The sequence below is a fragment of the Solanum stenotomum genome, chromosome 8 (genome assembly GCF_019186545.1).
Source record: "Solanum stenotomum isolate F172 chromosome 8, ASM1918654v1, whole genome shotgun sequence".
Taxonomy (NCBI): domain Eukaryota; kingdom Viridiplantae; phylum Streptophyta; class Magnoliopsida; order Solanales; family Solanaceae; genus Solanum; species Solanum stenotomum.
In genome coordinates, this window is record NC_064289.1 from 17,951,283 (window position 1) to 18,075,279 (window position 123,997).

The 123,997-nt window shown below is 33.1% G+C and overlaps 12 protein-coding genes across 15 annotated transcripts; 9 read left to right on the forward strand and 3 right to left on the reverse strand.

Moving 5' to 3' along the window:
• The first annotated feature begins 15,651 nt into the window (after nt 1-15,651).
• LOC125873562 (3-hydroxyisobutyryl-CoA hydrolase-like protein 5) lies at nt 15,652-19,395 on the forward strand. Its single transcript, XM_049554469.1, has 13 exons — nt 15,652-15,687; nt 15,816-15,902; nt 16,263-16,335; nt 16,441-16,500; nt 16,826-16,899; nt 17,053-17,136; nt 17,526-17,610; nt 17,788-17,873; nt 18,072-18,193; nt 18,518-18,578; nt 18,680-18,778; nt 19,088-19,189; nt 19,327-19,395. Exons 1-13 carry the CDS (start codon nt 15,655-15,657, stop codon nt 19,393-19,395), a joined length of 1,035 nt encoding a protein of 344 aa, XP_049410426.1. The 5' UTR covers nt 15,652-15,654.
• Nucleotides 19,396-21,749: 2,354 nt separating this feature from the next.
• Nucleotides 21,750-25,070, forward strand: LOC125874471 (uncharacterized). Its single transcript, XM_049555365.1, has 9 exons — nt 21,750-21,999; nt 22,665-22,777; nt 23,020-23,192; nt 23,661-23,754; nt 23,985-24,093; nt 24,186-24,277; nt 24,393-24,478; nt 24,572-24,636; nt 24,723-25,070. The coding sequence occupies exons 1-9, from the start codon at nt 21,822-21,824 to the stop codon at nt 24,830-24,832; spliced, it is 1,020 nt and encodes a 339-aa protein (XP_049411322.1). The 5' UTR covers nt 21,750-21,821; the 3' UTR covers nt 24,833-25,070.
• A 654-nt stretch (nt 25,071-25,724) lies between these two features.
• Nucleotides 25,725-30,277, reverse strand: LOC125874440 (E3 ubiquitin-protein ligase MIEL1). Of its 2 annotated transcripts, XM_049555332.1 has the most exons (12): nt 30,024-30,277; nt 29,687-29,774; nt 29,515-29,571; nt 29,401-29,433; nt 29,233-29,310; nt 29,053-29,096; nt 28,926-28,966; nt 27,547-27,629; nt 27,370-27,461; nt 27,200-27,269; nt 26,525-26,566; nt 25,726-26,272 (listed from the first exon to the last, which is right to left on the reverse strand). In XM_049555332.1, the coding sequence occupies exons 1-12, from the start codon at nt 30,071-30,073 to the stop codon at nt 26,147-26,149; spliced, it is 804 nt and encodes a 267-aa protein (XP_049411289.1). In that variant the 5' UTR covers nt 30,074-30,277; the 3' UTR covers nt 25,726-26,146. The 2 variants fall into 2 exon arrangements, with proteins under 2 accessions (XP_049411290.1, XP_049411289.1); XM_049555333.1 differs by lacking the exon at nt 27,200-27,269 and having other exon boundaries at nt 25,725-26,272; nt 30,024-30,218.
• A 2,128-nt stretch (nt 30,278-32,405) lies between these two features.
• On the reverse strand, nt 32,406-39,963 carry LOC125874675 (lipase-like). Its single transcript, XM_049555671.1, has 10 exons — nt 39,741-39,963; nt 38,774-38,847; nt 38,337-38,402; nt 38,174-38,221; nt 38,024-38,091; nt 35,126-35,198; nt 34,871-35,032; nt 34,292-34,486; nt 33,801-33,889; nt 32,406-32,832 (listed from the first exon to the last, which is right to left on the reverse strand). The coding sequence occupies exons 1-10, from the start codon at nt 39,805-39,807 to the stop codon at nt 32,619-32,621; spliced, it is 1,056 nt and encodes a 351-aa protein (XP_049411628.1). The 5' UTR covers nt 39,808-39,963; the 3' UTR covers nt 32,406-32,618.
• Nucleotides 39,964-40,958: 995 nt separating this feature from the next.
• LOC125872557 (ISWI chromatin-remodeling complex ATPase CHR11-like) lies at nt 40,959-50,590 on the forward strand. Its single transcript, XM_049553298.1, has 25 exons — nt 40,959-41,290; nt 41,747-41,872; nt 41,963-42,069; nt 42,837-42,940; nt 43,559-43,656; nt 43,766-43,945; nt 44,035-44,256; nt 44,611-44,745; nt 44,986-45,268; nt 45,372-45,445; nt 45,554-45,774; nt 45,859-45,946; nt 46,045-46,138; nt 46,232-46,420; nt 46,505-46,536; nt 46,640-46,716; nt 46,804-46,893; nt 47,065-47,134; nt 47,225-47,276; nt 47,392-47,450; nt 47,528-47,693; nt 49,362-49,540; nt 49,623-49,838; nt 49,912-50,013; nt 50,091-50,590. The coding sequence occupies exons 1-25, from the start codon at nt 41,096-41,098 to the stop codon at nt 50,106-50,108; spliced, it is 3,177 nt and encodes a 1,058-aa protein (XP_049409255.1). The 5' UTR covers nt 40,959-41,095; the 3' UTR covers nt 50,109-50,590.
• A 7,270-nt stretch (nt 50,591-57,860) lies between these two features.
• Nucleotides 57,861-58,581, forward strand: LOC125874007 (monothiol glutaredoxin-S3-like). The gene has a single exon (XM_049554812.1). The coding sequence runs from the start codon at nt 57,938-57,940 to the stop codon at nt 58,247-58,249; it is 312 nt and encodes a 103-aa protein (XP_049410769.1). The 5' UTR covers nt 57,861-57,937; the 3' UTR covers nt 58,250-58,581.
• A 1,741-nt stretch (nt 58,582-60,322) lies between these two features.
• LOC125875025 (uncharacterized) lies at nt 60,323-63,645 on the forward strand. 2 transcript variants are annotated; one of them, XM_049556079.1, is made up of 5 exons: nt 60,323-60,659; nt 60,812-60,949; nt 61,099-61,156; nt 61,320-61,555; nt 62,698-63,645. In XM_049556079.1, exons 1-5 carry the CDS (start codon nt 60,343-60,345, stop codon nt 62,765-62,767), a joined length of 819 nt encoding a protein of 272 aa, XP_049412036.1. In that variant the 5' UTR covers nt 60,323-60,342; the 3' UTR covers nt 62,768-63,645. The 2 variants fall into 2 exon arrangements, with proteins under 2 accessions (XP_049412036.1, XP_049412037.1); XM_049556080.1 differs by having other exon boundaries at nt 60,821-60,949.
• A 524-nt stretch (nt 63,646-64,169) lies between these two features.
• LOC125873564 (uncharacterized) lies at nt 64,170-65,976 on the forward strand. Its single transcript, XM_049554470.1, is given in 3 exon segments — nt 64,170-64,237; nt 64,239-64,264; nt 65,548-65,976. Coding segments are annotated over 3 exon segments (438 nt in total). The 3' UTR covers nt 65,892-65,976.
• A 973-nt stretch (nt 65,977-66,949) lies between these two features.
• LOC125874242 (zinc finger CCCH domain-containing protein 6-like) lies at nt 66,950-88,659 on the reverse strand. 2 transcript variants are annotated; one of them, XM_049555085.1, is made up of 11 exons: nt 88,478-88,657; nt 88,212-88,357; nt 87,887-87,952; nt 85,855-85,974; nt 85,376-85,702; nt 85,231-85,282; nt 84,840-85,188; nt 68,264-68,380; nt 68,102-68,181; nt 67,642-67,872; nt 66,950-67,285 (listed from the first exon to the last, which is right to left on the reverse strand). In XM_049555085.1, exons 1-9 carry the CDS (start codon nt 88,560-88,562, stop codon nt 68,103-68,105), a joined length of 1,341 nt encoding a protein of 446 aa, XP_049411042.1. In that variant the 5' UTR covers nt 88,563-88,657; the 3' UTR covers nt 66,950-67,285; nt 67,642-67,872; nt 68,102. The 2 variants fall into 2 exon arrangements, with proteins under 2 accessions (XP_049411042.1, XP_049411043.1); XM_049555086.1 differs by lacking the exons at nt 66,950-67,285; nt 67,642-67,872; nt 68,102-68,181; nt 68,264-68,380 and adding exons at nt 77,560-77,601; nt 79,295-79,407 and having other exon boundaries at nt 84,840-85,282; nt 88,478-88,659.
• A 7,240-nt stretch (nt 88,660-95,899) lies between these two features.
• LOC125873565 (uncharacterized) lies at nt 95,900-97,151 on the forward strand. The gene is made up of 2 exons (XM_049554471.1): nt 95,900-95,913; nt 96,221-97,151. Exons 1-2 carry the CDS (start codon nt 95,900-95,902, stop codon nt 97,149-97,151), a joined length of 945 nt encoding a protein of 314 aa, XP_049410428.1.
• Nucleotides 97,152-98,327: 1,176 nt separating this feature from the next.
• LOC125873566 (uncharacterized) lies at nt 98,328-98,936 on the forward strand. Its single transcript, XM_049554472.1, has one exon. The coding sequence runs from the start codon at nt 98,328-98,330 to the stop codon at nt 98,934-98,936; it is 609 nt and encodes a 202-aa protein (XP_049410429.1).
• A 19,627-nt stretch (nt 98,937-118,563) lies between these two features.
• Nucleotides 118,564-119,698, forward strand: LOC125874246 (ethylene-responsive transcription factor ERF017-like). Its single transcript, XM_049555092.1, has one exon. The coding sequence runs from the start codon at nt 118,681-118,683 to the stop codon at nt 119,413-119,415; it is 735 nt and encodes a 244-aa protein (XP_049411049.1). The 5' UTR covers nt 118,564-118,680; the 3' UTR covers nt 119,416-119,698.
• Nucleotides 119,699-123,997: the final 4,299 nt, after the last annotated feature.

Below are 123,997 nucleotides of genomic sequence, written 5' to 3' on the forward strand. Positions count from 1 at the left end.
AGTTCTTGGAAAAGAACAGAATCCAAAAAAGAATGTTACTGATGCTGAAGCCGTAGAGTTTTGGAAGAAGATGTAGTCTAAAGACTATTCGGTTGAAGAACAGTTGAAAAAGACGCCAGCCTACATATCCATTTGGTCTTTGCTTATGAGTTTTGAAGCTCATAGGAATGCTTTAATGGAGGTGTTAAGCGGAGTGCTCATTCCAAAAGAGACCACAAGTGAGACCTTAGCTGCAACAATTGGAAGAATAGTGGAAGCTAACAAGATTTCTTTCCATAGTGATGAGTTGCCCGCAGAAGGGGCTGGGCACAACAAAGCGCTTCACATCGCAGTCAAATGTTGTGATAAGATTGTGACTTGAGTTTTAATTGATAGTGGCTCTGGATGCAACATCTGTCCTTTCACCACTCTGAGGGATTTAGGTGTTAATATGGGAGAGATAAGGGAAAGTCGTGTGAAAGTTAGAGCCTTTGATGGAGCGCAAAGAAGTGTCATCAAAGAAATCTATCTCACATTGCAGGTGGGGCCGGCTGAATTCCCCATCCTACTTCAAGTGATGGATGTATCATCCAACTACAACTGTTGTTAGGAAGACCATGGGTTCACATGGCAAGAGCGGTTCCTTCCAGTCTTTATCAATGTGTAAAGCTTGAGTGGGGTTGCACATAAGTTACCGTCCACGGAGAGCTCAGTCACCCCACTCATTCTGTTAATTCTATTCCAGTCACCGAGGAGTTAGACGGAGCCACTTTTCACAATTTGGAAATCATGCAAACTATAAGGGTCAATGAGGAAGCATAGGCAGGTGATACAGAGTTGTCAAGTGCAGCGAAAATGGTTGCGTCAGAGATGTTGAAGTATAGATATCAGCCTAAGAATTGACTTAGACCTAAGTTCAATGGTATAGTAGAGCCGATCTAGCTAAAGCATCAGAGAAACACCAACGGACTTGAATATGAGCCTGCCTCGGGAAGAGACCGTCACAGGTCAAGCGATACAATCTTTGTACCAGAACAAGCTTTGATTCCAGATCGAGCTGGTATTGATGACATCGTAGAAGGAATAGGCAATATGTTTGTGGCCATGGTTGGAGAAGAAAAAGGGATAAATCTCAACAAGTTGACCATTCGTGATGCCGAACCTGGAGAAATCTTGCAGAATTGGACCACCTGCCCGTCCCTATTTCAACCAGAGTCCTGGTAGTGTGGAAAAGTAGTCTTAATTTTAAAGTTCACATGATTAAATTGAGGCTTGAATCATGCCTAATCTATTGTTGGTTGCCTCTTTTAAAACACTAGAATGCTTTGAAATAAAAATTCTTTATTTTCTTTCAAAAAAAATTCTCATTATTTTAAATATATATTTATCTTTACTTACCTTTTGCACTTTTCAGCACTCATATTAATAAAAATCCTTATTCAACGGTTATGACATGTAACGAATCCATCGAGAAAGGTGAAAGCGATAAACAAGATCACGAAGAGTACAATGAAAGTATGATGCCGAAAAATCTGCCACATGAGACCGAGCAAGTTGAAAGTCAAAAAAAACCCAATATGGATGAAACAGAGGTTATCAACTTAGGAGATGAGGAAATCGTGAAGGAAAAACGAGTCAGCATACATTTGGAGGCTGAAAGAAAGCAAGAGTTAATAGAGTTACTTATGCAATATGTTGACGTATTTGCTTGGTCTTATGATGACATGCCAGAATTAAGAACTAATATTGTCTCGCACAATTACCGATTGATCCCACTTCTCTTCCCGTTAAGCAAAAAACAAGAAAATTCAAGCCAGAATTGAGTTTAAGGATCAAGGATGAGGTAACTAAGCAAATTGAGGCGAACGTTATGAGGGTTACAAATTACCCCACATAGTTAGCCAATATTGTGCCAATGCCAAAAATGGATGGAAAGATCAGAATATGTATAGACTATCGAGATCTCAACAGGGCCAGTCCTAAGGATGATTTCACTCTTCCAAATATTCATATACTAATCGATAATTATGCAAAATATGAGTACCAATCATTTGTCGATTGCTTTGCAGGATATCACCAAATCTTGATGGATGAAGATGATGTAGAGAAAACAGCGTTTATCACTCCGTGGGGAGTATATTGCTATAGAGTAATGTCATTTGGTCTCAAAAATGCGGTGTAACCTACATGAGGGCCATGACTATCCTTTTTCACGATATGATCCACAAGGAAATTGAAGTGTACGTGGATGATGTCGTTATCAAATCCAAAAGAAGTTCAAACCACCTGAATGACTTACGAAAGTTCTTTGAGAGGTTGCATAAGTATAATCTGAAGTTAAATCCAGGAAAGTGTGCATTTGGAGTACCCGTGGGAAAACTATTGGGATTCATCGTTAGCAGGAAAGGCTTAGAGTTAGATCCATCAAAGATAAAGGCAGTCCAAGAGCTATCTCCACCCAAGACCGGGAAGGACGTGATGAGCTTCTTGGGAAAACTGAATTACATCAGTCGGTTCATAGCTCAATCAACAATGATATGTGAACCCATATTCAAGCTACTGAAGAAGGATGCAACCACGAAATGGACCGAGGAATGCCAAAGGGCTTTTGATAGAATCAAAGAATACTTGTCCAACCCACCAGTATTGGTCCCACTAGAGCATAGAAAGCCTTTGTTATTGTATCTATCTGTTATAGATAATGCATTTGGATGTGTATTGGGGCAGCATGATGAGACAGGTAGAAGAGAGCAAGCCATTTACTATCTGAGCAAGAAGTTCACACTGTACAAGGCAAGATACACCTTATTGGAACGAACATGTTACGCTTTGACTTGGATTGCGCAAAAATTTAGCCATTACCTGTCTGCATACACCACGTACTTGATCTCAAGAATGGATCCACTCAAGTACATATTTCATAAACCAATGCCTACACATAAGTTGGCAAAATGGCAAATTTTATTAAGCGAATTTGATATCGTGTACGTGACACAAAAATCCATCAAAGGACAAGCCCTGGCGGATCACCTCGCAGAAAACCCGGTGGACCAGGATTACAAGCCGCTCACAACCTACTTCCCTGATGAAGAAATTTTGTTTGTAGGAGAAGATATATCATAGTCATATGATGGATGGCGAATGTTCTTTGATGGAGCATCAAACTCTATTGGAGTGGGAATAGGAGCAGTCTTAATTTCAAAAACAGGTCAGTATTACCCAATCTTAGCTAAGATTAGGTTCTACTGTACCAATAACATGGCGGAATATGAAGCTTGTATTCTCTGACTCAGGATGTCCATCGACATGAACATCAAAGAACTCTCGGTGATAGGAGATTCCGACTTATTGCTTCACCAGGTGCAAGGAGAATGGACCACTAAGAATGTCAAGATCCTGCCTTATCTACATTGCATTAAAGAGTTGAGTACGAGATTCGCAAGGATTGAGGTCAAGCATGTCCCTCGAGCTTAAAATGAGTTTGCCGATGCTTTGGCAACATTGTCTTCGATGATTCAACACCAGACAAAAATTACATCGACCCTATCGATATATTGATGCATGATCAACATGCATATTGTTTTCATGTAAATGAGGAACTGGATGGAAAACCCTGCTACTATGACATCAGAAGATTGATAAAAGCATAAGAATATCCTGAAAATCCCACAAGCAACCAGAAACGGACTTTGAGGAGGATGCCCAATCATTTCTTACTTAACAGAGAAATCTTGTATAGGAGAACTTCGGATTTAGGATTGCCGAGGTGCGTCAATGCCGCAAAAGCGACAAGGCTTTTGGAAGAATTACATGCAGGAACATGTGGACCTCACATGAATTGGTTCACTTTGGCAAAGAAGATTCTAAGAGCCGAATATTTTTGGATGACCATGGAGAGAGATAACATCCGGTATGTGCAAAAATGTCATCAGTGTCAAGTGCATGGAGATTTTATACGGGTTCCATCGAATGAGCTCAATGTGATGGGTTCCTCTTGGCCATTTGCTGCTTGGGGCATGGATGTTATTGGACATAGAGCCTCCTGCGTCAAATGGACATCGTTTCATCCTGGTGGCTATCGATTATTTCACAAAATGGCTCGAAGCGACATATACAAGGCAGTGACAAAGAAGGTGGTAGCGGACTTTGTTCGCAACAATATAGTTTGTCAGTTTGGAATTCCAGAATCAATCATAACAGACAATGCAGCCAACCTCAACAGTGATCTTATGAAAGAAACTTGTGAAAGGTTCAAGATTGTTCATCGAAATTCCACGGTTTACCGACCACAGATGAATAGAGCAGTTGAGGCTGCAAATAAGAATATCAAGAAGGTTTTAAAGAAAATAGTAGACAGTCATAAACAATGGCATGAGAAGCTACCATATGCTCTACTCAGTTATTGCACCACAATCAGAACATCAACTGGGGCAACTCCTTACATTTTGGTTTATGGTTCGGAGGCAGTAATACCTGCCGAGGTGGAAATACCATCTTCAAGGATTATCCAAGAGGTTGGTCTGGACGATGTTGAATGGATACGTAGCAGGCATGAACAATTGATGCTCATCGATGAAAAGAGGACGGACGTTGTTTGTCATGGCCAACTTTACCAGAACAGAATGACCAAAGCATTCAACAAGAAAGTGAAACCTCGACAGTTCTCACCGAGGAAGTTAGTATTGAAGAAGATCTTTCCTCACCAAGGAGAAGCCATAGGAAACTTTGCACCAAATTGGCAAGGACCCTACACGGTTCATAGAGTACTCTCTGGAGGAGCGGTAATCCTAGCAGAAATGGACGGCGGAGTAATCCCAGAGCCAATCAATTCAGACGTCATCAAGAAATACTACATCTGAAGACCTCAAGATTAGCGTTTATTTTGTGTACTTTTGCATTTTTCAATGTAACAGAACTACGTCTAGACCTGACTTTCCACAGCGGGGTACGTAGGCAACCCACATCGGATTTGGTCTCCCTTAGAAAATCCAAAATCATCATTTCGATGTACTCAGAACTATGCTCGACCTGAATTCCCTCGGTGGGATACGTAGGCAATCCTTATCAAATTCGGTCCCATGCATTTCATATTTTTCACTTTCCAATTGTAGTTGAACTACGTCCTGACCTGATTTCGCTTGGATACGTAGGCAGCTTGAGTCAGGCTCGGTTATTGCATTTCATATTTTTCACTTTCCTTTTGTATTTAAACTACGTACTGACCTGATTCCGCTTGGATACGTAGGCAACCTAAGTCAGGCCCGACCATTGCATGTCATATTTTTCACTTTCCTATTATAATCGAACTACGTTACGACCTGATTCCACTTGGATACATAGGCAGCTTGAGTCAGGCTCGGTCATTGCATTATATATTCTTACTCTTCCCTTGCATTTTTCACTTTCCTATTGTATTTGAACTACGTACTGACCTGATTCTGCTTGGATACGTAGGCAGCTTGAGTCAAGCTTAGTCATTGCATTACATACTTCTATTTCTCCCACTTGTATTCGAACTACGTTATGATCTGATTCCTATTTTGGAGATACGTAGGCAGCCTGAGTCAGGCTCGATCAATTCTCTGCATACCCTTAGGAAACATTCCTCATAGTTAGCGTAACCTCAGAATATTGAAGAATATCGATCGCCACAGTGTCTGCAGAAAGACTAGGAAAGCTTCATCAGAAGGGTAAAAGCTACAAGAGGACTATGTTAGATATAGTTAACAAAATGGAAAACTCGATGGACTTCAGAACATGTCATAATCTAAAAACGCTAAAGAATTACTATATATATATATATATATACGTAGTATACTCATTTTCTAGAAAAACAAACAAAACAATTTTTTTCAAAAAATTAGAGTGACAGCCATATTATGTTGTCAACTGGTTCGGCTAGTTCGAAATCGGGTACCACATTTACTGAACTCAAAACTTAAGTTTTAAAACAAAGTTAAAACATTTGCAAAAGAGTTTTGGGAAACTCTTAAGAACTTCTCTTGACTTCACTTTTACTTCTCTTGACTTGACTCTTAACTTTCCTTGAATTGGATTATGGATTCAAGGTTCATGATCTCATGTTTATGGATGATTTCATGATGTTTAGATGTACCTTAGAGTGTTGGAATCAACTAGAAAACATTGGTACATTGCTAAGGAACAAGTACGAAAAGGTGGGGAACGAATGAGGAGAACTCGCGTCCATGGCGCTCTGAGAGGCGCGGGGCGCCAGCCCTCAAAGTTCAGAGAACTCCCTGAGGCGCTCTGGCTGGTGTGACGTGCCAGAGGCCAAAGTTCAGAGGAACTTTTGTGGTGCCCTGGTAGGCGCGACGCCCCAAGCCCTTGCCCGAAAAATCCCCAATTTTCTCCTTCGTTTTTCATCTCTAAACCCTCTAAACTTCCATAGTTATTTCCCCAAATACTTAGGATCATTAGTAACCTCAATACCCAATAGATTTAACTCGTAAAACAACCCGAAAACACGAATCAAATCAACACTAGGCAATCAACAATCAACCAACAAGAATTCAACAATGTTCTTCAAGAACTTCACTTTCTTAACATTCAAACAACTCCAATTTTGCTAAATTGAAACAAGTTTGGCGTGTGGGTGAACTAACCCAACACTATGTGATCTCACATACCTTGTAGGGATCACCCCCGACGAATTCCACTCGCAAAGCTTGAACGTTCTTGGCGATTTCTTGATTTCTCTCCTCTTTTAGTTTTGATTTACCCCAATAAATTCCTAAAAACGAAATAGGCAAATTAGGTAAGGAAAAGACTAGTTTACCCTTCACAAATCCAGATTTGGACTTTCCTTAATCCAAAAGCCCAACTTCCAAAGGAAATAACTTACTTATACAAACTTGGAATCGCTCAAACTCGGTGGCATTGGAAAGATCATTCCAAGAACTTTCCAACCATAACTGGAACTACACCTAACTCATCCTGAGCTAGGAGTTATGGTCGTTTGAAGTTGACCAAAAACTCACTTTCACTCACTTGACATTTTCCAAATTTCCTTATACTTTCCAAAAATGACTATTTCCAGATTTTAAACTCCCATCTAGTTCTTTCTAGTTGCTAGATGCTACACAATACTACTCCTAATAATTATATACTCATATTCAATGTTTAAAAACAATCTCTTTCTCAATTTGAGGTAATTACTCAAAAGATCCTCTTAAAAGAGGCAATTCTCTGAAATATCTCTGAACTTATATACTCATTTAGAAATCAAAGTTTCTCTTTTCTCACTTTAAAAATGATATCTTTGGAAAATACTTAGTTCCCTTATATGCTCTCTCTCTCTCTCTCTATAAACATCTCTTCAGACTCTACTCAAAGCTCTTCTTCATTTTTCTCAAAAATCAATTTAAGACAATGATTGGTTAAAAGGATTTATCAATAAATAACTCAATAATAAGGTTCATACTAGAAAATAGACCTGAACAATCAATTCAATAATCTCAATACATAATATACAACAACTCAACAATTATGAATTCAGCAATACTACTTATCTCAAGAATACTTGAAATAAAGGACAAAACCCTAGACTACTCTTTTACTGAATTTAGACATATGTAGGGCATGAGGACAAAATAGTCCAACACTATGATAGCCTTACATATACCTGGAGAAACATAGTTCTTGGCGAAATCGACGAAAAGTTGAAGAATACTCAAAAATCCTAGTTCTTTCTCCTTCTGGAACCTTGCTCAAATTCTTTTAAGTGTTCATAAACGTAAAAAGGTATTTAACACTGAATAAACCCTTAACTAGGTGTAAAAGGTCGGGGTTAGTCTTAGAAGGGATGGGAAAAGTCCAAAATATCCTTCATTAAAACAATCGAAGTGGTCTACGATTCCAACCTAAGGTTCGTAGGAATTCCTTCGGCTCGTACTGGTCAGCCGATGAACCACTTACTGGGGCCTTAAAATTTTAACAATTCCTACGGTCACTACCTACGAGCCGTAGAAACTTCTACGGTCACTAGGACCCTCCTGTAGAAATCAACTGGGGCTCTAAAATTTCATCAAGTCTGGATCACTTCTACGGGACCCATTTATGGCCCGTCATTCACCTTATGATCCATCCTATCAATCCATAGAACAGTTACTAGAACCCAGAAATCCTTACCCTTTTCCACGAGACCATTCTACGGTCGTGGACCAGTCCGCAGACCCCAATCTTTCACCTCAGAATCTGATCAAGTCCAAACCAATCCTATGGACACTTCCTACGGCCTGTAGATACTTCTACGGTTTGTAGGTCTTTCCCGTAGAACCAGAACTCAACAACATTTTTCTGCAAATTTTTCCTTTCCAAGTTCCAGGATGTTACACCTTTCTCAAAATAAAAATCATAATAGTGTTTTCTATATATTATAAGTTATTTATTAAATTTTGTATGTAAAATAATTGAAAGTTTTACTTTTGCTTATTTTTCTTAGTAATAAAATTATAAAATTGAATATACATGACTCATAAGACTATGCTCATAGATCCATAAGACTTACACTCCATGACTCAAACTTACGTCTTACCCCGTACTACATAAAATGTCTCACTTCACGCCCCCTATCTTTTAAAACACTGCTCAAGATTAATAAGATATATTCCCACATCATTATCATTATTAAAACATCTTCTGTTTTTAAAATTTCTTATAATGTGTATCTTCAAGTTAATCCAACTAATGAACACGTTTTATTATTTTAACTGATCCATTTATCTCCACTTCGACCAGTGCATAGATAGATGCATACATCTTTTTGTAGGAAAGAATTTCCTCCATTATTATTTTGTTCATAATGAGTACTTTTCAAATTTCAATAGTATAGTGAATGTAGGCCACGTATATAAATACTATAAAATGACGAACTTTCGCATATAGCCACTTAAAAATAGACTAATTTTCCATAGCTATAGTTTCCTAATTACAATTCATAGCTACATGTTATAGGGAGGAGAGTGGCGAGTGAGATTAGGAGAGGGAGGAGAGAGGCGAGCGAGAGTGGGAGAGAGGTGATTTGTATATGTATATCGGTTAGATAATTGTATATTATACATATGTATTTGTATATTCTGGCGAGCGAGATTGGGGGAGGGATGAGAGAAGCTAAGGAGATTGGGAGAGGGAGGAGAGAGGCGAGTGAGATTGGGAGAGGGAGGAGAGAGGCGAGCGAGAGATGGCAATAATTTGTATAATTCACATCTCGTTTGTATAATTCGCAGGTACGTTTGTATAATTCGCGTGTTTTTGTATAATTGAGTAATATAAAGTCTGGATTTATACAACTATGATAAAATTCGAAATAACGAATTGATACAAACAAAACATATGAACTTTAAACAAGTATACAAATTACATTGTATAAATTATATTATACAAAATCTGAAAACTATATGTTTATACAAACTTTAAAAAGTTATACACAAAAAGATTGAATGTATATGATGACAAAACTGAAAAACCAATGGAAATCATCGTCATATACAAATACAAACCATTGTATACAAATACAAATCAAACGAAAAATTGTTAGTTGTGAATACAATGTGGTGAATTATACAAACGTGGCTAATTATACAAACTCGAAGTCAACCCACGTAATTAATGGTTAATGTTAGTCGTGAGTGGTAAGTAATTTTCCCTTATAAAAATTAAGGTTATTTTTGTTCATGTATTGTTTATAAAAAAATAAATTCTTATACTAAATAATATTAAACCCAATATATATATATATATATATATATATATATATATATATATATATTCCTTATTAGTATAAATGACTACAGCATAGGGAAGGAAGGAATAGAAATAAGCTATAAAAATGAAACTTGTTTCATACCAAAAATTTAAAAATGCCCAAAGAAACATCTTTTAGGGTATCAGAGTTCATAGAAATAACTCTCTATGATACTAAATTAACAACATGTTGTCATATTGACAATGGATCCGAAGCTAGTTTAGCAAAATCTTTTTTTATAAGAGATTGGGATATCAATAAAAATAACATATCAATGATCAATATTACAGGTAATAAAGAAAGACTATCACAGTCAAAGGAAAAGGTAGAAATAATTTTATCCGTCAAAAACACAATTTTTATTTAATTCTTTGTAATTTATGACCATTCTAGCTTTTCCTCTTTTTATTTCGGTGTGGTTTCTTACCATAAATGCCGGACTACTATGAGGACTTTTACTCGGTCTGATTAATTTTAGATTAATTAATTCTTTGATTTGAGTTTTGAACTCAATTTTATCTTCTTCATTATAGAGCATTAGTCTTACTCTGATGATGACGCTAGGGTCGTTAAGAGTTAAGTTAGCTCTTTCTTGATTATTTTCCCATTTTTCTAAGGGATTTTCACCATATGATTTTTGTAAATAGCATCTTATAGTTTTTCATTTGCTCGGCTTTTGCCTTCGTCCTTAGACTTAGGTTTTGGCATATTCGTGCTTACCGTCGAGATGTTTTTGGCACTAGCTGCTAGTGAGACATCTCCTGCCACTTTATTGGGAGTGATATTCCCTTTAGGATATGAATTCCGTTTTGGATGAGTATCCAAATGTTCACATAGGAGTAAAAATTCACTCATATTTTCTGCTTGTTCAGTACTGAGCTGGTTAATCTCGTACTGCATCATTCTTGCTTGTTCTGACAAGAAACAAACTCCCTTCTGAGCCTCAGTACAGGAGATTACATCGATGGCAGATTTTGTTGTCATTTTATTCTTTCAAAATTGAATATATTAAAGGAATTGACAATTTCCTTGCAGATTTCTTATCAAGAAACGTCCAAAATGGACAATCAGACACAAATCATGGCCAACATGATTTATGAAAGAATGCAGACTGTGGATAAGTCCATAGATGACAAAAGCAATAAATTAATTCTAAATATATGGGCTTAGAATATATTTCACCTCTTCCTACTAGGAAAAGGTATAAGTTATTCTGATGAAGAAAAATATATAATTATGATAAACACTTTCACGGGAAAAGTAAGCAACTGGTATACAGGATTGTCCGATGATGCAAAAAGAATCATCAAAACTAATTTTTTATCTGAAAGATCAAGGTCTTCTAAGGTGTAACATATCGCACCTAGAAATGACTATAAAGAGTTTTAAAATATGAAAATATTGATTTTTGGAAAGAATAAGGAAAATTTGGAAATTTTTGTCTAAGGTAAGAAAGTGAGTTTTGGCCATTTTCAAAATGCCATAACTCCTAGATCAGGATGATTTAGGAGCATCTCTTGATATGGTTGGAAATCCCTCGGAGATATCTTTCCAACGCCACCAAGTTTGCACGATTTCGACATCATATGAGTGAGATATGCCTTTCGGAAGTTGGGTTGTTGGATTGAGGAAAGTCCCAATCCGGATTTAAGGGAGGGCAAAGTAGTCTTTTCTCTAAATTATTTCTTAATTCATTTTTAGGGATTTATTGGGGTAAAAACTTATTTTGGTCATATTAGAAAATTAATTTCACGCTTAGGGCTTGGAGAAAAGAGAAAGGAAGAAAGAAAGGGAGAAAAGCCAAGATTTCGAACGTTCAAGCCTTGCGAGTGGAATTCGTCGGGGGTGATCCCTACAAGGTATGTGAGATCACATAGTGTTGGATTAGTTCATCCACACGCCAAACTTGTTTCAATTCAGCAAATTTGGAGTTGTTTGAATGTTAAGAAAGTGAAATTCTTGAAGAACATTGTTGAATTCTTGTTGGTTGATTGTTGAATGCCTAGTGTTGACTTGATTCGTGTTTCAGGGTTGTTTTTCGAGTTAAATCTATTGGGTATTGAGGGTATTAATGATCCTAAGTGGTTTGGGAAAGAACTATGGAAGTTTAGAGGATTTAGAGATGAAAAACGAAGGAGAAAAATTGGAGTTTTTTGGGAAGGGCTTGGGGGGCCGCGCCTGCTAGAGCACCACAAAAGTTCCTCTGAACTTTGGCCTCTGGCGCGTCGCGCCAGCCAAAGCACCACAGAAAGCTCTCTGAACTTTGAGGGTTGGCGCCCCGCACCCCTCAGAGCGCCAGGGACGCCAGTTCTCCCCATTCGTTCCCTACCTTTTTGTACGTGTTCCTTAGTGATGTACCTACGTTTTCTAGTTGATTCCACCACTCTAAGGTACATCTAGATATCATGAATCATCCATAAACATGAGATCATGAACCTTGAATCCATAATCCAATTCAAGGAAAGTTAAGATCAAAGTCAAGAGAAGTAAGAGTCAAGTCAAGATAAGTTCTTAGAGTTTTCCAAAAGTCTTTTCCAAATGTTTTAACTTTGTTTTAGGACTTAAAGTTCAAGTTGAGTAAAGAGTAAGGTTTGAAGTTCATTTCTCCAAAAGTATATGAGGACTAAGTATTCCCAAAGAGATTTAAAATGTTTTCGCATTTAAATAAGACGGAAATTGAGATTTCCAAAGAGCCTTTGGACTAGTTTTCAGAAAAAGTAATCGCTTTCTAAATGAAGCAAGAGGGGAAATTTTGATTTCCAAGATAGCCTTTGAGCTAAGTTTTTTAGCACTAATCTCAAATCACAGAAGAAGTATGTTTTTAAAACATAAGAGCCAGTATATTTTGGGAGTAGTATTGAGCACCGAATTAGGGACGAGCATGAGTTTAGAAAACTCATGTCACCATAGAACCATGTAGCCATCATGGGTAGAAAAGGGTCATACTTTTTAGATGAATCTTTTTCGCAATAGACTAGTGGATCCATTAGGCAATTCAGGTTCTATACCTTTGGCCGGGTATAGAATGCACTGGCAGCGTGAGGTAGATCGATGTATCATCACTATAGCTCTTATGTGATGGTTGTTGGTTAGAGAAACTCCCACATAAGTTATTTATTTTTATATACATCAGTTTATTGTATTTTACATACATTTCAGAGTTATGTTGTATCCTTGTACATACACAAAGTTGACATCATGTTTTTAAACACTTTTCTTTATATTGCACTTGTTTAAACTGTTTTATATTGAAATGAGTTCAGTTAAGTATTCATGAGGTGAGAAGAGCCAATGTAAGTGTTTCTTTTAGATTCTCTTTCCAGCCTATATTGTTTTAGCATTCCAACTCGCATACTCGTACATTCAATATACTGATGCCAGTTGGTCTGCATCTTATTATGATGCAGACACAGGTAACTAGGATCGGCATTCCAGCGCATCGTTGATCCAGTGAGCAGTTCAGAGTCAGTCGATGAGCCTATTTACATTCCAGAGGACTCTTTTTAATATTGCTTTCTAGTTAGTTCGTTAGAATGTTCTGGGGATTGTCCCAACATCCATCTCAGTTGTTTTAGAGGCTTCATAGACAGTCAAATGCTAGTCATTTGAGTCTTTTCATTATCAGATCTTATTGTTAAGACTTGGGTTGCCACTTTTGGCCAAGTTGAATGTTTAATCTTTAAAACATTCTCAGTTATTTTATTTCAGTTCAGTTAAGTTCATTTAACTTTATAGATATGAATGTTGTCTTCCACTAAGTTAAGTAAGCCAGGCCAAGGGTTCGCTTGAGGCCAGCAATGGTCTTCGAGTGTCAGTCCCACCCAGGGTATAGTCTTGGGGTGTGACATAAGGCATTAACTAGTTCATCTAGTTCTGTTTCTTCTTCTAGAATCTCTTTTCTAGGTTGTTCTATTTCTTCATTTTTTTGTTTTTTCAAAAAATCTTGAACGAGTTTTTCATCAAGGCTTCCTTTTTTATATGAACTTTTGTTTGTAAATTTCTTTGCTAAAAGTCCATTTATATATTTTTGACTAACTCTTTCGTCAATTTTTTCTACTTTTTCTATTATGCTTGTAATTTTTCTTGGGATATTTTCTTTTAGAGATATTATTTATATCTCTATTAGCTTTAGTCTTAAAGCTATTTGTTTATGACTTTCTATTAAATCATTTAACAAATCTATAGCTTCTTTTAAGCTCATTCAGAGAAATAATAATCAGATGTATCAAGATATACTATTTCTTCACAATCATACATTGAGAATTAAAATTCTTTCTCTATATTTTTCATCAACGATGAGTTGTAAGATTATTTCTTTTAGATCTCTATTTTCATCTATATTTTAATTAATATTTTAAAATTATTTTAAAAAGTAAATATAAACAAAAATCGTAGAATTTTTGAATTTTCGAGTTTCGTTGTTTACAACTTCACAAAAGAACACGAGAATTAAATCCATTTTTTATTTTTATGAAGGAAACAAAAAAGAAGAAGAAACATATACAATACCGAAACAAATTTTAAAAAATCTAGAAGAATTATTAACAAAATGATCCAGGCTTTTACAATTAGAAATAATTTATCATAGATCTTAAAAAACTAATATAAGAATAAATTAATAAACAAATAAATCTTTATAGAAGCACTAAAGAAAACGATCTAGTCTCTGATATTTATTTATATATATAAAATAAAAATACACATGCCCTACTCGTGGAATATTATTAAAAAGTATTAAATAAAAATAACAACGGAGAAAATCCTTTCCCATGTTTTGTCAATCTCAACGCCATTTTTATAATTCTGCAAGGCTGTCACCAAATGACGATAAATAAAAATACAAGCAACTCATGAAGTTATAAAATCAGCTAAAAAAAATTGTAAAGTTATTGGGAGTGTTGTGACTTGTATGTATGGAAAAGTAACGACTAAATGAAATTCAGAAATTAGGTGAAAACATGATACTACCAAACATAAAATGTTATTTTTCATTGTTATGTAACAATGAATTTAATAATTCAATATAAATAATATATTTTTAATAATAACTAAAACAAATATTATATGTATAGTAATAATACAATAAGTAACAACGATTCAAACAAGGTATATAACTAGTAAAATCTTTATAGAAGTATATGATATTAAGGTTCATTTGATATGCTGAATAAGCATAGATAATCCTCGGAATTGTCTTATTTTTGTTTGATTACTAATCCTAAAATAAGTTATATTATATCATAATTAATAATTAGTATCGAAAGAAATTATTTTTGTCAAAGAATGAAATAATAGTACCTAAATTAGTCATCTCGACATAAAATAATGAAAATGACAAAAACACCCTTGAAGTTCTTCAAACCTTATTTCCATTAAATAGATGAAAGATATTTTTATAGACAAACGTAACTTCTTCAATGTATATTATTTTTAATATAACAAACCAAATAATTAATAAAGAAGTAATACAATGACAAGTAATCTATCATAACTTTGTTTGCTTTTGTCTACCATCCATATTTTTTTAAGCAAGTTAATTAAAAAAAATGAGAATGAAATATTTGGGAAGATTCACTTAGATATCTCCCATGAACCTATTTGTCAGGCTGTCACAAAGTGCGTCAACTTCCACGCCTATTACTTTGTACTAACACTTGATTAAAAAAAATAAAATAGACATTGATAATGGAGATCCTCATTGTTATTTTAAACTATATATTATGTCTTTTTTGCCCACTGAGTTTCATATATCTTGTGTCAATTTCAGAATCCTTTTCGTATCGTAATTTCTATCTATTTTTTATTTAAAAAAATATTTTTGCAAGAATATATATCATATAGTTTTGGATTTCGTTGGCAAAATTAAATTGCGAGAACGTACGTACGCAAGTGTTTATCTAATATTTGCGCGGATGGCTCAAGAAATAGTAAAGCCCGATAGAGAGGTAATTATCTAATGTTTCAATAAGAAATTAAGAATTAATTTCAATTATTCTTTCACTTGTTGTATTATTAATCCTATTTAGGAACTCTTAAGTACTTTCTGCAAATTTAATTTATTGTTAATCTTCAGGATGTTGTTATTGCTGAAGAAATTGGTCGTGTCGGAGTGATTACGATAAATCGGCCAAATCAATTAAATGTCATTTCAGGCAAAGTGGTATATATATGTTATATCATTGTCTTCCTTTCATTTGACTAATCATATACCGTTTAAGAATGAAAGGAAGACTGAGGTAGTACTGTTTTGATTACGATTATCTACTTTTGATTTGGTATGGATTTTTAAAAATTAAAAAAAAAAAGACTTTTGAATCTTAAATGTATCAAAATTATCTTTAATCTTGTGGTCAGAAACATTTTATGTAAAAAATTGTTATATATTAGAACCTGTCAAGATTAGAATCTCTAACTCATATGCTTTAAATTCCGACTTTGATCGTCAAACATGCCATGCATCTCATCTTATATTATATACGTAATTGTTTAAATGAATACTATTTTTCTTGTGTGAATTTAGGCATTATTGCTGGGAGAGAAGCTCGAGAAATTAGAGAAAGATGATGGTACAAAGCTTGTCATCATCAAGGCATGTATATTACTAATAATGAAGCAAATGCTAGCTCAACATATATAATTATATATACATATTTGATCAAGATATGGAGTTAATTTTTGTGATGTAATTAAATAGGGAGCAGGAAGAGCTTTTTCTGCTGGCGGGGACTTGAAAATGTTCTATGATGGTCGAAAAACAAGTAAGCAGACCCTTTTTGAATTTTAAGGTTCAAATAAGTATGTATTTCTTGATCGTAACTTTTTCATATATATTTTTAAAATATTTTAAATTATCAATTGTTATGACTTATAGTACTTTTTATAAAGTTTTTAAGGAAACTTAAAAATTTTATGCCTGAATTCACTATCAAAATTGAACTGTTTGACTCTTGAAATTTGAACGATATCACATACATTAAGATAGAGAAAGTAATTATTTGTAACAAGGAAGCTATTAATTTAGTTATTCATTTTTTAAGACTATTGAATTATTACAAACATTGAATAATTATATATATTTCTCAGGGGATTCGTGCCTTGAAGCTACTTATCGGATGTATTGGCTTTGCTACCACATTCATACATATAAGAAACCTTTGGTACGTTCTATTTTCTCATGCTATTCTTTAAAATAATATCCGTTTTAATTTATGTGGCGATATTTGAACAATTTTTTTTATATTCACCCAATTTCGTTTTAAATTACAGTAATTTTTTCTATTTAATTAATCATAGCGATGACCGATTTGTAGGTTGCTCTTGTTCATGGAATGTCAATGGGCGGAGGTGCATCTTTGATGACTCCAATGAGATTTTCAGCTGTCACTGAAAATACTGTGAGTATAATTAGGGGCGTAGCTATGTTACAGTCAGCTTGTCTGATAGACACCTTTATCGAAAAATGATATTGTAATTCGTATGCATAAGTAAAATGATATATAAAGTGATTAAATAACATATTCTGGACACCCTTGATAGAATAAGGTGTTGTAGCCCAGTAATTTTAGACGCATTGAAAGAGTCAGTGCTTAGGGTGCTCACGTGTTTGAATCTCACTAGCAACAATTTTTATTTTTTTCACTTTTTGTGGACACCCTCTGTGAAATTTCTGGCTTCGATCCGCTATTGAGTATAATATATATACATCTCCAACATATGTGTAATTCTAATTAATATTTTGATTTTCGAATCTAACTTAATTTTGTGTAAAATATCATATTGGTAGGTATTTTCCACTCCAGAAACACTTATAGGGTTCCATCCAGATTGTGGTTTCTCATACATGCTTTCTCAACTTCCTGGTCGATTAGGTAATTAAATACTTTAACTTTAAAACGTACTATTTAATTTATCAATGACATTTTCTTACAATATATATACAAAACATATAAATGTCATGACATACTAAGACTTTTTTTCTCTGTTTTTAAATTTTTTGTCCAGTCAAACACTAAACAACCTATATAAATGTTGTTTTGTATATATAGGAGAATACTTAGGATTAACAGGAGCAAGGCTAAAGGGTAAAGAGGTGGTTGCTGCAGGACTTGCCACACATATTGTCCCTTCTCAGGTTACAACTACTCCAACACTCTATTTTTTTTTTTAACTTTTGACTCACAAGTAATATTCATAAATGACAAAACTATACTAATATGATTTTATATCCAAGCTCGTATATTAACGCAACATAAATAAATAAATAAATATATATATATATATATATATATATTCTCTAATAAATTATATTCACCTTTTTTTTTATTTACAGAAATTGGTTGAGCTAGAGAAGCGTTTATTAAGCTTAAACAGTGGTGATGAGAATGCTATTGAATCTGTTATCAAGGAATTCTCGACAGATTTTGAGATACAAGAAAATAGCATCTTGAATAAGTAATATATATATTCTATGTCTTAAATAATTAATGCAATTTGTAGTCTATAATTTATATAGATAGATATCTTAATTTAGACACTTCAACTTTGACGATGTAGATCTAGACACTTCAACTTATCTCTACTCATGTGTCAGTTGAACACTTCAACTTACAAAATGATCATCTAGGCAAAACATAAAAAGTGGGGATGAGTTGGGATGTCTAAATGTACATTCATAAAATTGAAGTATTAATTACTTGTCAATTACGATTAAGTTTAAGTGTCTATCTATGTATTATGCCTTTTCTTCGATGTTATCATTACTTCAATGCAATGCAGGATGTCCATAATCAACGAATGTTTTTCCAAGGATACTGTCGAGGAGATATTGATGTCATTTGTAAGATCATCATTAATTATTTTTTGGTGGTGTAATAGCATAATTAATTCAACCATCATGCATTACCATAAATTATAACTTTTTATTATTATTATTTTCAGGAAGCTGAGGCACATAAATTAGGAAATGGTTGGATTCAACCAGTGCTTAAACACCTAAAGAAATTATCCCCAACGGGATTAAAAATAACACTAAGATCGGTAATTATATTTAAGATCTTGTAATTTCTACACGCCCTATATCAGAAGATACAATAATTATGTGTTTTCTAAGTGGAACTATACAGTAATTTCACTTATAATTGTTGAAATTTACTTATAATGTCACAAAAATATTTTTGTCGCATTAAAGTAATGGACTATATATATCTTATGTTTAAATACTATAACACTAGTGGACTATAACTTATGTTTTAGTACTATAACAACATATTTTTATACATTAAAATTACAGTGTCAAGATAAATAAAATGTTTAAATTGTACACTAATGTTTAAAATTATTATGTAGATTCGAGAAGGAAGGAAACAAACATTATCTGATTGTTTGAAGAAAGAATTCAGAATCTCGAATAACATATTAAGGAGAACAATATCTAATGATTTTTATGAGGTATATACGCAGGTCTTCAACTTTAGTTTCAAATATATAGAAATTATTTTAATTTTGATTGCAAATATTTAACTTTGAAAAACACTTTGGTACTTTTGAGTTAAAGCTGATTCTATTTTTTTTTGTTAATTATAAAGGGCATAAGGGCTATTGTCATTAGCAAGGATAACTCTCCCAAGGTATTATCCTTTTCTTTCCATGTGTAATAATTTGTACTCTTTCACAGTTTTAATATATATGTATGATAGTAACAATTACGTCTCAATCTCAAATGTTAAAATTCGTTATATGAATTATATTGAATTCTCGATCCAAATCCAGTGGTGGCCTACAACTCTAGACGAGGTGAAGGATGAGCAACTCAACTTGATTTTCAAAAATTTCGAACAACATTTGGAGCTCCAGATTTCAGAAAACAACGAGCACAGGTTCAGATCGATTAATTTTTAATTTTTCATATATGATTTCTTCTTTATATATTTATATTATAAGTATAAAATCGTCTATACCTAAGTAACAATGTTGAGTAACTTTAATTTTGCATCTCAACTTATCAACAGGTGGAAAGGAAAATATGATAATTCACCTTATTATTATCATATTAATCAAGCTATGAAGATTCAAAAAGTGTTGCCATCAACAGCTCCTGGAATTGGTCTTATACAATCTGCCTTGTGATATAACTAGCAAAAGTTGCATCATTGAAACATAAATTATCAGCTAAAATTAACCAAGAGATCCATCTTTTGAAATTGATATACATATTGTCGCTAAAAGTTGTTTTTATTTATTGTAGTGTGGTTGTATTGGAAATCAATATAACAATTTTGAGAGGGAATATGTCAAGATGGGTGAAAGAGTGTGTACCACAAGTGTCGAATAACTTTGTCTATTTTCATGTATATATGTTGAGAATATAATTAAATAATAAAAGTGTTCTCTCTGACAGTTTAAGCTTTTAGATGAGATGATCGTACTCTTCAACCTGATAAATCTGAGTTGTTTCCATTCTTTTTCTTCAACATTTAGACCCCAATTTGAAAAAAAAAATTCAAGAGTATGGAAAAGTGTTGGATATTTCATCAAAACCATAAAAGCAGTACTCCTATATCCTTAAAGGAAAATGACATTTTTAATTCAACATTCAAATGAAATAGAGTTTGATCAATATATTCAAAAAACTTTTTCTAGATAAGACAGAGAAATACACGTAAACCTATATGAAATTGTCAGCTATACACTTACACTAGGAGAAATATTAATACCCCTCTAAATTTACTTTTTCATAAACTTATTTTTACATATTATTTATCCCTTCCTTGAATTTATTTAATTTTTTTTTGTATTTTTTCATTTTTAATATCCCTTCAAAATATTTATGTTCCGTTAATGTCACTTTTTTTATATATATAAATTAAATGAGTCTTTTTTACCCATTTAACTACCCACTTTTAAATGGGTAATATGAGTTTGATTCATTTTTTATCCATTTTAAATGAGTTGGGCATCCAACTCCAACTCATTTAAGATGGGTAATTTGAATGGGTACAAATTACCCATTTTGCCATCCATATATATATAATCTTGTGTTGTTCTACTAATTCTTACTGCTTTCTCTTCGAGAGAGAAACACATCATAAAATTAAGATAAAAGGATTTCTGAGCAGGAATTTTGACTCTTTTCCATTTTTTAGAAGAGGAACTTTCGCATAGCCACTCAAAAGTCTAATTATGCTCTATAGATATAGTTTGCTAATTACGATTTGTAGCTACATGTTATAGGGAGGAGAGTGGCGAGCGAGACTGGGAGAGGGAGGAGAGTGGCGAGCGAGACTAGGAGAGGGAGGAGAGAGGCGACCAAGAGAGGCCAGAGAGTGGGAGAGAAGTGAATTGTATATATATGTATATCGGTTAGATAATTGTATATTATACATATGTATTTGTATATTCTAGTGAGCGAGATTAGGAGAGGGTGGAGAGAGGCGAGCGAGATAGGGCAATAATTTGTAAAATTTGCATCTCGTTTGTATAATTCGCAGGTATGTTTGTATAATTGAGTAATAAAAAGTCTGGAATTATACAAATATGATAAAACTCGAAATAACAAATTGATACAAACATAAACATATGAACTTTAAACAATTTATACAAAATATATTATACAAATTACATTATATAAATTATAGTATACAAAATACGAAAACTACACGTTTATACAAATTTTATAAAGTTATACACAAAAAGATTGAATGTATATGATGACAAACTGAAAAACCAAAGGAAATCATCGTCATATACAAATACAAATCAAACAAGGAATTGTTAGTTGTGAATTATACAAATGTGGCGAATTATACAAACATGACTAGTTTTACAAATTCGAAGTCAGCCCACGTCATTAATGGTTAATGTTGATCGCGAGTGATAATTATAGCAAATTATAGCTATGATGAATAATTATGTAGTGTGAGTTTGGTTAATCGCGTAATTTTCCCGATTTAGAATGAGGTGGAAGTGTAACCTTCCAAATGGGAAAATGGGTAGCGTGGCCCAAGTGAAAGAGTGGAGGCCCAGTAAAAGAAGTTGATTTTTGCTGTGAACAGCAATATCGTCTCCTCTCGATTATCCATCCATGGGCACCATTACATTTACTACTACTGCTTTTGCTACCAGAATTGGCTGCCATCTTCAAACCTCCAACTTCAACCTCACTTTCTTCCCTTCCAACCTCTCAACCTCCGCTCTCCTGAAGCATTCATCACCTACAATGTCCGCCAATTCTCTCCAAGTCAACGCTTCCTCCGCCATTGGTACTCGAATTGCAGATGATACGAATTACGATTTGTAACTACTAATTCGATGATCAACAATTGCTTTTAGTACTGAAAAAAACTAGCTGTTGCTTCTACTTTTTTTCTTTATGCAATTGAGTTTCATTTGCACAACTACTTGCTGATGAGTGATGTCACTGAGTGCTATTTCGATGTATTTGATACCATTAGATTACTAAATTCTGAGGATATTCGATTAATTTCTTAGCAATCTGATTGTACGAATTGCGACAGTGCCTCCAGCGATCATAACCGCAGTGCGTCAACCAGATATTTACAGGCTGTTATCCTCGCTAATTAGATCAAATCTTATGGAATGACTTAGTTTTGTTAAAAGGAATTAATGTGATTGTGGCAAAATAAAGTTGTCTCCCACTTAGGATAGACTACATCACATCCCTTGGCTCCGGCCCTTTACCGAACCTGTGTGATGACGGGATGTTTTGTGCACCAGGCTGCTTTTATATTTTGGGCAAAATAAGTTGTTGGCAATGTTAAGTATACAATTGAATTCAAATGCTGATGACTTTATGTTTAGGAAAAATGTTTCATGTTTTACTCTTAAGTCCTAAGATATATGCATCTCTTTCTGAAATTGTCTTCTCTAGTTTGATTGATGTTGTCTGATTTATTGGTTATTGAAGATGTTCCAAGTGAAGAATTGGGGGCTTCATCTAGGGGTAACATTGGAGCGAACGACCTGCTGATTGTTGGACCTGGTGTGCTTGGTCGTTTAGTGGCTGAAAAATGGAGAGAGGTATTGTTCTTTTAAAAGAAAGAACATAAGTTTTATGTGTGTGTACACCAGTTCAAAAATAGCATGATCATAGCCAACCATTTCTTGTTTGTTAAGTTGGGTTTGTGTTGGAAGCATATATTGTATGTAGAGCATGAGATTCTTGCCTTGTAATTGTAACGAACCAGTGGATTTCTGTGCTGCTTATGGAATGTGCTTTTTGAAATTAGATGCTAAGAGTTGTGGATCCTTTAATGTGGCAGGAATACCCAGGCTGTCAGATATATGGGCAGACAGTGACGACCAATCACCATGATGAACTCATTAAATTGGGAATTAATCCATCTTCCAAACAAACCAAGCTGACTTACAAGTTCCCTTATGTTATATTCTGTGCTCCTCCATCTCAGACTGAAGACTACGCTGGTGACATTAGGTAAGGTTAATAACTGGTTAACTCCCTATCTATAATGGCATTATTTGATATCAAGTTTCATTTTTTCTGGGGTGTATTAATCATGCTGATATCAAAATCTTTCTTGTAAAAAACAATAACAAGGTGGATAGTTTCTGTAGATGTTTCATGATGAATAGCAGAAACTGTGTTTCTGGCTTTTTGTTAAAAGGGAAATTTTATTTGGTGAACTATATATACCAACTAGTTGGTATTAAGTTGTGTTACATGTCATAAGGTTTAGGGATAAAACCGCTTTTATTTATGGAATAATAAATACCATCTCTTTTCTAATAGATATCTTCATTAGTATGAGTTACTCAACCTTTTTGCTTTTCGTCTTCTGACTTGCTTAGGTGATGTTGACCAAATTGATCATGTAATGTGGTTTAATGTAAAGGCTCAATGCTACCAGTAATTAAGTTCTCTTTTTGCATGTGAAATGAGCAGGGAGGCTGCATTAAATTGGAATGGTGAAGGTTCCTTCCTATTTACTTCAAGCTCTGCACCATATGACTGCTTTGACAATGGAGCAATAAACGAGGTGTTAAATCTTATAAAACATTATTCAAGTAACAGTTTCTTGTTCTGATTGATTAACTCAAGGTGGGATGTTATGTATTAAACATTAAGATATAGTGTTTTAAATTGCCTTTTTAGAGGAGCTAATGCATTTTAATTTATGAAGTTTATAACTTAAAAAAGAATGTGTCATGTGTTATTCCAGCGGTATTCCTTTTTTTGGCTTAACATATTTTCTATGTCAATGTATAGGATGGCCCCGTAGTACCAATTGGGAGGAGTGCTAGAACCGATGTACTTCTCAAGGCAGAGAAAGTAGTGCTGGACTTTGATGGCTGTGTAGTTAGATTGGCTGGCCTTTATATATCCTTCGTTACGTGCTTCAGTTGGCATATGTCCTGTCTGTGGAGCTTTTAGATCTTTATTGTTTATGTGCCTACCTTAACCATTAACACAAAGCAGATAGAGGTGCACATATATACTGGTTACATAAAGGGAGCTGTGATATTCGCCCCGACCACATCCTCAATCTTATTCATTATGAGGTGACTATGCATTTATCTTTTACATCATGTTCAGTCCGGAGGTTGCCCTTTTGTTGTGCTTTCATGCTTGTATAATTACACCAATATTGATGTTTTGGCCTGTCTTTTCCAACAGGATGCAGCTTCATTGTCAGTTACCATCTTGAAGAAGAGACTTCGTGGTCGGATCTTTTTGGGCTGTGACAACCACCCTGTATCCAGGTCATTCCATTTAAATACTCTCCGTGTTTCGGTCAAGTAATTAAGATATTGTGAATTTCTGACCTATGTTGTATTACCTAGTGCTTATTGCAGGCAGGAAGTGATGGACTTAGTCGAGAAAAGTGGAAAGTTTGATAAGAAGTTTGAGGGTTTCACAGGTAACTGATTCTATCCTTTGGCTTTATAATTACTCTTATTTGCCTAAAGAGTCATGCGTGAAACGGTTATGTATAATTTCTCTCAGGAACTAGTGATCCTTTAGGGAAGAAGTTAAACAACTCAAAGACTCGTGCTGAACTAGGATGGGAGCCCAAATATCCAAGCTTTGCTCAGTTCCTTGGAGTTTCAGAATAATTGCTGCTACATCTATAACCTCTTCGAATAATTGAAGTAATTAGGTCCATTTTCACATTTACTTTTTGATGCAAGCATGCATTATGCTGCTTTCATATTCATACTAAAACTACAGGATCCTTTTTTGTGTGTATTTAGCTACAATCTGTGACTAGTATATATAGCACATTATGGGATTGGTATCTATGTACAGCCTCTACTGCAATTTTTCATTCCAATAGCTCGAATTCAAAACCTCTAATTAATAATGAAGGATCCTATTTATCTCAGCATAACCCGTGGTAGTAATTGGATCCATTATTACTCATAGTTGAATTAGGATGGAGGATCCTGAAAAAAAAAAAAAAAAAAAAATTAGGATGGAGGATCCTATTCATCTCACCATAAGTCATGGTAGTAAATGGATCCATTGATACTCATAGTTGCGTGATCCTTGTAAATTTTACGTACATTAGAGGAAAGGAATTAGTATTGCGCTTCTCTCCCCTGTTTCATTGATCATATAAAAATAGTGGTCTTGGTGGTGAACAAACCAACTGTAACAAATACCATATTCATCACATTACAACCATTTGCAATTTGCAAATAACATATAAAATTTCATTTGAAACCTTTTGATGTACATTTAAAATGATACTCAAAAACGTTAGCATGATAGGGATAAAAATTTACAAGCACATGGTACTTACACCGAATCAATAAATACATGTTACCTGTTTGCATATGCATATTTCTCATTTATTCATGGTTAATTAACATTTCATTTTCACTTCATTAAATCACTTAACCATTGTAATTTTATATAATTTGGGAGTGTAAACTTAGCACAGTGTGAATTTTATCATCTTGTCAGCAAACATCAGCTATAAGACAATGCAAGATCTTTAGAGGGCCAGAAGCATGTGTACAACCAAAAAGCTCCTTTATATAGTACATATTCACAGTGATTATAAATCTTGTGCATGTTACAGTAAGCCCTTTCGGGGTTCGAAATGGTTACATGAATTGTAATACCTTCATCCACTTGGCAATCTTAACACAATAGCTCTACAATGTACTTCGTTCTGATACAATAATTATGCATTCTATATGGTATCAGATCAGTTGGATTTTCTACTCCACATCATTGAAGAAAGAATAATATGATAAATGCATCCGCTATGCAAGTTGAGTTGTGTTGCAAAGGCGGCAAATCATGCAGAAAGGATTGAAAAGAATCACATTTGGTGAAGATCACACCATAAAGCATTCTCTTGTTACCTGCCCACCAGGTTCCAGCATGCAACAATCAGTTTTTTTCCAGTAAAAAAATTGTTATTGAGGAAGAACTGGAGATGCAATCATGCGGGTGTTGTATGATTCACAGTGTCGGCATTTCTGCCCGATAATGTGGAAGGATACTTCGGTTGTATCATTACAGTCATTACATAGAATCCAAACCTGCAGATTGATCAAGTTAGATGGGTTAAGCATAGTTAATGTAAGAAGCAAAGATGTGCCAAGGATGACTAAGATTGAAACGTAAGGTGGTTGGTTCAGTATGGACTTCAATTATTTCTAAAATAAATATAAGAATCAGTCAAAATTCTGCATTTATCATATCTTCATTTAAGCTAAAAAGTAGGTACTGTAGAGCAGAACCTTAAACAGTTCGGCGCCAAAAATATGGGATTAAGAAAAAAAGCATGATACCTTCTTGTCTCTGAGATCTTCAGGCATGACTGTCTCTTCAATCTGGAAAAGAAGATTTTGAAGTTCAGGCAGAATATGAGTTCAACTGAGTGTACACGATTCTTGAAAACAAGTTAAAAATAAAATTTAAGCAAAAGCTTAGTTAATTTATAAGTTTTCAATTCGCAGAATCCTCATTTTAGAGTGAAACTGCAATCTAACGGAAACAGCATGTCTAGCCTGAAATGAAAATGTTTCAGCTCAGTTCACAAAGTAAACAAGGTCATTGACGTGAAGGAGTGCCCCGCAAGAACAACTAATGTAGAAAGAACATAAATAATTTCAGAAGTAGCAGAACAATTGAGTATGAAGAGAATTTTGAAATATGTGTAGGAAAAGTAATCAACCTTCCCTAAGCTTTAAGTATGCAGAGAATTTCTACAATAATACTGCATCCTCAAAAAATTGGACCCAGACCAACCTCGTACAGTTAAAACTGCAAAACTAATGTTCTACGTACTATATAAGTTTGATCCCTTCAAAAACAACAGCAATTAATTTAGCATGCTTAAGAGGTAATCAACCTTGCACAAGTTTGTTAAGCATGGAAATCTTTTACATGATAATATGCATCCTCTGGAAATTGGACTCCACCAACCTCCTAGAGTTTTATTTGCACCAGTTCAAAAAACCTACCTCCTCATCCATTCTTCTCCAAACTCTCGACATATCTATGATTGATTTGGAACATATGGGACAGCAGCATCTGAGTTCCAGATAGAATGATACTCAGATAACATAATTTTTACCTTTTTATGTAGTAAGAACCAAACAAACAGCATAAATAGATAAGATTAAGTGATTACTTGTCACGCTTTATCATCTCGTGGTAGCACTCAGTGTGCATTGTGTGCCCACATTTCATTACTGTTGTGTCTTTAAGAGAATCAAAGAGATACTGCATTTCAAAAATTATCGCAGCATGAATTAAAATAATTGGTGGCAGGATCCACAGCAAAGGTATAACAGTTCATATACAATACCTCATAACAAATGGGACAATGATGCCGCATGGAGTTCTCCACACACGAGTGGTTATTACGTAAATTAACTGAATAGCAAGAGCCTACAGAATGAACAAGATAAGGTGAAGAAGCTACAACATTTTTGGCAATGAAATGATAGAGATAGAAGATGTCACAACATAATATGAATGTCTACTGTTGAGAGAATGGATATCAAAAAGAGAAGGAAGAAAGTAAGAGATTCAGTTTATTTGGAAAATTTCCTATCTTAGCAAGCAGTATGTCTGTCAACAGGTCAATAGGGACAGTCTGGTCTGGGACGAACCAACAGGAACGGGGACAGTGGGTTCGGGGTAGGGGCAGTCAGATGCTGGATAAGGAGGTCAGGCTGGGGGCGGGTTTTTGGGCTTTAGTGAGACCAGCCCACCCTACGACCCCTTAAGTGGGCCTGACTTTTTCTTTTTTACTTCAAATTTAACTCTAAATGTTAAATACAAAAGAGATTAGAATTATTTTTTAAAAAAAAACTCACATTCTTAAGCTTTAAATTTGTTCAAGTATAACTTCGAACTACTATATATTTTTAATTGTGCAAATTGCTAGTATGTTTAAAAAAAAATTAAAAAATCTAGTTAGGGGTGAGAACTGGTCCAGCCAGCCCCTCCCACACCCGTAACCCTTCCTCCTAAGCCCGACCCCTTTGGTCTTAACTCTTAAGTGGTCCAGTCTGGTTTGGGCTTAAGTGGACCAGCCTGGCCCATTTGGCAGCTATAAGCAAGAGAAAAAAACTTGAAAAGCTGTCAACTGTTCTGCCTGCATTGGCCAACCAAAACTCTAGGAAATACTTAGACAGAACTCCAATATTCCACACTTCGAAAGGGAGAAAAAGACAACAACAAAAAAAGAGTACATCTATATAAGACCGATGAACCATGCATGTACAATGTGTTCACAACTAGTATAGAATGTGTAAATAAAATCTTCGTATTGACTGTGATAATTTACAAGTACGTAAACAATGAAAGCAAAGACAAAGTACCATGCTTGTAATATACAAACACATTCTGTAATTAAGAAACAGGATTGAAGCATCCATATCTGGTATGTCTTTAAGACTACGATCTAACCAAAGGAGAACTTATCTATATACTGCCCAATTGATGTTAGTAAATAGTAATTCTTTCTTCGGTCCCATAGAAGACAAGTCGACAACAGGAACAAAATAGAAGAATATTTTAAGGACGAGAGATCCAATAGAGTCCTACAGTACAGAATCACCAATGCATTCACAGTTTAGCAAATAAAGAAAAATCAAAGTAACATATAACAAACTTAAGAAAAAAGAGAGCAGTTTCCATGGAGTCTCAAATATAATAATAGGAAATTGTAATGCGCACCACACTTCTTGCAGTGAAAAAAGTTCTGACGGCCACCGACTCTACACAAAAGAAAATATTCTAATTAGCAGACTTCAGAAGCACCAAAGTATTCTCGATAAGCCACCAATGCAACGTGTATACTAACCTGCAGATTCCACAATCATCACAATGAAACTGCTCTTTGTCTGTCTGTAACAGTGGAGTTATAAAAATAAATACATTGATATAAGTAGTCGATAAAATCCTAAAGAACAAAGGACATTGAGTTTATACGAGGCTAGGGGCAATGAATGAATCTCATTCAGCAGAAGCATAGGATAATTACATCATCGTCATAGAATTTGCACACTTCACAAAAGTATTCTCCCATATTTACACCACAATTTGTACAAACATGAGCAACCTAAATTGAAATAAAGAAAGACATTAGAGACTCGATTCCATCTATCACCAACCAAGAAAAAAAATCAAATTCAAATAAAGGGACACTTACCGGCTGTTCTGTATCACAAACTGAGCAAATGACCTGATATACCAAAACAACACACACTTCATGTAAGAACTTCTAAACCATAACACCGAAGAATAATAATCCCCAAAACAGTACCTGCTTTACATCATGTCGAACCAGTTCATGCCGATCATATATATTGCGCAACAAGCTCTAATCAAACAAACACAGCAAAACAAAACACAACAAATCGTCATCAGATTGATAATACAGCAATTAACAGTGAGTAACTTCAAGATCATGAAAGGGAATTCTCTAACAAAGTTACCGTTGCTTCATTGTGACAATGACGACAATCAAAGACCTCATTACAGCAAGGCGCCCTAATCCTGCATCTTCTCCTATAGTGCTCACATCTATCACATATCCACAAATCAATTAATTAAAATCCCAATCAGACACTAACAAAGTTTCAATCTTGAAGCTTATACAGATAAGCCCACATAACAAAACATAAAATCAAAGTTAACCCACCAGCTAAAAAAGGGCATTTCATCATTTAGTTCACTAATCAAACAGTTAAGATGCACATTATCCTAAATCTGAAGGTTAACATATATAATACACATAAAAAAAATGCATAAATATACGTTATTTTTCCATACCCATAACCCATTTTGCCAAAATAAAGGCGTTCATTGCAGGAGCCTTCCATATTTTTGCAGGGAAACAAAGTACACCCACCACCCCCGGTACCAAGATAGCCGAAGGAGGAGGGCTGAGGAGACAAAGGGGAATGGGCTGAAAACCCAAAATTCAATCAAAGTGAATATGACATTTCGTTATAGCAAGGGACAAACGATCTTTATATGTAGCCATACCCCATTAAGATATTGCAACAATAATAGTGGTTAATACTATACCATATATGGAAATAATTAAGGAAATATTCATTCCGTCTCAAATTATCTATTTTGATTTTTATAAATAGTTATTTTAAATTATTTACTATTAAAGATGATACAATATTTTTAAAACTAATTACGTCTAAGGAAACATTTATTGCATTAAGAACTCTTCATAATTTTATGGTGCATTTCGAAAAGACAATATCAAAACTTTTAGATACAATAAGAAAAGTAAGAGATGAATTTCAATTAGATTTAAATTTTAACCAAAAAACGAAACACAATAGAATTATATTTCACTAAATTGTCTTAAATATAAATTTGTACTTTTAAAGAATGATTAATTTATAATATTTATGGGATCATACGTTTTATGTAGGGGTCTTCTGAAAATATATTATCTTACTATCCTGTTGAAATGAATAATTTTTTCCATCGACCCAAGTTAAAATCGAAGGAAAATATTATGTCAGAGGTTATTAACTAATTGAGTATTAATTTAGTGAGATTTTATTGAAATAACAAGTAAAAGTAAAATTTATTTTCTAAATATTGAACAAGTAAAATGTGGACGGAAAAATAATATTTGAAGGTATAAGTAAGGGTGGGGTGTGGAGAGGGAGAGAGGATAAGATCTAGTTAGATGCGTGGGGCATGGGAGAGAAAAAGGATAAGCACCGTTATAACGGTGTTATGGGGCTTCTATTGGGCATTTGACCTTCAAGTTAGTTGGTTGACAGTTGACATTACGTAACTTTAAAAAAATGATTTAACTTGTTATTATAAAATGAAGTGAGATTACGTGTAATTTAATCAAGTAATAAAAAATATACAACCAAAACGCATAATTTTGTATGAGCTCTGAATGCGACTAAATATTTTTCTTAGATGGTTCATCTATATTGCTAATGATTTATTTTTATTTTTTCTTTTTTGGGAGAGAGATGGTATGTATTGGGATTCGACTAAATTTAAATTTATGTCAAAAAATCTCACAGGGAAATGCGTCGCTGCCTAACAAAGTCTATTTTGTATTTATGGAATTCAAACCTGAAACCATTAATTGAGAATGAACAAGTATTTACTATTCCACCACGATCCTTGGTGATCGTTCTTGTAGGTTGATCCACATTCAGAATACGATCCGTCTTTGTTAAAACCCCTTTAGCTCCTCCATTGGACAGGTGCGGAAAATGATGGATAAACTTCCGTAACACTGATTTAGAAATTTTATTTAATATATTTTTATTAAGAAAAAAACTTATAATATTTTCTTTAAGAGACAAATTTACAGAATTTTGAATTTTATGTAGTTAAATGTTGGAAAAACAAATAATTAAGGGGGTAGATTGGAGCAGAGGCATGACTAATACGGAGTAAATTGCGCTGAGAAGTTTCAGTTATGATTCCTATAAACATGTGAGTTCTTGTCAACTTATTTATTACTAGTACAGATTAGTGTGTGCTAGATGGTGTCAATTTATATTACTCGAAGCAGCATAAATATTTAAATTATATTCCCTACTAGTACTTGATTAAAAAAATAACAATGAAACACAAACTCTGTGATGGAAGAAATGCACTTCTAGTCACTCATTATTGGTAAGTTTTCATTTCAACTATCATATAAACTAACTAAGCTCTATGTGTATTAGTAATACTGTATTTTTAGAATCTTTACTATTCATTTAATTAGTCCCTTTCTTGAGAAATATGTTACTATATAAAGGTCATTTTAAGAATCATATTATCCTCAAAATAAGAAGTAAAACAACCATATGGTGTAAAACATGAATAGTTACGGTACGAAATGTTAATTCTTACTAAATAATGATAGCATACTACTATTTTAAATGTTTATTGTAAACTAACACTTTACATCATATAAGGATAATTCTTGCCAAATTATACATGGCACAGTTTGATCTTTCAAAAACAATCTCTCTGCCATACATAAGGTAGGAGTAAAGTCTGTGTACACCTCACTCTCGCTAGACCACCACTTGTTATATTGTTGTTGTAGTATTATATATATGGTTTGTTGAGTTGTGCAAGCTTTCTGATCAATAATTAACTTTTGGCTAAATGAACTGTATAATACTTTCACTTGGTCACTTCTGTTTCAGAGTTGAACAATCACACTATTCTCACTGGGTTTAGTTAATAACAATAGTAAAAAAATTATTTACATAAATGTTATGTACATATCAAAAAAAAAAAAAAAACTAAAATACATGATCTCCCCAGTGTATGACCAAACTGCACAATTGATTGGGATACAGCTCAAATTTAGCCTTACCAGGGACCTATATTCACCTCCCCAAAAGGCAAGAAAATAATCCCAGAAAACCTCTATATTGACCGCCCTTCCTCATTAGATTCAACATTCATCCTCAAAACAGATGCAGAAAAATCTCTGGATAGATTGACATTTCCATCAACATCAACTTTGCCATATGCAGCAAGACGATCATCCATCACAATTTTGCAGAATCCTGATTCTTCACCTCCCAATCTTACACCATAATACGTCAGATGATCCTTAATACTTCTACCAGCTACTGACCTGGAGTATTTTAGAAAATTAGCAAACAGGCCAAGAGCACTAGCAAAATTCCGCAAGTTCTCCACAACACAAAGGACAATCTGAAAAGGGGCGGGGGCTAGGAAGGCCTCTCCTTTGGTAACCGGAGATGTTTCACATGGGTGTATAGCGTCTGGCTATGAGACAATTCAAATCAATATTGATATCATAACTCCTTTGGTAAGAAGAAAGTGAAAAAAAAATAGTTCGCTTCTCTCTAAGAATATTTTTGAACTACCATCTCCTAACAGATTTGTATGACCAAACTTCAGTTCAAATGGGGCAACTTGATTAATCTTCAGTTTTATCTTTGGATATTGGTGCATTATTTTCAAATTATAAAGGTAATAGGTTTATAAACAAGACCAAACACAAATAATTGAATCAAAGAATGATAAAAGAGTAATTGAAAAGATCATGGTGAAAGAAGAATGTTATCTACTAGATATATAACAATTAGGTCAAACAAAATAGGAATGAGGAAATTTCTTTCTAGAATTTGACAGTGAGAGGTGTAAAACAGTTGTACTTAGAAAAACCAATTAAGCTCTTACACATATGATTGTTCAACAGAGAAACTACAACCTTCCGTCTTTTTCTGTAATTTAGTCGGACAAAGTATCAACTCTTTTATTACTTTGTTTTTGGTTTTATCTTTTATGTCCCCTTATCTTTAATCCAGTGAACTTTTTGAGCTTAGAGCTTCACAGAGATTTTACAGTTTTATTCTACACAATTTTGTGGAACGAACCAAACCTCCTTTAAATAAAGAAGGAAGCCGCATAGTGACAATGATGCAGATTGCAGTGTGCCCTTTACTAATACCAATTTACTATAATGATTTCTCCTCTATTTTTTAATCTGATCAGCACAAACTATGTTTAATATACACCAATTTGCAGTTCTCTTGTAAATTGATTACAGATAAGCCCGTGACAGAGAGAAGTTACCTGCTACAAGAAGGGTCTTCCCCAGAATCATCACAGACCTTTTCAACTGTATAAGAAAGAAGTCCAAAGCCTAGGTTATGGAGCCACACCTGCAATATCAGAGATTTCAAATACAAGAATAAAACCAACGTTTAATTTATAACAACAGCCATTAAATTGATGAAACTTACATAAAAAATGACAACATACTTTCAACTTATTCAGGCAGCAAATGGTATTGCGAGCAACACACAACAATGCATAAAAATATATAATTATCTTTAACGTATAGTAAGAGCTCAAGTACAAGTCAACATTCTTCAATTTGTTACACTGTTTTCTTGAATAAATAATTTTTTTGAATAGCTAAATCACTGTACTGAAGATATTCACTACACAGAAGGTTGCTATTTCATTCCTTACAATTTTTCCAAGTACTGAATTGACAGCTGGATTTCAATCAGATTAAAATTAGGCACAAAATATTTGAGTTCTGCTTGTAGAACAGTTACCTCCCTAGGAAAATGATGATAAGTTTTCTGAGGGAAATAGTAATAGTATGGGGGCAAATGAGGGACAATATCATGTTCATGTGTGACCCGAATTGTATTTGGCACCCATTTGCTATAGTAGGACGCAAAAGCAGCATTCCCGATTCGAGGTTGTCCAAATGTCATAACTGAAACATTCCGCGAGCCATAATTTACCTGGAATAAGCATACATAAAATAAGTCAATAGAAGCACTAGCTCATTTTTCTTTTTTGGGGGAGGATGGGGGAGGGGGGAAGCCTAGTTATGTCACAAGATCCATCAAACATACAGTTCCACCTATTCTAATCATAAGTATGAACATCTACAACTGATAAATAGAAAATATTAGTAAAAGAGATATAAAACGCATCTTGTCAAATCATAAATTCAAGATTCATGAAGCAAAGTGGGAAACTGAAACATGTAACTATTCGTCGGGGAGTGCAAATGCAATAGAGCTTACAAGGTTATTCTATAACCTGAACTATCTAATTGGAAAAGCAGGTCAAAATATATAATCGGTGGAAAGTCATAAAATAGCAGCAAGTTTAAAACATACTGTGAGATCCAATCCACAAAAAGCAGCCATGGCCCCTCCCATTGAATGTCCTGTCACCATAATGGGAATGTCTCCATACTGTTCTTTTGCACTTTCAACAGCACTTAGCACTCCAGGGCGTAATGTTGTGTTGTGGTAAGCGGAATAAAATCCATGATGCACCTGCAAGATGCAAAACTGACTTTAATCTTCCTGCAGAAAAGATGATAAATACACAAAACAAAGCAGAATAGATTCCAAATATTGTGCACTCACCATTGCATCTTCCATTCCAGGATATTCTATATCAAGCTGCTTCCAGTATAGATCTGCTATCCAATTCTGTATGCTGTTTCAAAAGAGCAAATGAACTTAGTCATCCATATGTTGGAGATGCATACTACTTTATATGAACAGATCCACCAGTGCTTAGTGGATTTTAGGCATAATCACAAGGCAAGATAAAAAAGAATCTCTTGAGCTACATTTCACAACTTATAGCCTGCCTGACCAAAGCTTCCAAAATCTGCTTATTCTGAAAGGTGCTTTTGTCATAAGTTTTTTTCCGAAGAAGTACATTAAGAGCAACAGTTTGTGTTTTGGCTAATTAATTTGAAAAGCACTTTAGGCAGTGTTGCAACACCAATTGTGCTTGGCCAAGGTTCCAAAAATCCTTCTTGGGAGAAATTACTTTTTCTTCTACAGAAAAAACAACATTTACTACTACTCAAACATACTTAGTTTTTTCATGAAAGCTTGGCCAAGCATCTCAACTCTCTAAAAGAAGCACTTCCCTAAAATAAAATAAAAACACTTTCGGCTTCCCAAAAGCTTGGCCAAATAGGCTATTAGACATGAAAGGTCTGGTCAGCTTCCCAGTCTCTCCACTTTCACAATATTTTCCTCCATTAAAGAAAGAAAGCTGAATTACTTGAACTTTCTGCCTACTTGAAAACCTAAATGCACTTACTCTACCTTAAGCGATGACAAACTTATCTTCCCAATCATCTCAAGCTAATGGCAAAAATTTCAAATGCCCACCTAACCAAAAACTCCTTCACTTTTTATGTGGCCCTTTTTCTTTGGCTGAGTTTGATTGGGAAAGGGAAGGCAACACGGGTGGAGCTACAAGCCCACGTACGGGTTTGGTTGAACCTAATAACTTTAATTCAAATCATGTATTTGTATTAAGAAATTTACTAAGGGTGTGCTTGGTATGGAGGAAAATATTTTTCAATTTTCTCATGTTTGGTTTGGTCAAATGCTTGGGAAAACATTTTCTTTAGGAAAATAAGTTTCTTAAAACTGGGAAAATGACTTCCTTAATGGAAGTAGGGAAAACAAGTTCCATAAGAGACCTTCCAAGTTCATCATCTCTCCCCTACTCACCCAGCACCCCCAACCCCCACCTCTTGACCATCCCACCCTCCGCCACCCTTGAAACCCCACCCCCACCCCATCTCACCTCCATAAATGGTTTGCTAGATTACATATAAATATATTTTTGAGATAATTATTTTTTACTTAACAAACACTAGAAAATAAGTAAGAAATCCAATTGATTTCCGAGGAAATATTTTCCAGGAAAACATTTTTCCTTCATACTAAACACACCTTAAATATGTACAAAAATTAAATTTAAAACCCAATTACTAACACCTAATATCTATCCGAGAATTTGGAACCCATAAATTTCAAATCCTAGCTCAGCCTCTGGAAGGCGGCAGTGGCAACGGGCAAGGAAAGGGTGTTGATGACTGCAGGAGTTTTTTTTTTTTTTTGGAAAAAAGCAACAATTGAAAAGCACCCAAGGGTGTGACCTAGTGGTCAATGAAGTGAACCATGAAGTCTCTAGTTCAAATCCCAATAAAGACAAAAGCACTAGGTGATTTCTTCCCATCTATCCTAGGGATATAGTTACCTGGTAATTATTGTTGGTTGGAGGTGACAAGTATATCGTGGAATTAGCGGAGGAGTGCTCAAGCTAGCGCGGACACCACAGTTATCAGAAAACTAATTATTATTATAATATTGAAAACATAAAAGAATTATATCATGGAAATTAATATTTTGCTAAGGGTACTAATGGTCATTTAAGAGCATATTGTGCATACCTTATCCAGTTCAATGGCCTTGTTAACTAACATAAAAAGTAGGGGAGGTCCCTGTAACAACATGTGAAGCTAGAGGGGTGGTCCGTATTATTTCTCAAACTAGAGAGATTCAATTTACTTTAATCACTGTGATTCTTTAAGCTTGATAAAACAAGAGATAAGGTCCACATAATTCAACCAGAACATCAAAAGAAGTCACTGCTCCATAAAATGTGAATGTTCGAACAGCTCCATCAGGTGAGAATCCACATAAAATAGCCAGCAGTTCCCCCCCAACCCCAAGACAAAGTTAAAGTACCAAACAATATCCACTTATTGTGATCACTGACAGCTGTCGAACCTATAAAAACTTTAGCAATGATAAAATTCTCTTTCAACCGTTTATTATTTATTAAGTCCAATGTTTAAAAGGCAAAAAATGTGCAATGAGGCCATTCACTTGCAACGATGCAAGGGATATACGCTGGAGCAAACGATGAATGCTAGTACTGATTTTTTGGATAGGTAATGTTATTACTGATATTAATTTCTAAATGAGACTGCCTTGAAAATAGAATCAAATTAAAAGGAACTTACCAAAAAAAAAAAAAAAGAGATCCAAATGAGACCTACAAATATGGGAAATTTTATGTTGTTACCCTCAATCTCGTCTATTCTGTAAATCTTTACACAAGATTCATTCTTCCCAAAGATCAAAAAGATGGTTTGGGTTATAAAACAATACCTGTTGACTAAATTAACCCTTTTAAGCATTTCGACTTGAATTTGTATTGGAAAAAATGATATGCGCTTAGTACGACTAGCTACATGGAAAAGAACTACGGACCTATCTACTTCTTGTACATATTCACTTTTACACCAAAAGACTAAGAGAACTAAAGTTCTATGCTTTTTGAGCAGGACTTATGTACAACAACTCTGATATGTCTACCAAGATATCCATCTCAATAAACTAGTCAGACTTCTTATTTGCAAAATAAGACATTTTTTATTCACCATACAGTCAAATTAAACATGAGACCACATGGATGATGAGCACGGCCCGGAGTAGAAATGAAACCTGGTTCCCTGAGTGCCTCGGAAAGCAATTACAATGGCATTAAGATCTGGAGCCACCCCCACAAATGCCTGAAATTGATATCAATAGTTAGAACCAAATTAGCACCTCAAAATGAGAGCACCACATGCTTTTGTGCTATTTGATTTTCACCTGTAGACATCGCTTCACATCAACAATGAGCTCTAAAATTTGAAACCCCTGCACAGGATGAAGGCTTGGACAAATTAATCATATAAGAATAACACAGGATGAAATTTACATAAGGCTTCTCTTCAACCTGAAGAATATATTCACAACAATCCAAACAAAATACCTTCGTCAAATCATTACATTTTGGGCATGTCCAAGTAAATAGTTCTGTCAAATCTGACACATAGACCTACAAATACAGAGGTCATATTTGTTATACTCTAGGTGACAAAAGTCCAGCAAGAACATCACAAGTATGGATATAATTGGTTCCCTAATAAAACAGCTTGAACCGATGAAGTATGGAATATATTAACCACATTACCGCAAATCAAATGCAGCAAAAACGAGTGAGAAGAGTTCAAGGAATATAGAAATTAAACTACACAGAAAGAAATTGGAAATTGGGATTTCAGTCCATCGTTTATTGGTAAAGTCCAATTTTGGCCATCATGATATCCAGCCAAATCATAAACCATATATCAGCAAATGTAAGCAATTACCCTTCAATTAAAACATTTCTGACCCTACTTGCTTATTTAAAATGTAACAAAAACTGACCGATGCAGCATATTCCACCAATATGGTGGCAAGAGTGTGATTGTAGATTGTCCCTTGATCCTTCACTTTGAGTTCTACAGCCAAAAAACTTAACCGTAAGTAGCTATTCATAAATCAGTTGTCATAACCAACCATGCCAATTACCAGTTTGCAAATATAATGCATCTGTTGGGAATTTATTTTTGCACACAAAATATTACATATAAATACATAACAAAGCAAACAATGCCTGTACAACCTTATCTAGGTTGCTTCACTTGAAGCTTTAATTTCCATTAGTCCATAAGGATAGTTCAAAGTATCCACAGATACCACTACTTATCCGTTGATACATAGTGCGAACTACCTTGTCCATCTCGGTAACTCAACACAACAATAAGCTTACAGAGTAATAGAGACTTGCCAAATGTCTCAGATGAAACATCCCTATATGGCTGCTTAAAATGCTATCTCAGCTGAAAATATCAGTCTTGGTCATAAACTTCACTAGATTTTTGTCTTCCTCTCTCATCCTAAACCATTCCTAGCCCATTCTTTTCCCAGTCATGAAATAGTGTCATCTTGGTTAAAAATGCACTACCAAGGCCGAGAACAAATCCAAGTATCCCTAATTTAAGCCCGAGGAATACTTAAATGTGTATAGACCTCAATTATCAGGCTAGGCAGTCCAGGTATGAGCAATGAAAGGCAATATAAACCTTGGTCTAACAGCAACTGTTTGAAAGGGTCTCGATTAGAGTTTATACATCAATCCAGAATAATCAAGAGAGAAAAAAAGTTGATCAACAATTTATATAGAAGCTGTTCGGCTTGACAAAAGCCAGAATCTCAAATTCCACTTGCTACTGTACTGATAAAACTTCAAGTGTTTCCACGTATTCAAATTATACATGATCTAATACAGTACTTCCATAAGTTTTTGCAAAATCAAAACAAGTAGTAGTAGTATATGGCATTTATAAATTACCTCTAGCAGTTGAACAGGCAATTAAGCACATAAATATAACACCCTTTAACAAAATTCTTCCCTCCATAACCTATACGGAGAAAAATTCAGGGAGTAGATTAGAGCGGAGACAGAACGAGGAAGAAGGGTCAACAAGGACAATTATTTAGACCCAGTAGGCGATGGGTGCTTTTCGTGCACTCCTGGATTTCCTCTCTACTTTATATATAATTTATTTAAGAGAAGGAAAACCCAAAAAAAATAAAGATCTCCCAGTCGGGTTCGTAAAAAGACGTGATGCGGTGGTAAAACCATAGAATGTTTGCGTCTTCCTTTACCGTTTGGTCAAGGTAATTTTCTTCGAGGATAATTCCAAGATACCCTAGAAATTTATTATTTTGCAATACTAAATTTTCCTATAGTTTAAAAATATGTTGTTATTCTAAATACAAGGTTTGTTTTTTAATATTATAATACTCATTTTGTATAATGACATTTGGTGTCGTTAGCTTAATATTTTTTTTTTATTTATGAATTCAACTTGTTAGGAAGAAATTCTTAATTTAAACAAATTATGGAAGTCTTAGGCGAAGAAATTCAAATGCAATTTTTAGATAATTCTTAATGCCATCAGGTTTATGATTGTGACCAATGGAAGTTTGAATAAGTTCATATTATTGAAGTTGGAAACTCAATGTTTCGGGTTGGGTTAAATCAACATCTTATTAATATTTAAATTAAAGTACTTAATTAAAAGAGAGTGTGCTTCAAACGCATATTCAAAATCTGAGATTGATAAGAAAACAAGGCAAAATGGTCTATTTACAAAGGTATTTAAAAGTTCTGTGGGGCTAATAAGACACTCGCTTAGTTAAAGTGTCTTTTTAAATATTCGAAATAATTTCAAGTGTCACTTTATGTCTTTTCTCTATTACTCTTATAATTTTTTGTTTTTGAGTTTGACTATTATTTAAACACGCCTTTAAAAATTTAAATTTTCAATTTTTGATATTCAAAAATCTTTCACAAAATTCATGATCAAGAGTAAGTGCGTGTAATAATTCCGTTTCTGTAATGCTAAATAAGAATAAATATAGTATAAACCCGTGCCTCAAAATAATCCAATTTGTGCAGATCGCCCGAAACCTATCAGACTCCATCCCAATACCAAAAGGCGCCAAATTGCAGATCACGCACAACTGGCGGGAACTCTCATTTTATCATATACATACATATATATATATATTTATCAACAGCAAAATCACCTAATTGGGTTCTTTTAGCAAGCGAAGTATATATTCCAAACCTAACAACTCGCTAGTTAGTCGGCGAGTCCCATTTACGACTCCCAATTGAGAAACCCTAGCATCGTCGCCATGGGGAAACCGTCGAGAGATAGATCATCATCGGAGGAGTCTATATCGGAAAGTTCCGAGGAGGAGCAAGTCCAAGGTCAGGTCAATGACGAGGAAGACGAAGAGGAACTTGAGGCCGTCGCCAGGGCCGCTGAGGACTCCGACGAAGAGGAAGACGATGATGCTCCTACCGATGGAGCGGACCAAGAAGATGAGGTATGCTAATTGCTGTTTCCGTCAGTTTTGATCAGTAATTTGTTGTTCGGTACAGTAACGCGGCTGATCTCACGTGTTTGCCAGAGTTTTTATGGTTATTCAAATATTAGGGTTGCTTTTCTCTGGTTTTCGTTGTTCTGCTGAATTAATGCTCAATAACATGTCGCATTTTGCTAATGCCTGGCCAAGCTGGTAATGCTAGGGGTTTTAGTCATTTAGACTGAAATTGTTCAAGCATGCGTGCATGTTCTGGGAGGAGCTTTTGAATCAGAGAAACCGAAGTTAATATGGATTGAGTCATATTTTTTCTGGCATATTATAGTGAAACACTGAGCAATTTCCTTATTGAATTACTTAGCAAACTATAACGATGTTTATTTTTTAGCAGCTTTCATGTTTTGAGAAGTTTTATGACATTTATTTTGCAACTCACTAGTTCTGCTATACTACCTGTAGGAAGAGGTTGCAGTCAATGAAATCTCAAAGCGTGAAAAGGCCAGGTTGAAAGAGATGCAGAGGATGAAGAAGCAGAAAATACAAGATATGTTGGATTCACAGAATGCTGCCATTGAGGCTGACATGGTATCTTAGTGAGAATACTTGTTGGTGCCCCCTTTCTTTTGTTTTAATTGTTCATAAAATGTGTACTCAATGCTGATGTATCTGTGGCAGAATGTCAAGGGACAGGGGCGATTGAAGTATCTCTTACAGCAAACTGAGTTATTTGCACATTTTGCCAAAGGTGAGCAGTCCACCGCTCCAAAGAAAACAAAAGGAAGGTATGAGTAACTTCGTCTGAACATTTATTTGTTAGTTTTTTTTTTTAATGAAAGGCGGATATTGTGATCCCAGAGACTTATAGAGCTTAAATACTTTGAGCAATGCATTTTTGGCTAATCAGCTGGAATTTCTTTGTTATTCAATAGTTGATGTTAAGGTGCATGGAGTGAGTGATATGGAACTGTGGTTCAAGCAAGAGGGAAAAAATATTAAGTTTTTTAAGATTATCTATTTGATTCTTCCTTTCAATAGAATGAGATCTTCTTTGCCTATCAATGGGACTTTAGTGCAAGTGTTCGCAATGTAAAATCAACACAACATACATACACATTGCTATTTATATAACTTGGCAAGGACTTCCATATTGTTTGCGTGTTTCTTAAGTTGCTTCCTTTTCTTGATATAAGTGATGCTGAGAATTGAGATATTGACGGGCTTCATTGACAAGTCATCTAAAAAGAGAGGCATGGTTCCTTTTTTCTACATGTTCTGCAGTTCCTGACGTTGTAGTGTGAATATCGAATAAAAAGCTCTCCTTAATCATAATAAGATAAAGTTATATACTGAAACCCTGAAGTAACAGTCATATACAACTTGGTTTTAGAGTTGGATGGCACCATATTATTTCAGATGATTATTTGGGTGGACGTGCTTCACCCAGTATGCTTTATGTTGTTCATATAAAGGAGAAATTTTTTCCACTTACCGGAGGTACTTCTGTATGTGGATTCGTTATGGGCCATTTGATGACCTTTTCTTTCTTTAGGGGTCGTCATGCATCAAAGGTAACTGAAGAGGAAGAAGATGAAGAGTATCTCAAAGATGAAGATGAACTTTCTGGGAATACACGACTTGTGGCACAACCATCCTGTAAGATATATTTTGATGCAAGTGTATTTGTTAATATGATGTTACTGAACCGTGTATCATGAAGTTGTTACTAAACTGGTAGGTCCATCCTGAAAAGGCTGAGATCAGATACCCAAGCGTAGATCCTACTTAAAAAGAAGTTACTTATGCAATAATCCTGTGAGGTGTATAGTTTGAGTAGCTCTGTGCAAGGTTCTTTAGTCAAGTTGTTGTTACAAGTGATAGTGTTAGTTAAACATGTGAGCAAGTGATTGATGGCTGCACAGAATCAGGTTATTTTTGTTATCATTTTATTTATATAAGGTGGCTAAAGAAATAAGCGAGTTTTACAGGGGTGGAGATTTGTCAATACCTCTAAATGAGCATCATTATTGGAAACTGTGAATTTAAAGAAAACCAAGTTAGTGAGGTTTCACTTGTTGAATTCTCCTGTACTTCTTTTATATGAAGCATGGTAGCCCTGCTCAAAGCTTTGAATTTAAGCGTATTTCGGAAAATAACGTCATATTGAACAGTTGAAGTTTGGGATACAGGCTTCTATCTCATTTTCTCTGTTACTCCCTTCATATTTCATTCTTCTTTAAGCACCTGAATATCACATCATAAATACTTTGTCAGGTATTCAAGGGAAGATGAGGGATTATCAACTTGCTGGTTTAAACTGGCTGATTCGACTGTATGAGAATGGAATAAATGGAATACTTGCTGATGAAATGGTTAGTATGGTCATATGCAACTGTATTGAGATGCTCCCTTCTCCCTACATTTTGCAATTATGACTTTTAAGGAGAAGCATCGTCATTTAATCCTCTTATTATTGTATAGGGTCTTGGTAAGACATTGCAAACCATCTCCTTGATGGGCTACCTACATGAATTTAGAGGAATAACTGGTCCTCACATGGTTGTTGCTCCAAAATCCACGCTTGGCAATTGGATGAATGAAATCAAACGTTTCTGTCCTATTTTACGTGCTGTTAAGTTCCTTGGAAATCCTGATGAAAGGGTAAGCAACAACTTATATTGGCTCTTTTGCTTTCCTCTTTTGCACATTGTAATGCCTGTTCAAACCATTCCGTTGTTTTTTATTTACAGAGATACATACGTGAGGATCTACTTGTTGCAGGGAAGTTTGATGTGTGTGTCACAAGCTTTGAGATGGTTATCAAAGAGAAGTCTGCTTTACGACGCTTTAATTGGCGTTACATCATAATTGATGAGGCACATAGGATCAAGAATGAAAATTCTCTTCTTTCAAAGACAATGAGGCTCTACAACACTAATTATAGATTGCTTATCACAGGGACACCGCTGCAGGTGATGCTTATTTTGTTATTTTCCTTGTAATGTTGGCCGTAATTCTGGATTTTTTTACTTTTATTTGCATTATTTACTCCAGTTTCCCTAAATACAAATTACTTATCTTAATTTTTCAAAGTAGCATTATATAATGCCACTCCCAACCTTTCAGATTTCAAATATTGCTCCTACCAAAGAATACTTGAACTATTTCCAACTAATGTTGATAAATAACCTGATTAATACGCATGTCTTTTAATTGTGCTAGTCAAGCCTTTTTTCCTACTTTAAAAAAAATACTATTTCCATCTTTGCGTTTTTATATTAGCACTTTCAGTCTAATTGATGTTTGAGTTCCATGATATTACACAGAATAATCTTCATGAACTCTGGGCACTGCTGAACTTTCTGCTGCCTGAGATCTTTAGCTCAGCTGAGACTTTTGATGAGTGGTTCCAGATTTCTGGTGAGACTGACCAGCAGGAAGTGGTCCAACAGCTTCATAAGGTGTGTTGCTTTTTAATAGTAGTTTCTATAATTGAGACCAAGCAGTACATGCGGTTTGAGCCCCCCTTCCCCCTTCGAAAAAAGAGGAAGAGTATAGGACAAGGTTATGTTTGAAAGGATGAACATAGAACAATAGTTGCTCTGTGATGTTTTTTTAATTTCAGCTTTCACTGGCTTTGAACTTTGAGGGAGAAGCCTTGTAAACATAATCTGACTTTTCAACTTTGGTTACTTGGGCAGGTCCTGCGTCCATTTCTTCTTAGGAGGCTGAAGTCTGATGTGGAGAAGGGTCTGCCTCCCAAAAAAGAAACAATTCTTAAGGTCGGTATGTCCCAGATGCAGAAGCAGTACTACAAGGCTTTGCTGCAGAAAGATCTTGAGGTTGTCAATTCTGGAGGGGAGCGCAAGCGTCTTCTCAATATAGCAATGCAGCTACGAAAATGCTGTAACCATCCATATCTTTTTCAAGGTGCTGAGCCAGGACCTCCATATACAACAGGAGAGCATCTTGTAGAAAATGCTGGTAATATTTTGATATCTTTGAATGCACATCTGGGTTGGTGTGTCTAATTTCCATTATCTGTAGCAGTTTTTACATGCCTTATAATTCATGTAACTTGATGTAGGGAAAATGGTTCTTCTAGACAAGTTGCTTCCTAAATTGAAGGAACGTGGCTCAAGGGTTTTAATATTTTCACAGGTTTTGCCCTCTAATTATCTTCATTTTCTTGTGCCTATCCAAAGTTTCAACAGCTTTCTGGATCTTCAGTTTTCAGACTCAACTCTTTCTTTTGATTTCCTAATTCAGATGACAAGGCTATTGGACATCCTTGAAGACTACTTGTTGTTCCGAGGTCACCAGTATTGCCGGATCGATGGAAATACTGGTGGTGAGGATCGTGATGCTTCTATTGAGGCTTTTAACAAACCAGGGAGTGAAAAATTTGCCTTCTTATTGTCAACCAGAGCTGGTGGTCTTGGTATCAATCTTGCTACAGCAGATATTGTTATTCTTTATGATAGTGACTGGTGAGGATCTTAACGTTGTAGATTTGTAAAACCCAGGAAACATGCTGGTTTCTGAATCTCGTCTTTACATTGATGAAATTGCAGGAATCCACAGGTTGATTTGCAGGCTCAGGACCGGGCCCATAGGATTGGTCAGAAGAAGGAAGTCCAAGTGTTTCGCTTCTGCACTGAGGTTCGATTTCTTTCCCTAATGTGTTCATGCACTGAAAAGATGCTGCTTTGGGATCTTCTGGTGGTATGCTGAGACATGCTTTTCAATTATTCATGCAGTATACCATTGAGGAAAAGGTGATTGAAAGGGCTTACAAAAAGCTTGCACTTGATGCATTGGTTATCCAGCAGGGGCGGCTAGCTGAGCAAAAAAGTGAGGATATTTTTGCATACAAATTCCTTCTCTTGATTACTTTTGAGATGTATATGAAATCACTAACTGAGGATCATGTGATGCATAATACAGCTGTTAACAAGGATGAGCTGCTGCAAATGGTGCGCTTTGGTGCTGAAATGGTTTTCAGTGCTAAAGATAGCACCATTACTGATGAGGATATAGATAGAATAATAGCTAAGGGAGAAGAGGCAACAGCTGAACTTGATGCTAAGATGAAGAAGTTTACAGAAGATGCTATCAAGTTTAAGATGGATGACAGTATGCACTTTATTTCCTGATTATTTCTGTTTGACTTTTGTAACTTATGTACATCTTTAACTATAGATTCCTGACTTTATGCAGCTGCTGAATTGTATGACTTCGATGATGAGAAGGTAACATTGCTTACTTGTTCAGTTTTCTGGTGACTTCTTGCTCAGTAGCTACTTTTTCTGTGGGTTTAACTTGCCTTTCTGCCTTTGCATTGCGTCAATAAAGGATGAAAACAAGGTGGATTTCAAGAAGATTGTCAGTGACAATTGGATAGAACCTCCAAAAAGAGAAAGAAAACGCAAGTATGTTTTTGTGTTGCTGAATTTTACCTTTTATGTACTGAAACTTAGTTTATCATCAGTTAAAACATGACTCTCCTTTGTGGTTAGTTATTCAGAGTCTGAATACTTCAAGCAAACCATGCGTCAAAGTGGACCTGCAAGACCTAAAGAGCCTCGGATTCCTCGGATGCCACAGCTGTAAGTCTCTGTTTGCACTTTTTTCTATTTTGTGTACTAATTTTGTTCTCTCCTGATTCTGTTGGGCCATATATATTAGCATCTCAAAGTGAAGGTTCTGTGACCATAGGTCTCCTGCAACCGTAGTACTTTTTTCCCTAACCACAGTTCTGGTTATCTTGCCATTTGTAGGCATGACTTTCAGTTCTTCGATACACAGAGACTGAGTGAGCTGTATGAGAAGGAAGTGCGCTATCTTATGGTTGGTTAAGTTTTGGATTTCTCAATTTTTCCCATTGCTACTCTTTTGTGTTTTTTTGTTGGCTTAGAAAGGTGTTAATTATACCAACAGACACACCAGAAGAATCAGGTCAAAGACACTATAGATATGGAAGAACCTGAAGGTATTTTTTTTTTCTACCATTTTAAACAGCGTAATTTTTTCAGAAGAATTTCTATATGGGAAATAATTGGGGTCTGCTTCTTCTGAATATCCTCAAAGTTGTTTCATGTATATAGATGCGGGAGAGCCTTTAACGGCTGAAGAGCAGGAAGAAAAGGAGCAACTTTTGGAAGAGGTAAGTGTATCTACTAACTCATCCTGGGGTTGTAATTACCTTTATTATAGTTGGAGGTTGACAAGTTTGATATGTAGGGATTTTCAATGTGGAGTAGAAGAGACTTCAATACTTTTATCAGGGCTTGTGAGAAGTATGGCCGCAATGACTTAAAAAGTATTGCTGCTGAAATGGAAGGGAAAACAGAGGAGGAGGTTGAAAGATATGCACATGTTTTCAAAGAAAGATACAAAGAACTAAATGGTAAGTGTCAGTGGGTTAATTTGTGGTTAAAGGAACAACTATTGGTTATACCTAGGGGTGGCAAAATGGATAGAATTTATGGGTATCCATTCAATTTAACCCATTTTGAATGGGTCAGTTATCCAACCATTTAAAAGTGGGTCAAATATGAATCAACCTATATTATACATCATAAAATATGGATAACTCATGTGTATCCACCAATTGCACTCCCCTTAAGTATGTATGGGTGTAGGAACCTCTAAAAGTACACTCACTAAGGGTGTGTTTGGTATGAAGAAAAATATTTACCAATTTTATCATGTTTGGACCTTGGTTGGCTTAAATATTTTAGAAAAATATTTTTCAAATGGACTTATATTCCTCTAATTTAAGAAAAATGTTTTTCACTCGTATAAAGTAAGGAAATATTTTTCAAAACTTTCCTTAAATTAGGAAAATATTTTTCAACTTTCCTTGAACCTCACCACCCGAAATGGGTCCAGACCTAGGATCTGACTCTTGACCTCAACTCAACACCCAAATTTTGACCTCCCAACCTCGACTTAGGATCACTCTTTTTTCAGAAATATATTTTCTAGGAAAACATGAAAATATATTCCAACCAAATAAAAAGCTAACAATGCAACATATTATATCATAAAACTAGCACTGGCTGCCATATAATTAATTCCATCTCGACTATGAATATTGTATCAATTCATGTGAATTGCATGCATTTAGACTAACAATGCATTGTGGCGTAGCAATATTTTAGTTCTTTTTGAAATTGGTGTCCAGACGTATTTGCACATATCTCGACTATCCCACCGTGTACCTGCTACTTTCCACCAACAAGTACCGGGTAACTCTATCCAAGGCTTTAGTAGATGTAAAGACATCACCTAGTGTTATTTTACTGCCGATGAGTCTTGAACTGTGACTTCATGGTTCTCTTTCTATTTCACTGACCACTTGTCCACACTCTTGGTGCTAATATAAAAACCTAGATCTAACAAAAAGGTAAATGGTTATTATACACCTTGTAACAATAGCAAAAGATGAATGAACGGAAGAGAAGTATATTGGTCACAATGAAAAGGTGGGAAAACTAGATGAAATCTTTAGGAGGGGTCGAAGTTATGTGTTGATCAGTTTGTGGCAATCGGGGAAGAAAAGGGTTCTTTTGAAACATTCTTTTTGTTATTGAGGGTTTCCAAAACCCAAAACTTGATTTTGATTTCTGAAGAAGCTATCCAATCCAAACACCATTGAAAAAGAGAGCTTGCATTGCATAGAATAAGTGGGTCCAGTGCAATTGTTTTTTTCTAGTATCATTTGATTTAGTAGTTACTTCACCTTTTTAGAAAGTGAACACTGTTTAGGAGTACAGAACTGTAATTTGAGATGTGAGTGTATTAAAAGGTTTGTTTGTACTTTGTCAAAAATAAAAGGTTTGTAATATTTATTTTCTTGGTTTAGGTAGAGAAGGCTTTTAAAAATATGCCCTGCTGATTGATGTAAAACTAGGATTAGAAAACTGTCTAAAAAGTTCTTGATAATTGGGTTACATGCTAAATTAGGCTTTTACAAATAATTATAATTATTTACGGGTTAATATTTCCATACATGTTGAGCGTGTAGCATTTGGAGAATTGTACTTTAGTTTAATGGATATTAAACTTACAGATTATGATCGGATTATTAAGAACATTGAAAGAGGAGAGTCTAGAATTTCGCGGAGAGATGAGATTATGAAAGCAATTGGTAAGAAGCTGGATCGGTATAAAAATCCATGGTTGGAATTGAAGATCCAGTATGGTCAGAACAAAGGAAAGCTGTATAACGAGGAGTGTGATCGTTTCATGGTGAGTGGACTGAAATTCAAGGTTGAACATATAGGATTTAATCCACCATCAGGTAAAATGATTATCGTGGTTATTTTTATAGATATGTATGGTTCACAAGCTTGGCCATGGAAATTGGGATGAGCTGAAGGCTGCATTTCGCCAATCAACCTTGTTCAAATTTGATTGGTTTGTGAAGTCTCGTACCACTCAAGAACTTGCCAGAAGATGCGATGCACTTATTCGGTTGATTGAGAGGGAAAATCAAGAATATGATGAGAGGGAGAGGCAGGCACGCAAAGAAAAGAAGCTTGCGAAGGTTAAATAGCAACCGCTTGACTCAAGTATTGCAGGTAAATAAGATTGATGCTAATTGTTTTTTATTTCAACAGAACACGACCCCATCAAAGCGCACTTTGGCAAGACAGGCAGCCGAAAGCCCCTCTGCTCTGAAGAAGCGGAAGCAATTGTCAATGGATGACTATGTCAGCTCAGTAAGTATTTCATTCTTCTTCAGTACTGTTTATGATTTCCAGATTTGTGTATAACCATAATTTGTTCCTTTTTCCAGGGAAAGAGGAGAAAATGAGAGTCGAAATGGAGTAAAAAGATGAGGTTAGCTGGCTGGCCGGCTGGGACCTCAAAATGGAAGGAAATTTTATTCATTTTCTGATCTAATCATCTGGTATTTTATCCAGAACGTCATTTGATGCTGTCTTTCCTGCCAATCATGACTCATGGGCATTGAGATTTTCTGTCCAGGATGCTATCTGACTGGCGGAAAAAGGAAAGATATTTAGTTTATAATTTGTTAGTCCGATGCAAATTTAAAATGCAGGTCATTATTTTTCTCAAACTTCTAAAGGAGACATTCTTAGCAATTTGTTGTTTATAATCGATGTTGGAGTTAATGGAAGCACTACATAGATAGTCATTGCCTCAGGGGTACACTTGTTATTTTTAGTTTAGTTTTTGGGATGTAACGTATGCACAATCTGTGTGCTTTTCTGTCATAGACACGCTTACCAATTCTATCACCAATCCAACCTGATAATTGACCCGTCTCTTTTCAGTTCATTTATCTGTGTACTTAATTGCAGTTCATGAGTTTGTGATTGTATCGCGACTTCAGGTCTTCATAGCTAGGGGTGTTAAAAATGAACCCAAACATAGGTAATCCGTCCAATCTGTCAAGAATTTTAAGGGTTAGACTCGAGATAATTTGAATTGGGTTTAATCTCAATTCATTCAAGTCTAACTCATTTCAAGAGAATCTTCAATTGAGCCCAATTCAATTTTCAATTTCAACTCATTTTAAAACTCTTTATTAAGATATGTATCTATATTGAAGGTATGAATTATTATCTATTTAATATCTTTCAAAATTTATCTATCCATTTGTTACTTTTTTAGAAAAAAAAATTGAGTTGAAATTCAAATTGTGATTATAAAAATTAAATATCATTATGTTAAAATTATTGAGATTAAGCAAGTCAAATGGGCGGGTCAAGACTCAATTCATTTTTAGCCCATTTGATCCCAAAGTAAATTTGGGTGGGTCAAGACCCAACCCGATTTCTATTTTAACTCATTTTAATATTTTCAATTTCAATCCAATCCGTCCATTTGACACCCCTAATCATAGCCAAATTTTATGTTGAAAATAACTATCTTTGAGTTTTTTAATTAGTCATCATTGTTTAGTTCAAATATAAGTCAAGATAACTTGGTATTTTTTATGTTTTTGCACAAAGAAAGTTATTGCAAGAAATTAGTTACATTACTTGAAAATGAATAAATTATTATACATTCCATTCAATTATTATTTTTTATTTTAGAGAAAAACCGATCCAAACCATCTGTTATCTCTTAATAATTTCCTTTTTCTTGGTGGAGGTATATGTCTATCTTATTTTATCTTGAGATGATAATCAATGTCCAATCAAATTCCCACTTATTCGAGCATCGAAAGCACTTCAATACGTATATGTAGCACATTTTGTCTATCCCACACTTGAGTTAATTTTTCAACCATATAAAATGACGAATCATATTATGTACTGTGATCAGATCCTTTTCACATTCTATATTTTATCTTAAAGTGTAATTTTATCTGCCTTCTAAAATAAATAAATTGAGGGAATATTATTTCTATAGATAGATATGAGATGAAACTTCATTGCGAGCAACCAAGTAGTAAAATCTGACCTTTGGAAATGTACTAGGGCCATTTATGGGTAGTAAGTTGCCCAAAATTTAGTTCTTTGACCCTTTAGCAGGACATATAATCCGTTTGTCCGAGTTTTTAAAATTAACTTATTTTGAAAAGTAATTTTAAAAAAATTATTTTTGGTGATGTGTAATTTGTGCTTGACTAATTAATTTTAAAAAATTACTTTAAGCATCAATTAGTATTTGATTAAGTTTTTTAAAAAATGTTTTTAGTGTAATTTTCTTTAAGTGCTTTTACGAATACTTTTTTTTAGCTTCTGAAAAACAATTTTTACTATCCTTCAAAAACACTTATTTCTCTTAAAAACTTGAACAAACACTATACTTTTTCAATCAAATTTAACCTTATTCCTTTGATGGATGTGTTTCTATAGAAGACAAGTGCATGTTAAGTGTTGTCATCAACTGTTTAAGTATGTAATAAGTGATTTTTTTACACCATCATATTATTTTGGTATGTATATTTTAATTTTAAGATTTTAAATCTCAATTTCTACGATCTGATGATGTAAAAAAATATTTAGCGGGTATTTATTTGTTTATTGGATGTCCTCAAAAGAGACAAGCATGTGCTTATCAATAAAAGTGATTGCAAAAATTTTATATCCTCATTCTCCTAATTGCCTTTCTGCTTAGCTGTGTGAAATATCGAATATTTGTATATTGGACCACAGAAATATCCTGATTGGATTAGAGTTTGTTTAAATAGATTTATAGCTTTTGATTTATAAGTTAAGAAAAATATAAATTACTCCTATAAGTTTTAACTTATAATTAATTTAGATAAAAAATCAATATTTAGGATTACTTTTTTATTTTTATTTCATTCTATAATAAAGTGTTTGAAAATTATTTAAATAAAAAATTTATAAAATAAATCAATTCAAACGGGTTCTAAATTCGATTTTAAAAACATCAGATGCTAATTCGTACTAGATGGATATATGAGTCGCTTTCTCTAATTGGGAACTTTAATCAAGATTTTCCTTATCCCACTTGATTCTCTATACATATTATATTCTCCTTTATTTCATGGCTAGTAATATAGCCATAGGATAAAAGAAATTAAAAAAAAGACTGAACTATCATAAAAGAGAAATTAAAAACCGTAAAATGGCACGTCCTTTTTCCGTATGCCATAAGAATCTTTTTTTTTTTAATTCTCATTTCATATGTGATGCTTGCTTTAGAGCTTAACTAATTCCGATTCATGAAAAGTTTCATTTTAAAAGTAATGCGCTTTATACAAAAGATAATAATTGACATGTAATTTCATATTATAATTTGAAATTATGATCTCGTATTTCAAAATTTTCAAAAAAAAAATTGATCTTCAAATCGTGATTTTAATTTTTTTAAAATGTAGACTTGATCAATAAGTTTGTATTTTATATATATAAAAAAAGACCCATCATTTTAATTTTTTGTAAAATTAATCTATGGTTGGCATGAGATTATTCATACCATGTAAAAAGTTATATTAAAGAATAACTATTTACTACTATTGTTGACAAATGAATCTTCATAAAACTATGTTTACTTGAAAGTTTGTAATCACAAACATTTATTTATAAAAGAAACGTGGAGATATGTCATTTATATATCAGCGTGACGCCTTAGGATATTTTGATATATTGTTTATGAAATATGATTTGTTCATTTGGTAAGATTGTATAAGATTGATTTTTTTATGGTTTTCACAACTTGTGAGATTTCATGTTTATGAGAGAAAAATACAACTTAATAAATTCAAATTATTAATCTGATATCATGATTTTATATTACATATCGGGCCCTTAATTTTATTTTTAGAGCTTGACTTTGAAATTTTAGATTAATGATAGCATGATACTAGTTACTCACAAAGGGAGGAAGTCACCGGATTCACATGAATTCATGCTCTTCTTCTGAGATTATATATGTAGTGTTCTATTTTTTAATTAATATTTAAATATATATGTGTGAACTCAAACTCGTAGTATCATATCATGCGGTGATGACTGGGTGCACCTCTCTAAGAGATGTTAGAAATCTGAATCTTTTATCTATCTTGTTTTATTTTTCTTTCTAAAATTGGGTAACACCTCCCTAAGTAGTTATTGGAAACACTTTTCGCTATATATATGAGAATTAATGTTGGACCTATAATTTTATAATTTTAATGATATTCAATGATAAGAATCAAAATATCTAACCGATTAAATTTATATCTTAAATCCACACTTTCGTAATAATACACCATCATCTCAAAATCCTGCCTGCCTATGCATGCCTTTGCTTACTCACCACAATTTTTGATATATAGTTATCATGAGTTAATCGTGTATTGTGAAACTTTTTTATTTTCACATGTATAGTGTTAAATATAAGTGCATCAGCTGAACTAATTCTCTCACAAAATTCTGCAACCACAATCCAAATATTTCTTCTAATTACGGTGTTAATTTATTTGTCTAAAAGATGAGAGGGAGTTGCTCGGATGGTAAACACCCCTCACTTCCAACTCGAAGGTTGCGAGTTTGAGTTACCAAGGGAGCAAAAGGGGTGGGAGCTCCTAGGGAGGGTAAAAATAAAATAAAATTATTTGTCTAAAAATAGAAAAAACAAATTAAAGGTAATGGCGTTAAAATAATATTCATAATTAGGCACCTCGTGATAAGATTATAGAGTCTAATAATATTTGTGCAATATACGTGTAATATATTTATGTCACGACCCAGATCATCGTGATTGACACCACACTAACTCTCCAGTGGGAGAACCATTTATACTAGTTAGCTAACCAAAGAACCAAGCAACTAAGACATTTAAGTATACGAAAGCAGGTTTAAATGCTAAGGAAAAGATAGGAGTTCCCATAAACTCCAAACAAAAGTCTAACAACTAAACAAATGCGGAAGAAATATGCCTAGAACATGAAAGTCAATGTACCAAAACATCTAACAAGATCCATAAGTCTAACAAGAAGGGTTACAACCCCAAACTAATGTACTAATAACTAACTAGAAAGTCTAAGTCCGAAATATGGACATAGACAGAAAGAGAACTCATGGCAGCCTGGAAGAACTGGCTCACCCTTGAATTCAAACGAACACTGATCTTCTAAGCAAGGTCTGTCAATAACTGCCTGAAAATGCCCTGTACTCAACAAAGAAAGAGCAAGAGCAAGTGCAGTATCAGTACACAACCACAGTGTACTGGTAGGATCACACGGCTATCCCACTAAGTGCAACATACATAAGTCAAGACAACAATACAATAACATGCATACACGGAACATATACAATATCATCATCTTTTTATGAACAACGAACAATTTCACGATTCGCAAATATCACAATTACATCAAGTCATTGGTCCTCTCATGGAACCCAATCCCAAACTGTTAGCATACCGGAACGTGGTACCCGATCCAATGATTATGTCGGAACGTGGCAACCGATCTCATAATTATACCGGAACGTGGCAACCGATCCCATAATTATGTCGAAACGCGGCAACCGATCCAAGTTAGTGTGTCGAAACGCAACACTCGATCCATTCAACAAGCCACAATCACAATCACAAAGTACATTCTCATAATCATACAATCAAGTCATGATTCATGGCATTCATCATTCATCTATCCTCATTTACAATTAATGTGATCAATAATGCAATATTCGCATACATGCATGTATCATAATGAAGCAAGAATAAACACACATTACACAATCATATAATCACAATCATCACATACCTCGAAACAAGCTTGAAATCCCTAAGAAACTTGGATCTTCTCTTTCCGGATTCGTTTCGCTTGTTCTTGGTCTACAAACAATCATAATAACACGGAAATCAATAAACAATCACTAATTACCCGAATTACTAACAATTCTATCAACCCTAGATCATACCCATGATCATCATAGCCAAATTAGGGCTTTTTCCACCATAATTCTCATATCAAAACTCTTCCCCATCGATAATTACCCATTAGATTACGTTCTACGGATTGAAAAATGGATTTGGGGAGTTAAAATCTTACCTTTAGCCTCAAGAATGGTGGAAATGTTAAGAAAAGCCCTAGGTTCATTCCTTAGCTCTCAAGTTCAAAAATTGCAGGAAAAAATGATTTTGGGGTTTATTTCCGACTTTAAGTCGCGTCTGCCCCGTCACAGCGGGACTCACCCCGCTACAACGGCCCCGCCCTGGTGGCAGAAATCCCTCCTCAGTGGCTTGCACAGAACTAGTGAGCAAAATTAATAATTCCAAGACCCCATTTCACAACACACATTCAACCAACGACACTCAGAAACTACCCGTTCACGCCAAGATCAATTCCGGGAGTTCTACTCGCCCGAATTCAATTCTGTAAAGTCGTATGGGTTCCTTAACGACTTATCTATCTACTCATGTGATCAAATTCATAATTAGATCACCCAATTGCTACCAGATTTCCCTAGACTTTAATGACTCCGATTTCGTCCAAATTTGGACTAGGTTGGGAAATCTCAAGATATTACGTAAAAGTTTTTCGGCCCAAAAATTTTTCCCACTGGCTTTTCTATAACGATTGGAACAAGTCGTTACAATTTATTATAATGAAAAACCATGCATATGTTTAATTAACCATTTTTTAATTATTATTTTTTTCATAGATATTTGATAAAGTTTAATTACTCCCACTTGAATTATATTCTCTTGTAGTATAACGGCTCTTAAATGAATTATAAAGGTTTTTGGTTAATTGCTCAGATTCTTATACATGAGGGGACATTGAGTTATAGTATTAACTGATAGAGTCAATTGGTTTTGTAGAATCTTTTATAATATATTTATTTTGAGTTTAAATATTTTTTATAAGAGACTTTTATATTATAAAAAAGACGCCGAAACAATTTTTAAAAAGATGGGCTAGATGAAGGGGAAATGAGAGAGGAGATTACGAGATGGAAAATTGAATTCTCACAAATAAGATAAAAGTTTGGGGAGCTAACCTACTGAGCTACTAAAATTCATCTAATATATAGTATGAAATAAAATATATTACTATTATTATGGAAAAAGTCAAAAATACCTTTAAACTACGTGAAATAAATAAAAATGTCATTCATTTATAGTTCGATTAAAAAATATCCTTATTGTTACTTAATGGATCAAGAATGCATTTTTACAAATAAATATATTATTTTATTTTCTTTGAACACATTCTTTTCCTAATAATATTTATTTTAGCAAATGTTTAATCTACTTTAATTGGAAAAAAATAAAAAACTTTTTATTTTATTATAATTATTTTTTATCACTATCTAAATGAAAATTAATGATGAGTTTACTATGATCTTATATATATATATGATTTATATTATCTGTTAAAGGGGTAAATTAAGTTATTCTATTTTAATTGATAAAACAATATCAAGAAGAAAAATATTATTTCCTATATTTATATTAGTTAAGTGATTTTAAAAGAAAGAAAATAAGTATCAGGTTCATTAAAAATAATATTCTCATTGGGAACAAAATGTGTTTAAAAGGAGAAAAAACATTTATTCGAAAAAAGTAATATTTTTTAATCCATTTAATAATGGGATAAGAGTCTGAAAAATACACCAATTTTGGTCGAATTTGCTGTTGCGATACTAAACTTTCATAAGGACCTATTACCTCCCTAGACTATTTAATACCGTATTTTTTACCCCTGAACTATTTAATAGTGTATTTTAAAGGTATATATGTGCCCACGTGGACACATTATTATTTATTATTTTGCATTATTTTGTATGTCCACGTAGGCAAATATATATGTTTAAAATACGGTATTAAATAGTCTAGGGAGGTAATAGGTCCTCATGAAAGTTTAGTATCGCAACAACAAATCCGACCAAAGTTGAAATATTTTTCAGACCCTTTAATAAACATACATTTTTAGATCAAACAATTATCAACAATGATATGTTTGAACTAAAGTATTGAAGCTTAGGATATTTTTAGACAAAATAATTTAATAGTAGCATTTTAACCATATATAATTACTTTTTATTTTAATTTTTTGGATTCTTTCTGCAAATTAACATGCATGTAGAGTCTATATATACATGTCTCATTGGACCTTCTCCTTAAAACTCGAAGTCTCTCAACAAAAATCACCAGACCTCAAAATAACTCCTCTCTCTCTGTATATTTATTTTGTTGATATTTGTAATGGAGAGAGTAAGCAAAATGGTAACTGAAAAGCCAGTTGTGATATTCAGCAAGACTGGTTGCTGCATGAGCTACTCCATAAAGTCTTTCTTCTCCGATCTCGGCGTTAACACCGCCGTTTACGAGCTCGATGAGATGCAAAGAGCTGGCCGTGAGATTGAGGCCGTGCTTTCGAATCTCGGCTGCAATCCCACGGTGCCGGCGGTGTTCATCGGCGGCCAAATGGTCGGTGGAGAAAGTGAAGTCATGAGTCTTCATTTACAAGGGGCCTTGAAGCCTAAACTCAAAACCGCTGGTGCTTTATGGGTTTAATTATAAATAATCGAAATGATAATGGTCTTTTTTTTTTTTTTACAATAATATATGGACTATTATAAAGTGATGAGTACTCCTTCTTTATCGTATTTTATCTCCAACGTAAAACTTTCAAAAGGAAGACAATATATACAGAGTAATGGAGTACTTTTTATAGCAAGAAAAAGGGAAAAAAGAAGTAAAATTATGTGTGTAAGAATTTTACTTACATGCACTACTAACGATGTGAAAAATTGTTGTATCAATTGTCCATTATTTTATTGTAATTTCCGTTAAGCATTTACTTGCTTTCTGTGTTTCTATGTGGAAATTGGGTTGGTGTTCAAAAATAATATTTGACTAACTTTTAAATCAATATAAATATACTCTTAGTCTTGACAATTACGTTAATCAAAGAAAATTTTGTCACCACAAATACATATATCAGTGAACGATGAAATATTGAAACTTTATTTTGTAGTTAAATTCTGTGAACTTTAGCCACTATTTATAAGTACTTATATTTATCATATGGACACTTCTTTTCTTTTTTTGATTTTATCATATGGACACACCATTATATAAAGATTACTAATTTTATTGAATTAACACTACGAGTTGGAGCAACTTCAGAAAAGCTTTCAACTAGCATTTCACGCTAGACTCAAGTTATTCACACTCATATTTAAAGGGTCTTTCAATTTTTTTATCAAGAGATTGACTATAAATTATTTATGAGGTTATTTTCTTCTTAACTAGAGGTTTCGATTTTGAGTCCTAATATGAAATAATTCTTTTTGATTGAGAGCACTTTCCTTGAATAAGTCTTATATTAAGCGAATTTAAATTAATTAAATTTCAATGTGAATATCGAACACCATTATTAGGTGAGAAAATAAAAAAGATGTTTATACAGTGCTTTGCCCAACCCATTCAAAAGGAGGGAAAAAATTCAATTGTTTTCGGTTTGTATGACATTTTTTGGGTTTTTCATTTTAATCGGTTCTAAAAAATATTATATTTTATTTTACTAGTAAATTAAGTTTTTTCTCTTAAAAAACAATTATAATTTATTTTAAATTATAAATTCTTACCCAACCAAATAACATTATATAGGAATTGGGTGCCGGTTATAGGGAAAATGATCAAAATGGTCCCTGATAGGGCTAGGCATTCGATAATTCATTTTTTTTTGGTTTTCGATTCTTGTAATAAGTGTACCGAACACCGAACCGAAATAATTCGATTCGATTCGGTTTTTCTTGAAAACAAAAAATAATCACAATATAAGTTACCTGCTGGAGTGCTGGTCGCCGCCTCGCCGGTCGGTTGCTGCTGGTCGGTTGCTTTTGAATTCTGGTCGCGGCGGTCGGCGCAAAAAAGTGAGAAGTGGGAAAGCGGTCGGCCGGATGTTGGCGATGGGAGACGGAAGAGTAAGGAGTTTGAACTTTGAAAAGTGCAGTGTGCGGGATGAAAAATTGAAAATCGAAAACTGGAAATTTTGAGAAGTGTGCGGCGATGAAAAGTGAAAACATAAAAAATTTGAAAAGTCTTGACCTAATTTGCATTTTTCCTATAATATTTAATATTAAGAATTAATATAATAATTTCGGTTAAATCGAAATACCGAAAAAACAAAAATTACGTATCGAAAATCGAATCAAAATATCGAAAATATGAAAATATATACCGAAAATTGAAATACCAAAAAAATTCGATTCGGTTCGATGTTTCGGTAATTATGCCCAGCCCAAGTCCTTGATGTATTAGGGTTTCTTTATTTTGGTCTGAAATATATTTTAGGTTATTCAAATAGTTCTCCATGAATGACAAAATATGTTCAATTTAGTTTTTTATTATAAACTTAATAATTTACCCCCAATAACTATTAAATATAACTGTGGGCCCACATAACTTAAAAAAATCCACCATTTTTATTAGCTCAAAAAAGAGTTTTATAAATTCTAAAACACTATTTTTTCTAACATTTAACCACACAATTACAAAATAATTATTATAAAAAAATTGAATGAAATGGATCGTCAAGAATTTGATCCGTCAAATAAAGCTGGATTAAAATAAATAACCCGACTTGAAATTGTGTCTCTCTTATGGACTCTAGATTTAAGGAAATTGCCACTGCCGTTGCCCGGCAATCATGTCCGATATGCCTCTGCCAGCTACACCATCGGAGCGCGGCGGTTGTTATCCCATGTATGCACGCCTATTGCATCGTCTGCATCCGCAGATGGAGCGATGTGAAGAGAAAATGCCCTCTCTGCAACGCCGACTTTGATTCATGGTTCTCCAGAATCAGCTTCTCCTCCCGGACCTTCCAGAAAGAGAAATTATCAGCTCGTAACGAGACTAAGAAGTTACCCTCAGGTTTTGTCCCCTCTAGGCTGGGAGACCGATTGGCGGACCGAAGGTTAGTTTTTTCTGTACTCAAATTAACTATCAGTTTTAGCTCATTACCGAAATCTTACTACTAACTTTTAGTGTTGAAGTACAATTGATTTGAAATATCCCTAAATTGCTCCGAATTATCCCCATTGAGTTTGTGATTTTTATGTTGGACAGAGCGATTAGGAGAAGGAGAGAAGAGTTGAATACATTTGGCTCCAGAACGAGGCCGTTCCCAAGGCGGCGATCCTTTGATCACAATGGAGCTTTAAATCCAGATGATATTACTAGGAGAATCATTCTCTGGCGTTCCAGGTACAAATACCTACTAATTATTTGTAATTTCTCCTTAATCGCCGCGGTTTTATGCTATTCCATTTATATATCTATATGTGTCTGAATTTGGTATCGAAAATCCTAATAGATGATATTTATTTGACCTGGAATTGTATACTTTGTTGCAGCATTTATGAAGAGAGATTGCAGGCTGTTCCCTTTTCATCTAAAAATTGCCTCATGCAGGTAATGCTTAGCCCAATGGATTTATCCAATTCACTAAATAAGGCTATTGTTATATCTACTATCTTCATAATAAGAACCAGATGGCTAGAAGTTGTCAGTCTTAATTGATTCTGTTTGAGATGACTAAATTTGGTTCTAATCTTTACTGTGTTTTAATTTATAGCACATGGATAATAGGAGTACCAGAGAAAAGATGTTACAGAGAATAGAACTTTGGATAAGAAGGGAGCTGCAGGCTATACTGGGGGATCCAGATCCATCCGTTATTGTCCATGTTGCTACCTCACTTTTTATCACTGAGAATACACATTCAACACAGAGGTGCGACAGAAAAGATTTTCTTGCTCCATTGCGGCCCTTCTTGCATGAACGTGCAGAAGTGTTTTGGCATGAACTAAGGTATCTCTCATTCTACTTCATTGAGTCTTTACTTTAACACACGAAGGTATATTTTACTTATAATTTTATTACATTAAGCAGAGGCGGATTAATTTCAGATTTTTTTATAATGGTGATGTGGGACCTAGCTTGAGCACAATCCGACTATTACACTGGATACTTGCTACCCACAACTCGCACATGTACATACCCATCAATGTTTAGGCACATGCAAAGTGATCAGCGTTTTCTGTATTTGCTGAGATTTGAATCTTGGTCTCCAGGATTTGCATCCACCTCATTAATCACTGACATACCCTTTTCGGGGTAAACCCACATTAGACTTTGAATTGTTGTTTTTCTTTGTGCGCTAGATTTATAGCTGTGTGAACCAATTCTGTCAACTGTCTTAGCAAATGTTTATGAACATTGAGGACAGTGGATTATGTCTGTGAATTTCCACCTTTGAATACTGAGATGGCATCCATGAACTAATTTGTATAGTTCACTTATTGCCACCACAGGCAGGAGGCTTAGGATATAATATAATTGGCTAATAGAAAGTTTTGTCTGACCTGCTGGCGTTAAGCTCGTCGCATTGAATTCATCTCCTAGACAGAAAGGGAGATAATTCATCAAGGTTTATCTGTCACTTTTTTTCACTAGAACTTTTATGGGCAAGTAAGCGCTCTAAATAAGTCAGTCCAGGTTAGATACCGGCAGTGCCATATTTACCAACGATCTATCTGGAATTAGAAACTGCCATCCTGGTTTGAAGTTTGAACTAACTGCCGGAGCTGCAATTGTAACAGTAGTAGAACGGGAAAAGTGAAATAGATATTCTTTTGAAATGATGTCCGCTATTTTCTAAGCTGCTCTTTTTGTAGCTATTTTCAACTAATGTTCTTGTTCCTGTTGTTTTATTTTGCCTTTTGGTTTCATTCTTCTTTTTTAAGTAATATTTTGTTGTTTTATTTTGTTTTTCCACCTTTTGGTTTCATTCTTTTTTAAAAAAATAAATAAATTTGTATGTATAAAATTTTAGTCTCTTTCTGCCCCTCGTTCTCTCTCTTTAAAGCATTGCTGTTCATACCACATTCTTTTTTCTTTTTTTTTGGTAAAGCATACCACATTCTTTGACCTAAAATAATGTTTCATTGTAGGTGCTTTGCCGAGAGCCCTTTGTCTATGCAAACATATGATACTGTGGTGGAGTACTACTCCTTGGACTAATTCACTAATACCAATCATCAATGCTTTGGCTACACTCCTGGGGTAACAATGGATTGAGAGGGATAAGATAGGGTTGTGATCCAGCGTAGTCATCTGATCATGGCTATAAGGATGTTGGAATCTGAATTCTTGCGGCAAATGGAAGAGCAAGCCGCCAGTTTTTCTTCCTCAATAGCCAGTTAAGATTGGTTGAAGAGCCCACTATGCACTGCTCCTTATGGATGAAGTCTTGTTGCCTTGGCTTTTTCTAGGTAGGGATAAGCGTGCGTATTCATTGACCTTTTTTGTGAAGTCCGAGACACAGGAGAAGATGACTTCTTGTGATTAGCAATCCATTTATAGGAGAGGCTGGAGAGATCTAGAATGGTTAAATTATATTCTGCAGTGGTTAATCAAAGCGTGACAGGAGTTCCTGAGGAGTTAGCATTTGGTAGACGATGCGCTAGCGACCTGTTTGAGCTCAATAAGACTGTTTGAAAAGTATGGTTCGACATTGGTGGACCTAGTTTTTTCCAGTTATATCCTCTGTGAAGTCCGCATTTTGAAGAAGAAGAACCTTGTGTTGTTGATAGTTTGCGAAGTGAATGACAAGCCTTTCAAATAGAAACTGTACAGGGTTGCGAATCTCTTGTGTGAAATGCACATCGTTGGAAAGGTGTTAACTGCGCAGTGTCATGTACAAAAATTAGATGGTACACATGTTTCGATATTAAATTATGTCGTGAAGATATGCGTGACTCTGGAAAAACTTAACGCTCTACGTAGGACCAAAAGTTTATGCATGCATAAAGAGAAAAATTCATTGCAATCCCAAATATAAACAAAAAATTATGTATGTTTGCCAGTCACCAAACGTGACATTTTCCATTAATATAGCTGTTTAAATATATATTTTTAGCTCTTATGAGGCTTCTTGTTTTTCTTATTCACATTCAATAACTTCAGAATTTCGTACTTAATCTGAAATCTTATGTGTTGCTGCAAAAGTTGATATGATTTTTATATAAATAATAATACATCAGTTTGGTTTTTCAATATTAAATTTCTATTGAGCAATGCAGAGCACAATATCGTAAATTAAAGTTGTTGATATCATAGACGACTCCACCAAAGTGTTATGTATAGTTATCCTCTGATCGTTTAATTTCCTAAAGATTTACGAGTTCAAACTTTGAAAACTTTTATGTTGTGGAATTTAAATTAGATGGGTATATAATCAATTTGAAGTTTCAAAATGAGTATCTAATTAGTAAGCAACCAGAAGAGTCGTCCTTGCAATTTGATTTATAGTCTGTTTGAATTGTCTTATTAAAATAATTTTTATAATGTTTGAATAAAAAAAAAGTTAAATGTTATAAATTCATTAGTATTTTTTAAGTTTGTAGTGAATAATAAAATGAATATGGGGTGTGGGTTTAATTGCAATCGTGATAGTTGTTATTGGAAACCCGGGATGAACCCTACGACTGGTGACCCTCCTGGATCTGCACCCAAACGGTATGGTCGTTTCTCATTTTTATCGATTTTGATTTGATTGCTCAGAACGAAGCAGAGGGTTTTGGATTCCTTACTTTCATATGCCAATAGTTTTGCTGATGTAGTTTCTATGGTGCTTTCCAAGTAGTATTCTAGTTCCATGGGGAAGATAATTAGATCGAGATTGGAGACTGATCCTTTATCCAGGGCGATTTAGTTATCAGCTTTTCTACTATATTATTTATTACTTACTATTATCTGCAAAAGCTGGAACTGTAAAATTTCAATTAGAATTTTCTTGAATTCAATGTGTTTATAGAAAACAAACACATTCTGAATGCATAAGTTTGTTAGGTTAGGTTAATTTGGTTCAACTGATTGTTCAGACTAAGGATTGAAGTGGATCCTTGGTGTAACTGGTAAAGTTGCTGCCACGTGAAGTGATGAGAAGGTCACAAGTTCGAGCTGTGGAAATAGTTTTTTGCTGTGATGCAGGGTAAAGGTGTGTGTACAATAGACTCTTTCTTGGATCCACACTTAGTGGGGGCTTAGTGCACTGGGCTTCCGTTTCATATTTAGAGGAAGATGTAAGGATTGTGAGTTAGATAGAAATTCTAATGGCTTATGATTTTGTTGGACTTCCAATGAAGCATATGGAGCAAGCTCTTGAAGTTAATATGTTCTTAAGGATGATTTAACTCTTTCAGTTAGTACGTATAATATAATCAAATTTTTTTTCAGGAGTTAGTCTAGGGTATTTCTTTTGGATTGTTTTTCATTTTATTTTCTATGTAGTCTAGGGTATTTCTTTTGGATTGTTTTTCATTTTATTTTCTATGTAGATAAGTCTTGGCTTCATCTGTTATCGTGCAATATCCATGAATTTGAGCCCTCTACTTAGCTTTAGACACCACTTTTTGTACCACAGATTAGTGTTTACTTGTTATGATGCAATTCTTTTACGGCTTCTGCTTCCAGGAGAGAAAGATCTTAGTATGTTGAAACATTGTTACAAAAGTTTACTTGTGGTCATTCTCTAGATAGATGGTTATCTTATTTGCCTCTACATGGCATAATACAAATCATGTTTGCTATTTTTCTTCTCCAAGAAAAAAAAGGTTTAAATGTGTTAAAGAGCAGTATGTACCTCCTAGCTAGTGTAACAGTATATTTTATTGTATTTGATAATCTTAATTCTTATTGCTCCGAGTAACTGAGGACTGTTTGTGTTTGCTGCAGCCAAGTTGTACAAGTCACAGGGGTTGGTTCTCCATTGAGACTATTTTTCAAGTTTTGAGTTACAGGACCAACGATGGCGACTCAGGAGAAGAGTGAAGTGATTCAACCACCAACTGCAGTAGACAAGCAATTAGAAAGTTACTCATACACTAATTGGGCAGGGAAGATACAAGAACAGTACCAGAAAGTCAAAGAGAATGCAGAAACCTACCCCTATGTTTGGGGTTCGTATACTGTTGTATACGGGGGATTTGGGCTCTGGTTTGCCTATAGATGGCGAAGGCTCCGCAAAACAGAAGACCGAGTCAGAGTCCTTCAAGACAGACTTCGCAAACTTGTGCAAGCTGAAGAGTCCACAAGTTCATCTATAACCAAAGCACCCTCATCTTGTGATAAATCAACTAGATAGTTTGTGTTTCTCTTTTCATTCAAGTTGTGTTTTTATACATTTTGCTGAAAAAATGAGTTACCAATGACTGCACTTGGTCACAAAAATTATCCGGTTTAATAGAGAAAAAGCCCCTTGGTAAACAACATAATATACTGCAGTTTGTATTTGTTTGACACATTCTTTGTGATTATCCCCTTGTGTACAACATAATAGAGTATACTGTTTTTGGTAAAACTAAACTGTCTTTTGCACCAAATAATTTTACTATCGTATATTCTTTCAAGAATTTATCTGCAGTCTGATGTGGACGTTTTTAAAAGATAGTTTGGTATCTTTTACATATCTTTAGTTTTAACTACAAGATTCAAAAGTCTTTCACTTTCTTAAATTTCATTTAAGTTAAAATGAGACAAACAAATTGAAACGGAAAAAATACTATGATTTTGTTTGAAAGAACAATAAAATATAACTATTGTTCGATCAAATTTCTCTTTGAACTTGGCAATTTAATAGCTTACACCGTTAGAGGTTGACATGGCAAAAGCATGGATATACTCTCTTTTAAATTGCCACATAATAATGTGCAATAAATTTTTTGTTCCAAATTGTGTATTTCTTCTTACTTCTTCTCTTATCTTAACTAATATATACACCATATTTTACCTCAATATATTTTTTAGCTGCAATGGTTATTTGTTTAAACTGTGTATTTCTTCTTTTCCGGTCCAAAACTATAAAACAAACTTGACTAGAATTTCATTATTTTCAGCCACATAAATGTTAGCCAAGACTTATCACAGAGAAAGCATTTTCGGTTCAGTCCAAAGGTATCTTTTCTTATTTCATTTTTACATGCAATGATGATTTATTTCATCTGGTGCAATTATCAAACTAAATTCAAAAAGGAAAATTTGATGAAACTCCGTCGTTTGTATCCAAATAAAAAAAATCAGCTTACATTTTTTTTTACAAATTTGTCCCAAAAAAATAATTTTAAAATAGTTCGACCATATGTTTGGCCAAATGACTTCGTACTAACATGGGTAAGAAAGTAACATTCTCATGTATACGTGAGAAAGAGATACGCTCAAATATACATCATAGAATAATATTGATCATGCTTCAATCTTGCATCAAAGATTGATAAAACCAAACACTAAATCATACTAAAGTAACAATAACCAATAGTCTATGTACAATATGTGCCTAATTGAGCACTTGTTACTATATTAACTACAAATCATTGAATGTGCTAGTACATTTTTTCTCAACTTTGACATAGACCAATAGTAGTTAACACTATTCTTCAACCAAAATATTCAGCGCGGACCCATGTCGCAACCTAAATGACCTGCAGGTTATATCTTGTTGTTCTGCTCACGTAGTCAAGTCCTATAAGATCAACAAATTCTCTGCATAAATAATCAGTATTTGTAAATTAGAAAGAACAAAGATCTTTTGCCTAGCAAGAGAATAACATGCAAGTATGAACTTATATAACTTTAAGACATGCAAATATTCCTGAGAAATTTAATCTTACAACACCTTTTATTACTAGTATTTCAGAGCATGAACAATGGTCAAACAACATTTTGAAGATAGAAGGGAAGTTATTTTTATAGAAATACACTTTATATATGCAGCAAAAACATACTAGTCATGGTCCCAAAAAAATAAAACAATCTATGAAGGATGACATTCAGATTTAGTACCCGAGTATGAGCCAACACACACAAGCATAAAAACGCACTCTTGTTATCTCTTTTACCTTCATCAGTCTCATATTTCTTGGAGTATTTCGTAAATGCTGCCTTCTTGCACTTGCTCCAGTTATTGTAGCACCTCTTCACTGAGATGATGAGCCCAAAGTGTTTGAATGAAGGCAGGTTTCATCCTGACTTTCATCAGGATCAGGTACAGGGTCTGGATTGGTCGATATGATGAACGGGAAAATCCCTTCGTTCTACAGATGTCTTCAACAGTTTTCTTTTCCCTCTATCTAGTGTGGGGCAGGGATAAAAATGACAAAGAAGCACATTAATTTATCGATTTTCACATGTTCTTCTTTATATTTATTTTTTATTTCTTACATGTAAGGTGTGTATAATCCTTAAGTTGTACCCTGTTCCTCAATGAAAGAAATGATAAATCTTAAAATTCTTGTTCATACCAGAATGTGAATTGATGATCAAGAAGAGAAAAAGGAACAGCAAAACCTTTACAAGTACCTCATGTCTCTAAAGAATAGGGAGAGTTGGTTCCTGACATTCTCTGTACATGGAATGTCATATTTTGCCATACTTGTACACTGTAATAAATCTCCAATACGAAAATATAATAAATCTCCAGAAATCAGTGCAAAAAGAAGGAAAAAGGGGATAAAAACTTACCAGACTTGACGAACCATGTTGTGCAGACTCTCCAAAATAGTTGTTGCGTGCATGTCGGATCTTCTAAAAGTGCAATACTTGATACAGTGACTTAAAAATACCTGTTCACCCTCCTCTCTGCCAGAAATAATAAAAATTGTAAAGTAATAGTACAAGTATTTAAGCAATGTCACTAAATAACAAAGTCAGATCGAAAAATAAAATGGTGACAGTAAAACGATACCTTCAAGGATGTCCAATTAAAATCATACAAGGACTCCCTCTGCTGAAATAAATATATTTACTTCATCAGTTCTGCAAATATTCTTGGTCTCACCGAGCAGAAAGATGATACAAACTCCAATTGAAATACATGCCTGAAAGTAAGCTAGCTCAAATGTCAGGCATATTTTATTTTTATTCTTTCGTTCGTGTTGACTTATTAATAATATCCATTAGGCTGGATCCTAATGCATTCATTATTATAAAATAAAATGTCATAAGGTAGATGTAAATCAAAGGTACCAAAAAAATCTCACATCAATTAATTCATGAAAAAGAGGAAGTAATAGCATAATACTGTCTGTTACAGAATTTGACACCAAAAACTCACAAGTTAACGTGCATCTTGCCAAAAGATCCAAATTTGCACACTCCATTTTGTGAGTAGTGGAAGCAAATTGGTGCACGGTGCACCCTAACAACAATTGAGAGAACCCAAAAAAAATGATCTTTCAGTCTGAGCACAGCTATTATTAAAGCACAAAATTCACTCTGTTCAAATATTAATATGCTGATGATTGAATACAAGATGCATCTTGCCAAAAGATCAATGGACAACTAGGAATCTCTTCTCACAATCAGAACAAGAACACAACATCAACTTGGCAATGCAGATATCAATGAATGCATAAATAACGTAATAAGGATGACAGTATGGCATCATTAAGTTAGGAAATATGTTATTTACTCATTGAAGGGTCCAAATATAGTCCATAATCCAAGTTGACATATGCACCAGGTTCAAAACTCAGCGGAAACAAAAAAACACTAGGTGATTCTTCCCATCTATCCTAGCCTTGGTGGACAGAGTTACCTAGTACCTGTTGCTTTGTGGGTGGTGGCAGATATCCCATGGAATAACACTAGGTGATTATTCCCATCTGTCCTAGCTTTGGTGGATAGGTTACCTGGTACATGTTGCTGGTGAGAGGTGGCGGATATCCGTGAAATTAGTTGAGGTGCACGAAAGTTGGCCGGGACACCATGGTCATAAAGAATAAAAATAAAATCTAAGTTAACATATTGAACAAACTAGACAAATTTTGACTCTCTTAACACAATAAACAAAAAAGAAGCAACTAATTAAAAACTGGAACTTCAGATAACATCACATGTTTGCATGACCCCAGTTGAAGTGAAAAAGTGTCACAAATCAGAACAATGCCTGGGAGTAGGGACCAAATCCAGCAAATATTTTTTTCTTATATTTCTCACGATATAATACTAAATAACGGCGAACGAGAGTAATTTTTCATACTTTTGGATATTGAAATGTTTTAGAAAGATGGGAATTAACGTTTTATAATTAAGGACAAAATGGTTAAGTTAAACATGAAATATCCATACACGTTTAAGAAATAACAATATAGATTTCTTTTTTAAAAAAAAGAAGTTAAATTAGGAAAAACTAAAAACTACATCATATCTTAACATGCACTTCTGTAAGAGAAGGAAAGATTAAAGTAAGAAAAAAAATAACTTTATTAACCTTCCAATTCCTTTTGTATGGTTTAATTTGAATGAACATCTACAGAAGTATTTTCCTGTATCAAGACTTTTAATTATTCAATTTTAAATGCTATCTTTATTTATGTACTAACTTCATTGACGTTCTCAAAAAAAAGTTGCAAATATAAATTTTAATGTAGTTCAGGCCCGGTCTAAGCACATGCCCAATGCCACTATTGTAAACACAACAAAAATGCCAGAAGAGACCGACAAAGAGAACTCCTGCATCAACTGTCAAACTTGCACCCAATAAATATTTCAATAACAAGGAGGAAAGGAAGGAAGAAAATGAATTCCCAACTGCCTACATGAGATTAGAAAGGAGTGCATCTTAGTTATCTTTCATTGTCAATATTTTTCCAACAGAACAGGAAATTGCAAATTTACACTTAGAAACACTAAGGGAATGTTGGTAGATGACCTGTTATAATATAAACTTACAAGCAAGACCAAAAGATAAAACATTAAATTGCAGTGAAGAATTTCAATCTAAGGATTAGATGGCAAGTTGCTTACATGTCAGGAGGAAGACCCATAGCACTGAGGATAAGAGCTGCCTTTGTTCCACTCCACTCAGGTGGATGATGGTGTTTACACAAAGATCCAAACTTGCAATCCCCATACTTCATGTAATAATGACATTCAGGCAGCCCAGGTCTTCTATTCCAAACTATGATTTACATTATGAGGTTTTCCAATATATGATTTGCTGCCAATTAACGCTAAGTGATTGTTGAATATGAGAACTATTGGTCAGTAAAGTTAGATGGCCATTTGTCATGCATTTGGAATTCTTGCAAAACTTTCATGTATAAGACTGTAATGTTTACTGTTATAATGCTAGTTGTTCCTGGTTATGATTTACAGTACTATACGAGGACGGGGATGTGCAAATTTGGTGCTTCCTGCAAATACCACCATCCAAGAAAGGGAGGGGAATCTCCAAGCCTTGTGATACATAACATTTATGGTTACCCGCTGCGACCGGTCTGTCTTCTTTTCATGTTCATTATGTTCCTTTTGTCTCCTTGTATCGCTATCTCCATTCGTTTGTGTTTTCAATTCTTTTTCTCGTCTCCTTTGAAAAGTTTGACCATCAAATTATCTTTTTGATTTGGTTCATTGAGTTCGTTTCACAGAATGAAAAGGAATGTTCGCACTATATGAAAACAGGGCAGTGTAAATTTGGTATCACCTGTAAATTTCACCATCCACTGCCAGCTGGTGTGCAAGTTCCAGCATCAGCAGCTGGACTTTTTCCTTTGCCAGCGGCTCTTCCCCCACCAGCCACTTATCCAGTACTGCAATCTCTTTCTGTTGATTCAGCTGAACAATACGGAATGGTTATTGGCAACTTGCCAGTTATAAGGCCTGCTCTGCTTCCAGTTTCCTATATTCCTGACACATATGGTCCTATGCTTTTTTCCCCTGGAATGGTGCCTGTGCTGGATTGGACTCCTTATCTGGTATTTATATTGTAAGTGTTTGTTGCAACTGTTGATATAGATCTTTCCTGAAATGCAATGTTAATCGGCTAAGTATTAAATTATCTGGTGCAGGGTTCTACTAGTCCAGTGCCATCCCAAACTACTCAGTATGCAGCTGGAGCAGGTCCAGTTTTATGGTCATACACAACTATCTGCTTCAGCACCTGCCTACGCAGGGCCATATGTGTCTCTTACTGCTTCTCTTGCTGCTTCAAGCAGCATCCAAAATGAATTCTGTTGCTAGATCACACACTACAAGATAAGAAATGGAATATTATAGCAGAAGAAATGATTTTCATATTTTTCTTTGATTAGTGATCCTAAACTAAAACAAAAGAATTTTTTTCAACAGGTAACTAACAAGGCAAATAAAAAAATAGCTAAATCTGTCAAAATCAAGACAACTAACAGATCAGAAAAAATATGGTAGGTTTCAACCGCATACTTATCTAAACCAAACATTTAGGTAGAATAGCAATCACATTCTAAAATTAAATCACAAAGTAGAAGGAAAGTTTTCTTAGGAACAACATCTTCAGCATGAAACATGAAAAAATGGTAACAACAAAAACAACAACAAATCCATTGTAATTCCACAAGTAGGGTCAAGAAAGGATAGTGTATACACAGACAAAACTAGTGTAAATACTAGAAAACGCAACAGAAGCTTTACACTCTTCAAAATGGATTGTACACAATTTAACTCTTTAAAACCAAACATTTGATATGTGTTGGAAGTAACACTATACATAATAGAGAGATAAAGACACTAGAAACTTCCACTAAGTATTGAATAGACAGACTTTAAAAAGTGATTGATTCACTTCAAGGAAATCATAACCTCACTCTAGACAGCCAAGTGAACAGATGAATCAAGGTAAGGTAAAAAGTCTCAGAAGCTCAAAACTAGCACCCCCATGATAAAAAGTAGAAATTAATCCGATTATTTAAACTGAAGCACTAACGAGTAGCCCAACTCAACAGTATATTCCATAAGACCAAAAGAAATTAAAAAAAAAAAAACAGAAGTATGAGTTTAGTAGCAATGTAGCATAATATTGAACGCAGAACAGAATGCCAAAAATTAACTTATAACATTCTAGCAGTGGCTTTAAAAGAAAATGCAAAATTAAAACAGAGAAAGAGGTCTTTCTCCTTGACCAGGCAGCAAACAGACGACTCGTGACAGGGCTGAGTCAGTCAAGTGTGCAATTTTGAGTATCACGAAAATCTTGGAAATATATAGAACAAATAACTGCAAACTTTCGTATGTCATAAAATGGGGAGCTAATGGAAGAGATAAATGTCATGCAGTAATCAATCATAGCTTATGCAAAAAATAAAGATCAATCATACAACAACTACTATGCCTCAGTTCAAGTTTCTCTATTTAAATTCATCTCATGCACCAACATTATACAACTATGATCAATCATAATTGGAAGAAAATGATACAAGTATAAGCAACGAAATTGGAAAATGGACAGTTGAAAGATAATTCACTCACTGCTAAATCCTTCTAAGGCAAAACATTGACTAGATATAGCAAAATGATCAATATTATGACAAAGCATACCTAGCAAATTAGATTCCTCCATAGAGCATTTGAAAGATGAGATGAGAGATCTCATCATGATCAACATCATAAATAGCATATAGATACTAGAACATAATTTTTTTTAATAGCCACTTATATGCTAGGACAACATAAGATGTCATTCAACATATTAGATATATGATACAATGGAAAAGCACATATACTGATTTGTTAACAAAAAAGGACAGCTCAATTAGTACAAGGTCAACAAAAAAAGTAAACAAAGTTATTGTACAAAGGAGAGACAAATCCAAAAACACATCTCTCTCGAATTTGATTATCAAACTAACACAAAATCCCAAACTGATTTCCATCACACTTAATGGAACTACCTGGCAAACATATTGGCCAGCTCTCTCAGGGCATTCTCCTCCAGTAGCTCTTCTTGCTCCCATAGCCTGTTATCAATTTATATACATGAAATTTCAAATCCTTCGTGCTGATTTCACTAAAGATCAGAAGTGCAAAATGTATAAAAAAGAAAGGATTTTCTTCTTTCAGACTACAATATTAAAGGATTAAGAATAGACATTTAAAAATCCGGAATAGAAATAGAAAAAAGCTGATTCTTAATAGATCAAAATCTGAATTGGATAGTAACAAAGGAAATCAAGTGATCAGGCATCATAATAAACACAAATACCTCAAAATGAACCCTAAAATTACACGATTTTTTGTGGCTTATAACAAAAACTACCAAACTCCGATTGTGAGGATGATTAAACCAACACCGAGAGCCATAGCCACAGATTCCGTTCCTCACGTAATAAATACAATCAGGCTCGTAAAGTCGTTCAGGGATGATCCTGAGCCACTGCCGACCGACAACTGCCACATAGGTTCCGCATTACACCCAATGAGGTAAGAAATGAGTCAGATCCACTCCACACTACATTTCAGGACACTGCCACATAGGTTCTGCATTTCCTGATGGTATCTAAGCAGTAATTGAGCAGTATTTTCAGTGAAACACTACTTCTTCCTCCTTGATGCCATCGGAGTATATATATACTCTAATGGTATCAAGGAGTAACTCATTAGTGTTTTACTGAAGCATTGTTTCTTCCTCTTTGATACCATCAGAGGATACATATACTTTGATGGTATCGAGCAGTAAACGCACGTTAGTAGTTTACAACAATGGGTATGAAGTAAGGGGTAGTCATTTGTAAATAGTTTCTCTTTTTGGGGTATAAGTGTTCTTTTCCCTTAATTTTATCCTTTAAATGTACTAATTTTTAATTTTTGTTCTTAGCAGGCGAATTTGTGCTACCAAATGTATAGAAATGCAGTGAAACACAAATACATGGTAATTTACTACTTCCACAATTCATGCTATTAACGAGTAAATATCTCAAAAGATCACTTAACTTAGAGAAATTATATAGTAAAGTTAGTGAACTTTGTTTTATATCAATAAGATCACTCAACTACGGGTGATCCTATATCACCTTTTTTGTTTATCTTAGCTATGGAGGGGCTCAGCCACATGATCAGGAGGGCAAGGGCAAATGGTTAGTTAAAGGGTTTCCAAGCTCAGGGGCAAGGACACAGAGAAGATGAAAGGGGAGTCACACATTTGCTTTATGCAGATGACTCACTAATCTTTGGTGAAGCTGAAGTATCAGAGATTAGACATATTAGGGCTATCCTCACAATTTTATAAGGCACTTCTGGACTGCATGTTAATTGGCAAAAGAGTTGTCTTTACCCAGTGAACAAAGTTGATAATATGGAGATATTAGCAAGTAATCTTGGATGCCAGGTAGCTGACTTACCCACAAAGTACCTAGGGATGCCCCTGGGTGCAAAGAACAAAGAGATGGAGAGACGGGAGATTGGCAAGATGGAAGAGTCAGTATTTGTCCTAATCCTTGGGAGGGAGATTAACACTAGTCAAATATGTGTTGGATTCCCTTCCTTCTTATATGATGAGCCTATTTCCTATACCAAAGAGTATTGTGAAGAGAATAAAATTGCTCGGAAGAACTTTTTTGTGGAATGGAAACAAGGAGCGGTAAGGTTACAACCTTGCAAAATGGGATGCTATAGCACTTCACAAGAAGCAGGGGGGATTAGGTATCAAGAAACTCAGCCTCCAAAACTCTTGTCTTTTGCAAAAATGGTTATGGAGGTTTTGTGCTGAGGATATTCCTTTATGGAAAAGAATCATCATTAAGAAATATCGACTTCAAAGTCCCCGGATCACTAAAGATGTCCTTGGTTGTAGTGTCTGGAAGACTATTTGAAGACTCTGGCCCCAGTTTCAAAAAAATATTCAGCTCAAGGTGGGTAATGGCGTGAAGATTGAGTTCTGGAATGAACTTTGGATAGGTGAAAGGAGCTTGAAATCTCTCCTCCCTGATTTGTTCCTCCGCAGTCAACAGACTAGGGCCACTATAGCTCAGATGTGGAGCATACAAGGTTGGAATTTCAACTTTAGAAGGGCCCTAAATGATTGGGAGGTTCAAAGAGTTGCAGATTTGCTTATAGTGATAAATGATTTCAATGGAAATACCAATGCACCGGACAGACCAGTGTGGAAACTTCACAGCAAGGGTGCATTCACTATGAAGTCATGCTATTGGAGGAGAAATACTGGCCAACTACAGATTAGGAACTGGCCTTGGAAACTAATCTGGAAAGCCAAAGTCCCCTTAAAAGTTTCCTGTTTTGTGTGGTTAGTTTGCAGAAAAGCTTGTTTGACTCATGAAGTACAGATTTGCTCAAGATGTTTTATGTGTGACCAGGATGCTGAAATAAATAGCCATCTATATCTACACTGTAAAACAACTGCAAATCTGTGGAACATGTTCTTGTGTATACTTGGAGTGAGTTGGGTGGTTCCCAAAACTACTAAAAGTATGATGGGCTGCTGGAAAGAGATTGGAAGAAGAGATTCAGAAGAGGACTGGTGGGAATTAATCCCCGCAAGTATCTGGTGGACATTGTGGAAGGAAAGAAATGCAATAGGCTTTGAAGACAAAAACAACAACATTCAAAAAATCAGAATGAATTGCCTTGGTCTTCTATATTTTTGGTGTAAACAGGATATGGTGGGGGATATAGAACTTTTTGTTGATTTTATAGGGAAATTGTAATGCTCCATAGACTAGTTCTTATGGCCTTCTGTTTTTTACCCTATGGGATGTAAGTGCTCACTCTCATCATTGTTTGGATGATGGAATTTTTTAAATACACAGTTACCTGTCCCTCAAATAAAATAAGATCACTCAACTTATGACTTTACTTTTACAAAATCATTCGACCAAATTTATCAAGGAAAACAAAAACCTTCACTTTGACCTCTTGACGTTTTGGGTTAAGAAAATAATACTCTCTTTACTTTTTGAATGTGATCAAACTGATAATAAACCTTCTTGATCGTAAGTCAATAACTAAAAAAGAGTTATATTATTGAACATGTTTTTAAAATGTCAAAAACTAACTTCAATTAATATGGATTATAACACTACTCTTTTAAATAATTGAAATATCTATTGCCTAGCAAAAAGATAACATGCAAGTGTCAGCTTATTTAACTTTAAGTCATGCAAATATTGCTGAGAAATTAAATCTTACAACACCTTTTATTACTAGTATTTCAGAGCATAAACGGTGGTCTAAACAACATTTTGAAGATAGAAGGGAAGTTATTTTGTAGAAATACATTTTATATATGGAGCGAAATCAGATACAAGTCATGGTCCAAAAAAAACAACAATCTATGAAGGATGACATTCAAATTTAGTACCTGAGTATGAGCCTACACGCGAATAACACAAACATAAAAACTCACACTGGTTATCTCTTTTACCTTCATCAGTCTCATATTTCTTGGAGTATTCCATCAAGGCCGCCATCTTGGACTTGCTCCAGTTTTAGTAGCACCTCTTCATTGAGATGATGAGCCCAAAGTGATTGAATGAAAGCAGGTTTCAACCTGACTTTCATCAGGATCAGGTACAGGATCTAGATCGGTCCATACGGTGAACGGAAAATCCCTTCTTTCTACAGATGTCTTCAACAATCAACAGTCATGGGGCAAGGATAAAAATGAGAAAGAAGCACATTAATTTATCGTTTTTTACATGTTCTTCATTATATTTATTTTTTATTTCTCACATGTAACGTGTGTATAGACATTTAAGTTGTATCCCGTTCCTTCAATGGAGGAAATGATGAATCTTAAAATTCTTGCTCATACGAGGATGTGAATTGATGATCAAGAAGAGAAAAAGGAAAATCAAAAGCTTTACAAGTACCGTATATCAGATATCTCTAAAAGAGAGTTGAGTTTTTGATATTCTCTTTTTTTTTTGTTTCCCACTCGGTATCCGGAGCCTGCATTGGAGCCCAGATTAAATTCGGATGGTGTACCGCAGGGCTCATTCAGGGGTATGCTCCCAACAGGATTTTCTCCATACTCAGGGCTCAAACCCCGCAACTGTACATGGAATGTCATTCTTTGACATACTTGTACACTGCAAGAAATATCCAATATGAAAACATAATAAAGATACCAACTACCAAAAAATTGTAAGATTTGAATGCTTCTTCTAAGAGTGAATACATAAAACAATAAAACATCACAAGGGGATAGACATGAACAAGGGGTCTATATGCATTACATATGACGAATTTAACAAACTTGCAAAATACATAGTTGGCTATGCAAACAATCATGTGATTCTTTGATGACTGAAAACACAAAAAGTCAAAGCAAGAGCCCTTATTGAAGATAGAATAAATGAGAGTACTATATTTTTAAAGTGTCTTCTTGCTAATTTTGTTGTTATTTGTTCATGAAATTAAGGTCTTTCACATGTAAACGTCTTCTTTTGACGTTTCGATTGCTACAAGAAGTATCACCTGCCATTTATGCATGGTAAAAACTATTTGATAAATTCTTAAAATCTCCGTATTTGGTTGTAGCAGGCTAGCAGCGTATCTGAAGTGCCATAATCCAACAATGTCAAGCTTGTCAGCGTGTCTTGAAGTACAGCACTGTCAAAACAGTACCATCCCGAGTTCTCTACTTTGCTTAATAGTATGAAGTCAATAATCAAGGAAAGGTCATTATGCAAAAAGCAGTACAAGCCAATCTTGAGTCCAACATATTTATTGCAATTTATTTGAACCTAAACTACTAAAATCATGCATGAGTAGATCATGACATTCATGAAAAATAGAGAGAAAACACACATACGCCAACTAAACTCACTATCAAAAACTGAATGAAGATCCACCAGAAACAAATTTAACAGAAAATGGAGAAACTCTACAAGAAACCCAAAAGTGAAGACCAAAAGGAGCAAAAAAAGAAAAAGAATATAGGAGAAGATTTGGGAGACAAAGGAGCTAGGGCCTGAGAGATTATAGCAGCAACATCATAACAATAGAAATGAAAATTTGCATCATTTAAAATTGGACACAATCTTTAATTTTTATCATGTTATTCTAGCGTATGCCTACAAAAGGTATCGGGGTTATGAAATAACTCTTTTGTCTAACCTCTGATTGTCTATTTTATGTATGAATGGATATTACTTGATACCTCCAAATGAAAATCTCAAATTTTCAAAAGAGTATGAAAAACTACCATTGAACCAAAAATTCATGAACTCTCAAAGAAATCAAGTGTCCCTACTCCCAAGAAGTTGGTTGGGATCGTGGGAACTATCACTCGAGAAGTAAGAAGCTGATCCGTGTTTGGTCATAAGGATAATAGTTCTTCTTAGGTCTGGAGCGGTCGGACCAGGGGGTTATCCGCGATTGGTAATGGCACAACCAGAATAGGAGTAGAGTAGAAAAGGGATATATGAAAATCGTTCTCTTCCTCTGTGCATCTCATTGATGGGTAAATATCCATAAAAAAGGGACAACTTTCGTGTAGTTTGTGATTGGACGTAACTAATAAGATTTTCTCTATAACAAATCCTTCTCTTGATATATCTCTTCTTGTTCCTCAATCTTCGGAGAGGGCCCCTACAAATTCGTAGATCTGAGGAACATTCTGCAACAAAAGGATGGTCCCCTATGCATTTAATTTTTTCCTTAAGGTCAAAAAAGAATATCCCCATCATAGTGAACCTTTCCTTGTAATCGGGTTGAGGTAGATACCTCCCATAAGCCAGAAATCAGTGCAAAAAGAACGAAAAGGGGAGAAAAACTTACCAGACTTGACAAACTATGTTGCACGGACTCTTCAATATAGTTGTTGCACCCGTGTCAGATCTTCCAAAAGCAACACTTGATACAGTGACTTAAAAATACCTGCTCATCCTCCTCTGTGCCATAAGAATAACAATAGTAAGTAGTATTAGAAGTATTTAAGCAATGTCACTAAATAAAGAAATCAGATCCAAAAATGTAATGGTGACAATGAAACGATAGCTTAAAGAACGTCCAACTAAAATCACACAAGGACTCCGTCTGCTCAAATAAATAGATACAAATACCTCCCATCAAAATACATGCCTGAAAGTAAGCTAGCTCAAATGTCAGGCATATTTCCTTGTTTATTCTATCGTTTCTGTGATTTTTAATTATATACATTAGGCTGGTCCTAATGCATTCATTATTTTAAAATTAAATGTCTGAAAGTAAATAAAAGCAAAAGTACCAAAAAATTAGAATCTCACATCAATAATTCATGAAAAAGTGGAAGTAATAGCATAATACTGTCTGTTACAGAATTTGACACCAAAAACTCAAAAGTTAACATGCATCTGCAGTATCAAATAAGATTAATTTGTTTTCGTCAATTCAACTGAATTTCTAATTAATTGATTTAAAGTGATACATACATTCTTAAGTTCCAATATCGAGTGCACTTAAACGGTATGGCATCATAAAGTTAGGAAATATGTTTTTTAATCATTGAAGGGTCCAAATATAGTCCATAATCCAAGTTGACATGTTGAACAAACTAGACAAATTTTGACTCTCTTAACACAATAAACAAAAAAGAAGCAACTAAAAAACTGAAACTTGAGATAACATCACACATTTACAGATATCATCTTGCATTTTAGTCTAGCTTTATGAGAAATGCGAAGTTTCAACATTTTTTCTGCACTTGAACAAGTATTTGGAACGAAGAATCCTGAGACAACCACAATGCAGGGGCCATTTAAAGCTCTTCCCAGGTTTTCAGGTATTTTTAGGCATTCAAGAGATGCACAAATTCTCACAGGAAAATTATTGCTCCCTCTATCGCATTTACCGTAATGTGTTTGGTTGAACACAGAGTTTAAGAAAGAAAAACTGATTTTTAAAACTTGTGCTCTAAAACATGTCATAGGCATTCTTGTGGCTATTAAATCGTGTCATTAAAGGGTAAAACGTAAGGCTTAAATTTAAATAGTTTGTAAATTTAGAAAGATATCATTATTTTACATTCATGGACAAGGTAGCCACTCAAGGATGAAGAATAAGATGTACAAGTATTTATTGCTTGAAAAGTAACTTTGTTAGGCATTATTATGGGATCATTAATGTGAAAATAAGAATGTTGAGATGGATGAACACAAATACAAGATTAGACAATATTGTAATGATTACCTCCTATAAAAGGTGCAAACAATACACAAAGAGAACAAGATAACAGGTGAGATAAAAGGAAATGTCGCTCAATATGATTCGATTACATCCTATGTATACCTACAAACGCATCCGTCTATTGTGTGAAATCATGATGATTGAAAGTGTTACAAGTGTAGACGAGCTAGACCTTCTTTTATAAGGTAATGTAAAAAAAAAAAAAAAAAAAAAGAGGACCATCTAGACCTAGAATCTCGAGGAAGGAAGTTTACCTCAAAGGACCTACAATCTTTCGAATCTATACACTTCGCAAAAACGTAGAACACAATGATTGACGTGTGTTATTAAAGATGTGTATATTAATGGAAAATGTAAAGAACCACTAGTTATTAAAGAACCTAAATGATTGTATATTGGAATGAAATAGGCCCAAGTGAAGTGAAAATGACCAGTGAGGATTCACATTAGCTGAAATTGACTAGTTTGTGATCGACACGTGGTCTTTTCTTTGTCGTTTTTGTGAGAAATATTGAAAAAAATATTATTGAATTGTTGTCGTGTCTACATTATTACATTGAGACCCTATTTATAGACACTAGAATACAATCCTTTCCAAGTAGGATACTATTTACTATTCCTATTTTAATTTGTATTCCTATACCTATTCCAAATAGGATTGTATAAACTTATTCCTATTCTCTAATAGGATTGATTCATGTTCTAATAGGATTGTATAAACCTATGCATGTTCTAACACTCCCCCTCAAACTAGTGCATACAATTCATGTACCTAGCTTGTTACAAATGTAATTAATACGAGGACCAATAAAGGGCTTGGTGAGATATCTGCAAGTTGATCAGTCGATTTCACAAAATTGACAGTCAATCTCAATGTGCTTGTCTTCTCATTAAATACTGGATTTGATGCATAATGTCAGTCAATCTCGATGTGCTTAATCTTCTCATGAAATACTGAATTTGATGCATGATGCCGATAAAACACATAGTGATAAGATTACAGTGTAAAGACTGTTTCAGACCATAGAGTGACTTACACAATCGACATACAAGACTACTAAACTCCCCCTAGCAAGAAAGTGCTCAAAATCTAGTATAAAGTATATGGATCATGTTGGAATCAATAGATGAGTTTATATTAAACAAGAAAGTCACCGAAAAATTGGTCGGAACATGCTCATACGCCAAAGTATTAGATTTGATGGCTAAAAGTGGCGCAATCTAAGAAATAAAATTATATAGGTAGGGTCGGAATGATGGCACGACCCAACTTGAAAATAGAAATTATATAGAATAATTCGAATTGATGGAACGACCCCATTGAAAAAGAGAAATTATATGGGTAGGGTCGGAATGATGGCACGACCCTACTGAAAAAGAAAAATTATATGGGCAGGGTTGGAATGATGGCACAACCCTACGCAAATTAAATTTGAGGAATCACCGAAAAGACGAATAGAACTATGCAATTCAGATATGAGAAAATAGTTTGAAAAAAATCCACCGTACTACACAAATTAAATATGAAAAGTAGTCCGAAGAGATGAACGGTACTACGCAAATCAGATATGCAAAAAAAGGTGGTCACCAGAAGGATGGCACGGTGCTACACTAATTCTATAAGAAAAAGTAGTCACTGGAATGATGGCACAGTGCTACACAAACCAGATATGAAAAAGTAGTCAACAGAAAGATCGCATGGTGCTACACAAAATAAATATGAAAAAGTAGTCACCGGAATGATGGCATGGTGCTACACAAATTAAATATGATAAAGTAGTCACCGAAATGATGGCAAGGTGCTACACAAATTAGATATATGAAAGTAGTCACCGAAATGATGACACAGTGCTACACAAATTAGATATGAGAAAATAGTCACCAGAAAGATACACGATCACCCAACTTTTGCTAACATAATCATTGGCCAGACGGGCGGTCTATATGAATAATAGCCGTCTGCCGGCAGTGGAAGCTCTTTGATTGTTTACCAAGATCGTAGGGACTCTGATACCATGTGAGAAATATTGAAAAAGAATATTATTAAATTGTTGTCGTGTCTACATTATTACATTGAGACCCTATTTATAGACACTAGAATACAATCCTTTTCAAGTAGGATATTATTTACTATTCCTATTTCTATTTGTATTCCAAATAGGATTGTATAAACTTATTCCTATTCTAATAGGATTGTATAAACCTATTCCTATTCTAATAAGATTGTATAAACTTATTCATGTTCTAACAGTTTTAAAGCTACAATTCCTCATAAGTAAAGTCATGATAGATTTAAGCTATCACTAAATTTAGAAATGCCCTTAGTTTGGATTGGAGACCACAATATTATTTAAAAATTACACTGAAACAAATAATATTACTTAGGAAACATGAAGAAAGAAAGGTGTTATATAACTTATATTTTTATCTCTATAAAAGAAGAGAAGATTCAACTTTTGTAGTCTTCACAGGAATTTTTCTTGTCCATTTTACCCCTAATTGAAGCTCTAATGACCTTGCAAGTTCTCACCCATTTTGGTAAATTTGAATAACTATATGGGCTTCTTAAATGGTATAAAAAGCGAAGTTACCTGGACTCGGGTAAGTGTCCGATATGGGTGCGTATCTAGGGATAGAATTCTTCCTGATCTAACTTTTAAGACTCGGAAAATACGGATCTAGGTATGGATACAGGTACAGATATTCACCTAAAAATAATTCAAATATCTAAATGTTACCTTCTCATAAAAATATAATTCAAATATCTAAAAACAGAGTTATAAAACCTATATTTGAGATATTATGAGGAAAAATGTTGATCAATAGGAGAATCCTAAAAATAGAATAAAAGGAAAAAGAGTGACATTGAAATTTCTATATACAAGGTATTCCATTTTCTCCAATTTTACCTTAGCTTTTGTTTTGATTACACATTCATTGAATCAGAATTTCTCCGTTGATTTTGGTCAAAGTACCCAAAATCGATTGACTAGAACAGGTACGGATTCCACACGCACCCATGTTGTGTCGACACAGGTGCGATTATTAAAAGTGACAAGTCCAAGCAACGTAGACAAGGAGTGATGATGTTATGGAAGAGAGGATAGTGACATCATAAAAGATCTATTTATTCAACCAAATTTAAAATTGATCCAAAAGTTTGTTGTCCTTCATTTATATGGAAATTATTATTAAACTTAATTTCAAATCGTCTTTTTTCCTAAGAAATTTACTATAGACAAGTAAAATAGTTATGGTGACATTCCGTTTCTACCTTAGTACATGTTTAATCATTAAATTATTTTTTTAATATATAGCTAAAATTGATTTTAAAAATTAAATATAAACTACAATTTAACTCTCCAAATAGTATAATACTAAATAATGGCAAACGACAGTAATTGTTCACACTTTTGGATATTGAAATATTTTTTAAAAGATGGGAATCAACGTTTTATATAATTTAGGAAAAAATGGTTAAGTTAAACATGAAATATTAAAGCTCCATACACGTTTAAGAAATAAAATATCGATTTCTTTTTTTTTAAAATCAAATTAAGAAAAATTAAAAACTACATCATATCATAACATGCACTTTTTAAAGAGAAGGAAAGATTAAAGTAAGAAAAACAAATAACTTCATTAACCTTCCAATTCCTTTTGTATGGTTTAATTTGAAAGAACATCTATAGAAGTATTTTGTTGTATCAAGACTTAATTATTTATTGATTAACTTCATTGATGTTATCAAAAAGAAGTTGCAAATATAATTTTTAATGTAGTTTATGCCCGGGCTAAGCACATGCCCGGTTCCACTATTATAAACACAATAAAAATGCCAGAAGACTGACAAAGAGAACTCCTGCATCAACTGTCAGAACTTGCACACAATAAATATTTCAATAACAAGAAGGAACGGAAGGAAGAAAATGAATTCCCAACTGCCTACTTGAGATTAGAAAGGAGGAGCACATCTGAGTTATCTTTCATTGTCAATAATTTTCCAACAGAACAGGAAATTGCAAATTTGTACTTAGAAACACTAAGGGAATGTTGGTAGATGACCCGTTATATATAAACTTACAAGCAAGACCAAAAGATAAAGCATTAAATTGCAGTGAAGAATTTCAATCTAAGGATTAGATGGCAAGTTGCTTACAGGTCGGGAGGAAGACCCATAGCACGGAGGATAAGAGCTGCCTTTGATCCACTCCACTCAGGTGGATGATGGTATTTACATGAAGATCCAAATTTGCAATCCCCATACTTCATGTAATAATGACATTCAGGCTGCCCAGGTCTTTCCGGAAATGCAAGTCCATCCTGGATGCTGCTTGAAGCACCAAGAGAAGCAGTAAGAGACACATATGGGCTTGCGTAGGCAGGTGCTGAAGCAGATAGTTGTGTATGACCATAAACTGGACCTGCTCCAGCTGCAGACTGAGTAGTTTGGGATGGCACTGGACCTGCTCCAGCTGCAGAGTGAGAAGTTTGGCATGGCACTGGACCTGCTCCAGCTGCAGAGTGAGTAATTTGGGATGGCACTGGACCTGCTCCAGCTGCAGACTGAGTAGTTTGGTATGGCACTGGACTAGTAGAACCCTGCACCAGATAATTTAATACTTGCCCGATAAATAATGCATTTCAGGAAAGATCAATATCAACAGATGCAACAAACACTTATAATATACATACCAGATAAGGAGTCCAATCCGACACGGGAACCATTCCAGGGGGAAAAAGCATAGGACCATATGTGTCAGGAATATAGGAACCTGGAAGCAGAGCAGGCCTTATAACTGGCCAGTTGCCAGTAACCATTCCATATTGGTCAGCTGAATCAACAGGAAGAGGTTGCAGTTCTGGATAAGTGGCTGGTGGTGGAACAGCCGCTGGCAAAGGAAAAGGTCCAGCTGCTGGTGCTGGAACTTGCACACCAGCTGGCTGTGGATGGTGAAATTTACAGGTGATGCCAAATTTACACTGCCCTGTTTTCATATAGTGCGAACATTCCTTTTCATTCTGTGAAACGAACTCAATGAACCAAATCAGAAAGATAATTTGATGGTCAAACTTTTCAAAGGAGACGAGAAAAAGAATTGAAAACACAAACGAATGGAGATAGCGATACAAGGAGACAAAAGGAACATAATGAACATGAAAAGAAGACAGACCGGTCGCAGCGGGTAACCATAAATGTTATGTATCACCAGGCTTGGAGATTCCCCTCCCTGTCTTGGATGGTGATATTTGCAGGAAGCACCAAATTTGCACATCCCCGTCCTCATATAGTACTGTAAATCATAACCAGGAACAACTAGCATTATAACAGTGAACATTACAGTCTTATACATGAAAGTTTTGCAAGAATTTCAAATGCATGACATATAGCCATCTAACTTTACTGACCAATAGCTCTCATATTCAACAATCACTTAGGTTAATTAGCAGCAATTCATATATTAGAAAACCTCAGAATGTAAATCACAGTTCGGAATAGAATAGGTTCAGATGCTAGATCACACAGTACAAGATAAGAAATGGAATATTATAGCAGACGAATGATTTTCATTATTTTCTTTGATTAGTGATTAAAGTAAACCAAAGGAATTTTTTTCAACACGTAATATACAAGGCAAAATCCAAAAAATAGCTAGATCTGTTAAAATCAAGACTACCAACAGATCAGAAAAAATATAGTAGGTTTCAACTGCATACTTATCTAAACCTAGCATTCACATTCTAAAAATTAAATCACAAAGTAGAAGGAAAAATTTCTTAAGAACAACATCTTCAGCGTGAAACATGAAAAAATGGTAACAACAAAAACAACAACAAATCCATTGTAATTCCACAAGTAGGGTCTAGAAAGGATAGTGTATGCAGGCAAACCTAGAGTAAATACTAGAAGACGCGACAGAAGACTTTACGCTTTTCAAAATGGACTGTACGCAAATGAACTCTTCAAAACCAAACATTTCATGTGTTGGAACACTAAACATAATAGAGAGATAAAGACACTGGAAACTTCCACAGAGAATTGAATAGACAGAATTAAAAGGTGATTGATTCACTACACGGAAATCATAACCTCACCTCACTCTAGACAGCCAAGTGAACAGATGATCAAGGTAAGGTGAAAAGTCTCAGAAGCTCGAAACTAGCACCCCCATGATAAAAAGTAGAAATTAAATCCGATTATTTAAACTGAAGCACTTACGAGTAGCCCAATTCAACAGTATAGTCCAAAAGACCATTAGAAATAATTATAAAAAAAACAGAAGTATGAACATAGTAGCATAATATTGAACGCAGAACAGAATGCCAAAAATTAACTTATAACATTCTAGCAGTGACTTTGGAAGAAAAAGCAAGATTAAAACAGAGAAAGAGGTCTTTCTCCTTGGGCAGACAGCAAACAGACGACTCGTGAGAGGGCTGAGTCAGCCATGCGTGCAATTCTGGGAATCAAGAAATTTTTGGAAATATATATAACAAATAACTGCAAGCTTTTGTATGTCATAAGATGGGGAGCTAATGGAAGAGATAAATGTCAAATAGTAATCAATCATAGCTTATGCAAAAAAAAAAAAAGAGATCTATCATACAACAACTTCTATGCTTCAGTTCACGTTGGGGTCAGATATGAATTCATATTGACCATATTTTTCTATTTTAGCTAATCGCATGCACCAACATTGTAGAACAATGATCAATCATAATTGGAAGAAAATGATACAAGTATAAGCAATGAAATTGGAAAATGGACGGTTGAAAGATAATTCACTGCTAAATACTTCTAAGGCGAAACATTTACTAGATACAGCAAAATGACGAATATTATGACAGAGTCTAGCAAATTAATTCCTCCATAGAGCATTTGAAGATAAGATGAGAAATCTCATCATGATCAACATCATAAATAGCATACTAGATACTAGAACATAATTCTTTTTATAAGCCACTTATATGCTAGGACAACATATGATGTCATTCAGCATATTAGATATATGATACAATGGAAAAGCACATATATTGATTTGTTAACAAAAAGGACAGCTCAATTAGTACAGGGTAAGCAAAAAAAGTAAACAAAATTATTGTACAAAAGATAGCCAAATCCAAAAACACATCTTCTCTCTCGAACTTGATCATTAAACTAACACCAAATCTCAAACTGATTTCTATCACATTTAATGGAACTACCTGGCAAACATACTGGCCAGCTCTCTCAGGGTATACTCCTCCAGTAGCTCCTCTTTCTCCCACAGCCTGTTATCAGTTTAGATACATGAAATTTCAAATCTTTCGTGCTGACTTCACTAAAGATCAGGAGTGCAATTTTAAAGGATTAACAATAGACATTTAAAAATCCAGAATGAAGACTGAAAAAAATTGATTTCTTAATAGATCACTCTTAATTGAACAGTAACAAAGCAAATCAAGTGATCAGGGCATCATAATAAACACAAATACCTCAAAATGAACCCTAAAATTACACGATTTTTATATGGCTTATAACAAAAATTACCAAACTCCGATCACGAGGATGATTAAACCGACAACGAGAGCCATAGCCACAGATTCCGTTCCTCAAGTAATAAATACAATCAGGCTCGTTAAGCCGTTCAGGGTACGATCCTGCTTCAGTGCCAACCGACAACTGCCCCATAGGTTCTGCATTACACCCAATGAGGAAAAAAATGAGTCAGATACAGTCCACATTACATGAACTAGTGTCCAAAAATTCCGGCGAAATACAGATAAATTAGAAGATGCAGGTAAGAGTTTACTCACCTTCCAGTCCAGTTTCTTCGTCGAGAGAAGCTTGCTCCGTCACCGGAGCGTCATCGGTCGGCTGATCTCCACTAACCATCTCCATTTTCCCCCAAATGAACTAAAAAAAACTTATCAACATAAAACCATATTTCATACGTTACACTTTTGTTTTAGAGGAAAAAAAGAGACTTAGCTTTGGCTTTGACAATATGACAAAAATCTCTCTCACACATTCAGTCAGTTAGTGTGAATACTGTGTGCGCCATTTGATTTGGGAAGTTTAATGGCTTTGCTTCTTTGACCAAAATACTCACTAAGTTTGTATTAGTTGATCATTAAATACCTCCGTCCCATATTATTGATCATTATATTAAATATACTTTTTACATATTAGTTCAAGAAAGTAATAATTTGTTTTTATATTATCTTTGTAATTAATTCTTTTTAAAAGTGTTCATATTTATTTATAAAATTTCTAAAAAGTTTTTTAAGGAGTAAATTAGTAGAATCATATTCTTATTTATGATTTCTTAAGCACCATGGAAAATGAAGAGTAATCAACTAATATGAAACGGAGCGAGTTGTCTTTTTTCCGTGTTTTGTGTTTTTATGAATTTTGTCTCAAAGTCGTTGTAAGTTGTTTCTTTCGGATTTGGCACCCCTTCATTATATTTTCTCTCAATTTCGTCAAGTACACATCTAGATGAGAAACTTTAATTCTTAAAAATTAATATCATATTACACTAACAAGTAGGGGTGTCAAATGGGCGGGTTGGACTGAAATTGAAGAGGTTAAAATGGGTTGCCTTAAAAAGCGGGTTGGGTTATAACCCGCCCAAATTTACTTTGGGCTCAAATGGGCTAAAACCCGGGTTGGGTCATGACCCGCCCAATTTGACCCGTTTTATCTAAGCAAAATCTTAATAGCAAGTAGAAATACAATACGATATTAAAAAATAATACAACACGACATTAAAAAGCAATACAACACGATATTAAATAGCAATAATAACACGATATAAGTAGCAATACAATACGATATTAAGTAGAAACAATAACAAGCTATTAAATAGCAAATAAGTGGTATTATATGAACTTTAAAACCACAAAGCAGTTTGAAGAAGAACATAATTTTCTAAAAAAAAAAAGGGCAATTTACAGAAATCACATATTTTTAAGGCAAAATTATAATATATCCCTTAAAAGTTTATAATTACAAAAATCCCTCAAACGATACAATAATATAAGCGCTGATACATTAATCTTATGCGCGAGATACATTAATCGTTAAGTAAGATACATTACATTTTATACATGATACACTAATCTGATGTACATTTTTTTATACATGATACACTAATCTGATGCGCGAGATACAATAATAGAAGCGCTGATACATTAATCTGATGAGCGATATGCACTAATCTAATGCGCGAAAATGAGGGATTTTGGAGATTTGCAAAACTTATAGGGGATAATGGTAATAAGTAAACTAAATGGTGGAATTTCTGTAGTTTTTTCAAAAAAAAGTAATAAATGACTTGTAATTTTTGTGAACGTCAAATATTTTGAACAAATTAATTGGCCAAAATCAAATTTGTTGTGATCTTTCTACAAAGGAGTGAGAGCAGCCGGTTAACTTTAGAATATAGTTTAAGGAAGCGGGTTGAAGTGGAGAATGTATGGGGCTCAACTCAGAATTAATTTAAAACGGGTTTATTGGGTTGGGCTGAAAACTGATCCAAATCTAAATTATGCTGGATTCAACCCATAAAAGTATGGGAGGGTTGGGCGGGGTTATTAAGTTTGAGCTCATTTTTGACACCCCTACTAACAAGTATCATAATCATAATTAAGTAAATAACTTTTGGAAAACTACTCTCTAAATTTTATAAGAACAAGATGTTCTACACAAAATTTGATATACATTAGTTTCATTGATTTTTGTGAGTAAATTAGAATTAAATTTTTTGTTTGGTATTTTTCAAAGGTTAATGTTAAATGGCCAGAAAAGTTGATCAGAAATTTAAAAAAAGTATAATATCTTATTTATTTTAAAATAAACTGATCTTTTTTCCATTTTTTAGTTAAAATGTATTAAAGTTAAAATGATAAAAATATTCAAAAAGGTAAAATAATATAGGTAAAATACCATTCTAACCAAATTTCTTTGGCCAAAAGATTTTTCCTTTTTCAAATTCTGAATTACTATGATCAATCCGGAGTTGAGAAAAGAAAGGCCATACACCCCTAAACGTGATAATCTTTTGAAATCTGAAAATGCTCTCTTTTGTTTTTCCAATTTTTTTCTTTTTCATCAAAACAAGAATTTTCTCAAACAAAAAATGCGATCATTTTTAAATTTAAAATGTATTTTTGGTTACGCAAAAATCAAATTAGAGTAAAATTAATATTTGAATATAAAAATATAAGATGAAATTAATGACATTAATGTATATCAAAAATTGTGAGGAATATCATTTTCTTATCAAATTTGAAGAATAGTTTTCTAAACGTTGTTGCTTTAAAGTCTGTTTGGCATTGCTGATAAAAAATGTTTATTTTTAGAAGCACATTTTTAAAATAGCTTTTCAAAAAAGTGTGTTTGAAAAAAATAGTAATTTTTGTTTGGTTAATTCATTTGAAAAGTGATTTTGATAAGCAAACTATATTTGGATAATCTTTTTTTTTTTAAAAATACCTTTGAGAGTCAAATTACGAAAAAGGACAAGTATCAATGCACTTTTAATATTAAGATTATTTATAGAAAGAGATTATTTTAAATATCTATTATTAAAATTTTATGTAAATTTTATTTTTATTAAATTAAAATGTACATATTTATTTTTTCAATCACTATTTCACATAGATTAATAAAATAAATAAATTAAATATTGATATAATATTCATATGATGATATAAATATAATTAGAAATATCAAGAAAAATAAATTTAAATTATTCACAAATAAAATCCCCAGCAAAAATAAATAAATAAATATAAAGGATATATTGATAAATATGTATATACGGTAGGGGACATTTTGGTCTTGAAAAAAATAATTTTCTGCTTTTGCTTTTTTAAAAACAAAATTTTTTCGCTTCTTCCCAACAACACAAAAACTACTTTTGCTTCCATTCAAAAACAGTTTTATTGATTTGCCAAACACCTTATTTTTCAAAAGAAAATATTTTTTTCTCAAAATAAATATTTCTTGGCCTTCCAACAATAATGTCAAATAGACTCTTAACTATGATTATGATACTAAGTTAATATAATATAATTTTAACCTTTAAAAATTAAATAGGATACATATCTAGATATATGTACTTGATGAAATGAAAAGAAAGTGTAATGGATCGGAGTCAAATCCTTTCCTTGCTGGCAAGCAGGCGTTTGGTTGAAGGGTGGCGGGATTGAACTTTAAAGAATGACATTCTTCTCTTTCTTTTTTTCATTTTTTTGTTTGGATTTGATTTTGGTTTTTAACTTATTTAAGTCAAAAATTATAAATTCAGATTATAAATATGAGCAACTTTCATATATAGCAAACATAAAAATTATATTTGTATATTATAACTATAGTTTGCATAATTGCACTCCATAACAAATTTTATGTTTGCTATGTAGCTTTTAATTTGTATAATTCGCTATTCGGCCAAAAAAAGGATGTTTGCTGCGAATTACAATTAAAATAAACTATGATTATAACATTTAATTTGAATTAACAATTTGTTATTTCATACAATTTTTCCTATAAATATTCCAAACTATCATGAATCATAGTAATTATAACCTAAACTAGCGGGATTTATGTAATTTGCCCAAAATAGATTGTTTGGGAATTGAGCCCAAAAATCAGTTTCTATTCGCCTGGACTGATTTTGGGCCGCTACTGTTTCTGATTTGCCTTGGACTCTTTCAGGCCCATTTTCTAGCTGCTGCTCAAGATGATTTTGGGCTTTTGGTCCTTTAATTCACCAATATCAGCTTCCTGGGAGCGTTGGGCTTGGCCCAGTAGAAGGATACAAGGGAAACGGGAGTCCAATTTGGATTTGACCATATTAAATTGGACAAATTACAGAAATACACACATTTTGTTTCACTTATTTTCATTATCCCCTATTACTTTTAAAAATTTCCAAAATCCCTTATTTCTTTAATGTATCCGAGCTACATATTAATGTATCCGAGACAATACTTAATGTATCTGAGCTACATATTAATGTATTCAATTTTTTTTTATTTTTAAGGGATTAATGTAATTAGAAACTTATTAGGGATAGATTGTAATTTCATATTAAAACTATGAGATTTATTTAATTTATTCATGCACAAAGAGAGAAAAACTAGGGGAGCTTATATAAACCTCACTAGTTTAGGAGCTAATTACTTATATACACTATAATTTGCAATTTTAAGTATCTTATCAGATTTTGATGCCTCGAGACATGTCTAGGGGTCAAAATTATGTGTAATTTGTTCTAGATACATTTTATCTAAGTGGATTTATGATACATAACGAATCTCGGTCGCCTCCCTATATGGTAGAAAACTCTTAATTAGTGGTAATATACATTTTAGCCCATTTTTTTCTCTTTCGATCCTACATCCCTCGTGTATTTTTTAGAAAGAATTACTTAACTACACATCATTTATTATCATATTTTCTCTACCATTTCAAAAAATATCAAAAATCGATTCTTTTCCTTCCATTATCTCCTTTTTCGGATACATTAATTTGAAATCTCATATCTATGATTTTCCTTCCTTTTTTCACGCCACAAATCTCTCCATAATTACATCAATTATTCTATTTTCGAATTTCAAATCTTTTCTATTTCCAATTAATGATTTCAAATTATTCAAGAGGTAGATTTCTTTCCTTCACTTAAATTTCTGATTTCTTTTTTTTTTCATCTTAAAAAATAAAAATAAAATTACCTCCTCCCCTTGGCCCCATTGAAATCTTATTAAACCTTTGCAATTTTAGTTAATCATATTGTCGTTGAAAATTTTCTTGAAAAATATTTATTTTATTTTAATGTATCTACTGTTGAAAAATGTTCAAAAAAAAGAAGAAGAAAGTTGGATCTGCCATTGCACGACCATCACTATCAAAGTTACAGATTTTTAATGTATCTCATTTATTTTGAGTCTTAAATTAGTCTTTGTTAGTGTTATCATTGATCTGATGCACAGGGGCGGACCTAGAGTCTGCCGAGGGACTTCACCCGAACCCCTCGGCAAAAAATTACGTTGCATATTTAAGGTATTTTTATGTTTATATATTGATTTTGAACCTCCTAAAAATAAGATTAGAGGTTGGTTTAGTGGTTGAGGGGTTCAAACCTCAAATCTTAAGCACTTTTTTTTTTTTGAACCCCCTTAATGAAAATCCTGGTTTCATCATTGATGATACATCACTGCTACAATAACCTTTGTTTTATGCAATGTATCATGTTCATATTTAAGGTATTGATACATAACTCTAATGTTGTTGAATTTTCGATTAGTGTTTATCATGTTCAATATAAATGTACTTGATACATAAATTTTGTGTTATGTATCACACACACAAAAAAGAAGCTAATTTGGAACAATTACATATATAATGTATTTTTTAATTTTAAATTATAGTATTGCTCAAACAAAATAAGTTACATAAATAATAATGTATCATGTATTATTTTTTTAGTTATGATACGTAAATTCGAATTTATACTAAATGTATCTGAATCATAACAATTACCAAACAATAATGTATCGATCTCAAACCTAAAATCTTATGGGCAACACTTTTTTATTTAATGTATCTAGTAGAAATACAACACTTATTAATTTAAATTGAAAGGATTTTCATGATGTATCTTCTCAAAATTTTTTATAATTTTGAATCAAAATTGAAAGGATTTTCAATGACATAGGAGAATAATTTTGAAACTCAAATTTTTCAACAATTTTGAATCAAAATTGAAAGGATCTTCAATGAACTGGGAGAAAAATTTTGAATCTCAAATTTTTTGACAATCTTGAATCAAAATTGAAAGGATATTCGATGAATTTTTAGATTCACAAAAGGAATCGTTTGTCCAACAACAATTCCATCACTTTTATATCTTTCATAACTCACCTCGCTTATCCAAAATTTCGACAAAAGATTTTATGAAACAGAGAAAACGATGAACAAGAAGAAGAAATTTAATTTTTGAATCTTTTGGTTAGTTACACTATATGATTAAATTTTTTACAATAATTTGAAATGAAATAGCGTAATTTATGGGATCTTAATTTGATTTTCAGTTTTTTTTCCTCCTTAATTAGTGCAACAGATGGATACTATGAGATTTTAATTTAATTTTTCATTTTTTTTTCTTAATAAGTACAACAGATTGATACATAATGTATCAATAATAATGTATCTGAATTCTTAATTATGTATCCAAAATGCCTAAAAAACATAGAATTTATATAATTAAAAAAATAATATAAATAAAAGATAATTTAAATTTTACACTATGCAATTAATGTAAGTTATACAGGCCTTCTCTTCGGCCTCCGAAGACGTTCCTTCGAGGAACCGTTCTCGTTGACTTCTTACTCTCATTAGATTCTACCACCATGTGTCATTTACTACTGACACCATATGTTTTAGCCAATTTTTTCCAATACAAAATCGTCTACATGTTTTGAATTTTAAACAAATTAAATTATATAGCCAAACAGATTGTCAAAAAAAATCCCCTAAAATACCTTCAGAAACTATACCCAGGGTCCTATGTAAAATTGAATGACATCCATTACTATATTTTTTAACACTTCTGTCAATCTTTATTTTTTAACTTTAAATAATGTTGATTTTACTATAGTATTTTAGTTCAAGTGGAAATATGAACATTTTAATTGGTAAATAATCTCTTTTTTAAAAGAGCGGGAGAACAAGGGGAAAAAGAAAAAGAGCAGTAATCGGAAAACAGAGGATGAATTCGAAAAGAATAAAAAAAATTAATGAAAGAAATAAAACCCTATCAGTTGTAAAGAAGCAAATAAACAAACAAGAAAAATAGCACACAACGGCGCCAAAGAGAAGCAGCAAAAGAAAGTTCTCATTCGACCATCGAGCTCGATTTGGTACCCATTTGTTTTGCTCTTTTATTCTACATTGCCGTTCTTATTAAAGGATTTATATTTTTCAAGGTTATTTTTAGTATATTTCAATCTGTGTTTCATGAGAGAAGTAAAGGTTAAAAGTTAGAATAAATAACTTGGAATTATTTAGTATTTGTAACAACATATCACGTGTAATTCTACAAGTGGAATTTGGGGAAGGTAGTGGCTATGCACACCTTATCGAGATTGTTTTTGATAGATCCTCATCTTTTTAGTATTTCAATTGATGTCAAACACATTTAACAACAACAATATATCTAGTGTGAAGTTATGAGAGATAGCGAGTATGCAAACATTATCCCTATTTGTGAAGATTGAGAAAACATTTGTGAGAGACCCTAGACTTTTTAGTATTTTAAGTGATGTCAAACACATGACGAGAATTTTTTTTTATATACACGGAGGACAGATGGATCATTGTTTTAGTCAAAATACACCTGTTACCATTGGTTCTGCCTGTATAAAAAAAAAGAACTTGATTCATTTTTATTTTTGGATAAATTATCACGTTTTAAATTATTGTATGGTTGAACTTGAAATGTTTTTATTTGAAATAAGTTTTTGAATTATTGAATTTTTTTCGTTTTCAAGGAAGTTACAGGATCAGAGTGATTCCAATGTCAATAGTCCTGCTCTTTTGAACTTATCAAATGACAAACACTCGGAAAAAGCTAAACGTGAGTATCGAATTCTCTTAAGTGCTTTAATTGATGTAGCAAGGTTCATCTTGAAACAAGGATTGCCATTTTTGACTGATGAGGAAAGAAAATGTTTGGAGGACAATGGTAATTTTGAAGCATTCTTGGAATGGTATGGGAATCACGTCGTTCCTGATGTGGGAAGAGTTATATCAGAAAATGCTGAAATGCATCAAAACATGATTGCCCCAAGTGTCCTGAAAAACATTGTAAATGTTTGTGCAAAGGAAACAATTAAAAGAATTGTTGAAGACTTAAATGGAGATTATTTTGGAATATTAGTTGATAAGTCAGACGGTTCGTGTGATGATAACTCTGCACAATCATTGAAAGAAACTATAGATTCTTTGATTACGAGTTACTCACTCAGTCCATCTAAGATACGTGCACAAGGGTATAATGGAGACGCTAACATGGAAAGTGAGATCAATGATCTTAAGACACTGATTTTACAAGATAACCTGTCGGCATATTGCACTCATCACTTTGCCCAACCACTACATTTGACACTTGTATCTGTTGCCAAAAGACAACGTGATGTTGATGATTTCTTTGGTATGCTCTCTTTTATGTTGAAAGTGATAGGAGTTTCTTTTGAGCGCCAAGATTTTTCACAAGAAAATCAAGTTGAAAATTTGGAAGAGCTGCTAAAGTTTGGTAATATTCTTACTGGGCGAGACTTTAATCAGAAGTATGGTAAGCTTGAGAGATCAGGTAATGCTCCTTTGGAATCTTATTTTGAAACATTACGTAGTTTCATTACTATATTTCCATCAGTTGTTCACATATTAGAAGTTAGGGCTAACCCATCGGTGGCCCCCTAAACTTGGCACGATCTTTCACTTAGACATTTTAACTAGGCTTTGTTCATTTTAGACATCTCATGTCACGCCCAATTGTGTCAATTTGACACTTTTTCGACAATTTGCCAAATTTGTAAGGTGTGTGTAAAACACTCGCTGATGATGTGTCAAAGTGACGAATTAAATAAAGACACATGACATATATATATATAAAAAAAATTATTAAATGATGAATCTTGAGTAGGAAAAAAATTACCAATGACTCATTGACATGTGACATTTCTTTAACTAAATAATTTTTTTTTTTTTTTAAAAACACTTTTAATAAAAAGAAAATTACACCCACACCACCCCCAAATTGTCTTCTCTACTACCCACCTCCACCTCAAACCCTCTCTCTCACTCAGATTTTCTTCTCCACCCACCACCACCCCCGACCCTCTCCCACCAAATGTAGGATTTGATAATTGAAAATATGATTTCTTGCCATTTTGAGTGTTTTTTTCTTCTTGAAATTTATGTTGATTTTTTCAAATTATTTTGAGGAGGAAGAAGGACAACAAAATAAGTGAAAGTATTTAAGCTTAAAATTTATGGGTGCTAGAATTCACTTTTTGTTTGTGACATCGTCAAAATTATTTCACCATGGAAAGAGTTTAAGCTTGGAAAATGGTAGCCAAAAAATGGGGAAGAAGAAGAAGAAAAAAAAAATTAAAATTTGGTAAAATGAGGCTCTCACGCGCGTCTAGTGAGTGTATCACACTTGCTATGCCATCTCAGCAGAAAGTGTCAAATTGACACGGTTGGGCGTGACATGAGGTGTCTAAAATGAACAAAGCCTAGTTAAGATGTCTAAGTGAAAGATCGTGCCAAGTTTAGGGGGCCACCGATGGGTTAGGCCTAGAAGTTATTGCGACTGATGATGTATGCTCTTCTGAGAGAATGTGGGCAGATAGTCTTTTGGATGACCTACAATCATTTGAGTTTGTTTATATGCTACACGTGATGTTCAAAGTACTGTTGATCACAAAGGAGTTGGATATAGTCTTACAAAGAAAAGATCAAGATATTGTAAATGCTTTGATACTCGTTGGCACGACAAAGAGACAATTTGAAATGATGAGAGATGGTGAATGAGAACATTTGATGGATGATGTCTCTTCATTCTGTGTTAAACATGATATTTTGATTCCTAAAATGGATGACCTCTATGTTATCCCTAGAGGATTGAAGCGCAAGGTATCTACCTTCACATATTCATATCACTACCGGGTGAAAGTTTTTGATGCTATTATTGATTCACAATTGCAAGAGCTTGACAGGTGTTTTGATACAGTGAGTAATGACTTACTTCTTGGAATGACTAGTTTGAGCCCAGTAAATTTGTTTGCTAATTATGACAAGGACAAAATAGCTAGATATTATCCAAATGAATTTAGTGACGACAAACTTCAAGAACTCAGTTGCCACCTTGATAATTACATTGTTTATATGCGACAGTGTGACAATAAGTTCTCAAACTTGAAGGGACTTGGCGATCTTTCTAAGATGTTTGTTCAGAAAAAGTTGCATTTAACATGGCCATTGATTTATTTGCTTTTGAAGTTGAGTTTGATTCTTCCAGTTGCCGATGCAAGTGTGGAAAGATCATTCTCTTTTGTGAAAAAGATCAAAAATGAAATGCGCAAAAAAATTGATGAAGATTTTTTCAATGATTGTTTAGTCTGTTACATCGAAAATGAAGTATTTGAAAGTGTATCAGATGCTGCAATTGTTAATCAGTTTCACGGTATGGAGAAAATTTGAACTAGGCTATGTTTTCTGTAATGATGACTTTGATAGTGATATAATATTGTTCGATAATTATTTTTGTTTACTTTTATATATATTAACTAGTTGTGCCAAATGTGGTGTTCATATATTTTGGTAAGTGATTTGGGGAAGATAATAATCCTTTCTTAACTTTGGTTTCACTGATTTCCTATATTCTGATCCTTCAACTCTTATTTCTTTCTTTTTAATTCCTTTACTTAACAAAGTGTATTTATTTATTATAATGGAAACAAAAATACTCTGGCAGAGACAGAGAAGGATGGGAAGATGGTGTAATACTCCCCGACTCTCCATCTCAATTTGTTTATTTGATTTTGACTTGATAGCGATAGAGGTGAAGGAGATGGGGTCAATAACTTAGATTTCAATCAAGTGAATCACTAAGCCTTTTAGTAGCAAGGGTGCCAAGATTTTATATTAGATTAATTCTAAAAAATATATACATAAAATATCAAGTTTTGCGAAAAAATCACAGGTTCATGTTCTTCACAAACTACCTACTAAATTTGTCCATTGAACACTAAGTTTAAGAAAATAAGTGAAGATGCAATTTTTATATGATTTGGTTAATTTTTTTTAAATGTCATCTAATGTATCACAATCGTTAAAATGATAAAATGTGAGAATTAAATATCAAAAAGTTATAATATCATAGAATGAAAGTATTTTTCCCTTTATAATATCCTACAATGTCAATTAACATAAGCAGTATACGCATTATGTTTATCATACTTATATGATCCATCACTCTAATTATAAAAAGACGTATGTCAATTTATAATTAGTTTTGTTAAACAATTAAGTTAAGTGTACTTTAAAATCGTTTGTAAATGCCAAATGGTAAGGAGGATAATTGTTCTACCAAAGAACTATTTTATTATATGTAATTGACTATAAAAAATTCAAAAAGATCTACAATTGTTTTTTGTTTTTTTTGAAAAGTAATAATTTGTGATTATAAATATAGAAAGCAAACATTGTAAAACCTTTTTCCTTAAACACTTTTTAAAATTCATACACTAATCAATTAATTAATTAAAAAATGCATTCTCTAAAATCAAAATTTAAAATGTGGACCCATTTCCATTATTTTTTTTTAAAAAAATTAACGTGGTCCCCACCTTTTTCCTTAAACACTTTTTAAAATTCATACACTAATCAATTAATTAATTAAAAAATGCATTCTCTAGAATCAAATTTAAAATGTGGACCCATTTCTATTTTTAAAAAATTAACGTGGTCCCAACCTTTTTCCTTAAACACTTTTTAAAATTCATACACTAATCAATTAATTAATTAAAAAATGCATTCTCTAGAATCAAATTTAAAATGTGGACCCATTTCTATTAATTTTTTTAAAAAAATTAACGTGGTCCCCACCTTTTTCCTTAAACACTTTTTAAAATTCATACACTAATCAATTAATTAATTAAAAAATGCATTCTCTAGAATCAAATTTAAAATGTGGACCCATTTCTATTAATTTTTTTTAAAAAATTAACGTGGTCCCCACCTTTTTCCTTAAACACTTTTTAAAATTCATACACTAATCAATTAATTAATTAAAAAATGCATTCTCTAAAATTAACGTGGGCCCCACCTTCTTCAATCCCTTCTCCTCTAACCCCCCGCCGCCCCTCCTCGCCCGCACTCTTTCTTCTTCCTTGATTTTTGCCATTTCCAGCTTTCTTTGAGTTTTGTTTTTCTATCGTTTCCAGCCTTCAATAGTTATTTTTTTTCTTCACCATTCATCAATTGTTTAAAGAAAAGTAGTATATCTATTACTTTTTTTCTTCGAACCCTCTCCCTCACCCATAAATCTAACCGGGGAAAATGGTATTTTTTAGAAGCTAGAAGAAGATATTTGGGGAAAGCAACAAAATAAAGAGGTAGAAAAAATTGAATAAAAAAAATCAAATCTACAAATTTTATTTTAAAAAATTTAATTTATAAAAATAAAGTAAAAAAATAGTTATATATTGACCAATAAAAATGGTATATGTACGATTTTATCATTCGATTTCTTTTTAATTATTATTTCACACACTTATAAGAGAATGAGTGCACTCCCTCTGCTACATTCACCCCTTAGGGGATATTTAATTCACTTGAAAATTAAGGGGTGTTTTAAATGTTTATATAATTAAAAGGTAGAATGACTTAAGAGACTCCTGTACTTAGCTTTGTTTGTCAGTTAGACCCTTATACTCATGACTTTGTCAACTAAACCTTTAAATTAATTAAAATATTATATTTTAAATCCTTTTCTCATTTGATATGTGCGCGTGTAGCACAATCGTTTACACATGAAATGCCATGTCATTTTTGTAGGATTTCATGTCATTTTTTATAACACATACGAAATTAAATATTTTTTTATAAAATGAAAATACATTCTGAAAATTTTCATTATTATGTTCTACAATATTTGCTCACAAATCACAATTGAGGACGAAATTCATGCCAAGCAACTGACAAGTGTAATTCTTCCTATTGAATTGAATTTTTACAATAAATTCACAAATACAAATCCAATAATTTTTCATCATAATTTTAAATTAATTTCATAAATTGACAAAACTCATTTGTTGTTCTTCAAGCTTATTCATGAAATTTTTTCAATTTGTCAATATCCATCATCATTCTTCACATTGTCTCATATAAGATTCGAAAAATACTTACAAAATTAAAGTTTTGAAAATGAAAATCTAGCAGAGAAGAGCTTGGGTGGTATGATTTGCAGCAAAGAGCAAAATTTTATGGGAGCATTTAGGAATGGATTTTGTTGGTTGGTGTGGGGGTAAGGGTGGAGGGCTGATGTTAAGCCGAAGAAGAAGAAGTAGGTGGTGGTTGTGGTTTCACAAAAGCAGGGGCGGCTTAACGTAATTGGGGGCCTAAAGCGAAATTTCAATTCACGGCCTAAAATATAAATACACTTCATATACGTATTTATTCAAAAAAAAAAAATTACACTATTAAGATGAAAATTATTAGTACTTAATATTATTTTTTGAGTTACTAGTTTTAGGTAAGATTTTATCAACACAACATTGAAAAACATCCTTTAAGTGAGACAATTATTATATGCATTGTTAACATAATGATATAAGTAATAAGTTGATAAATATTAAATAAAGATAAGAGTTAGAAGTTTAGAATTATAGAATTTGACTCAAAAAGTTGATGACTTGGTATATCTCATTTTAATATGCTTAGAGTAATGCTTGAAACTAAAATTTAAAAAGAAATAAAAAAGAATTTGTAGTTCACTTTGTTCAACACTTTTCACTGTTAATTCTTATTTTTAACAAAGTACAAAAGATGTTAAAGTGGATAAAATAATTTATTTTTAAAAAAATTATACTTTTTATCATAAATAATTAATTTTTCTATAAAATTTTTAACATATTATTTATTCTTGACAAAAATTTGAGGCCCTCGAAATTTGAGGACCTAAGGCAAAGGCCTTATTTTTGCAAGCATAGAGCCGGCCCTGCACAGAAGAAGGAGAAGGTGGCCTGAATGGTTTGGGAAGAAGAAAGTTGAGAAATTTGTTGGTGATGGTTCTGGGGGAGCGGACGGAGGGGCTGGGAATTTTTTAAAAATCTCTTTTGTTTTTAATATAAATTTACTTGCCTTAGGGCATTTCCAACCCAATCCTCTATTTTACTCTCCAAATATAGAGTTTTTATTTTTTCAGACAATCAACTCTAACTCAATTCTCTATTTTACTCTTAAAAATAATTTTTTTTCTCTCTCCTCAATATTATGTTATTATTCTATTTCATTCTTATTTTCTTATTTCATAATATAAATCATTTATTTCCTTTTTCCCAAATAATTACTATATATAATTTTTAATGTGATATAAAATTATTTTTTATTCTAAATTTTTAAAGAACTTAAATTTAGGGGTGTGCACTATTCAGATTAAACCGAATAACCAAACCAAATCAAACCGAATTTTTATTTGGATTGGTTTTTTGGTTTTTCGGATTGGTTTTGGATTAATAAATTACTTTGTTTGGTTTTTTGTTTTGGTTTCGGATTTTAAAAAATAAAAACCGAAAAACCGAAAAAAGTTGAATTATATATATATATATATATATATATATATATATAATGTTTAGGTTTAGAATTAAGTTGGAGTTAACCACTTTTGTCCCTTTTTGGTTATTGTCTTTCATGATGATTACGTTTATATTTTATGTTTGAATTACATCTATAATAGGTATACTTATAAGTATTGTGTTTAAGTTTTACTTATGATTTATATAAGAAAGAATATTTAAGGGATTAAATATTATTACTTTGGTTATATATGTTATTAATTATTGACATAACCGAATAACCAAACCGAAAAAAGCCGAACCGAATAGAGGAAAACCAAACCAAACCAAATTTATTTTGGATCGGATTGGGTTACACTTTTACAAAACCAAAAATCGAAAATCCAAACCGAATAGTGTAAAACCAAACCGAAAAACCAAATGCACACCCCTACTTAAATTGCAAGAAAATATAATATAATACATAAATTAGAGAACAAATTCAAATAAAAGTGACATACAATTACATAAACACTCAATTTTCAAAATTATTACGTTGCTCGCATAAATGCTCTATTAATGCATTACAGAGTTCAAAATGAACATTTTTGTCCTTAATTTTTTTTATGTCTAGCTAAAAATTGTTCAAATTGGAGATTTTCATCTATCACCATTTCTATAGTTAGAGTTGGAGCCTCTACGGCATCTTGAATTGGTGCAATGAGATCACGTTCATCCTCAATTATCATGTTGTGCAGTATAATATATGTAGCCATTATATCATGTAGCACTTCCTTTCTCCAAAAACGTGACAGTCCTGCAATAATTGCAAAACGTGATTGCAAAACTCTAAATGCACGTTCAACATCTTTTCGGCACGATTCTTGTTTCATCGCGAAATATTTCTTTTGTTGGGAATGAGGATCACGAATAGTTTGAACAATTGTAGACCATTTAGGATATATACCATCAGCTAACTAATAATGCATATCGTATACCATCACAACCACAATCGCAACAATTCTCGGAATCATATCCTAATTTTTGTCGGAATAGTGCTAAATCTGGAAACGACCTACCGAATTTCTAAATTATTGTTGTGATCAATTAATTATTATGTTATGTATTGTACTTTATCTTGTATTTAAATTATTATGTTATGTATTGTATTGTTATCTTGTATTTAAATTATCATATCATGTATTGTATTTATAAATTAAATTTTTTCATCTTACCATTTTAATTTTGCGTATTCTTTATAATGGAAATTAATAATAAAATAACATTTTATTATTCACGAAAATTAGAAAAAAAATTAAAATACTATTAATTTGAAATTAAAATAGTATATATTAAATAATATTTAAAAATATTATATTACATTTAAAAAATAATTATGAATATTAGATATTTAATTAATAGAATTATATGTAAAATAATATGTTAATTAGAAAGTAATATAAATAATAATAAAATAATGAAAAAGTGAAATAGAGAGTGTGAATAGTAATTCTCCAAATTTGGAGAACTACTATTCAACTCTCTAAATTTGAAGAATAGAGGGTGATTTGGAGGTGGGTTGGAGTGCCCATTCTCTATTTTAGTCTCCAAATATAGAGTATGGAGAGTAAAATAGAGGTGGGTTGGAGATGGTTGTAAGACGCCTGCAATCACTTTTTTTTCCTAATTGGCAATATTAATGCCACGTAAGCTTGGTCAATGGTCAGAGGTGCTTAAAATATTTTGTTTCAATGAGTATAAGGGTTCAGTTGGCAAAGTCGTGAGTATAAGGGTTCAGTTGGCAAAGTCGTGAGTATAAGGGTCCAACTTACAAACGGAGTCAAGTACAAAGGTCTCCCAAGTCATTCCACCTAATTAAAATGTTAAAGTAAGTTTTGTTACCAATTTCAAAGATGACTTAATGTATTTTCTCTTAAGTAATCACAAAGAACAAACTAGTACTATTAAAGAAAAAGGTAGAACTTCTTGAAAATCTAAGTTTTTAATTTATCCACTTCGTAATTAATAGAGATAAAATGGTAAATTTACTATGTCAATCACTGTTTTTTTAATAGTGTGTCAATTTAAAAGCGGATAAGTAATTAAGGACAGAGGAAGGAGTACTTGAGTTGTTATTGCCGCATATAAATGTTTTGAATTTAACATTATATAATTATTTTTACGAAATTTACCTCAAGGCTCAAGTACCAAAGTCAAAGAGAATTTTTTTGATATGTACTCTAAATTTAACATATAATTTTTTTTTATATTTGTATATATTTGATTCGGTAATTTTTTTAAAAATATTTATTGTAAAATAAAAGATTCACCTTAATTATTGGGAAAAAAAGATAAATATACCCTCGAACTATCGTAAATGATATGCAAATACCCTTCGTCATACTTTTGGGATATTAGTGCTCATGCCTTCTAAAAACTAGAGCATATATACCCTTTATACTAACGGACATACATGTGTCATAATCTTATCTATTGATCAGATATTTATTGACGGATAAGATTGCGCCACGTGTCCCTATTTAGTCTTCCGTTAGAGTGAAGGGCATATATGCTCTAGTTTTTAGACGGCAAGGGCATCAATGTCCCAATAGTATGACGGAGGGTATTTGCATACCATTTACGATAGTTCGGGGGTATATTTGTCCTTTTTCCCTTAATTATTTGATATGATCACAAATTTATATTGAAATCTTCAATTTAATTATTTTAAAAACACCTAAAAATCAGTTTAATTTGATATGATTAAATCATTTTAAAAAAAATCATTGAGACTTCCATTCCATTTTTACAAGTTACTCTTTAGTCTATATTGTTGGTTATTGTTTTCCTTTATTCAGTCTTTGGTATTTCAATTGACTTAATCTTTAGGACGTAAGTAGTTGGTTGAATAAAAATAGTAGAATCCTTTCAGTTTATTAGTAGTTGAGTGATAGTAGGAGTTAGTGCTACTTATTTTTAGTTAGTAAAACTCTATTTAAAAAGAGTTCAATTGCTGTTATTCGACAGAAGTGAATTTGAGCCTATTGAATAGAGTCCAAGTTTGTTTTCTCTCCTATTTCTTAGATTCTGTTTTTCCATTAGTGGTATCATCGTCAATTTTGTGAGAGAAATACTTAAAGAAATTGCAGCAGCAATGTGAATCTATAGCTTCAAAAAACTTTGTGCAAACAATCATTTCTCGCTTTGATGGTCACTATGATAATTGGAGTATGTTGATGGAGAATTTTCTAAGATCAAAAGAGTTTTTATTGGCAAGTGGTTATGGATGGCAAATCAGAACCAACAGAAGGCACAATAGTGTTAGACACACAAAAAGCAGAAGCACATGCATCAAAGCTGAAGGACCTCAAGGTGAAGAATTATCTTTTCCAAGCAATTGAATGTTCAATCTTGGAAATTATTCTTTCTAAGGATACTTCTAAGCAGATTTGAGACTACATGGAGAAGAAATATCAAGGATCGCCGAGGGAAAAGAGACAACAACTTTGTTTGGAGTTTGAAACTCTTCGAATGAAATATGGAGAGTTAGTTAGTAACTATTTTTCACGGGTGATGACAATTGTCAACAAGATGTGGTTCCACGATGATAAGTCAAATGAAGTTACAATTGTTGAAAAGATTCTTCGAACCATGACACCAAAATTTAAGTTTGTTGTTTGTTCTATTAAAAAATCTCATGATATTGATATGCTTTCAATTGATGAATTTCAAATCTCTTTGTTGATTCACGAGCAAAAAATCACTCAAAATGAAAAGGAGGAGGTGACATTGAATGCCTCAACAAAATATTATTTTGGAGGACAAGGGTACAACATAGGTAATGGTAGAGACAGAGGCAAATGTAGAGGCCGAGGCTATAGTGAAAATCATCAGCAACGTCAACACCATGACAATCAAGGCAGAGGAAAGGGACGAGGTGGCTACAACTCTAAGTCATTAGACAAGTCCAAAATTGAATGTTACAGATGCCAGAAGTTTGGTCATTATAAAATCAGAATGCTGAATCGATTTGTCTAAGATGTATGGAGAAAAATCTAATTTTGCAGAACAAGATGAAGAAGAGATATCTTTGTTGATGGTTTGCCACATGAAAAAGGAAATATATAAGAATTGATGGTACCTCGACTCCGAATATAACAATTATATGAGTGGAGATAAGTTAGTTTTCTCCACCTTGGATTAATCTTTTCGAGATAGCGTGAAGTTCAGGAACAACTCCAAAATCGCAGCCATGGAAAAAAGGAAGGTTCTAATTTAGGCCAAGAGAGACTTCTCCCAGACAATTGATGATGTTCTTTCTGTTCTAGATTTGAAGACCAATCTTCTGAGTAATGCCAATTGCAAGAGAAGGGGTATGAAATTTCTATAAAGGGAAAAATGTCTGAAATATATTCAAACTTTGACCGAAATTACTGTAACTATCTCAAACTTTGGGCAGGACCTATTACCCCCCTGCACTATTTAATAGTGTAATTTTAAAGATATATAAATGTCTAGGTGGACAAGTTACTATTTATAATGATGCAATATTTATGATGTCCACGTGCAAGATGCCAAACTTTGATTAATTACTCAAGTTAAAATGACTAGAAACATAATGTTCTTTCTCTATCTACACAATATTCATCATATATGTTTCTTTTTCAAATTAAAGGATAAGGAATGGTTGTGACATTTTCATTATGGACACTTGAATTTTAATGGACTGAGAACGCTACATCAAAAGAACATGATGAACGGTCTTCCTCAAATTACAACTCCTTTGGAAACTTGTGAAAATTGTGTTGTTAGGAAACAACCTCACTGTCCATTTCCGTAAGGCAAATCTTGGAGAGCAAAGACATTGCTGGAATTGGTGCACTCGGATCTCTGTGGACCAATAAATCTCAATTTCAATAGTGGTAAAAGATACTTCATAACCTTTATTGATGACTTCAGTGAAAAAACATGAGTGTATTTTTTACACAAAAAGTCTACAACTTTTGATGTTTTAAACGTCTTAAAGTACTTGTCGAGAAAGAAACGGGTAGACCATTGAAAGCTTTACGCACTGATGGTGGATGAGAGTTCAATTCTCAAGAATTTATACTTTTTGTGAGGAAAATGAAATCAAAAGGCAACTTATAGTAGCTTACACACCTCAACAAAATTGTATTTGCGAGCGGAAGAGTCGTATAATCCTTAACATGGCGCACAACATCTTTATTAAGAGTGGTGTCTCAAAAAGTTTTTGCCGAAAGTTGTTGATTGGAGAATTCATATTTTAAAAGGCATGGAGCAGGCAAAAATCAAGTGTTGAGCATCTTAGAATCTCCGGATGTTTGGCTTATGCACATGTTCCAGATCAGAAGAGGATCAAACTAGATGATAAAGGATAAAAATGCATTTTTCTTGGTGTTAATAATCAATCTAAAGCTTATAAGTTGTATAATCCTAACACCAAGAAGATCTTCATTAGTCATGATGTAATTGTTGATGAACATTCTACTTGGTCATAAAAGGACGAAAGGAATCAACAGCTCTTCCCAATAGCCTTTGAAGAGGAAATACAATAGTTGGAGGGGACGAAAAAGTCGATTAATTCAAATCCAGTTTAGTTACCAATTTCAGCTTCTATACAAGAAGATGAACATCCTCAACGATAAAAAAAAAGACCAGTATGAATCGCTGATTTTGAGGTAACTGGAATTGATCAATCTAAAGATCCACTCATTCATTTTGCCTAATTTTCAAATTGTGATCCTACCAGCTTTGAAGAAGCTTGTTAAAGATGCAAATTGGCGAAAGACAATGGATGAAGAGATGTCATCAATTGCTATAAATGAACTTGGGAGTTGTCTGAGCTTCCAAAAGGGCATAAGACAATCAGTGTAAAGTAGATATACAAGAAAAAAATGAATAAGGAAGGTGAGGTCGAGCGACACAAAGCACACTTAGTAGCTAAAGGCTATAAGTAAGAGTTATAGTGTGGATTACAGAGAAGTTTTTGCTCCAGTAGCACGACTTGATAGTATCATACTAGTGATAGCTTTGGATGCTCAACATTCATGGCCCATTTTTCAAACAAGTCGGCTTTCTTACATAGGGACTTTGATGAATAGGTATTTGTTGATCAACCTTCTAGTTATGTCAAAGTTGGACAATAAGATAACGTGTGTAAATTAAACAAAGCATTGTATGGATTAAAACTAGCTCCACAAACTTGGTATAATCATATAAATGCTTATTTCTCTAAAGAGGGATTTAAGAAATGTCCATATGAACACACACTCTTTACAAAGATTGATGATAAAGGAAAAATACTCATTATTTATTTATATGTAGATGATTTAATTTACACCGGCAATAATATCTCCATGGTTGAAAGTTTCAAGAAGTCCATGATGATGAAATTTGATATGATTGATATTGGAATGATGCATTATTTTCTTGGCATTGAAGTTGTTCAATCTTTTGATGAGATTTTCAACACACAAAAGAATTATGCTAAAGAGATTTTGGATAGGTTTCAGATGAAATGTTGTAACTCTGCTAGCAGTCTTACTGAGTTTGATTTGAAGCTGACTAAAAAACATGGAGAGGGGGAGTTGACAACACCGTTTATAAATGTAACGACCGGATTCCGTCGTTATAGAAAAGACAACGGAGAAAAATTTTCAATCGAAAAACTTTTTTGTAGTAGCTTGAAATTTCTCAATCTAGTTCAAATTTGGACGAAATCAGAGTCTTTAAAGTCTAGAGAAATCTGGTAGCAATAGGGTGATCTAATTATGATTTTGAATACATGACTAGTTAGATAAGTCGATAAGGAATCTGTATGACTTTACGAAAATGAATTCGGGTGAGTAGAACTCCCAAAATTGATCTTAGCGTGAACGGGTAATTTCTGAGTGTCGTTGGTTGAAGGCATGTTGTGAAATGAGGGTTTTGGAATTCTTTAATTTGCTCATTGTTTCGTGCAAGTCGTTTTGACGGTGGTTTTGGTTGCGAGGGCGGGGCCGCTGTAGCGGGATGAGTTCCATTGTGGCGGGCCAGATGCGACTTAAAGTAGTAAATAAACCCCAAAACATATTTATTCTGCAATTTTTTATTTTTAGAGCTAAGGAACGAACCCCAGGCGATTCTTGATAATTTTCCACCATTCTTGAGGCTAAAGGTATGATTTTAACTCCCCGAATCCATTTTTCGATCCGTAGAACGTAATCTAATGGGTAATTATTGATGGGAGAGGGTTTTGATCTAGAATCTATGGTGGAAATAGCCCAAGTTTGGATACTTGTGATCATGGGTAGGATCTAGGGTTGTTAGAATTGTTAGTAATCCAGGTAATTAGTGATTGCTTATTGATTCCCGTATTATATTGATTGTTTGTAGACCAAGAACAAGTGGAATGAATCCGGAAAGGGAATGATTAAGTTTCTTAAGGTTTCAAGTTTGTTCGAGGTAGGTGATGGTTGTGATTCTATGATTGTGTGATGTATGTTTGTTCTTGCTTCATTATGATACATGTATGTATGCGAATGTTGCATTATTGATCACATTAATTGTAAATGAGGATATATGAATGATGAATGTCATGAATCATGACTTGATCGTATAATTATTAGAATGTACTTTGTGATTGTGATTGTGGCTTATTGATTGGATTGTGTGTTGCGTTCCGACACACTAACTTGGATCGGTTGCTACGTTCCGGCATAATTATGGGATCGGTTGCCACATTCTGGCATAATCATTGGATCGGGTACCACGTTTCGGTATGCTAACTGTTTGGATTTGGGTTCTATGAGATGACCAATGACTTGTCATAATTGTGTATCTTGAGAAATGTGAAATTGTATATTGTTCGTAAATATTTATAATCTTGTATATGTTCGATATTATGCATGTGATTATATTGTTGTATTGACTTGTGTATGTTGCACTTAGTGGGATAGCCGCGTGATCCTACCGGTACATTGTGGTTGTGTACTGATACTGCACTTGCTCTTTCTTTGTTGAGTACAGGGCATCTTAAGGCGGCTATTGACAGACTTCGTTTAGAAGATCAGTGATTGTCGATCGAATTCAAGGGTGAGCCAGTTCTTCCAGGCTGCCATGAGTTCTCCTTTCGTCTATGTCCACATTTCGAACTTTACATTGACTTTCAGGTTCTAGGTGTAATTTCCACATTGTTTAGTTGTTAGGTCTTTTGGAAGTTTATGGGAACTTCAATCTTTAGCTTTTTAACTTGCTTCTGTAACTTAAATGCCTTAGTTTTTGGTTTAGTTGCTTGGTTTGGGTTGTAGTAGTGGTTCTCCCACCAGAGGGTTAGTGTGGGTGCCAATCATGACAATCTAGGTCGTGACAACAAACAAATAGTGGAAAACTTGATGTACTTTGTGGCAACAAGGTCTGCTATTATGCATGTTGTAAATCATATTAGCATATACATGAAAAGCCCAAAAGAGATGCATCTTCTTGCCGCAAAGAGAATTTTTCTCTATTTTCAAGGAACTACTAATTATGGTATGTTCTATGTGAAAGGAGAAAAATCAGACTTAGTTGGCTTTACTGACAGTGATTTTACTGGAGATACAAATGATCAAAAAAGTACGTATGGTTATGTCCTTATAATGGGGTCGGGAGCAATTTCATGGTCTTCGAGAAAGCAATCAATTTTGACTTTATCAACTACATAAGCAACAATTTGTTGCAGCAGCAGCATGTGCCTGCCAAGCAATTTGGATGGACAGGGTTCTTGAAGAAATTCATTTCAAGCAGAATGACTTTATTACCATTTATTGTGACAGTAGTTCAATAATAAAACTCTCCAAAAATGTTGTTCAACATGAGCGAAGTAATCATATTGATGCCAAATTTCATTTCTTAAGGTACCACACAAAAGATGGAGTAATCGATCTCATCTTCTGCAGAAGTGAAAATCAGATGGCTGATGTGTTTACCAAATTTCTCAAATTAGCATTGTTCTCGAAGTTGAAAAAATTACTTGGTGTTTGCACTTCGAACACTCACAGTTGAAACAAGTTGTTGGTTGCAAGCAGGATAAACTGATATATTAATCAAACTTTAATTCAATAAAAAAAAATGAATATAAGTTGTAGTGCACTACTCTTTAATACAATCCTCCCACATTGTAAATATTATCTTCTCACATTGAACTTGCATTTCTCGATCATATAGCTGCGAATACAAACCAAAGTTGTTACTTCGAGCCATTTGTTGGCGAATTTGGTTGGTAAATAAATTCGACAAAAAAACAATGAATTTGGTGAATATACATGGTAAAGTAACAATAAATTCTATGTTGGTGAGAATAATTGTTATATAAGATATAAATGAATTAATAGGTAATGATATGATCACAAATTTATATTGAAATCTTCAATTTTATTTTTTTAGAAAACACATAAAAATCAGTTTAATTTGATATGATTAAATCATTTTTTTAGAAAAAATCATTGAGACTTTTGATCCATTTTTGCTAGTTATTCTCTATTCTATATATCTACCCCTTTGAGCTCTCTTACAAGCTCCTTCTTAGAACAGTAAAGTACATCTATCAAATTATCGATTATGACATGGAGTTCTGATATTCCCTCCCTTTTATTTATTTATTTTAGTTGGTATTGATTTGATATGAAGATTAAGATTTTTTTTTTATTATTAATAATTTATATATATTTAATAAAATTTATCTTAAGAAAAAGGCGGACTCTTGTACTTGACTCTGTTTGTATGTTGGACTCTTATACTTACTATTTTGTCAACTAGACCCTTAAACTCGATGAAACACCATATATTAAACACATTTGACCATTGATTGAACACATGTGACATTAATATTGCTGACTTGGAACGATGCGTAATTTCACGTGTTTTAAAGCAAGTATGTATAAAATTTATATGGAAAAAAACATTAAAATTTAAAAAATAAATAAGTGAAAACACCCAAAAAAAAAAGAAGGGGGAAGTCATCTTCTTCAAAGCAGCCTATCGCTGCTTCCCCTCAGCCCCAACCCCACACCAATCAATTTTCTTAAACCCATTCCACTTATTTTCTTCTTTCTTTGGATTCACCCACCATTTTCATTCTTCTTCTTCTTCTTCTTAACACCCTTGCACACTGTCGCACCCCTAAATAATTTCTCAAAATTCATTTTTTTTTTGCTGCAAATCAATTTTCCTCCTAGTTCTTTTTGTTTTACCATATTTGTTCTTTCAAAATTTCGATTCTGTGCGTATTCTTTGGTGATAGTGGGTATTGAAAAATGAAAAACTTCATTGATAAGCTTGATGAAGCTTCAGCAGTAACAAATGAGTTTTGTGAATTTATGAAATAAATTTAAAATTATATAGAGATTTGTTGGATTTGTGTTTGTGAACCAATAGTGTAAAATTTAAGTCAACTAGGTAAGAATTCCACCTATTTAACATGAATTTGTGCTCAATTTGAGAGCAATAATGGAGAAAATAATAAAATTTCCAGTGTATGGTTTTTATTTTTATTTGTCTAATATTTAATTTCTTATGTATCATTAAAAATGATGTGAAATCCTACGTGTAAATAAGTGTATCACACGCACACACATAGGATGAGAAAAGGGTTTAAAATATTGTGTTTCAGTGACTTTAAGGATTTAGTTAACAAAATCGTAAGTATAAGAGTCCAACTTACAAACAAAGACAAGTATAACGGCCTACCAGGTCATTCCGCCTAAGAAACATAGAAAATTTGAGTTAAAATTTATGAGTTCGAACAAACCGTGTAAATAGCATATTAGCTCTGACCCTCGTAATGTGATAATTAATAGTGGTAAAGTTATTTACTTTCACTATCTTACATAAATATTTTATATCATGTATTAGATGAAGGAAAAATACAATTAATAAACTCATTCTATTTATCAATTAGCCAACTATATCTTGCTAGGATCTGGCTCCCCTCTATTATCCTTTTCCTTCATTTCGTCAAGTGCACGTATATATGAGATATATATGTCTTATTTACAATTTAAAGGTAAAGATTATATTATACTAACAACGGCAGAATAATCTGGAAGACCTTTGTACTAGGCTCCATTTGTCACTTGGACCTTTCTACTTACGACTTTGCCAACTGAACACTTAAAGTTATTAAAACACACTATTTTAAACTCATCTGACCGTTGACTAAGCTTATGCGGTGTTTTTTGGCTGAATCAGATCAAGAGAGTGGTTGCACCCATTTAAAAGCAAGTGAAGACAATTATTTGTTTATTTTTTTTAAAAAAAGAATTAAAAGAAAAATATAACAATTGAAAAAAAATCTCATTCCCAATATGTTGTACTTTCTTCTTCTTCCTCCTCATAATTTCACCCAAACCCCACCATCACCACACACATCTTCTTCAATCTCTTTCAATACTCTTACACACAATTCTTCCTCTTTCTCTTCTCATATGCTACCTATCATTTGAGAGTTCTATAATCATTGGGAAAAAGATATTTATTTAGATTTGGGTAAAAGAGAGGGGGAAAAGAGGTTCTAAATTGTGAAATAGATGCGGATTTTAGATGAGTTTTTGAAAAACATATGTTTGAGATTCTTTCTAAATATAAGACAATTTTATTAAGAGCATTTTTGAAGAGTTTTCTTTAATGACCCATTTTTGGTTTCCTTCTATTTTTTCTCTCATCCTCCATTTTAGTCACTTTATTTCTCACCACCATTAAAATAGCAAAATTTATAATAAAAAACATAACAAAGCTTTGCTTATCTCTAATTCCTCTTTAACGTAAAAAATTCACTAGGAAAGAAAAAAATGAATAATTAGTAGCAAAATAGATGAAAAATATGGGAAAAGAAGAAAAAATGAAAAGAAAGGATTTTGGAGATTAGTTTGAGATTTCTTTTTAAAAAATATTATTTGTAATAAAAACTAATGATGTGGCGATATATTTCTGATGTGGATAGTGAGGTGTTATCCACATCAATGTGATTGGGAGACACACGTGATCAGAGGGGGTTTAAAATATTGTGTTTTAATAACTTTAAGTGGTCAAATGACAAAATCGTGAGTAGAAGGGTCCAGGTAACAAATAGAGTCAAGTACAAGGGTCTTCCAAGTCATTCTTCCTATTAACAACTATCATAACTATAATTAAGTCAACCAATTTTAGAAAATTACTCTCTAAATTTAGTAAGAATACAAAATTTGATATTTATTAATATCATTAATTTGTTCTTATATATATATATATATATATATATATATATATATAAGATGAATTAGTGATATTAATAAATATCAAAATTTTATATGAAATATATTGTAATTCTTATCAAATTTGGAGAGTAGTTTTCTAAAATTAGTTGATTTAACTATGATTATGATGTTTGTTAATATAATATAATATTGACCTTTAAACTTTAAATAAATAACGGAGGGGAGCCGAATCCTATGTCAAAGTGAAAAACTAATTCGGTGATTATGTGTGCTTGCTGCGAAAGTTCATGTTACCTTTCCCTTCATCTTCTTCTTCTTCTCTCTCTGTCTCTCTCTCTCTTTTATTTTGTTAATTTCTATGTGGTGGTTATAATTATTATTTTTAAAATAGTAGTCTTAAATAGATAATATTTAGAAAATAATTTATGGGTTTGATTAAATTCCATAATTTTGATATAAATATTATATATTTTTTTAAAATTATTTAATATATAAAATTATTAATTTAAAACTCAATAATTTAAATGATTAGAATTTAAAATCCCCAAATTTAATATTCTGAGTTTCTGACTCCATCTTTACTTGTGGTCTTAATATATCATGTGGGATATCTTCTTTAAAAAATGTGGGACGAGGAGTAAATCGTACGACATTATTTAGTGACATAGCCAATTGATCAGATATTGTCATCCCACATTGAATGTAGCATAGAAATAACATTAAAATTATAGTAAAACAAATTTCAAAGTCTTCTTATAAACCGAAAAAAAAAACCCCAACCAAGTATCAAGAAATCATATGCATTATATTTGAGGATTATTTTTCTTCGTCATAGTCGTTTGGTTCGTGAATGAATTATATTGAATCATAATGTTCTGAGTTTCTGACTCTATCTCTGCTTGTGGTCTTAATATATCATGTGAGATATCTTTAAAAAATATGAGATTATACTTTATTTTTAATGCTGAAATCATGATATGATGAGTAAATCGTACAACATTATTTAGTGACATAGCCAATTGATCAGAGATGGTCATCCCACTTTAAATGTGGCATAGAAATAACATCAAAATTATAATAAAACTAATTTCAAGTCTTCTTATATAGGGGAAAAAATACCCAACCAAATATAGTATCAAGAAATCATACGCATTATATTTCAAAATTATTTTTCTGTGTCATATAATTTGGTTCGTGAACGATTTTATATTGAAACATAATGTGTAAATATAATATGGGAATTACATTTTGACGAAATTGTTTAATGACTATATTTTTTACAAAGTGTAATAAAATTTATGTCATGCTTGAGTAATTCTTTTCCAAATAGAATGACTTATCTTGGACGGAAGGTCAGCTTACCGTACACATCACTTGACCATAGTAGTTAAGTATAAACATGTATACAAAAGGCACATACTTGCACTAATTATATTGGTATATGTATTCTTACTTTTACTTTTCAATCGTTGAGAAACAAACTTATTCACATCAAATGTTTATACAAATTAATTCAATTTACTATAGTCAACTGATTTAATGAATTAAGAATATGCATTAATACTTAGCTATATTTAAGAAGTGATAGAAGTATATGAAACAAAGACAAATCTTACGTTAATTGCTTTGATGTAAATCATCCGATGTAATATGTAAATTTTACCGTGTTTTAGTTTCAAGCATAACATCCCTTTTACTTTTTTCGTATAGTAAAAAATGATTTTAAAATATTTTATCTCGCTAATTATCGATTATAGGGATTAAAAATCTTTTTCTTCCTGTTTGATAAAATAACCATGCCAAAGAAATCATATGTTTTCAACAACCTTTTTACCACATAAATTTGTTATATATCTATTTATGCTAGGATAGAATTAACATAATTCTCAACTTAAAATTATTTTTAGGTAATTAAGGGTCAGAGGATAAATATAACATCGATCCCCTACTGTTAGCCTGGCTAATTAGTTTATAATTTAAAATAGAGAGGTATTGAAAATACCTTAAACTTGGTGCAAATTATTAGTTTCATCTTGGAACTATGATAACCTTAGCTCCACTTCACTAACTAAACTTATATACACCCTTGATCTGCCACATGACTTAGTAAGTAGTTTTAAACTCTTGTAGCAGGACTCTTAATAAAAAGTTGAGAGAAGTATTGAAAACACTCCTAAATTTGGCGAGAATTATTTAGGGATGTATTTCACTCGTGTTACAAGATTGAGGGTATATTTAAGTTTAATCAATCAAGTATTTGGATGTTTTTAAGACTGCCACTAGTTCAAAGATAAAACTAAGAAACTCAAACAGAGTTTAAGGATTAGGGGTGTTCACGGGTCGGTTTGGATCGGTTATTCGTCAAAACCAAAATCAAACCAACTTAATCGGTTTTAAAATTATCAAAACCAAAGCAAACCAAATATAATATACATTTATCGATTTGGTGGTTATCAGTTTCGGTTTGGTTTGGTTCGGTTATTAACCATACACCAAAATAAAAGAAACAATTCATTCAAAATGTTAAATAAGTGACAACAATCAATTCAAAACGAAAAATAGTTAGAATGACTTAAATTATTGAACTTTCGATCACTAAATTTACTATCAATAAAGCTTTAAAATTCACTATATTGGCCTAGAAGGAAGAGACAATAACATTTTCAGTCTCACAAAGAATTGTCACAGACACTCATATACATGAAATCAATAAGATAAATATTTCATCTTGGGCATTTTTGCTTTCAATAAGTAAATTATAAAAGAAATTTTAATGAAAATATGTATAAGATCTTTAAAATTGTAAGTATGTATATTTATTAAATATATGTATATAATTCATCAATTCGGTTCGGTTATTTCTTCGATTTTTTCGAATAAAACCATAACCAAACCAAATACTATTGGTTTTCAAAAATCCAAAACCAAACAAACCAAACCCAAATAAAATCGATTTTATTTTATCGATTTGGTTTGATTTTTCGATTTGAATCGGTTTTTATCCAAACCGTGAACACCCCTATTAAGGATATTATCAATACTTTTTTCTTTAATTTAGGAGAAGCTTAATTATTCATGGTTAATAAAGGGGAAATAAATATTAATTGGCCAAATCAAGATGTGACGTCATTAAATAGCTCACAAATTTGGTTTCTCCCACCGAGCCATGAAAGACATATGCACACTCTCTTTACGCTCATTTGGACTTGTAGCTTGAATTTTAAATGTCCACACGCTTCAAGACTTTGGACCAATTTTGACAAATGTCACCGGCCCCCTATACTACCATTTTCATTCCTTCATCAATACATACATATAAATATCTAAACTGTTTTTAATAATTTTCCCTCCAATGGTCTTTTCGATTATAATTATCTCTTTCATCTGCAGGGTTCACTCTCATCATAATAGTAGTCTATTACTACCTCTAAATCATCCATGGAACCCAACCCTACTCATGATCAGCCAAAGTACAAAGGAGTTCGGTTGAGAAAATGGGGGAAATGGGTTTCTGAAGTCAGATTGCCTAACAGCCGCGACAGGATTTGGTTGGGCTCATACGATTCTGCTGAGAAAGCCGCAAGGGCTTTTGATGCTGCACAGTTCTGCCTCCGCGGGCCGAAAGCTAAGTTTAATTTCCCTGATAGTCCACCGGATATATCCGGTGGACAAAGGCTTTCCCCCGCGGAGATACAGGCTGTAGCAGCTAGATTTGCGAATGATTACTCGCCGTCAGTGGTACAGGAGATACAGCGTGATGGTCATGAGGGCAATATTGGAAATATTAATTCACACGTGATAAATATGGAAAAAGATGAGATTTCGCTATCAACAACTAGTAGTTGTGATGTACCACCACCTATGGTGGTCCAAATGGGCACTAGTACTGTTGCTGAAATGGACTGGGCTTTTTATAATGATATGATGGAAAATTATCCATATAATGCAAGTGGGCCTCCAACTGAATTTTTTTGTGATCCATATTATTCCGGAGCAGGAACAGGAGCAGGAGCAGGAGCAGGAGCAGGAGGAGTACTCGATATTAATTTATCAAGTAATCTCTACTCACCACCACATTTTCCGCAGAGAACAACTCCTAATTATGACGATGATGATACTGGCAATGGTGGCGATGAACATTATTCTCAACAATCCTTCCTCTGGAACTTTTAACTAAAACTCAATATATACTAGTACTAAATTGGTTAATTAACCAGCAGCATATTGGTATATATTATGCTAGCTGAGTTTTGTCCAATACGGTACGTAGTTATCCTTTCCGGTTTTCTTATAGTAATTGTTTTTGCCGGAAAAAAGATATATAGTATATATATAAGCCAGCAATGATGAGCAGTTCTACATCAGTAATGTCTTATTAGTTAATGAATAAGTTGTTGTTTTTACTTTAAGAGGGATTTACATATATGATGATCTTAAGAAGGTTTCATTGATGATGGTCAGAATATATATATAATTAACTACTGATCATTGATCAATGCAAGGTGGTTTATTTAGTCAAGTGTATTTGTCTGTCATTTCTATAAATATATACAAGGAGTGTAATTTTTTAATTATTTGTCTTCGTTGCATGCATGGTATATATATATATATATATATATATATATATATGATGATGAAGTTGCTTAGTTCATGTACGTATGCATGCAATTTATAATATGTCTTTGTGATTGTTTACGTCGAGAGGAAAGTTAGATTCTTAATTATTCATGGATGGTTTACGTAAATATATCGTCGTGAAAAGACAAGTTAATTGTAGTAAAGAAAACTTGGTTGCTTAATTACTTAACTTATCAATCAGTTTCAATTTGTTTGTCCTATTTTTCTTTTAGTTCAGTTAAAAATGAATGTCTCTTTAATTTCCTTTTGTAGCAACTTTTTAGTTTAAACTTTCTAAATAACATGCTTAAAATCATAACATTAAAAGATATTTTAAGACATTTGATGTAATTTTAATTCTTTTAAATTTCGTATCAAGTTAAAATAGAATAAACAAATTAAAACGGGGAGTATACGTTATAACGGCTAGGTCAACTTGCTCTCTACATGGAGCTAGAGTAATCAAGTAGTAATAAAGTTTCTGCGGTAAATTAACTCTTCATTAATTTATCAATATTTATATGTAAGAAGTTATAGATTTACTTTGAACAGTTTTCTTTACCCAAGAATATCTAAGATCACTATACATCACTACAACAAAAAACAAAAAGACAGACCGGTAATTAACAGTAACAAATATGCATATTAATAAAATGTCGCTATAAGTTTTAGCTAGAAACATATACAAAGAGTTTAATTGCCTCAAAAGAAATATATTTAGCAATAATTAAGTTATTGCAGTTAATTAATTGATGCTAAATCAATTTTGATGTAATGAACATAATTTTCAAGGCAAAGACAACAAAAACATCCCTACTCGAGCAAATGATTGGCAATGATATGCACGTCTATACTGTTAAGTGTTAAGTAACACCTTAATCTTCTTTTATAGATTTTGGTTTTGCTTTTAACTAGTTTAGAAAAGGTATAAATACCCCTAAATTTGGCGTGATTTATCAAGATATTCGTTAAACTAACGATAGTTAAATTACACCCTCACCCCCGCGAACTTGATTATTTATTTGATCGTGTTTACTCCAACACGATCACATCTTAAAAGAGTGGGATACTAATTTTGACATGCCACACACACACCTAACACCTCTAGACGTTTATAATCATGAAATTCAAATATTATATTTAAATTCTTAAATTGCATGGTCAATTGAAAGAAGACACGTTAAACGACGATATATAGACTTCATGCTGATTATCATAAACTAATTAAAATTTTGTCCTAAAAAGTCAATTAGAAGGAGTCAACAAGAATTAAGGTCAAGAGCATATATTAATAGTAAAAATTAGTGGAACACATTATATGAACTGGGACATAATTATTAACCTAACACTAAGTTCTATAGTAATTTCCTAGATTAAAAAATTCCGACCAAAGTAACACATGATTTAATTTTATGAAATATAGAAAATAAACGTGCTTGAATGACAATATATTATATAGGGGGAAAAGAGAATTTGATAATGTTGTAGAATTGACCACTAATTAGGAAAATAAAAAAAATCCGCGCCTGCCGGTGCGGTATTTGACCTTCAACATCGACGGAATAAAACTGAACACCAATCAATTTGGATCTTGCACACGTCAGCTCGTAAAAACCATACTTGTACTGTCAATTTTTAAAATTTCGTGTTAAATCAAACTATATCAAATAAATTGAGAAACATAGAGTATTATTATGGTGTAGTTCACTTATTGGACATCAAATTCAAGAAAAAATAAAATATATTATTTATCTAGTATTGACTAAACACACTTCTTAAAAAATAATAAATTAGAATATTAGTTTTATTGTATCATTTTTAGAATATAATAAATTTAATATATCAAAAATAAAATAATAAATTAATTTTTTTTATTTTTTAAGCTGAACAAGTAAAAATGAACATTAAATTTTAATATAATTTACTGGACGGAGAAAGAATATTTTGAACTTGTGAGTTGCTTAATGTCGTACTCCCTGAATCTCATTCTATTTGTCTTTTTATGGTGTGGATGTGACACACCCTGTTTAAAAAAATTAGTTAAATTATTTTAATTTGTTTATCTTATTTTATAATTAAAAATATTTTTAATTATAATTTTGTTGGATACTTTTTAAATATTTTAAATTGTAAATTATTTTTTTGTATAATTTCTAAATATGAAAAATTTTATTTTTAAAATATTAAAAATTTTATATTTTGAATCCATTAAATTAATTAATTTGTATAGTCGACCATCATACTGCAAATCAAGCCAAAAAATAAACATATGGAGTATTAATAAAAGGATCATTATACTACGGCGCCTTTTTATTTTTTGGTTTTACCAAAACAGTCCCATTTCAACGAGAAAAAATATTTTGAACTTGTGTGTTAGTTTAATGTCGTACTCCCTAGATCTCATGTCCTTTTTAGGGTGTGGATGTGATATCCCTTCAAAAATAGTTAATTTATTTGATGTGTTTGTTTTGTTATTTGATAATTAAAGATGTTTTTATTAGAATTTTTGTTGAATACTTTCTAAATATTTTAAAATATTATATTATTTTTATATAATTTTTAAATATGTAAGTTATATTTTTAAAATATTAAAAAAATTATACTTTGAATTCACATCTCGTATAGTCATCCTGTAAATCAAGCAAAAAAATAATATATGGAATGTTAATTAAAAATTCATTTTACCACGCGGCACTTTACTTTTGTCTTAAAAAACACTCCTAATTCAACGATATACTACACTCCTTAAAAAGGGGGAAAAAAAGAATGAATAACCTTTTGAAAAGTTGTTGTCATAATTTATTATAGCAAGACTAAGTTGGGAAAAATACTTTTCTTAATTTTGAGAACGATACATCTTGTACTATTGTTTAATTGGCTAGAAAACGACTTAAAAAGGACAGGGGGTTGCGGCGCCGGGGGGGNGGGGGGGGGGGGGGGGGGGTTAATATTTATATGTAGCAATAAGAATTTTGAAAGGTCTGAAATATGTATATAACAAATTAACAATCATGTGATTACAAAAAATTGTCACGATCAAATAAAATTTTAATTGTATATTTTTAAATATAAAAATTTGTAATTTATTTTAATTTTTATCACATAAATTAGAAGAAGAAAAAAAGAAAAAAAAGACTCTGGCTATGTCATCACTCACTACTTAGAAAAGTCCATGCAGTTTACTTCTAGATTCCTAATTTATGGTTTCGTTTTATCATTAATTGTCTATCAAAATGACTTTCTTATGTTCAAAGTAAAAGTAAGATCTGTATAGGCTCGATTTTTTAGATTACATTTATGAAATTAGATATTACTATATAAGAAGAGTGAATAAAATTCACTCTTCTTTCGACACGTGGCACCATGGCCCACCTACTTTTATTTTATTTAAATCATATATCATATATATTACTATATATAATATAATACTAATATATTATTAATTATTAAATTAAATATTACTATATAAGAAGAGTGAATAAAATTCACTCTTCTTTCGACACGTGGCACCATGGCCCACCTACTTTTATTTTATTTAGAGAAATATATATTATTTGAAAAATAGAATAAATATGTGATATTATTAGAAAGAGCTTTAATATATATTTTAAAAATTATTTTGTCTTCCGTATATGATTTTCTGCATATATGTGGAGTTTTAAAGTTTTTAACATTTTAATATAGAAATATGATTATTTGAAAATTTTAGTACTTTCTTCATTTAAATTTTTCTCACTCTTCTTTCGACACGTGGCACCAAATAAAAGGAGCCATATATATATATAATATAATGTATAATATAAGTAGTAGATAAGTGTGAAAGTGAGGGTATTTTGGGTATTTAAAAATACCCTCACATTCACACTTATCTACTAAAAAAAATATATATAAGTAGTAGATTTAAATATATTTAAAAATAATATAAGTAATACTATACTTAGTATGCTTAAAAATAGTAAAAACTACATAAAAAGTACTACATATCATATTACAATAATTAACAATTATTTGACACTTTCAATTCTATCAATGCCATATAAATTAGGATAAAAAAGGTAACATTTATATTCAAAAATAATATAAGTAATACTATACATTACAATAATTAATAGCTTAAATATTTAAAAGTTATATAAAA

Coding starts and splice junctions, on each gene's coding strand:
- LOC125875025 (XM_049556079.1), top strand. CDS start 60,343: ATGGACTCTAGATTTAAGGAAATTGCCACTGCCGTTGCCCGGCAATCA. Junction 60,660..60,811: donor GACCGATTGGCGGACCGAAG/GTTAGTTTTTTC, acceptor TATGTTGGACAG/AGCGATTAGGAGAAGGAGAG. Junction 60,950..61,098: donor ATCATTCTCTGGCGTTCCAG/GTACAAATACCT, acceptor ACTTTGTTGCAG/CATTTATGAAGAGAGATTGC.
- LOC125873562 (XM_049554469.1), top strand. CDS start 15,655: ATGGCTCAAGAAATAGTAAAGCCCGATAGAGAG. Junction 16,336..16,440: donor GCTTGTCATCATCAAGGCAT/GTATATTACTAA, acceptor TTAAATAGGGAG/CAGGAAGAGCTTTTTCTGCT. Junction 18,194..18,517: donor GAAAATAGCATCTTGAATAA/GTAATATATATA, acceptor AATGCAATGCAG/GATGTCCATAATCAACGAAT.
- LOC125874007 (XM_049554812.1), top strand. CDS start 57,938: ATGGAGAGAGTAAGCAAAATGGTAACTGAAAAGCCAGTTGTGATATTC.
- LOC125872557 (XM_049553298.1), top strand. CDS start 41,096: ATGGGGAAACCGTCGAGAGATAGATCATCATCGGAGGAGTCTATATCG. Junction 46,139..46,231: donor GCGGCTAGCTGAGCAAAAAA/GTGAGGATATTT, acceptor TGCATAATACAG/CTGTTAACAAGGATGAGCTG. Junction 47,135..47,224: donor AGGAAGTGCGCTATCTTATG/GTTGGTTAAGTT, acceptor TTATACCAACAG/ACACACCAGAAGAATCAGGT.
- LOC125874471 (XM_049555365.1), top strand. CDS start 21,822: ATGGGCACCATTACATTTACTACTACTGCTTTTGCTACCAGAATTGGC. Junction 24,094..24,185: donor AGTTAGATTGGCTGGCCTTT/ATATATCCTTCG, acceptor TTAACCATTAAC/ACAAAGCAGATAGAGGTGCA. Junction 24,637..24,722: donor GAAGTTTGAGGGTTTCACAG/GTAACTGATTCT, acceptor AATTTCTCTCAG/GAACTAGTGATCCTTTAGGG.
- LOC125874246 (XM_049555092.1), top strand. CDS start 118,681: ATGGAACCCAACCCTACTCATGATCAGCCAAAGTACAAAGGAGTTCGG.
- LOC125874242 (XM_049555085.1), bottom strand. CDS start 88,562: ATGGAGATGGTTAGTGGAGATCAGCCGACCGATGACGCTCCGGTGACG. Junction 88,358..88,477: donor CGAAGAAACTGGACTGGAAG/GTGAGTAAACTC, acceptor GGTGTAATGCAG/AACCTATGGGGCAGTTGTCG. Junction 68,381..84,839: donor ATGGGTCTTCCTCCCGACCT/GTAAGCAACTTG, acceptor TATTTCTGGCAG/AGAGGAGGGTGAACAGGTAT.
- LOC125873566 (XM_049554472.1), top strand. CDS start 98,328: ATGGATGACCTCTATGTTATCCCTAGAGGATTGAAGCGCAAGGTATCT.
- LOC125874675 (XM_049555671.1), bottom strand. CDS start 39,807: ATGGAGGGAAGAATTTTGTTAAAGGGTGTTATATTTATGTGCTTAATT. Junction 38,848..39,740: donor TGCCTGTTCAACTGCTAGAG/GTAATTTATAAA, acceptor TTTTGGCTGTAG/AACTCAAAGTGAAGGATCAA. Junction 33,890..34,291: donor ATCATCATTTTCCTAGGGAG/GTAACTGTTCTA, acceptor CTGATATTGCAG/GTGTGGCTCCATAACCTAGG.
- LOC125874440 (XM_049555332.1), bottom strand. CDS start 30,073: ATGGAAGGCTCCTGCAATGAACGCCTTTATTTTGGCAAAATGGGTTAT. Junction 28,967..29,052: donor GATGATTGTGGAATCTGCAG/GTTAGTATACAC, acceptor TCTTTTGTGTAG/AGTCGGTGGCCGTCAGAACT. Junction 26,567..27,199: donor GGAGAAGAATGGATGAGGAG/GTAGGTTTTTTG, acceptor CTTCTTTTCCAG/ATTGAAGAGACAGTCATGCC.